The sequence below is a fragment of the Microtus oregoni genome, unplaced genomic scaffold, assembly GCF_018167655.1.
Source record: "Microtus oregoni isolate MIOR12 unplaced genomic scaffold, Mior012 000001F_ref0000356, whole genome shotgun sequence".
Lineage (NCBI taxonomy): Eukaryota > Metazoa > Chordata > Mammalia > Rodentia > Cricetidae > Microtus > Microtus oregoni.
In genome coordinates this window covers 3,563,891-3,673,450 of record NW_024543060.1, presented here as the reverse complement: position 1 = coordinate 3,673,450, position 109,560 = coordinate 3,563,891, and the positions used below count along the sequence as shown (strand labels likewise).

The following is a 109,560-nucleotide window of genomic DNA, read 5'->3' as shown; positions in this document are numbered from 1 at the left end:
GGTGACACTGTGCCAGACAATGGTAGTGGTCACTTTCTTTCCACCTGTATTAATTGACTAGTTATTAGTTTCAGACACTTAGGCATTGGGGACTCAACAGTAAACAAACAGAATGTAACTCACTTTTGAGAGGCTTGAATTTTTTTATTTGTTTGGTTTTTGGTTTATGGTTTTTAGGTTTTGTTTAGTTTGGGTTTTTTGTTTGTTTGTTTGTTTTTTGAGGCAGGGTTTCTCTGTGTAACAGTTCTAGCTGTCCTGGAGCTTGCTTTGTAGGCCAAGCTGGCCTTGAACTCACAGAGATCTGTCCTCCTCTGCTTCCTGAGTGCTGGGATTAGAGGTATGTGCCACCACCGCCCAGCGAGGGCCTTGAATTTTAAACCAGAAAATAACCAATTATTAAATAAGATGCCTGCAGGTGCCTGAGGGTCGTCAGACTGTAGCAGATCAGGAAAGAGAAGAGGCAGCACCAGGGCTAGACCCAGGGAACAGATATTAATTTCTAAGTCCAGCCACTAACAACCAACTCCACCTAGCCAGATCCTGCCTCCCAGAGGCCATAAACAGATACACGCATCAATGTAATCTTGGGTGTCAGTGTGTTCACTGCCAAGGCTGTTCAATGCTTACTCTATTCCAGTCACCGGAGTGGGTCTTACACACAGACAGAAAAAAAGACAAGTGCCCTAGAGGGCATACTCACTGTAGCGCTCAACCGGGACATCCCACCAAGGTTCCCCCTCCTTCATGGTAAGAGCCATCCCCAAGTGGACTGGTCAAAATAGTCCATTATCATGGACCACAATGATTGGACCAGGCAGGGGAACGTGACCCAAACTGGGCCAATTAGCATACCTTATCCTTACCCATCTACCACACCCCTAGTCCTAATGTTGACACGGAGATTTTGTCACTTAAAATTGACAGGGTTCATTTCCTCTTATGGGAGAATTCTAGGGGGCTGAGGCAGGTTGTGACTGAGACCCAAGCTGGAATGGGGGAAGATGAGAGGCCACGATGAGCAAGAGAGAGGAGAGCTCTGGCTGAGAGATTACATCTTTAATCCCCCACGCTGGGGGAAGCTCCACCCTGTCGTTCAGTAGTTTGGTTGTGTGAGCCAAGGCACACACACACACACCCATTATCCGGCTGAGGTCAGTGGGAAGGGCAGGGAAAGATGCCACCCTGACAGATAAGGAAACTGAGGCTCGCAGGTGGAATGATTACTCAAAGCCCATTGGCTAATCGAGGGTGAAGCTCTGGAAGGAGCAGCCAGAACTCCCACTTGCCTAGATGACAGCTCTGGGGCCCCTGACAGCCTTTCTGGATGAGTCATGTAAGCAGGACCACCACCCTCTTCATCTGAGCCATGGGCCCCGTGGCAGAGACCATACACATCCTCCATGGAAGCAGAAAACTACTCAGGCTCAGAGGCAGCTCCTCCCCTCTGGACCTTGTGCACATGTGGCAGAGACCATACACAACCTCCATGGAAGCAGAAAACTACTCAGGCTCAGAGGCAGCTCCTCCCCTCTGGACCTTGTGCACACGAAGCCTCCCAGAAAGGGAAGGTCAGAACAAATGGAACAGAGCCTGTCTGCCTTAGGGCCGTCTACCTCAACAGTAGAGCCCATTCACTATCAAGTGTACGTGCACAACTGATGTTCTGCCCAAAGGTTCATCACAGGACCCCTGTGAAATGGCTAAGAGGTCCCTGACCCTGTCTGAAAGTTGTTTTTTATGTCGTGCAGAGGTGCAGCCTCTACAGACAGTGCCCAGTCTTGAACCAAGGAGTTGGAGGAACCCATGTGTCTCCTGAGACACCTTCTGCTCTGACATTTTAAGAGCATGGTTCCCAGCCATGTCTCCATGAGATCCAGGACACAGGCATTGGATATGATGAGACTAAGATATCCAGACCCCACCCTCTCAGAGGGAGCTCCTGGGGTGTTGTCCTTCCTGTGGGTTTCAGATTTCAAGCAGAACCTGGAAATACTGTTTCCGCTGGCCCTCAAAGAACAGGAAGTGGCACAGCTGAGATTGCCCACAGTCTCTTGCGTGTGTGTGTGTGTGTGTGTGTGTGTGTGTGTGTGTGTGTGTTCATGTGCGCTTTGGAGCTTTTCTAGCAAAAGCTTGGGACTGTGGGTAAAAATGGGGCAACATCACCTGAGACTCTATGAGAATCTTACAGGCCAGCAGCCACAGTCTTGTGACAGTCCCCAAGGACAGTCCTAGCTGATATCATAGGTATGTGTGGAGAGCTTGCTGAGAGTGGAGACTCGTAGCCCATTAGAGTTGGGTGGTTCTGTGGAAGAGGCGCCATGAAGGGACAGACTGTGTTTGTTTCACACAGATCCACCACGCATGCTTACATGCTCTTCTCTGACTCCAGACAAGGCCACAGAAAGCTGCTCTGTGAGCGTCCAACCCATTCAGCATTGGTGGTCAACGCACCAACTCAGGCTCTACCAGGTATCTGCTGCTTCCTGTCCTGGACCTTCTCTGATGTCATGGTATGGTTAACGTAGGGAGCCAGCATGGCATTGATGTGTAGGGCTTTGAGTTGCAGCACTCAGCATCTCATGGGACATCTCAGCTCTGATCAACCGCTTCTCCCTGTGTCCCTAAGGTGGAAAATCTAAGACAAACCTCATGAATCCTCAGAAGTCCCCAGAGAATCAAGCACCAGTCACCCACAATAGTGGCCAGTTGTCCTAGTGTTTCTGTTACTGACCCTGATGAAAAAAAAAACATATACACACAAATAAATAAATAAAAATAAAAAACTACTTGGGAGAGAAATGGTGCATTTGTCTTGTAATTCTAGCTACCATCCATCATTGTGGGGAAATCAAGGCAAGAACTCAAGGCAGCTAGTCGCCTCACATCCAAGAGCAGAAAGAAAATAAACACAGGCTACTCTGGCCACTTCCTCTACTCTTACACAGTTCAGAATACCTGGCACAGGGAGCGGTGCTGCTCCCAGTGAACTGGGTCTTCTCACCTCAGCTAACTAGTCAAGACAACCCCTCACAGACGTGTCCACTGTCTAACCTGATCTAGACAACCTCATGTGGAGAGTCTCTTCCCAGTTGATTTTAAGCTGTATCAGGATATAATGAAAACTAATTATCATAAGGACGAATTTTATCTTGACTTGTCTTTCTGTCTCTGGGCCTCACCTCTGCTCTCTGAGATTGCTCTCCAGGGAAATGTTATACTGCCTTTGCATGGTTTCTACTTTCACAAGGGAATCTGGCCTCAATCACACGGTTCTCTCTTTGTGTTCCCATAAGTCAATGCAGCCCTGTCACTGCTGCCTGACATACCATCCCAGATCTCAGCGGTTTCCCTAAGTGTCACAGCTACACGATGTAGTGGGAGCTAATGTGCATAGCTTCTCTGTCCCCACAGCTGGGTCAGGCCAATGGGGGCCAAGGCACTCACTTCTGTGTGGCTAGTCTCAATAGCTGGCAAGGTGGGGTCTTGCTAGGTGAGACTGTTGGCTGGCAATTTGTATGCTCACCCCAGGGCTTCCTCACAACATGCAGATGGGCTCCAGTGGGAGGAAGAAGTCAGTAGACTCTTCTGCTAACTACTATTTCCATTGCTGTAAAAAAAACATGCTGACGAAGGCGACTTAAGGAAGGGTCTATTTTGGCACACAGTTTGAGGGCACAGCTCATCACGGCACAGAAGCCACAGCAGCGAGGGCGTTGGCAACTGGTCACAACACATCCACACTTAGGAAGCTGAGAGTGGTGGATGCTGGTACTCAGCTTGCTTCATCTTTTTTTTATCCACTCTGGGGTCCCAGCCCATGGAATGGTACCATCCGCAGTTAGGGTGGATCTTCCCATCTCAATTACTACCATCAAGAAACTCCTTCCCAGACATGCCCAGAGGTTCGTTTCCACAGTGAGTCTAAGTCGCCAAGTTGACAATCCAGATTAACTGTCACCATTCCTGAAGTAGTTCAGCCCAGCCGAGACTCGAAGGGACAGGCAGATAGGCAAAGCCATCAGTGCAGGGTGTGGCACTCGTCTCGAGCCATCTGTAATCTGCCAAGCTGGCACAGACACTGGATAAGCGAGGAAGCAAATTAGCAATCAATTGAGCAAGCAAATCTGTGAATGGGAGCCACCAGCGGACTCCACGCATGACCTCCTTGCTTGGCTCCAGCACTCAGCTTGGACTCTTAGAATAAGATAGTGATACTAATTTGTTTAAGACTAGGTGGTTTCCTTTTTTAACCTCAGAGTTATGAAATAGCAAAGCTGAAGGGATCCTTGGGGTGCAGAAATTTACTTCAGGCATCTCAGACTTGAGTGAAAGGAAGAGAACAAAGAAAGGGCTTGCCTATTGCATTCATGGTGGCCATTGGCCTGTGGCTAGGATGCTACAAAGGCTTCTCCACCAGGGCTGTGCTATCTATAGGAGCATAGGAGTCTGCTTTACCAGTCCCTTGTGAAGCTTCAGCTCCAGAAATCCCCCTCAGTGCCCTATTGGGAGCAGTTATTGAAACATCATTAGAACCCAGACACAGGAGGAGCCAAGGATGTCAAGGTGGGAAGGATCTCAGACCAGGAACTCACAGAACCCCTCTGTTTGCAATGCTCCACATTTGTTCCAATGGTGGCCCACTCAGCTGCCAATCATGTAGCTACACGCCCTAGACAGTGACTCCTATGTAAGGACCCAGGCACCGTGTTGTTCTACATTCCATAGTACAGGGAAGCCTGCACGTTTGTGGCCCATGAACATCATGGGAAAATCATATAATAAAAATAAGCTCTGGTTTACGTTGAGTGCCTACTGAGCAAGGCTCTGATTTCAGACTCCTCAATTTATAGATGAGAAAACCAGGTTTGGAAATATTGGGTAATCCGGCTCTCTCTCTCCTTGGTTAATTCTTCACCTGCTAGGACCAAACCAAGCCACCTACTTCTTTCCCTCAGTCAGCCAACATAGATATCACAGCCCAGTCTACCGGGAGACCTCAGACAGCTCTGATGCCTTTCATGCAATCCAAAAAGAAGCAGAGCTGAGAGAACGCTGGTCACAGAAGCAGGACTCAGTACAAGAGAGACTCAGTGGGTGGGGAGGAGATGTCTGGGAGCTGAGAGGCCTGGGGAAAGGCCAGTAGGGCAAGGTGCCTGGGGTATAGGCAGTCTCATGCTGAGCAAGCCCCATGCTGGTGCATAGATTTCTGAGGAGACTTTCTAGCCAATCCAGATAGAGCAGCAGTGAATGAGCAAACAGAGGATTCTCTCCAGGTTAGGTGAAGCAGTGAGCTTCCTGGCGTTCTCCGAGTTATTTGCAGGCTTGTGGGCGGAGCGTTGCTTACAGGAGCAGGGGTGACTCAAAGGGAGCTTTCACCACTGGAAAGCCCACCCTTGCGCCAGTGACAACTCTAGAATGCTGTGCCGCTGGGGCCTCATGCATAGCTTGTGGGCAGCTTCACTCTTAAAGAGTCTCCCATGCCTCAACACTGTGTGCTATAAGCTACTGGGGACATTCTAACCCTTCGATATTTCTTGTGAGTTTTTTGAAGCCTTTTGGGCCTTTTGTCCTCCAAGAGGGAATGGTTCTCAACCTGTGGGTTGTGACCCCGCTGGGGTCACAGATATTTACATTATGATGCATAGCAGTAGCAAAGTTACAGGTATGAAGTAGCAATGAAATCATTTCATGGTTGGGGACCACCACACCGTGAGGAACTGTACTGAAGAGTCACAGCATTTGGAAAGGGTAGATGGCGTTTCTCTTGAGCCACCAGTTCACAAAAAGCAACACAGAGACTTACTATTAATTATGAAAACTCAGTTGATAGCTTATTCCTAACTAGCTTTTATAACTTAACCTATGTTCTTTTACATGTCTTGGTTACCTTTACTTTGTAGTGCCCATGCTACTAGCTCTGTGTCTCCTGGTATCTCTTGGCATCTCTGCCTTTCTTCTTCCCAGCATTCTCTCTGACTCAAAATATCCTGCCTAGCTATTGGACATTTAGCTTTTTTATTAAACCAATCACAGTGACATGGATTCACACAGTGCAAAGGAAGATTTCACAGCGGGAAGACTGAGAGCCAGCAGGGCAGCAGCTACAACACAGGTTCGCTGCTGTGTTGGATGGATCATAAATGGTACCGTGGTCCATTAAAGCTGCTGGTGGATTCTAGTGGGGGCAGGATTTGCAGCTGGGGAACTCTAGACTCCAAGTTCAAAAAGGTGGCCCAGGGAACCTGTCTGGAAGACCTGCTGTTTTCTAATTCACACATTTCCTGAGGTGCCCAGTCTCCTCCACCAAGATCACCTTGGTTGCCTAGAAGACGGGAAAATCACATCCCACAAAGTCATAGCTCAGCTGGCAGAGAGACACACATAGGTCAAGTACCCACGTGGTTTACAGAAAACAGAGGCACCTCCAGGCTCAGAAACCCCAGGGCCTTTGCCCTTCCTCCCAGGAAGAGAGGTTTCCATGTTGAGCAAGACAGTACAAGTCAGAGGCTGAGCCTGACCCTCCTGGCCCAGGCTGATTCCCAGCACTGTGGGTCATTAGGGCCAAGTTACTGACTCAGCCTGCAACCTTCCACACAGTCACTTCCCTTCAGAGCAGTGGTCCAGGCTTGAAAGTGGGTATCCTTGTACCCCTGGCTACTAGGGCCTGGGCCTGGATCCCAGACAGGCCTTTCTAGTATCTCTGAGCAAGGTTGACTTGCTCCTGGCAATTGTGTTGTGTCCTGGCAGGAAAACTCCAGAACATCTTGGTGGTGGAAACCATTCAGGAAGTATCCTTGAGGTGTCTGTGCCGGTGTGAAGACTCAGCTAGAGGCAGGGAATGGTGGTTAGGGCCCAGTAGAGGAAGCAAGGCCTCTTTCCAGTTCCTCAGCAAACCAGGACATGCACTGGATGCAGTGACATGGGAATGGAGAAGAGCCTTATAGAAGGGCCATCACGTGGTGTCCAGCCAACACAGAAGGACAGGGAGCAGTGAGGAAGACACTGAGACTCACATTTATTCATCTAAAAAGCAAGTTTCCAGCCTGCTCTGGAGACACTGGAAAATCAATGAACTGAAGAGGGTGAGGCAGGAAGATCACAAATTCTAGGCCAGCCTGTACTACACTTTCAAAAACGCCAGTTACCAATAAGCTGGGGATGTAGCTTAGTGGTTAAGGACCCCCTCCCCAACCTGCACAAGACTCAAAGTTCAATCCCCAGAACCATATGGAAATAAAATATCATGTTTCCAAACCAATATAATAATCCAACATTCTAAAAAGACTTTTAAAGCCTTTGGGTGAGCATGTCCACGCATTGGTAAAAACTTCAGAACACAATGAAATGTTAACAGATTGTATCACTACATATGGAGCTTACAGGGATCTCCCATATCCCAGATGGATAATGGAGCTTACAGGGATCTCCCATATCCCAGATGGATTAATGGGAGAACAAGATTTGGTGACCTGAGCATGTGTGTATGAGTGTATGCATGTGTTTATACACGCAATTATGTGTACATGTGTACGTATATATGCATGTATGTATGCATGTATGTTTAAATGTGTTTGTGTATCTGTATCCATGTGTATATATAGGTATGTATATAGGTGTGTATCTATATATGTGTTTATGTATGTGTTTGTATGTATATGTATGTTGATATACACACATGTGTAATGTATACATGTGTGTATGCGTGTATCTATCTATATGTATATTCCTATGTACCTAAGTGCATATGCATGTGTGTATTAAAATACATGCACATGTATATGTGTGTATGTATACATGTGTGTTTGTATGCATGTGTATGCATGTGTATATGTGTGTGTGTCCCATGTAGCACAGATTTCCTGCCTGACCATACCCTGGTGAGAAAAGCATTCCAAAGCATTTTTACTCATGACTGATGCCAGGGTAGGGTGTGGCTACAGTCTAGGAAGAGGAAGGATTCAGAACAGAGATTATTACAGGATCGTCAGGTGACACTACTGGGAAGTTATTTCCCACCATGGACCGTGTCTAGCTGTTCCAACTGATCCTGTAGAACCTCTGATCTCCACACGTACCACCTTACAGACAGAAATACAGATGCACAGAAGCAAAGCCTTCTGACTAGGGTGGAGCCCCGGACTGGGGTGGAGTCCTGGGCTGGGGTGGATCCTTGGACTGGGGTGGAGTCCTGGGCTGGAGTGGACACCTGGGCTGGGGTGGACACCTGTGCTGGTGTGGAGCCTTGGGCTGGGGTGGAGTCATTGGATTGGGGTGGAGTCCTGGATTGGGGTGGAGCCTTGGACTGGGGTGGAATCCTGGGCTGGGGTGGGGCCCTGAGCCAAGGCAGAGCAGTGTGATTCTCAGGCCTGAACATCCATTCTGCAACCACCACAGGACACTCTCTTTGTACTTGCCACAAAGATCAGCGCGATGCCCTTCCCAGATCAACACTTTCCCAGACTGATAGGAGGAGACACAAGGAGCTCGCATCAACTCAGTGCACTGCCTTGTGCAAAAACGTACAGAAATGGGGCCAGTCGGCTCTGGTGGGGAGGGGAGGCCCTGGGCAGGAGTTGAGGAGTGTTGACGAGGCTTTCAGAGCTGGAGACATGTAAGGCAGTGACCTGACACATACTGGCAATCTACAATGTGACCATGCAGAGGAGAGCATCTCAGCAGGAGGGAATCGTATACACCAGAGTCCGGGGATGTGAAGTAACAGATATCCAATTTGGAAATTTGCTGGACACCAGCTCAGACTAAGGAAATAAGTGGGCCTGCATGGAAACAAGGCCTGGGGGTCCCTCTGAGATGATCATGTTCACTTTGTTAGCAGTACTGAGCTAGCAGATTGCCTCCCGAGGTTGTCTGGAACCATCTTTCTAGCTAAGTGAGAGTGGGAACAGCACAGGGCAATAGAAATAAGCAGGACAGAGTTCAGAGGGCAGGGGCTCAGAGACCCCATTCCCAACAGCAGAAACCCAGACTACTGAGGGCAGGACTCAGCGAATAGAGGACTCTTGTCCTATCCTATCCAGCTGAGCCAACCTGGGAAGAGAGATAGAGAATCAGCTGTGGGCAAAGTGGGGGCCACATGGGAATAGGGCCAGGCCAGGTGTCTAGGGGCCTTATGCCATTGCCTGGTGACAGAAGGCTGGGTGGCAGCCAGGGCAGTGGAGGAAGTCAAGATGTTGAATGTGCTGCTCTCAGGACCTGGATTCAGCAGCTAAGGTTCCAGTCCAGCGGTGTACAGCTCTTAAGCCTCACCCGGCCCGACTCTTACCTAAAGACCCCACCACTACTCTAGAGACTACCCCAGTACAGAACCAAGGGCAGAGGAGGGAACGAGAATTTCCTTGTTACCTTTCTGTGGCTCAGAAAACTCAGGTATTTTAGCCCAATGAGACTGTGAGTTCTGCCTCCTAATTTAGGGAGGCACAGAGAGGGTATGTAACTGGCCCAAACGAATGGCTGAGCTGGACTGGCAGAGCAGAAAAAGACCCTGACCCTGATCTGCCTCCCACGCTAGAGAACTTGGCCTGTGTCTTGGCCCTGGGCCATCAGCTCAGGCCTTGCTTCCCAGGGAATTTCCCTCCTTCCTCCTGTAGTCCACCAGCTGCTTGGGGACATGAGGCTCTGTGTGCTTGGAAGAAGGTTCACTCTGTGACCAGAGTAGACCCAGAACCAATGGAACCGAGACTCAGGAATGGGGGTGGGGCTGGGAGTGAGGGTCTGGCCTCCACTACCAGAGACCAGTCTGTGGCCAGTTATGTGGATGTGGTCCCCTGCTATCCAGCCAGGTGGCTTTCACAAACCTCAATGTCAGCTTCCCCATCTGGGCAGGGTACACTTATGCCTGGGTCAGGGTGACTGGGTTGATTAAGAGAACCAGCAAGTGTGACAAGGTCCAGTACTTAGAATAGGCAGCGTCAGCTCATGCTCAACCCCTCACATGGGCCTAAGACCATCTGCCCAGTGGATGTAAATGCGTCCCCAGCAAGCCTGAGTACACCTGATCAGGGCAATAAGAAAGCCTTGTGAATGGTGTGTGTGTGTGTGTGTGCACGCACACACTCACGCATGTGTGTTCATATGTGGAGTGCACATGTGTGTACTAGCCTGAGCACACCTGTTCAGGGTGGTAAGAAAGCCTTACGAATGGTGTGCATGCATGCATGCACACTTGCATTTGTGTTCATATGTGGAGGTGTACATGTGTGTACAAGCCTGAGCACACCTGTAGTGGCATTGCAATGGTATTTTAATAAATAAAGCCTGCCTGAAGATCTGAGAGTAAACCAGCCCCACTGGCTAGTCTTACAGACCAGGTAATGGTAACACACACCTTTAATCCCGATAGCCACACTAGTTGCCATAGAAACCAGGCAGTACATGCCTTTAATCACAGTGAAGCATGCTTTTAAATCCCAGCCCTAAAGAGGAGTATAAGATGGAAGGAAACAGTTCTCAACGCACAGTCTCATTCTGAGATTCCTGGAGGCAGATTGCCATTTCGGACTGAGGTCGAGGTGCAAACCAGTGGCTGGCTGTTTTGTTTCTCGTATCTTCAGGTTGAACCCCAATTTCCCTCTCTCTGAGTTTTTATTAATCATGCATCATACACCTGCTCAGGGCAGTAAGAAAGTCTTGTGTGTGGTGTGTGCATGTGCATGCGTGCACACACACTTGTGCGTTCATATGTGGAGGTGTACATGTGTGGAGGAAAGCCTGCAAAAGGAGGACAGAGGACGACCTCAGGCGTCATTCTTCAGGTATCATCCCCTTTTTTCCTGGTTTTGTTTTCATTTTTTTAGACAGGATCTCCCTTTGTAGACCAGGCCTGGAACTCACAGAGATCTGTCTGTCTCTGCCTCCAGAGTTCTGGGACTAAGGGTGTGTGTGTCGTGACATCCAGCCACTGTTTGGTTTTAGATCGGATCATTTACCATCCCAGAACTCAATGAGTAGGTTAGGGTGGCGACTTAGTGAGTCCCAGAAATCCTCCTACCTCTGCTGCCCAAGAACTAAGATTCCAAGGCTGTACCATCACCCGCAGCTTGGCACATGGGTTCCGGTACACGAACGCTGGTCTTCATGTTTTTCCCACTCAGCCATCTCCCCAATTCTTTTGCAAACCTTTGTTAGGAGGAGTCAACTCTGAGCCAGAAGAAGACTGGCCAGAATATAAGGGGTTGGGGAGAACCACCCACTTTAAGGGGGAGATGCCCTAGCCAGGGATGGGGCTGAGGAAGGGAGGTGTGACAGGAAGATCCATCTGGGAGCTGGGGTCTGTCAGCATGAGGACCACAGCCCTCACTGGACCAGGTCATCCCTCGTTCACTCTCAGCAGAGTTCTGAGCAGCGAGCCCTTTCTTTACAGCCTTTGCCCAGCCACTGTACCTCCACATGGCAGAATCTGGCACCAGGGCAGGTTAGCAGGAGGAGGAACCAGAGATAGTTTTCCTATAGGAAGAGGAGCTGGGGTCAGTCAGAGAGGGCTCCTCCTCCAGCCACTCACCTGCCAGCTCTTCCCCAGGGTATGCTGGACACTGAACGAGCATGATTGCTGCTCCTGAAGGTGCCCAGTTCCCAAGCCTAGAGAGGGATTAGCCCCTAGATCCCAGTGGCTTTGCTTTCCAAGAATAAAAGGCAGCTTAAGGGAAGACAAGACTAGCCCCATGGAGCTGTCAGTGAGAGTTGGGGTATAAACCTACATCCAGAGCCCATAGCCCCTTCTCCTGGAGTGTTCCTTGGAGATGACCAACTAGGAAGTTGGGAGGAGGCAGGTTCCTGGATAACTGAGTAATCTGAGGAGTTTCCAAAGACCAAATTCCAGAAGTGGGTCTGATCAGCTTCTGCTAATGGAAGCTCTGCCATCCTGAAAACAGTTGGCTCAGGGCAAACTTTCTGCTCTCTGGGTGGGGCCCTGAGACAGGCGGAGCCCCTAGGCGGGACCCCTGGGTGTATAGAGCCCTGCATTTCCTGTGACTGCTGGGGACACTCAGGCGGACAGGGAGGAAGGCATAGACCTCTGCTAATCTGGAGAAGAGATTTTCCTCCTCAGAGGCCCTTCCTTGGGCAGGGCTCTCTTGGTGGCAGCCGTGGCGGCTGGCCTGAAGGTGGTGGCCAGGCTCTACAGGGAGAGACTGCCTTATCAGACAGGAAACACTGGGCTCTGGTCACTTCCTCCCACCCCTGGTCACAGCAGCTCTCAGGGCAGGAAAAGCTCAGCAGCCACTGTTCATTGGCTTCTCCTGCCGGCGTAACCCTTCAAGCTGCTCTCCAGCATAGCAGAGGCTTGCCTAAGTGCTGTGTGTGTGTGTTCTCTCTGTGTGTGCATGTGTGCACGTGCATGCATGCTATGTGCATGTACATATGCATAGGCTTTGTGTGCATGCTGCATGCTGTCTGTGCACTGTGTATGTTTGCTATGTGCACAGACTATGCACTTCTTTCTATGTGTTGTGTGTGTGTATGTTTTGCAGGCTGTGTGTGTACACACATACATTTGCTATGTGGTACTGTATGCTGTGTGTGTGCTGCATGCAATGTGTGTGTGCATGCTGTGCTGGTGCTGTGTGTGTTCTGTGTGCTGCCTGTTGTCTGTGTGCTCAGATTTCTTTGAGTGCTGAGTGTCCTGTGTAGCTCCTCTGAGCTTCATCCCAGTCCCAAGCAGGGTTCGAGTGGCACAGGAAGAAACCTTACCAGAATCTCCTGAAGACATACGAGCCACAGCCCCACCTCCTCTCACCTGCCTTGGGCCCCTTCTTGCCAGTAGTCCACCTGAGATACTGCCACTGCTACCTGCTGAGGCAGGGATTCTTGCAAAGATGGTGTCCTAGAGCCCTGTGCTGGAGACACTGGGTTGAGGGAACCTAGAGATCTTTCCCCACCCCCTTGCCCTCTTCTCCACATCTACCCCTCAGCTGCCTACCCTCAGCTGAATCTTTATCTCACTGGACCCCGTCATCAAGCCTGGGCATGAAAGATAACAATGATGCCTCCTGTTCAACCAGGGGCTGTCTCCCCACCAAGAGTTCAGCGCTGGGATGAGAGTTTCCTAGTTGCAAGCCCTGTATTCCTTCCTTTAAAAGTGCAATCAGTCAGGCTTTGGTAATCAAGTGGGCCATATTGCTGACTCAGTTGCTTGCACTGAAAGAACTCCCAGAAGCAATGCTGGTATGGAGCGTGCAGCTCTCCCCAGGACAGCCTGTCCGCACTGAGCCCGGGGAAGGCTTTGTTCCCCGTCATTATTCATTCTTCTCCAAAGACTGAAATAGAGAGAGGTTGCACAGTAGAGCTTTTTGTCAGGTGTCATAAGTCATCTGATGTAAAGTCTGCTGGCGGGTGTACTCAAGCTAACTGCCTACCATTTTATGTATGGGGCCTGAATACAGGGGACTTAAGAAGCCACAGGAGTCCCCCATACATACCAAGGGACATCTGTGCTCTGAGTTAGAATGACTGAAGAGGTGACAGTAGGGATGGGTCACCTCTGCTCTGTTCTCTCCAGCACAATTCAGGATATTACATATCTTCTCTGGCCTTGCCAGCACCCAGAGAGAGTGGGGTGATGGGGGTGGTATCCCTGTCTTTCCAAGAAATGAATAAACAGAGAGAAAGTCCTTTGGCTTTCTGAGTTCTGATGGAGGAACTGCAGGAGTCTCCCAGTTTCTGTGATAAGAGCCAACAGGTGAAGAGACAATGGAAAGTGGACTTCATTGGACTCCTGCCCTTTAGATGACCTTGTGACGTAGAAGTCACAGTCTTACCATGCAGATCTCATCACCTCTAAAATACAATAGCCAGCCTTCTTGGGGACTCTGAAGGCTGCAAAGATCTTGCACATATTGGAAGCCAGAACTTTCTGGGACGCATGTGTGCTATGCTTTTAGGTTGTCCATTTCTCTACCTCTTGGACGGATAGGGGACACTGTTTCGATGAAAGGACAGTGAGTAGGGATGAGGGACCCACCATTTGATCCAATAGCATGAACCTCTGAGGAATGATTACACCAACACCCTTCTGGCACATTCCAGAAACATTCACAGGGTTGAGTCTCTCGACCACTAGGGAGAGCCTACTTTCCTTTTTTTCCTTTCCTTTCCTTTCCTTTCCTTTCTTTTTCTTTTCTTTTCTTTCTCGTATAAGGTTGTTTCTTCCCTTCCACCCCCAGATCCATAGAATATCCATGGTCTAAAGGAATGCCACAGTTCCCTATCCCAGTTTCAGAATGTGATTCCCAAAAAGATGGCTTTCGGAGGAGATTGCCTGGCCTAGACGGGGATACATAAATGTCCTTCAGGGATGCTGGGCAAACACAGAGTCAGGCTGAGTCAGGAGAGGTTTAGGGAAGCAGACAGGACTTCCTTACTGTGGAATTGCTCAACTAGTTTACAGAGGGAAATAAAGTCCCCTTTCTGACGGATTCTGAAATGGAATAAAAAAAACCCAGCTGCCAAGAAAGGCAAAGAGGTCGCCCTCCATGAAGAAGGAGAATGGGCTAAGAAAGGACTCACTGGACCAAACAGGGAGCCTAGTAGAGAACCCCTAGGAGTCCCTTGATTATACTATAGGAATACTTTTTCCTCCAACAAGTCCCATATTGACAGTCACCAAACACATGACCCGAAGTTCTCAAGCTCGTACAGTGTCCGTGCCTGGAAAGATATAGCAATCTCTGACTAATCTCCAAAGTTCCAATCACACTGGCTTGCTGAAGCCTTCCAGTCTCTGAATTCATACCCCCAGCTGTGAGCAGGGGCAGGCATTTCTAGAGGGCTCAGCCCTACCCTTGTCTCCACCTCCTTCCTCCAGACAGACTCTCCTGGGAGAGCAGGTGGTACAGACGCAGCCATGCAGCCTTGGGTCTCCAGTGCCATCTGTACCTGCCAGTGGCAAGCTGACACTAAGGGTCAAGCTCAAAGCTGTTTGCCCTCATCTCAGACTGCCGGCTGCACCATGCGTCAGGACAGAGTGTGTCCTCCATGTTGCTGCCAACAAATGTGTCTCGTGGGTGTTGAAGCCAACACCCAAGGAGGGTGGTGAGCCCCACGCCATCTCCCACCCTGGACCTTAGTGTTCCTGACTGTGTAATGGGGATGGGAATGACGAGCCACACCTGAAACTGTGGATGAGAAACAGCTCCGAAACCTCCTGCAGTGCTCTCTACATCTATGAAGTGCTATTAAAATAACGACTGTAGGTTATAATCAACACGGAAGAATGGGGAGAGGCCCAAGTGGGACCTCCCAAGGCCCAATCCTTGGCCCCTGCAGGCATGGGAAGGTGCATGGCTACCTTTGACTTGAACAAATCACTTCTCTCCACAGAGAGAGGTCAGTAGGAGACCCTACATGGGGACTGAGCAGTGCTATTTTTTGACTGGGGTGTACCCTGGAGTGCCCCGATTCCCAGACTGTTCATCTGCCTCCCCCACAGCCTGCTGTCCAGTCCAGAGGACCACTGCCTACCACTATACACTCAGGTGGGGGGCGGGTAAGGTGGAAACCTGCCTGTGCTTGGGCAGCCTGTTGTTTCTCCTAGTCCTCTGCACAGGCATGGGAAACTGTTCACGTGTGCTGCGGTGTCTTTCCTTTTCCACTGCCAACGAGAACGGCATCGTCATTCCCAATGTGTGGAACTGGAGTTTATCTTTTTGGTATGATCCATAAAAATTAAAAAACCCTATACACAAAAACTCCCTAAACTAAAAAACTTGATACAGACAACAACTTGAACAATATTGCAGGTAGCACTGGACGCAATATCTATACTTAACATAAAAACTTTTTTTTTCAAAACTATTTCAAGGGATTGAATAGTCAAGGTACAAAAACATTTATTTAAATTAAACATTTTTGACAAATCAATATTCATAACTGTTCCATGCATATGTAGTTTTCTTGAAAAATAGAACAGAGTAGCTTAATGTCTGTGATACTGCTTTACAAGATTATTAATACACACTGAGACTGGGCACCAGTCGATCATATCATCAGCCATTCACTATGTATCACCACATGGTATATACAGTAATAACATAAAGATTAAGTATATCTTATAAGCGATTTTATAATAAGACTTCTGGGAGGGGGGAATCCGTCAACAATACAAAGTATAAGACGGAGATAAACAGCAGAATATAAAACACATTCCATAAAGGTAATAATACACACGTGTTCAAGGACAGACCAGAGTCCATTAGCTCAGTGTTAGGTGTGTTCCTTCAAAGGAGGCTTAGGGGATGGAAATGTCCGGGGTGGGATCAAAGCTGAGGAACATCTTTGGATGTCACAGTGTGTTTGTTTGGGACTGCCAAAGGATGGTGGGGCAAGGGAACTGTTCAGATACATCCACTTGAAGAGCAAGAACTGAGTTTCCCTCATGGCCAGGGGAATCATGCCTGGGATTTCAAGTCAGGGGGCCTTCGAATTGGAGGCCAGTTTGGAGTAGAGGGGGAGTAAGAGAGGAAAAGAAAAACCTCCAGGAAAGTGTGAGGAGCAGCAGACAGGCGGAAGGGAGTCTCCTTTGCATCTATAGATAGGGCCGTGCAGCAGGTTTGCTAGAGAAATCAGCACAGCCCGCTGCTGCTGCTTTGTGAACAGTGTTTTTAGTTTCCTGGCTCTTTGGGCCATTCAGCAGGGAGGTGGTGAGACACTGCTACAGTTGAGAAGTCTCTAAATCAGGCTACACACCCGGGGGTGGAGGGACGTGCCTGCATAAGGGCATCTCTCTCACACTGTAGTCTCCCAGAGTGTGTGTAACAAAAATAAAAAAATGCATCTAAAGTATATATTAAAAACGAAACAAAAAAAAGCAAGCAAACAAACAACAATAACAAAACAAAACTTCAAGTCTGGGTGTGGTGACACTCGCCTTTAATCCCAGCACTCAGGAGGCAGAGGCAGGCTTTGAGTTTGAGGCCAGCCTGGCCTACAAAGTGAATTCCAAGACAGCCAAGGCTACACAGAGAAACCCTGTCTCAGGAGAAAAACAAAACAAAACAACCACTTTGAGTCTGATTTTGCTTTTAGTGATACAGCTGAGAATATTCATTAATTTCCTGAACCGGGGTGTATGTTTTCTTTTTTAAAAAAAATTATGTTTAGTATTTGTGAGAATGTATGTGAGCATGCTCAAGAACACATATGTTGAGGCATGCACACAGAGGTCCGAGTACAACTTTAGGAGTCGGTTCTCCCCTTCCACCATGTATGTTCTGGGAACAGACTGTTGATCATCACGTTGGCAGCCAGCACTTTCACCCACCGAGCCATCCCGAGCCATCTTGTCCACCCAAGGGTAAGTGTTTTTCTCAACTGGAGGAGTTCCTTTGGAATTCTAGGATGACTGGGGACCAGGGAACAGGAAAGCAGAAAACCTGGACCCTTGGGCAGTACACATGAAGTCCCCATGAGTCTGCCCATTCCTGGGCTCACACTCTCCTTGTCCTTGAGAGGACCATAACTCAGGAATCCATAGAGAAGAGGCCAACCCTCCTCACTTTACAGGAGAGAACACAGTTAAGGCTAGTCAAGCCAGAATGGGGTTTTGCCAGTTAGAGCCTGAACTGAGATAGACCCCAGACCCAGAGTCCTTCTCACTGGGAGCACCACAGATTAGAGGCAGGAACTCCAATGCACTGGACTTCCCACCGTCAGCTACACTGATGGCAGCAGATAGAAGAGTGGCCAGGAAGTCCCACTGCGTTAGCTCCTCGAGGCTGTGCTTCCGGGGTGAAGCCAACAAAACACATTTGAAGGGACAGATGGGGCGCTGGATCCTGGCTTTCTGACCTCCTGCCACCATGGGATGGTGACATTACAGTTTCTGCTCTGTTCAGTGCTTCAGACCGAGGAGAGGACGGCAGGGCTGGGCCAGGCTCCATGCCGCTGGCTCTATGACACGCTGTAGCTGTTGTAGTATGTGGCTGTGGCATCAGCCAGGACGGATATGAGACTGGTCTCTGTGGAGCCTGTTGTGGTCCCCTGGGAGAGTGGGCCATGCCCAGTCAGGGTCCCAGCCCCTGCAGCAGAATCGGGGTGGCCAGGAGTGTTCAAATACTGATCAAACTCATTGCGATCCATGTCCCCCAGAAGTTCCACCTGGCTTAGTTGATCCAGGGTGTCGAAGCCAGGGTGCTCAGGAGGTGGGGAGAGCTGGCCCAGGTGGGCCTGGAGGTTGGGATGAAGAGGGTGGTAGGTGGCAGGGGAGTAGTAGGCTGGAGATGGGGGGCAGCCAGGAACAGAGGACATCATAGAAACCCCTGGGGACTGGCCAAGAGCCAAAGAACCTAGTGGGTGGCTGCAGTGGAGGGGATTAGGAGTGAACTCTGGCGAGTAAGGGGGCCCTGGTAGGTGGGGGAGGCGATGGGGGTGGCCATGTTCCTCCTGACATGAGGATGAGAAGAAGGTCTGCTCAGGCTCCAGCGCGTCCAGGGGCGACATCTCTGGGGGTGTGGGTAGCCCATAAGGATATGTGTCCACACTGCCAGGGGCACCAGCTGCACCTTCGTGGTAACAGCTGTGTAGTCCGGGCAAGGCAGTGCCTGGGGAGTACTCACCCCTGTCCTCCTTCTCCCCCAGTGTACTCCTGCCAACGCCGTTTTTCTCAGGCAGTGTGTTCTGGTCACGAGAGAGGGAGCTCAGGAGGAAGCCAGGGTCCACACGCTTGCAGAGGCGCTTGCCTTGTTTCTTTCTGCGGGGTCGGTACTTGTAGTTGGGATAATCCTGCATGTGCTGTAGGCGCAAACGCTCTGCCTCATCCACGTAAGGCCTCTTTTGCGACAGCGTCAGGGCCTTCCACGACTTTCCTGATCACACAAACCAGAGAAGGGCATACTCAGACTCCAAACGGCTGGCTCAGCTTTTACACCCGCATCAGCCTCGTGCCTCTTAGCGTCCCATGTGCCAACACCTCTGTCCCCCTACTCTACCCGAAGGAACCTTCTCACAGCCTCCAGGGACACCGTCTGCTTCTAGATCCCACACAGAGAGAAGGGGCTGAACCACCCCGGCCTGTTTGCATTGCACAACGTTAGCTTTTCTCACAGAGAAAGTGCTTAAAAACCACCAGCTTGCCTGAAACTGCCAGATGGCCCAGCCATTCCAAACTCACCTGACCCAATCATTAGTAACAGAAAAAAAAAAAATCTAAGGGTCCTAATACTGGCTGGGGTTCTTCCTTTCCTTTAAGGGTCAGATCCATTCATTTGTGCATTTTAATGGAAGTTCCCTGCTGCTAAGGAAGTGACTCCGTGCTATTTACTTATGACTCTCAGAACCTTTACTGGAGTAGCCCAGCCTTGGCAACTATATCATCAAGTTGATTTAAGAATCTCAGTAAGGCTCACAAATAACTGTTCCTCACCTCTGAGGGTCAAATAGACTCTACTATGTAAAGATATAGGTATGGCTTGAAAGCTAACATTTACACACACAGAGAGAGAGACACACACAGAGGCACACTCACACACACACACACACATGACACCACTTTCTCTCATGGAATTAGGACCTTTTGGACATAGCAGAGCACTGGCTTAGCCACAGCTCCTCACAGAAGCAAACTCCTTAACTTCCCTGGGTCCCCATCCTCCTTACTATAGGGTCCCCATCTTCCTTACTATCGGGTCCCCATCTTCCTTACTATCGGGTCCCCATCTTCCTTACTATAGGGTCCCCATCTTCCTTACTATAGGGTCCCCATCTTCCTTACTATAAGGTCCCCATCTTCCTTACTATAGGGTCCCCATCTTCCTTACTATCGGGTCCCCATCTTCCTTACTATAGGGTCCCCATCCTCCTTACTATAGGGTCCCCATCTTCCTTACTATAGGGTCTCCATCTTCCTTACTATAGGGTCCCCATCTTCCTTACTACAGCACATTCTGCTTCCAATTCAAGACTTTCTCTTTTAAGAGCATCCTCTCCGTGTAACCCCGTTGGTGCTAAAATGCTGCTTGTGCTTGGTTTTCTATTCATCATTCCCTACCTATCTGCTGCCTTGCAAGCCACATTGGCATCCCTCTTCCGCCTTTCAGTGGGCATTGTGCAGCCCTGCTCCAGGGATTTGCAAGAATCACATCTAGACTGTTTAAACTGCTCCTTCCCATGGTGGGCATCTACAAATTTCACATGCTTCCCCTTGACTCTAAAGCACCCCGAAGTTCAGATCCTCCAGTCAAGATGACAAGGCATCAGGCCGTGGAAGTCCTGTAAAGAAAGAGCCCATATCTTGCCACCGGTCACAGTCCAGATGTGGCTAAGCACAGGGTCATGCATGCCCTGCCCTTGTCCCCAACAGTCCTGTTGCTGCCCTCGTTCCCCACTGGCTGGCTTCACGGATCAGGATGTCATAGGGCACTGAGTGCTCAAAGGCAGGAATTATTACTATTTGCCAGTTGTTGTAATTAGCTGTCACTTAGAGTACGGCTTGAAGAGTGTTCCCAGCACCAGATGTGGAGATGACGCTGGGTGTCAGCCCGTGGCTGAGGCCACAAAGCTCTTACAAGAAGTCCAGGATGAAGACACACCCCACACTCTATCCATGGTCTGGATATAAAATATGTCTCTCGTTTCCAAATGCACCCAGATGCGATATAGTATTAATAAAATACAATTTCCATTATTAAATCCTAACAGATGTCTAATTTGTGATACAGCTTCTCATTCATAATACTTCACTTAATGTATTTATGATATACCCAAATATTTCCCTTTCACCTGTTAAATATCCTCTACCTAGGTGGGTCCTAAGGTTAAAGTTGGGAGAGTTTATAGTAGCAAAAGTTGGGAGTCTCTTATCCAGTCCAGGCCTTCCTCCCCTCTCATAGGCCAGAGAGGGGAGAAATCATTTAGGAAGAAAGACCATAGGGGATGGCTGCTGCTACCAATGTTAGCAGGCACTGTGTCTCTATTTCACCAGCAGTGGATGCCTGCTGTTTTCCCCTCCCCTTAGTCAGGCTGAGCTGCTAAGAGGGGGAAGAGTCTCCTCTGCAAGATGAACTGTACCCTCCTGCAGCCTAGTGCCCTATTCCAGAGAGAATTAGCCCACATCTGTACCTGCCCTTGCCCCCCAAAACAGGCATTTTAAATTCTTCTGCAGGCACCCCACCCTTCTTCTCTCCTCCCACCAGGGCCTGCCACAGAAACCTGGTCAAAAATGGAACCATTCCTTCCTTGGTTAGGATTGATCAACAGGGTGATGGGGGGGGGGGGGGGAATTAGGAATTCATAAGAAAAGCGCTGGCATTTCTTTTTTTTTTTTAAAAAAAAAAATCTCTTAGGGTCTCAAGAAAACAACATAAGCTTTCAGGACAAAGAAAAATAGTGTTTCAGATATTAGTCTATTTCTTGTTACACCAATAAAAAGGCGCCTCCAAGGCAATGTTCACCAATACACACTAGGCACAGCTGGCCACAAGTGGTGCTTAGAACCTCAAAATTCTCACCAACTGCTTTCAGGGGCTCCAGACAGCCAGCAGGCTGGGCCCTCTTTCTAGACCCAGGCCTTTTGCCAGCAGAAAGTCAGCCGTCTCTGTGTGACTCTGAGAGAGGAAAGAGCCCAGGCTCCTACGGAAAAGGGAAGGGCTTCAACCCAGCAGTGGGTGGGGTCCAGGGGCCTGCATGTCTCTCCTGGCCAGCCTGGTGCCCTCTGTAAACACAAAATGTTTTGAAGGGATTTCATTGGTTAAAATAAATAAAAACCACGTTGAAGGGTAAAGAGGTTTGAAGTAAGGTGAAGCTGAAAAGAGGTTGACTTCAAGATCCATGAGGCGGCCCAGTAGGTAAAAGGGCATTTCTTTGCCATCACGCCTGAAGATTTGAATGTTTGATTCCTAAAACCCACATGGTGGAAAGAAGGCACCTACTCCTTACCTGAAAGTGTCTTCTGACACCACCCCCCACTCACTGTGGCATGCTCACGTGCATATATACACATGAACACAAACACGTATATAACATGCGTGTGACACATACAGACACACACACACACACACACCGCTCCAGGTACTAGAGAGAAAAGAAACTCCTACAGAAACTCGGATTTCTAAGAACCATTTTAGCATTTCACCCCTGGCCTGTCTGGTCCCAGTCGGGATTATCTGCGGACAGTGCCATACCTGCAAACATGAAGCAGGCATGACAGACCCTCCCTCCCTAGCTGCTCCAAGGATCTTCTCAAGTTATCTACACTGCTACGATAGATAAGTGAATCGAGTCTATTCTGGTGGACGTCTTTTGTTGCTACCTCCCCCCGCCCCGTTAAATAATTAAAAATAGGGATTCTTCCCGGTAAGGCCTCGATTGACGTATATTCGTTATCATCTTATTCATGCCACACTGTCTCTGTTTGTCCCAGTCATACAACGTGGGGGAAATGATGGAGTCTCCAGCTTCAGTCTCCCAGCAAATGCCAGTTCCACCTAGGCTAAGCTGAGTCCCTGAACCCGAGTTCCCGTCCTCTATACCCGATGCCTGGTCGCGCCCGCCGCTGGGGCCCGGGTTTCTGCTCCAAGTCCCGGAAAAATAGCCAGTCCAGAAACCCGCCCTGGTCCTAGTGAGCAACTCGATGGTGTCCTTGCTCCGACGCCCCCCTCCCCCGCCATCTGAGAACGGCGCTGTCATCCGCGCAGTCCCCAAACCACTTTCGCGTCCCGCGCACTTACCCAGCATCTTGCTGAGCTCCGCGTTGTGCAGGTCTGGGTTCTGCACCGCCAGGCGTTTCCTCTCGTCCTTGGCCCACACCATGAAGGCATTCATGGGCCGCCGGATCCGGCTCTCCGAACCCTTTTCCCCTGGAGGTCGGGGGACGGCGGGCGGCGACAGTCCATCCGACAGCTCGGTTTCCAGGGCGGGACACTCCAGTCCTTCGGTCCACGGATAGGTTCCCAGTAGCGAGGCCATGGCCGAACGCGGGACACTTGGCTTCGCCTCGTGGGGCCGGCGATGACCTGGCCCTCACTCAGGTCGCGACGTCCAACTTGGCCCGAAGCCTCAGGCCGGGCCCTTATTTATCAGCTTCGGGCCACCGGGTCCTCCAATGACTCTCAGGGGCGGCGCGGCCCCTCCCGGCTGCCCCGCCGCGGCGTCCCCTCTGCGACCTGCCGGCGGGGAGTGGGAGGGGCCGGGCCTGTCCCGGTGCCCGCCCCTGTCCTCCTCTCCGCCTCCCGAGCCCGTCCCGGATCAGCGGATCAGCGCTCGGGTGCAGGTGCTGCAGAGCCACGGGGGAGCGTGCGCATGGCCCTCAGTCTCCCCCACGTGGCGCGGGAGTCAAGTCCAGCCCCCTGTTCCGCTGGTCTGGCTGCCCTCCGCCCAGGGACCAGACTCTATCAAACTCCCACAAGGGAAAACTGAACTCTAACAGCTTTCGCAGGGATACACGGACCATCAATGTCCCTAGATCGGCCAATAAGCTATTGTGGACGGGACATACCTATGACTTTGGTCATCTCGTCCCAGCCAACGTGGGCGGCTACCAGAGATGGTCTTAGGCCGATGTGGGATCTACCCGGACGTCGGGTTCTGCTCAGTGCCCTTTCCAAACTGACACTCTGGGTCTCTGGAGGAGGTCAGTCTTGGTTTCTACCATCCGATTTTCCTCTTCCTTTCTTTGCCTCATCCCACTCTGCCTGGCCACCGCTTCCCTGCAGTCCCAGTCTGCAGCTCCCTTGTTAGTAACTCTTTTCGCAGAAATCTTTTCTGGAGTTTTCCTCTACTCAAGAGAGAAGTCGCTTTTACGATCCTAGGTCCCCCAACGACTTCCTTGCAATCCACGGGCCTCCTTCGTTTCCCGCATCCTGATACTTCAGGCTAAAAGGGCTGTGGCCTGGGAACTAGAGACCGTCTCCCCCTGATGCTACGGCAAGTGCTTCTGCTGTTACACCAGCGACCGCACACAGTAGGCACTCAAGAACTGCCGAATAAATGAATGAATGAGCCAATATGGTTTAGACACACCCCACTGTAGAAACCACAGCAGGCGGGACTAGATCCCGGAGTTAGACCCACAAATATTTCTGGTATACCACCCCATATGGAGGCTCCGCAGAGGCGACCTTCGAAAGAGGGAAGATCCCAACGGAAGACCGGAAGACCATGGGGTTGGGTGCTAGAGCCTGCCTTGAATTTCTGAAGGCGCGACAGCAAGTTCGATATCTCCCAAGACCTTTTCTAATCCTAAAACCAGCCGATAAGGCTGACCTCACAGGCGGTGATGAGGTAAATGCAGTGAGCTCCGGCTGTGCAATCTTTGATGGAGATACCGCTCTAGACCTAAATTCCAGCGCGCGGTGACTGAATTCACCGATGGCCTCGCTTGCAACGTGCAAGCCGGCCAGGGCTGAGACTCTCCAAGTGTCCAGAGAACTGCAACTTCTCCGAGTTTAGGACCCAATTTTACCTTCCAGGGCCCCAGATAAAATTCATCAGAGCATGTGCTTTCGGCATAAAACAGACCGGCATTTCCCATCTCCCCCGCGCCAGGGCCAGGATTCCGCAGCAGTACTCTAAGGCTGGTGTCCCTTAAAACCGGGGATCGCCTTCGCACTTCCCCAACCCCCCCTACTGTGCAAAGCCAGGACTGCCAGCCAAGGGTGGTTCAGAGGGGCGCTGGCCTGGAAGTGGACGTCCTAAGGTGCAGGCAGTTCGGCCACCAGGCACCTGCACCAAACTTGAAGGAGGTTTACCGAGAGTATATCCGCCATGGAGGCGGAAGTTCCTATTGGGGGGGGGGGAGTGGACGCTAGGCCATTTGCAGTGTTGGGCTTCACTACCAGGAATGCTTCCAGAAGAACCTTTATGTCAAAGTGATTCTCCTTGAGAGGGAGGGTTCTTCCTCCTCTGGGAAAGGGGACCGAGCCTGCTGTTTCTGACCATATCTCAGCTCTAGGGCCGGAGTGTTCTTTTGCAGCTCCAGAGAGGCCAGTGCCGTGTACTCTTCATCGCGTTGGGAACCCTTGTGTGAGCGCACCCAGGAGCCGCACGAGGTGCCAGGTTGTGAAGATGCTGGGCTCGCAAGAGTGCAGAATCGCTAGGGAGGGTTACAAACCTGGGGCCAAAAGTGGGTCTGGGCTCAGAGAACACAGGTAGGGAACGTTGCTTCCAAGAGTTGGGTTTCATACATTTCATCTGGTGGTAGTTGTGACTCTGGAACCGAGGGATGGCGCTCCCTCCGTTGCTAGCCTGTACCGGACCGGCAGCTTGGGAGCCATCTGCAGGCTGGAACCCGGACTGATTCGCTCACTACCGTTACTTCATCCTTGCAATGGAGATTTTTCTTCGCCCGGAGCACGCTCTATGTATTTTGGTCCGGGGGCGGGGTGGGGCAGGGGAAACGCCAAAGGAGTGACCCTCTAGCCTTGCAGTTTGGCTCAGGCCCTCTGAGCTACAGCAGCTACAACGACCGACCCACAGGAGCCCGCCCAGGCATCCTGATGCCTGCTGTCGCCAGTGCTGACCCAGGACTGTGTCCATGTGTTAGTTCCGGGACTGGTCACTCCAGACCCCTGCAAGACCTCCCTGGCTCCACCGATTCAGGATAGCAGAGTCGCATATGCGGGTACCTGAGAGGCGACCAGGACACTGGAACCACGTGTGGACCATGCAGCAAATTTATCTCCACAAAATCAGGGCCAATTCACACAGGCTACCCGGGATGACCCCTTCCTCTGCTCATCTCTTGAGTAACTTACAGTTTCCAGTTTCCCCCTTCTTCCTTCTGTCTCTCCCTTCTTCTCCCCTTCCCCCCTCTTCCTTTTTCCTCCATCCCTCTTCCTTTTCCGTCCTGTAGTTCTCTAACCCCTGTTTTGCAGGAAGACATAACCTGAAACAGAAACCCTCAAATACATTAACGAACTGTGAAACAATAGAAAAATAACAATTAGGTGAAAATCTAAAAGTTTTAAAGGGCCAGGCCTTCAAAATTCTCTCTTCAAGGAGATTTACCCATAGCCTCTTTATGGGCCTGGGGAGAGGGACGGGGGCAAGGGGAAGGATTGGAGCCGCTTGCAGGTTCCCACTTCACCAAGGCAGTGGCAGCAGCAGGAGCAGCAGCTATGAACTGCAGATCCTGAGGGCCACCAAGCATAGCAGCCTTCTCAGCGAATGTTTCTTGCTGTTTGCCCCTTGACCTAAGCTGGAAATGGAACTTGTTCCTCACCATCTTTGCTTACCCAGATCCTTTCTGGATCTAGTCGACAATCTGCAAGCTGCCTGCTATTGGCTTGCTCCATTCAGCTTCCATACCACCTCTGTGAAGTCCACTGTGAGCTTAGCACAGGGCCACTTCCCAGGTGAGGGCGGTCAGTAATAAAGTAGAACCCCTCCCCCCAGCCCAGTACCTTCTCCCCGGGTGTCACTTGTTCCCTGGTTCAGGGGAACCAGCCTCTGTGACTCACCCTTCTTACCCCTTCCCCTAAGCTTTCTAACTTCAGGAAGTTCCCAGAGAACTTTTCTCAACTGTCACACCTAGAGATCAAGACTTGTCCTGGACACTGAAATCAAATGGGCTAGCCCAACCCTACCTACTCACTGGGCTTGCAGATCATCTCAGGTGACTTCTACTTGTTCTTTTCCCTCCATTTTCCTGTCTTCCATCTTCCTTTCCCCGTTCCCTCCTTCCTCCCCCCCCCCTCTCACTTTTCCCCATTCCCCTCAATGGACTCCTCACCTGTAACTGGTTCAGTTAGCAGCCCCCATCTCCCTGTGTTTGCCCACGAGTTACTCTATTGTTTCAAAGCTACTGAATATAAAGCCATTGAGGTTCCTAATTTAGAATAATTTTTGAGATGACACTAACAGCTAGAACCTGAGTTGTCCCTGTGGGCTTAACTGAGCTGACTGGAGCAGGCAGAACACAAGGACACCTTTACAGAGTCTCACAAGTCACAGCATCAAAGGTCCTCTACATGGAAGGAATTGTTCTCCACCTATATCATTCCTGGGTGTGAATTAAGTGGACCCTTGATAAATGCAGACTCTTCTGTAATAGTGGATTAAATCACAGTACAAGAATATCAAAGCCATGCTTTCTTAGTTCTCAAGATCACATACCCCTGGTTTCTATGGCACTCCCCCCCCCCCTCCAAAGAAACCTCCTGTTACTTATCTGACTAGTCTTGCCTCCCAGTAGATTCTAGGAGATGGCCCAGCAGGAGGAGTACTGCCTGGGCTTTAGAAGTTACATCCAACTGGCCACTGCTGGAGATGGAAATCTTAATAAGCTTGTCAACCTATTGGTTGCAGCCAGGTCCTGAGGCCTCGTCTGTAAGAGGAAGGATCGATCTCCAGGACCCCTGAAATGAAGACCCTTATTCTGCGCACTCCGCAGGCAGCGCTAAGAGCATCAGCAAAGGGCCCCGACAGGCAACATGTTTTCAATCTTAACTTGCTTCCTTCCACTCTGAACGGTTAGTTCTCCCTGAAGGCAGCATGCTGCCACACTGCTGCTCAGACACGCCGGCCTTACTTGGTTACAACTACACTGTTGGGTTCTGATAAATGAATTGGCAAATAAGCCGGGTGTGGTGGCTCAGGCCTTTAATTCTAGAATTCTGAAGGCAGAGGCAGAAGGATGAAGAATTCAAGGTCAGCTTCAGTGAGTTCAAGATTAGCCTGGATTGAAACTCTGCAGAGAGAGAGAGAGAGAGAGAGAGAGAGAGAGAGAGAGATCAACATACTGTAAGAAAAGCTTAAAAGCTAAAGGACTGTAAGAAAAACTAAAGGCTAAAGTTGGGTCAAGGACATCCATTCTTCATCCTGTCTTTTTCAAAATGCCAAGAGAGAGTGAAAGTGAGCAAAAGCCGTGCAGTGATAACACAGCATGGGAGATCAGTGTTTGCTTAGGTACACATCCGAGTCCTTTGTGGGGAGTGTCAGGATGATGATGACAGTGGTGGCGAGACAGCCTGATAGAGATCTCATCTCAGAGCTCTGTCAGCCGCCAGCAACTCCGATGTGCGAGAGCTGAGGCTGCCTCTTGTTTGTTTAGCTGACACGGTTGCCTTAATGGGTGGACTCAAAATTGCTACTACTTTGTGCTCTGTTTTTTTTTTTGAGGTACACCATATCTGCAGAAAAGGGGGGGCATCCTGGCTGTTTCCCACCGTGACCACACCTTGGTGTTCAGAGTAGGAAGTGTAACGTTCCCGATCCTGCTGCTTTTAGTTGCCTGCCCCAGCCACATCATGAAATGGCACATTCTCATAAAATAAGGTCTCTTATTCCGTGGCTACCAAGCCTGATAACCCGAGTTTGATTCCTGGAGCCCATAAGGTGGAAGAAGAGAACTGACTGTGGTGGTTTGCGTGTACACACACACACACACACACACACACACACACACACAAATAAAACAGTTACTAAGACATTCAAGCTGTAGAAAAGGCAACAGATCTGGAGCTCACTGCAGTGGAGAACACAGCTTTCCATCCTTAGTTGTCAGGGTGAGGGGGACATTTTATCAGAAGGAGCCCAGGGGAGGCTAAAGGGAGAATGGGCGAGCTGTGGGCAAGAGACTTCACCACCAGCAGAACAGGTAGGGGAAGTGCAGGCTCTAGGGTTGTCTAGGAGGAATGGGGCCAGCAGGCTCTGGGCATGTGGAACTGTCCCTAGCTGTGTGGCACCTGGTCCTGAGGTAATAAGGACTGGTGGAGAGTGACCTGGAGTGTGGAAGCTCACAAAGGAGGTGACTAAGGTGGGCATGGTTTGCATAGGGAAGGGATGTCACAGGGCAGCTGCGCTAGGAATTTGCTAACTGTGGAGGGTCAGCGCTCCAGGGTTGGCAAAGCTCTAGGACTCAAAGCATCTGTCTGGAGCAAGCGGAAAGCAGAATTAATATGTATCCATCATTGAAGTTCTAGGACCTAAAAGAATAATTTGTAGATAGTGCGCACTGGACCAGCAGAAGAGGAAGGTGGGAGGAAACAGCGAACAATGGATGGGTCATGTGGATAATAAGAGGATTCCCCCAGTGGTCTTGCCTCCCATTGCTGTATTTACTCAGAGCAAACTAAGGAGCTGCCTGAACCCTATTTATACCATATTTGCTGTGTGCAGGGTTATTCTGCAGCTTCCGGGACCATATTCAGAAAGCTGGCTTCGTGGCAGTCTTAGAGGGACCTTTTACAGATAGACTCCATAGGAAATGTGTCCCTCATTCAACATGTCTGCTTAGATCACTTGTCTAAATTGGCCCTGGAACCATTTGCTCCACAATTCTGCTGGGGCCAGCAGGGCCTCTGGAAGGCGCATGCTCCCGCTGTCTGCCTCTGAACACAGCGCAGTGAAAAGTCATGGCACCCATGGCAGCGTCTTTGCTAACATGTTTAGCACTAGAGCTTGTTTCTGAGCAAGCTAGGCTTGAACTGCTGACCACAGTGTCTGTGTGTAGATTCTCCTCACGGCGTTGCTCTCCTTCCAGCATGGCTTCAGAGCAGATGGGACTGCTTGCATACCAGCTCAGGATCCAGGAATGAGCGTACCCCCCACACAACGCACAAGCTTCACGGCCTTTGCTGACAGGCTCAGAAGGCACCTGACATCACCTTCCTGGCCAACCCTCTATCAGCTGAAGCTGTTATAAGTCTGGCCAGATTTAGGGAAGGGAACATGGACTGTAAGTCTCCAAAGGGCATATGGAAGAATTACAGATGGACGCTATGACTCTTTGATGTCATATGAGGACAGAAGTAAGAACTCCAAAGACTGACAGCCCCAAGAGTAGTACTGTGACACCCAAGCTGCTTCCCAATCCCAAGGGCAACATGGAGGCAAAGGAGTGTCCCTTCCTCCTCTTCGCATCCACCTTCCACACATTTAACAGCAATGCTACCCAGGGCTGTGCCTTTAAAGGGGGTTCCAAAGAGAACAGCAATTCCATTTTAATGTAAATGATATGAGGTGTAATTTGTGTTTGGAGCCAGAGAGCAATCAGAAGGGGCCTGGCTGGTCATTAAAGTTGGGTTTGGAAAGAGCTGAGGGAGGCACAGGCCTATATTTGGAACTGAAATTTACAACGTTTCTTTTTGAGGGGGCTTTTGAGGGCATTTTGAGAATAAACTTAAAGGCAGGAGTTAAACATGGCCCCTTGGCCCTGCTTTGGTTGCCTTTAGACTGGAGTCACCCTGCTCACCTGACCTGGGTCCACTAAGTATAATGTTTAAGAGGCCCAGGCCACGGTCTTATTTCTGCATGTGAATACACGTTTAAGGCACAGCCATCCCATCCCACCTGCAAACACCGTTGGCTGTCAGCTGGGGAGGTCCGCTATGACTGCAGATTCTGTGGCTGACCACGAGGCTGCTGGAGAGAAGTGACAGCCAATGGCTGATTGGGGAAAGAGGTTCAGTCTAAGGTCCTCTTCCAGATGCCTGGCCACTGTCAGGTTCTCCACAGGATGCAGGGCTGAATGCAACGAGGCTGGATCCAATCAAACATCATCCTCTGTAGGAATAGAAACCCCCTTCTGCCCATGATGGAGATTTGAGGATCAGAGCTATATACCCCTGCCTCACATGCCTACAAAGCTGGAGAAGAAACAGCAGGGCACAGGATGCTGGAAGGAACACTCCTGGGGGGCAGGGGGAGAGCAACCGTGTGTGCTACCAAGGTTTCTAGCTGCAGTCAGAGAGACCTGGAAACCCACAGAGATCAGGGGACTCAGTGAGCTGAAGAGACAGTTCCCAGCTCAGGAAGGACAAAGCCAAGGAAGGAGGCTGACCAAGGCTGGGGGTAGGGGTGGGGGGTGAGGGGGACCTGAAGTTCTTCGGGAGTGCCCACAGAGAACTGCTGCATGTATGTGCATGCGTGTGTGTGTGTGTGTGTGTGTGTGTGTGTGTGTGTGTAAGTAAATGCTGAGTCTGTGGGGAGAGCACTGGCGAAGGACAGATGTTGGTCTTCTGAACTCTCACAGGGACAGAAAGATTTTGTTCTCACCAGCCAGACTAGAAAGGCCTCCTGAGACATCCAAGTAGCCTGAGGGGTGAAAACAAGGACACACAACCTATAGTCAGGAAAAGCATCAATCAATAGAAACAACCAGAAATGACAGGCCCGATTAGACAGATAACAGTAGAAGAGCTTTTAAAAACACACTCCAGGAGGAAAGCGAGACTGTGAAGAGGGAAGAGACCGTCTAAAACAGACCCAAATCAAAGCCAGAAAGCGGCCAAAGACAAGGTGTGAAACACAAACTGCGTGGTACAGGAACAGCAGTCGGTTGGATGCGACAGGAAGGGATGATAGCAAACTTGGGGTGTGTCAACGCGGACTCTCCTAAGGGAAAAGCAGGGAAAAAACTGGTTGCAAACAAGAGCAGCAAGCAGTGAGGCAACACCCAGTGTGGAACATAAACAAGGCCCCATCTCAGGAAGGGGAGGGGCTAGAAAACAGGTCTAGGGGAATAAGGGCCGGAGAGTTTCCAAATTTAACAGAAGCCATAAACACACAATTCCAAATGGCCCAAGATCCCAAACCAGAGGAGATGCAAAGATACAGCGCTGGGCACACCTAACCAGGTCTCCGGTACTGATCGTTTTAGATAATAATTAATTTGTTTTCTGTGCGAATGTGTGTGGGGTGGGCGGTGCTCATTGCCTGTGCCTGTGTGGAGGTTGAGGAGGACGATGGGTGCCCTGCGCTCTTGCTCTCCACTGTATTCCCTTGAGACAGGGCCTCTCACTGAGTGTGGAGTGAGGCTGGTGGTCAGTAGGCTTCAGCTATCCTCCTGACTCCCAGCTCCATGGTGCTGTAACCCGGTGCCAGGGTTACAGGCTAAGATGTGTGGTTATTCACCACCTTTTCAGTGGGCGCTGAGAATTTGAACTTGGGTCCTCATGCTTGTACAGCAAGCAGAGGCTCTTTCTTACCCACTGAGCCATCTCCTTGGGCTGCTAGTATCTGAAAAATCTTAAAAAGCACCGAGAAGAAAAGGGAAACCATGTGTACAAAGTAAAGCCTGTGATAGAATGATGTAATTCAGAATGCAAAGGAGTAAGAGTTTTTACAAAAACCTAAACCAAGACTTCTCAAATTATATACCAACTATTTGCTGTGGGACAATGGTTTGTACCCTGTCAATTGTATTTTAATAAAACACTGATTGGCCAGTAGCCAGGCAAGAAGTATAGGTGGTACAACCAGGCAGGAAGTAGAGGCGGGGCTAAAAGAACACGAGAATTCTGGGAAGAGGAAAGCTTGGTCTGCAGGCACTACCCAGCCACAGAAGAAGCAAGATGTGACTGCCTTGCCAAAAATAAAGGTACCAAGCCACGTGGTTAACTCAAACAAGAATTATGGGCTAATATAAGTTGTAAGAATTAGTTAATAAGAAGTCTGACCTGTCAGGCTAATCAGTTTATAACCTCTGTGTGATTCTTTGGGACTTAACAGCTGCAGGACTGGGCAGAACAGAAAACCTCAGTCAACAACTATTGGGTACTTTATGAAGGAATTTGTTTTGACTTAAGGTTTTGAAAGTAGAAGAATCTAAGCTTGGACAGCCACCTCTGACAGGAGCCCAAGTCCATGCTATTCCATGGCAGAGGACATCCAATGGCAGATGATATCCCATGGCAGAGAACATCTTATGACAGAGGATGTACCATCAAAGAGGATGTTCCATGGCAGAGGACATCCCAAGGCACATGATACCCTGTGGCAGAGGACATTCGATGGCACATGATATCCCGTGGCAGAGGGCATTCATTTCATGGCAACAGTACATTTACAGTGGTGAGTGGCCGATTCAGAAGAGACAAACCAAAGCAGGTTAGATATGTCAAAACAGTAAGATGTTAGACTAAAATACAGCCAGTCACACTCATGATGATGCAAAATATTTATGGGGGGAAAAAAAACCCAAGCCAGGCGGTGGTGGTGCATGCCTTTAATCCCAGCACTTTGGAGGCAGAGACAGATGGATCTCTGAGTTCAAAGTTAGCCTGGTCCACAGAGCAAGTTACAGGACAGCCAGGGCTACACAGAGAAACTCTGTCTCAAAGAAAAAGAAAGCAGCAAAATCCAACTAAACAGTACATAGAAAATGCCTTAAAAATAAAGCCTTAGATTAAATAGAGAGAATGGAAATTTTGACTCATGCTGCCCTGCAATATGATAAAGAAACACTTAAAGTAGTAGAGCAGGCAAGAGAGTCAAACTCAGGTAGGGCAAAGGTACTGGAATTATAAGAGCAGGGAAGTAAAATGTCTGTCATTATAATGCTAAGAAAACATAGACAGTATTCAATATTAGATAGCAACATTAGCAGAAAAATAGTATTTCTAATAACAAGTTAGAAAGGAAAAACATAGATGAGCGTGTCAGCAGTTGGCAGGCTAGACAGACACAGTCAGGCTGAGAATCAGTGGTCTTGAAAGTGTGTCATAGAAGCTTCTAAGCTGTAGGAAAAGGGGAAACGGGTGAGGATGTCCAGGACTGGGGGACAACAACACTGAGACACACACAATGGGGACAGCAGAGAGAAACGGGAGGCGGGGAGACTGGAGGCAATGACGTGTGATAACTTCCCAAGTCAAATATCCAGGAACCCAGAAAAGATCAGATAAACAGAGGGAAAGGGCAATAAACTGCAGAAAACCAAACACGGGTTTAAAATCATGAAAGCAGCTGAGGAACGATCATCTCATCACAGGAGGAGGGCAGGTCTCCTGGGTCTCTCTAGATTCTACATGAGCAAGGAGACAACAGAAGGAAATATTTCAGTGTTGAAATTAAAAAACACAAAACCAAAACCAAATACCCACCTGCCCCGTCCAAAATCCAACCAAACAACAACAAAACTCACCAACTCACAATTCTGTTTTAAGCACAAAAGAAGGAAAGGAAGGGAGGGTAGGGGGAAGGAGAGAAGGAGGGAGGAGGGTAGGGAAGAAGGAAAAGAGAGAGAGAGAAAGAGAGAGAGAGAGAGAGAGAGAGAGAGAAGAAAAACTTTTTTGGATAAGCAAAAATTGGTTGTGGCCTAATCTAAAAGAAATATTTTGTTTTGTTTTTCAAGTTCTTCAGGGCCTGGAGATGCCCAGGCTCAGTGTCAAGCGTGATTGCTGCCCTTGAAGATTTCCCAGGTCCACACCCTGTGGCTCACAACCACTTACTGTGCCTCCAGCTCCAGGGACTCCTAGGCCTTCTTCTGGCCTCCTGGGGCACCATCACATGCATGTGTTCTTGTGCATGAGCACGCGCACACACACACACACACACACATACACACACACACACACACTGACATCTTTATTAAAAGATGTTCTTCAGAGAAGTAAAATTCCATAGGTCAGCAATTTGAATCTATATTAAAAAAAGGTCTTCAAAGGGGGAAAAAAGACAAAATAATTTTTGTGTATAGCCTGGAGAGACTGAACCCAGGGACTTATGTGCGTTAGGCAAATGTTTGAAGTATTGTGCCACTGAATTACAGCTCTAGCAAAAAAAAAAAAAAAGAAAGAAAAAGAAAGAAAGAAAAAAAAAACAACAAAACCAAACACCCTGATTGATTGTTTTTATGATTCTTTAATACAAACAGCAATGTATTCAGTCATTATAAAGAATAGGTAAGCAACATAAATAGAAGAGAGGTAAGAGACATGAGCGAGACAATGTGGCCCTCTGTTACCACACACTTGTGCCATCTACGATGCTGGGCAGTGCCATTTGAAAGCAGACTTGAATTAGTTGTCAAATGTATATTGTCAACCCTAGGGCAACTGCTAATCAAGTAAAGGATTAATATCCTAATAATACGCAAGGAAAGGAGGAAATGGACTTAAAAAGAATGTTGGAGGAAACTATACGGTGGGAAAGAGAGGAAATGAAGAAGAAAGGAAAATGACAGCAGACACAGTGCGCATAATTAGCTCTATGATGACCATGTCCAAGGTCAGTGATTTAAGTGCACACTCAACTAGAGGCCGTCAACATTGGCTAAAAAGCTAAAAGGCACAGCAGACACTTTCAATACATAGAAAACTTCACAAATCCAGGGAGAAGTGGCCCACTTGTGTACAAGAGGCACACAGGACACCAAGTAAGGAAAGAAACATCCCATTGCGCATCATTGCTAAAACACCGAACACACAGAACAAAGAAGGTGTGTTGAGAAACAGAAACTGCGAGAGAGAAATGCCAAGTCATGTGGAAAGGTGCTCCCTGCACCCACCCCAGCAACAGCTGATTTTTCAACAGAAACTTTAAGAGCCGGCCCTTGACTGGAAGGAAGGCCAGCAGGGACCAGGAGGGCCTGTGCCCTAAGTTCTGCTTGACTTTTCCACAGAAGCATATAGTTTCAGTGTTTTGTTCCCTCACTCCGTCCTTCACAACAATTAAAATATGACAGAAGCATTCATAAAAAAGAAAAAAAAGACATAAGAAAAAGCAAAGGGATAGAGAAAAGGATAGCATGCTGGTATTATTCAAAAGAAATCTAGGCCAAGCCTGGTGATACATACCTATAATCCCGGCTGTGCCATTTAGTGAGACCCTGACTCACATTAATGTGTGGAAGAGAGTCGAGGACACAGCTCGGTGGCCTTCGTGACTCTGTATAGGGGGCCTGTGCTGACCTCCTTCTCATTTCTCTCTATGGATTTTCTGCTTTCCTTTTGATTATGTGGGGATTAAATATATCACTGTAAAGTTAAGGTAACCTACCATAGACTGTTCTGACATCAACCACACACACAAGACTCTACTCCTTTACGGCCTCCATCCATGTGTGCCATAACTCATATCTCTATATATTTTATATTCATTAATGGAGACATAGCTGTTTTAATTATCATACATCTGTATACATTGTACATTCATCAATGCTTGCATTTATTATATTTGCATATATTGCCTACTCATTAAAGTAGATGCATCTATTTGAATTAATGTACATCTGTATATATTCTTATTCATTTATGTAGATGTATATTTACCTTAATGAAGTTCTCTCAAGTCCCATATAAAATTAAGAAGTGGGGCTGCGAAGAAAGTTATAGTAATGCTTTCAAAAAACTTAAATAATGTGTACGAGTGCTCGCTTGCATGTATGCAGGTGCACCACACGTGTGCAGTGCCCATAGAGGGGAGAAGAGAGCACTGGACCCCCTAGAACTGGAGTTACAATTGGTTGTAAGCTATCATGTGGGTGCTGGGGTGCAGAAAGAACCTGTGTCCTCTGCAAGAGAAGCAAATTCTCTTCTCTCCTGACCTTTCTCTCCAGCCCCCTTTGCCGACATTGCATGATCCAGCGAAGAGCTGGGAGGCTCTAGAACACAGACCACATGACGACAACTTCGGATCTGTGTACATGCGGGCTCCTGGCCTCCCCTAAGTATTTGCAAGCTGAATGATTTTGAGGAACTGTCAATCAAGCAGTGTCCTGCCTTCCACATCCAGAATCAGAGTGGCGCAACTATCTCTGGGTGCCATGAAGACACATTGGAAAATACTTACAAAGCATCAAGTCAATAAGGGTGGGGCTGAGACATGTCGGCTGTCCTTCCTGGCTACCATGACCTGGGCAAACACTGGGGTGCAGAAGGCAGGAACTGAAGTCATTGAGAAACTTAAGGCCCCCTTCAGAGTATTGTGACCAACACGGGTGATACAGAGGAGCTGGGTAGCCGACTTAGTGGATATAATAGAGCAAGTGTGAGACTCTGGGTTCGAATCTCTTGCACTGACTAAAAATCTGAACATGGTGGCACATGCTTGTAACCACGGTACTGGGAGGATGGGGTGGAGACAGGTGGATTCTGGGAGTTCTCTGGTCAGCAGCCTAGAAGAAATGAAAAGTTCTGTTCAGCAAAAGATTCTGTCTCAAGGGAATAAATCAGAAAGCAATAGTGGTACACAAATGTGCTTCAGTGTGCACAACATACAGAGAGAGAGAGAGAGAGAGAGAGAGAGAGAGAGAGACAGAGACAGAGACAGAGAGACAGACGGAGGGAGGGAGGGAGGGAGGGAGGGAGGGAGGGAAGGAGGGAGGGAGAGGAGCCAGCTAGAAGGGTACAGAGAAGTCACAGGAAGCCACTCAGGTAGCCATTTGGTCCCTTTCCTGTCTTCAGTGGTCTTACAATAAATAGCTGGCCCAACTTGCACTACTCTGGTGAATTTCCAAGGTTTCCTGCAGTTCTGAAATCCAGGACCCATGAGGGAAGTTCACACCAAAGCGTGGCCCGGTTGGAGGAGTGCAAGCCCTCCATTTCTGACCTTCTCTCGGAGGAACATAAGGCCGGTTGGCACCAAGGATGACTCCTACCTATGCACCCACACAGGTTTTGCTGCCCTGCACACGAACACTCCCCGACTTGCAAAATCTTTGAAGGTTGACAGCTTCCTCTTGAATTTGGATGCATGAAATGAAGAACTCTCAACTTGTGTGACCCAGTTAACTGAACCGTGAGCATCTGAGGGTTGGGGCCAGGTCTGTCAGCTGTGTGCACAGTCCCTACCAATGTCATAGCCTGGAGCCTAGTGGAATGGTTAAGTGAGCACCTATGCTGGCATCTTCCCACAGAGTTCTGTGCCTCGCCCCTTCCTTGTGAACTGAGCTGTGTTGGTATGACAACACTTTACCATCCCCAAAGGAACTCAACTGTGTCGATACAGGACTGGATTCAGGGATGGAAGACAAAAGCGAGGGACTGGGGGGTGTGGGGGGGTGGGCAGTGGTTCAGTCACGATCAAGAGGCCCTGAGTTTGGATTCCCATCACTCACATAACAAATGGCAGCATATCTGTAACCCCAGTGCACGGGAGGCCACGGGCCAGCCAGGCCAGCTGAACTGAGGGGTTCGGGTTCAGTAAGAGACCCTGTCTCCAACTATCAGACGTAGAGCTGGAGAGATGGCTCAGCAGTTAAGAGCTCTAACTCTGAAAACACAGAGACCAGAGGTTGGAGCCCTGAAAACACTGGTAACCTGGGCCTCTAGGAGGAGTGGAGACAAGAGGCTCACTGACGCTTGTGGCTTTCAGCCTTGCTAAGAAGCTAGGAGAGACCCTGCCTCAAAGGAAGGGGCAGAGAGTGGTAAAGGATATCTGACGCTCTATTTTGGCCTCTGAACATGAAGTGTGTGCATGCACACACAGGTATACACGCACACACGTGCACACAGACACACAAATAAATGAGTCTTAAAAAATAAGCTGGACAGTGATTGGAAAGAATCACATACACACGCACAACCACGTGACCACACATAAAAATAAAACATAAACACGAAGCATCGTATCCTAAGCTTTCTCATGATCAGAATGGGGTGAGCACCTGGGGAAACACCGGGGTGGTAGGCTCTCCCCTGCCACCTCAGATACTGGCGGCCCCTGCACTCATGGGTTAGGTGTGAGGCGGAAGCTCTGGAAGCTCTAGAGTCAGGGATGGAACTGTGGATGGATCCTGTTTGGAAGCTCCCCAGCTGTGTCTCTCCCTCTTCTAGCTCACTTAGCACCATCCTGTTCCCCTCAGATGGGCAGTGCCTTGCCTCAGCAGGGCAGGGTTTTGCAATCGCTCCCAGGTAAATTGCAACAACTTGCTTGACTTGGGGCTGCCTTCGAGTCGAGTCGGAGTCCCTGGCAAGGGAAGGATCTCGAAGCCTGTCACCTGAGAAGTCTGAGTCAATGTAAGCCCTTCCCAGCCCTGCCCCAGGGCCTGCTCACAGGTTACCACCTCCAGTGGCCAGCCCTAAGCCTTCATGGGACTCAGCTGGCTTCAGGATGACCCGACCGCGCCTTGCAGTGTCTCATCCTAAGCTTGTCAGGCCTGCATGATCAACGTCAGAGTCTGAGAGCTCCAGAGCCCTGCTAATGACCCCTAGCACAGAACTCCCATTCCAGGCCTTGGCCACCCATGCGTGCCAAGAAGAGGGCCGCTGCCCTACTCGTGATGGGGCTCCCATCTTCATAAAAGGAGCTTCTACTTTTGAAGATGGCTTTCTTAGAGTAGGCTTAAGTTCACAGAACATTTAAGAGTGAGGTAAAGATTTCCCATGCGCCCCTGCCCTCCCACTCACTCTGCTGCCCCAGTACCCACTTCCCACACTAGGGTGGGGTGTTGGTTACAGTAAGCAAACCTATATTGATATCTCCCGGAGTCCAGAGTGGATGTGGGATTCACGCAGGAAATTACTCACTCTTGCTTTGGACAGTGTCCTGTGTCCTTGACACAGTAAATGCTTGCTTATTTTCCATTTTCTCCTTTGGCCTCCTTTGGAGGTGGAGAGAATGCTTCAGGTACCAGCTGTTAGGGATTTTGCTAGGTCCCGCTTTCATTTAATCCCTCCGCCAGCCCCTGAAGAAAAGAGACTTGGTGGAAAAGAGGCTTGCAGGGAGTCATATGAGGTTCTAGAGGTCAGGTGAGTCACAAGGCCAGCCTTATTGGAAAAGTGGGTCTTGCATATACTGGGTGTACATCAGTTACTTTTCTATTGCTGTAAAAAATAACATGACAAAAAGCAACTTATATATGAAAGCGTTTATTTTGACTTATGGTTCTAAGACAATAAAAGTTTCATCCTGGAAGCCGAGCGGTGGTGGCACATGCCTTTAACCCCAGCACTCGGGAGGCAGAGGTGGGCCGATCTTTGAGTTCAAGGTGAGCCTGGTCTACAGCGTGAGTTCCAGGACAGCCTGGACTACACAGAGAAACCCTGTCTCAGAAAAACAGAACAAAAAAAACAACAGCAACAAAAAGTCTCATCGTGGTGGGGAAGACATGGCAGCAGGAACAGGAAGCTGAGAGATCACATCTGAACTGCCAACAGGAAGCAGAGGGAGCAAACTGGAGGTGGGGTAAGCTATAGACTCTCAGTGTCCACCCCCAGTAACACACCTCCTCCAGCAAGGCTCTGGGTACTAAAGGATCCATCACCCCCCCCCCCCCCAAGCAGTACCACCAACTCTGTTCAAAAACGTGAATCTAAGGGGAACGTTTCCTCTTCAAACCACCACCGCCAACTCCCTGGCCCCCGTAGGTTCATGACCTCATTGTAATCCAAAATGTATTTAGTCCAACTTCAAAACATAGTCTTTCACAGCCTCAACAGCGTTTAAAAGTCCAGAGTCTCAAGTCAGGAGGTGGTGGTGCATGCCTTTAATCCCAGCACTGGGGAGGCAGAGGCAGGCAGATCTTTGTGAGTTTGAGGCCAGCCTGGTCTTCAAGAGCTAGTTCCAAGACAGACTCCAAAGCTACAGAGAAACCTTGTTTCAAAAAAAAAAAAAAAATCCAGAGTCTCTTTTGAGACTCAATGCAACTCTCTCTCTCTCTCTCTCTCTCTCTCTCTCTCTCTCTCTCTGTGTGTGTGTGTGTGTGTGTGTGTGTGTGTGTGTGTGAGTGTGTGAGCATGTGCACACGCATAACAGCTCTAGCTGTCCTGGAACTAGCTCTGTAGACCAGGCTGGCCTCAAACTCATAGATATCCACCTTTCCAGGCAATATCTTAACTGTGAGCTATATAAAATAAAAACAAATTACATAGTTCCAACATACATTCCCTTCCCAAAGGGGAGGAAGGAGAGCATAGGGAGGAAGCACTGGACCAAAGCAAGCCAGGAATCCATCAGGGCAGACACCAAATACTGGAGCTCCATGCTCACTGGGTGGGACTTCAGTTTCAAAGGGCTTAAATGGCGTTGCCCCCCAGCTTTGCTGTATGCAGCTTACGTCTCCTTGGGGCTGGTTCCACTTCCTGTACACATCGCTCTTCGGCAGATGTCTTCCAGCTCACTCATAGCTCTCCAGCATCTTGGGGTCTCCTCAGAGACTCAGACTTCACTCTCACATTCACACAGTGGTCCCTCAGGGCCTCCGTGCAGTGACTCCCGCAGAGGTAGGGAGCCCTGGGGCAGGGGAGAATGGCCCAGAGATTTGAGAGTGGAAAGACAGGCTAGATGGCGGCAAGCAGTGCCCATACACTGAGGGGTCCAGCTGGAGTGCCAAGCTGTGCGCTCCAGGAGGACAGGCCCGCAGCCAGTGGTCACATGTCATTCCTCTGGGGGACATTTGCCATGCTGGGAATGTGCCGCATTCAAGGACCCTGGAGGAGGGTGTAGCTATGGCTGGCACTTTGCTCCTGTGGTAGACCTCTGGTCTTCAGCACCTAGTTCTTGTTCTGTTGTGACCTGCTCGCTTTCTATGCAGAATCCTGGCCTAGAGAGAGATTTCAGCGGTGAAGTCCTCACCCAGCATGCATGAAGCCTTGGGTTTAATCCCAAACATTGCAAAAGACAAGTTAAAATATTATAACAGTTGGGCTGTTGGGATGTCTTAGCAGGTAAGGGTGCTTCCATCAAGTCTGATGACCTGAGTCTCATCTTCGGGATCCTTATGGTAGAGGGAGAGAAACGAGGCTCTAAAATTGTCTTGCGACCTTTACACATGCAGACACAAAAATGAATGTTTAAAAAACGTGTAAATCTTAAAGAGTCCTATACTTACTCTGTGCAAAGCATCACCCTGGGTGTCACAGGGACACAGATGATCACCTTCAGAACACAACGGGGAAAGCAACCACAAACTTTAATACAAGTGGATTTTTATGGGGGTGGAAGTCTAACACTGGGGCTAAGGAGACTGTGAAGCGTGACCCTAATCAGTCTTAATAATAAAAACCCCAAGTTAGATACTGGGGCAAAGGACCAGTCCCAGTCACCTCTTACCTCTCTGACTCCTCAGACTGAAAAGGGTCGAGCTCCGGTCCCTGCCCACCTTAGGACTTCCTGTCTTCTGTAGAGACCTCCACACCTCTGTGGTTAACTAGTGGCTAGCTCCACCCTCTGATCTCCAGGCAAGCTTTATTTGTCCGAACACAAACAAAGTATCACAAGACCTCCTGTGGAGTCTGGGGCAGGAATGGCTGCAGAAGCGGTGGAGGCTTGTAGGTAGAGAAATGAAGTCCTATGGGGCTGGAGGGACAGACAGAACAAGGCAGGGAGCCAGAGCTAGGTAACCCAGCATAGGGGGAAACGTCCCAGAGATTTGAGAGTGGAAAGGCAGGCCAGATGCACACCGGGCCCATAGGAGAGGGGTTCAGTGGGAGTGCTAAGCTATGAGTTTCAAGACAACCTGCTTCAGGCACATTGGTGGAGGACGGGGGAGAGCAGCTGAAAACTCTCAATACTGGAGTTGACATCTGTGAGTGCAGGTGGTTCCTATGCCAACGGCAGGTCCAGAGGGCAGCCATAAAAGATGAGCAGGAGCTCCTGGATGATCCCTAGGATTTGAAGGTGCTGGAAAAGGCCATCTGGAGAGGTAGGTTAAAGGCTTGACATCACTGAGGTGCCGACAGAGCTAGGAATTAATTGTCCAGGATGCAGAAGAAACGAAGGCCAGAAGCATCTCCACAGAGTGAAAGGGAAGAATGACACAGAACCGCTACAACACTCAGGGTGTGTGGAGTTCTCCTCCTCCAAGTGGAGGGCAGGAAGAGTCAAGGAGTGGAGGAGTCTGGGGTGGACATTACAGAATGGCCGAAGGAGGGGAGGTGAAGGAAACCGGACACATTTGCCATTCTTGGGCCATGATCTCCCAGGTTACCCATTCCCTAAATATTTCACATTGTGAAGTTGAGTAGGACATTTTAACGGGCACCTCAGTGATTGGCTTGGTCCCTTTGGGCTGAAGGGGTATCTCCGGCAGTGAGTAGAGTAGGCTGTCTCCTTTGCTCCTTCCTTCCTTGTCCCCTCAGCAGAGTTGCTATGGCATGGCCACTGGAGGGTATCTGGCTGGGGTCTGGCATTCACATGAACACCAGAGGGCGGGTGGCAAAAGAATCCATGCCTGTTGCCATGTAGGAAGGGACACACGGAGAATGACCGTCATTTAATCGGCTAGAAATGCTGTTGACACGGAGATTTCAGAACACATTGGTTCAGGTGAAATAATGGGCTGGCAAAGACTTTCTTGAAGCTTCTGGCCCAACTGGAGCACTGACATGGATGTTCTCAGGATGATACACTGCTTGGCTAGAGGAGAGGAGGCTAGAGCCTGGGCGTGTGCAGTGGGATTAGCTCAGGATCTACTGGTCTACTTTCAAGGACAAGCCGGGCAGACAGGGATGTGGGTAGATTTTTGTGGGTCAGCTCTTCCACCGTGAGCAGCCTGGAGCCTGAAGGTGGTGACCAAGAAATATTTTTTACAATAGCTGCCTTTTGGTGTCTGTGTTCACTTTCCCAAGGAAATCCAGGGTGGAAAGTTCCAGATGTAATTAGTTACAAAGGTCTTCCCTCAGAAGAATTTATTGTAGGCTTCTTTACATGGTGACTTAGCCTTAGCTGGTCCCTACCTGCAACCATCGCCACTTTGGGACCTCTGATTCGGCCGGCTTTCTCCGTTCCCCTTCTATACACAAAGTCTCTGCCTGCCTTTTTCTCCTCCTGCCGGATCCAGCAGGGCTTGTGAGTGTCATGCTAATATATTCAGTATTTCCTAAACAGACTGTGCTTGGATGCAAGGTTAGTCACCTCCTCTATTAGGACATGGTACTAATTTGCTCATGAATAATGGTACACCATAAAAGCACACACCACACCGGGCACCCGATCTGACCTCTCCTGCTCCATGCCAGCATAACAGGCTCTAAACTGCAACGGCTGCAGAAGCTGAGAGAGATAAACAGGGTGGCGGGTGGGGAGGAAGTTCTTACTCAAATCTAAATACAGCCGCTGCTGGCTGATCCAAGAGCTGAGATCACTGGGAGAGATTGCAGGCAAACTCTTCTGGTGCCGAGTCTTTCGAGCAAACAGGTCTCGGCCTGCTCCTGCCACTCAGGGGACAGGTGAGGAGAGAAACAGAGGCATGGCCTGTGCAGGAAAACAAAAGCCAGTTTGGGTTTTATCTTCCGAAAGCATCACTATTTCCTATGAAGCAGAAGATCCTTTTAACCACAGTCTTCAACACAGGTTGTAAAGAAGTTCACATCGTCAGGTTCCCAACAAATTCAGGGCCAAGGTGGAAGGAAAGGAGGCCCCTCTGGGGGTTTCAAATGCACCCAAGAGCATATTCTCGCGAATAGCTAATGTGGGTTAGCTGTGGAAATCTCTGGTGTCTGCCAGCTGCTTCCCACACGCCAGTAAATAACCAAATTATGGGAACGATACAGCACAAGGGCCTACAAGGCAGGTGAAGCTAGGATTGAGAGCCAAGGGCCCCCATGGTGGTGTGGCGAGGGCGCTGGGGCATCATGGGGCTTCAGGGCAGCATAAATCTCCAGCCATCACAAAAGACTCTTCTGTAGAGGGGACAGGAATGAGGTTACCTCACAAGGCTAAATGACAATTTAACAAGTTGATTTATTTAAAGTGCTTGGAATAGGGCCCAGCACATAAGACTCCGCTTAACAATAATCGTCTAGGAAGATCCATAGCAAAGGTTCCTGCAAGACAACATGGGAGAAGCTCTTCAGAGGGCTGCTCTTCTTCTGGGAACTCGGGTTTCCTCTAATGACTCGAGGCTGTTGAGGAAAGCAACGAAGGATGTAGAATTAACGTATTTTTACCTAGTGTAGTAACTCCGGGGGAAGGCGGGTGCTCGTGATTTTTCCAAGTATCCAGGCTATCAAACGCAGTTCCCTGTGGACTTGTTATTCTGATTTCCTCTCCGACCTGAGAAACAGTCTGAGGGACTGGGGGAAAACACGAAAGGTGAGGCTTCTGGAGAAAGCCTTGTGTCTCCTTCAAAGCCAATGGTCACACAGAACTCATAGGTTAGCACATTCTTTTTTTCTACTTAAGATAGTTGATTGGCAGTTACGAAACATAGACCCATGCTTGATTCCCACCACCACAAACTACATAAGAGGCACCCAGGAGCCCATTAAAACTACAGTCACTTTCTATAGTCCTCTATAAAAGGTGACATGCGGCTGCTGGGGACTCATCTCTCCAGGTAGCTAAAATGGACCTCGCACATACCCAGTCCTGCAAACAACTCCGCTCTCTTCTCTCCCACCTCCCTCCCCACTCCTCTTTCTTCTCTTCCATGGATGGAGCCAGGCAAGCTCCCTATCACGGAGCTCCAGCCCTTGAATCTCACTTTTCTACTAATCTAGGAAATTAAATCCAACATAACACTATAACTGCGGCTGGAGAGATGGCTCAGCGGTTAAGAGCACTTACTGCTCTCGCAAAGAACCCCTTTGGGTCCCCAGCATCTGCATGGCAGCTCACAACCATCCGGAACTCCAGTTCTAGAGGATATGATACCCTCTTTCTATTTCCTAGGGCACCAGGCGTGCACACAGTGTACGTACACACGGCAGGCAAACCACTTATACTCATAGAAGTAAATTAGTAAACGAATCTTTAAATTCAATACAACACAAGGCAAAAGAAGTCCGTAGACATGCATTGGTAAACCTTCAGCTTTCATGCAGCTGCGCTCCCTCCTGGGTCTCCAGTTTCACAAACAAGATGGGGCAGGCAAAGAAGTTGTGAGGAAAAGTGACTTTAAAAACCTTTGGGGCTTTATTGGCTCGGGATTCTAAACACCAGGAGACCTGATGAAACTGGAGATTACTTCAGGCTCCAAGTCCACCTGGATCCTCTTTAGGGTGGTAGGCTGGCTGTCTTTTGAAGCCATTGACTATTCAATGTTCTTAGACAGTAGATCGACTCCATGGATTTTTCTAATTCAAGACTCTCTGGGGTCAAGTTCTCCACATATAACCCCAGAAATTAAAATCAAGGGCAAAACCACCACAGTGTGGGCACTGCCTACCAGGCTGGTCCTGATCACTAACGACCCCCATAGTTCTAAAGGAACTAGGGCCAGTGGCACAAGACTGCCCCAGAAGGACAGGAGGCAGGGTCTGAGAAGCAAGCAGGAAAACCGAGAACTGGAAATACAAGGAGAGGTAGAAAGAAGACAGAGGAGAAAGAAGGCAAGTGGTAGAGAGGACGCAGGCTGAGGGCTCTCCCACCATATTTAGCAGTTGGCTGGCTCGCAGAGGCACTTAGAAGGCATGTGGATGTGTGGCAAGGGGAGGGATTGTGGGTACCTGGTTTGAGCATGCCTAGAAGGCTGGAGAGATGGCTCAGCGGTTAAGAGCACTGACTGCTCTTCCAAAGGTCCTGAGTTCAATTCCCAGCAACCACATGGTGGTTCAAAGCCATCTGTAATGAGATCTGGTGCCCTCTTGAGGAAGAGGTCAGTCGTCCTCATCAACTTAAACCATGAAACCCAATATATTGACAAGGTCAAGAGAACCGCCATATATGGGCTCTCTATATACGGGCTGCCCATGCATGCCTCAGCATTGTCAGGGTATAAATTCCATTTTCAATTTCAGATTCCACAAGCAGCTCTAATGCGGAGCCTGCCCTCAAGAGGAGAATCACTTTAATGCCTTATTCTCTATTCTTTGAACTTCCTGGGGACCTCTTGGTCATTATACACAAACAAGCCCACCACACGGGACTCATTCAAGGAACACGAGACAGAAATAAGTCTGACTCTACACCCAGGGCAGGAACCCCTGGTGACCTATGAAAGCTAGAACTCACTGTTTCCAGTTGGTGCTGTCACTGAGAGGGGCCTGGGATCCCTGGTGGCTGGCACTCAGCAGAAGAAAGAACCACCCACCCACCAACACTGAAGCACAGCACAGCAAACCCTCAGTGGGGAATGCAGTCATGTAATTCCCACTTGGCAGAAATGTATGGCTGGCTGCAGAACAAAAGGAGCCATCTGCATCCAAGTCGCTGCCTCTTAATCCCTTAATTAGACTAAGTCCTTCAGAAGGAAGCACCAGTGAGTGACTAAAGGAAACCAGAGCGAATGCGAACACACACACACACACACACACACACACACACACACACACACAAACCTACCTGTATTTGTACGGATGTGAATTAACACTCATGTGAAAGGTTCAGTGTATAAGAAAGAATCTATTTGTTTATTGAAATTTATTTTATTTATTGAAAAGTCATGATCTAGAACGTTCAAGTCAGTTCTCTCAGGAAGGTGGCTTGGGGGAAGCATGGTGAGAGGGTGAGAGCTGGCAACCCGTGGGCATGTTAAAAGATGCTGAGCGCCTGGGGTTCCCTGTGCTCTGACGTCAGGCTAGAGCGTTTGCCCTGAAGGGAGCTGACAGTCAAGTGGTCAGAGGCTCTGGCTAGCGAGAGGTCATCTGGAAGACTTCTTCTTCTTCTTCTTTTTTTTCAGGAGTGCTTTGTCTAGTGTGGTGTCTATTTCTACCCCTTCTAGCTTTTGCAGCTTTTTCTTTGCTTTCCTCTTCTTGGACTTTGGGGCATCACCCTGGCTGTCGGGGGGTTGCAGACAATCTTCTGCAGTTTCGACAGAGGCATCGGAACACTCGTCCCCACTGGGGCATCCAGGCTGCAGCTCAGCTCGGTCTCTCTTCTTGGCCACAGGCGACATCTCTGCTTCCACACGCTTTTTCTTTTTATGTTGCTTCGTTTTGTGTTGGGGAGAGTTCTCCACATCTGTGCCTGCTGCCTCTTTGGTTTTTTTCTTCCCCTTTTTCCATTCAACAGAAGTCTCTGAAATGTCAGGCTCTGGAGTCAAGGTCTGTGGCTTGTTCTTTAACTGCTCCATCCTCTTGGCAAAATATTCCTGGATGGTGAAGGCACTGGTTGTGGTAGTAGTCATGCAGGTGTCCACCTCGTCTGCAGTGGAGGTGCTGCAGCCATCCTGGGAGAGAAGAGTGAAAAGGGATTAGCATGGCTCATTTATCCCAGGCAGCAGCCAGAGAGAGCCACGTGGAGCCGCTCATGCTGGCCCTGTGTTGTTGAGCCCAGAAAAGGGGGTGATACTGATTGAGAACCATGTGGGGAGAAGGCCAGACAGACCTCATCTGGCAAGTGGCCTGACTTTTGAGGAAACACCACTGTAAATGAAGATTAAGCTCACAGTCTCCTTGCAGACACCAGGGACATGCATGTTCCAGTGCTTCGTGATTCTGCAGGTTCTTCTGTGCTGATCTAGAAACTGACATTGTGTGCACAGGGTAAACGTGGCTGGTCAGCGCCGCTAGTGAGCTCTCTTGATTCCTAGTAGCACATAGTGATCTCTGAATTTCCTTGACTCAGTAGCCCTCAAAGGACATCAACTCCTTTATCAAATCAGTACTTATCAAATCAACACCGGCTGCATGTTCTCTGGCCCTTGGATCAAAAACAAAATCATGCAGTCAATCTTGAAATATAAACAATAAAATGTACCACGAATGAGATAAGTGGGGAAGTTTGAATACTCTCAAGGTGGCTGGGAAAACAACTCAGTTGCTAAGTGCTTGCTGCACAAGCATGAGAACCTTAGTTCAGACCCTAGAGCCAGTTTAAAGATCCAGGCACAACCGAATGCACCCGTATTCCAAATCGGGCAGCCGAGACAGGCAGATCATGGAGTCAGTGAGCCCTGCATTCAAATGAGAGATCCTGCTTCAAAAAACTATTGTGGAGAGTTATTGAGGAAGATAAACACACAAAAGAACTGACCTTCTGTTCTCTTAGACAGCGGTTCTCAACTTTCCTAATGCTGTGACCCTTTAATACAGTTCCTCATGATGTAGTGATAAAACCATAAAATTATTTTTGTTGCTACCTCATAACTGTAATTATCTACTGTTGTGAGTGGTAATGTAAATATCTGTGTTTTCTGAGGGTCTTAGCCAACCCACAAACGGGTTGCTTGACTCTAAAAGGGTCGTGACCCACAGGTTGAGAACCACTGTCACAGACTCTTATTGAAGGAAACCAGAGCAAACACATCTGTGATTGCACATGCGTACATGCACACAGACACACACACACCTGCCAGTCAGCAAATTTTGTTGGAATCTTAACAGCTCATATTGAAAGAAATAAAAATTGGCTGTCTTAGGACTCCAAAAACCAGGCCACTTAAGTCTTTTTGTTCCTCAAATGCTGAGTGAGGACTGGAATTCTGCATGACAGAATGAAACACCTTCTTAAGGCTCTTGGTATTTGCCAGTGCCAGGCTGATGGACAAGAAAGATCTTGCCTCCCATGTAAGTGCACACACCCATAGCCATGCATAGACATGGGCACTGGGAAGGTGGCCCACTAATGTAACAGAGGTCTCATTGATGGCTGCCTGCCGGGCGTGAGCTGCTCTCCTTTGCGCCTGTGTGGGTCTGGGACTAATGTTCAGGCCCTGTCGCCAGCCTATGGCTCCTCACTCCTTTACTTACTACTTTAGAATCTCGGTACTTTAACAGCAGGAGGGGGCTGCCGGCATCAATCATCCTTAGTTACTAGGAAACACAGACCATTTCTGAGTCACGTACTCAATCTCCTGGGTCTCTAATCCCCAGGAAGCATGGTCCTAAGCAATTCCTATAGTGGGGAGGCTGAGAAGCCAGGCACACCACTCAGCCAGCAGGGCAGAAGGAAGTGCTGAGTGACAAAGTCCTTGTGAAGAGAGCTGTGGGGAGAGCCACCCTCACTACGGGAGACTTATCTTTTAATTTAATAGGCTGGAGGACTCCCATTCTACACTGGCAACTAGAAACCAGTTTCACTACCGACTATAACCTTGGTTCTATCAAACACACACACATATATATACGTATGTATGTATGTATGTATGTATGTATGTATGTATGTATGTATATACCTTTATAAGAAAATAAACATTTTCAAATCTGGTCTAATTTCAAGGCAAACAGTTACCTTTTCAAAAAGGCATTAAGAAACAATTTGTAACTTCTTACATTTCCATTAAATACATGATACCACCTCAGAGAAAATCTACCATACTCAAATGTGACTTTCATTACATTGTAAACTTTGAGAATGTCTTAGTTTTATAGTGGTGTTTTAAAACTAAGTGGTGTTTTATAAATCGACAATTTCGGGTTCTGTATAAGATACTACAGTCAGAGGAATGACTAACAAATAATTTTGTCAAACATTTGATTTAAGCTCAAGAGTTCAGGAAATCTTTCTTAAGAAGATCTCATCCACTTTAATGCAGTGGGGAGGTGAAGAAGGTGAGTGCTAGGGTCCCTCTGAGCTGGCAGCTGCTCTGTGCAGAGCAGCTGGGGTCTGGTGACGGCCTTCCCAGAACCAGGGAGTTCAGAACCAGCAAACTCCGGTCAAGGCAGAGGAAACGGCAGCTTAGTGCACCTCAGAGCCACTCTCCTCCTGAGGGGGCCCTCGGAGGGCTGAAGAGCCAGACCTATCTACTACTGCGAAGGTAAGAATGCCTGGAAGACACGGCACTATGTAGACACTTACAAATCTATTTTAAATTTGGTGGAAAATAATCCCCAAGCTTTGCCTTCTATGAAGAGGCAAGAAGCTGGGGGGCCTAGATTCCCATGGTTACTTCTGAGGTTCCTTTTGAGGACCCACAGCTTGGAAAATTATACTAATTCTTTGTATCCCTGAAGGTTTGTTCTCGAAGGGCAGGCTGTGGTGGGAAAGTGGGTTTTCTGGAACTAGTGATTGGCACTTGAGTTGCAATGTGGATTTCTAAGGTCCCACTCCAACACCCTGAGCTTCACCAGCAGTAAAGATAAATGCAGGGAGATATATAGACTTTCTCCTGGACCCAGGGAGGAAAAAAGTGTGTGTGTCTGTGTCTATCTGCACGGCCATGCCAGCTACAGCTCCTATAACATGAGGACTTTGTGAAGGAAGTCCTCAGGGGAGAGGGGAGGGGATGACAACAGAATTAGCACTCTCCCCACACTGTCCCACCTTCCACTCCATTTGCTATTAAGAAGAAACATTTGCACAGAGGCCACTGCAAAAGCCTGATACTTTCTCTGTATTTTTGAAGTTTTGGGGATATTACATGAAGCAGGTTTCTTGTTAGAAAGCCTCTGGTTTTCTCACTTTGTTTAGAGGTGCTGAGTACACAGTATGTGTTTAAAAAACCCTAATGACTGGCTTTCCCCAAGGCCAACAAGGGTCTCATTTCCACCCAATCTATAATGTGCTGTGGATCAGTCGACAACTCATGCGGACAGGCTCCCCACTTTACTGTGTTGAGAATTAAAGGGCAGAAGAGCTCTGTGGGATTCTTATACTGAGCCACATGAGAAAACTGTAGCCAAAGGGCCCATACTCAGCTGTACTGAAGAGGGCAGCCACCATCAGTGTGGCTCCACGGCACAACGAGGACAGAAACTCTCCATCACAGGGGCCCAAGGCGAGACTACAGGTATGCTGGGGGTGGGATCTGATGCCACGCTGTGGGTACAGAGCACCCAGACTTCTAACCAGCATTATAGACTCCCTTGCTGTGTCACCTTTTCTCCCCAGAGGACCCCAACACTAAAGCAGGTCTGCTGCTGAAGGGTCTACAACAAAGGTCAAGTTCAGTTCTGAGGGCAGAAGTTAGTCAAAGTGGCAGCTTAATGTAGAAAAACAAACACAAAAGAACCCACTCAATTTTAAAGAAAACAGGAAAACCTGTATTATCTAGTTTATAGTTGACATAAATTATATAAATATATATATTTTAATGCCCTGAAGTGGGGCTTAAGAGTTTTTGTCAAATTAGCATGTGGATTTCCTTTACAAAAGCTGTTTTTATTTTTCCCCTTTAGACTGGATCTTGCTCAGGCTGGCCTCAACCTTGCTTCATAGCCCAGGCTGGCCTTCAACTCACAATCCTCCTGCCTCAGCTTCTTGAGTGCTGAAGTTACAGGTCTGCAATACCATGTTGGGTGGAAGTCTGACACCTTAGCCTCTGCAGTGTTGCCCCCTCCATGTTAGCAGGCTTCAGCTCTCTGACTTGGTTTCCTCATCAGCGACCAGTAAATTCAAGTGCTCGGAGAGTGTGACAAATGCAGCGGGAAGACCCCATTTACAACCATCAAAGAAAGGACAGTGATGACTCTGACATCATCCCCTACGGCGGGAAGTGCATGCCACCATCGTCTGCAGCCTGGACTGAAAAGTATGCGCACCAGTCTGCTGTCATTGCTAGAACAGGTACCCTGTCTAGAGCCTCGGTGGCTCAGGAGCCTCTGTAAAATCTCTACTGGGCTATAGAGAGCTCTGCTCTTATACCACTCAATCATGCGCACGGAGATGGAGTGCCAGGAAAATGCCCCAGAGAGGTTTCTCCTTCACATCCTCAGAAGAATCATCAGCTACTTTGCGGGCAGGGAAAGCAAGCAGATTGAGAGAGGACTTAGGGAGGTGTTTAGAGGTGATGTAAGAGAGAAACATCGCCTGAGTACTCCAGTCACGGCTGTGCAGGGACGGGTGGGTGTCAGAGGAAAAACTTTTGACTCACCAACCCTTTCACACATCACTGCTCATCTTAGCAACAGGAGGATGGAAGCTTTCTGACTTGCACGTTAAGACACAGAAGTTATGTACAATAGTAATCCTCCAATGAGATTTCTCACTATAAGAAAATGGAGACACCCAGAGCTCAAGGGTAACAGACTTAGCAAGCAGGCTATCAGCTTCATTGCTACTGTCCACAACAGCCTGTCTGTCACCAGCGTTGCTAGATTAGTCTGTGGAAAGCTAAAGAAGCTCAGCAAGAGAGCAGTCTGGAGACTCAGAACACTTTGTATGTTTTCCAGACAAGCCAGCACAATAGTTCTGACAAACCCAAATGAGATTGTAGTGGAGCACCGGGAGGCAGAAACTGCACCTGTTCCTTACAGACAGATAAACCAGGTCTGACATGACTGTGACGTGGCAGCATAAAGGCAATGCTGAGACCTGGTGCATGGCATATAGACTTCACACCTTCCATCAGAGGGCTAGAACGAACTCATTCAATTACACACTCAAGGCCCGAGAAATGATCTCAGCCCTCAAGGAACTTAGGGCCTCCTTCTAGAAATCACAGCCACAGGTATCACCTCAGTGAGAGAACCCAGAATCACCACAGAAACAAATGTCCACAGGATATCTGAAGGGTCGACTAGAGTAGGGATGACAGAGATGGGAAGAGCCACTTTATAAGTGGGTGGTGCTAATCTTCGGATGGGGGTTCCAGATTTAATAAAAAGGAGAAAATGGCCAAGCACATTTATCACTCTGCTTCCTGACCCTGGAGGCAGTATGACCAGCCACTTTCTGTTCTACCATGCATCTTCCCTGCTAAATGGATTGTATCCCTTGTAAATCAAACCTTCCCTTAAGCTGCCCCCCTCTTCTGCAATTTTGTTCAAGCAATGAGACAAAAGTAACGACGACTTCTCTGAAAATCCTGCCCAAGCCTGAACCTGCAGAACTATCCCCTTGTTTACTACCCACATTAGCAACTAGTTGCTTGTATTTTTTGTTTGCTTTGCAAGCATCATCTTAAGGAAATTCTAAGCTTCCTGAGGGCAGGGATCATTTTTATTCTACTTGTATTCTGCACTTTCTAATGAGAAAGACACAGAGAATGTTAAACAAAGCATCAGGTAAACTGAATGCGGAGGTGGGGAAGAGCTTCTGCCACCACCCACAAGCCTGTTGGACAGGTTGGTGTTAGCAAGGGGCGTAGGAGTGCAGGAAGCAAAAGGGACTAGCATTTGCAGCACAGAGCCATGTCTTCCCGACCAGACATAGTCGTTCTTTCAATCAAAACCCAGCCTTCTGATACGCACTGCTTGCAAGGAACAAAAATTCTGTCTGATGCAGTCTACCCACTAGTATGACCCTTAGCAATATACAGACCTAAGATAAGGAACCTGAGTTTCTCCAGTGGTCCATTATCCCACATTACCACTGTCACTTTCTAAGGGGAAATGTCAACTGGGAAAAAGCAAAGTGGTATGGGAACTGTCACACTTTCTACAGGATTAGCTAGCTGGACACTACAATGGCCTATCTGGACTTAACTGTTCTTGATGGAGTGGACAGCAAGAGCTTCTAGAGTCCAGGAAATCCACAAGGAGGACAGCTCTTTAGAGGTTGGTTGGACAGTAAATGAAGTTTCTTCACAGCCCCTGGCCTGCGATCAAAGGGTCAGAAAGGCAGCAGTTTGAAGCCTCAGCTAGAAGAAGGCACCAAGTTTCTGGGGCACCTCGGTGGTTTCCCCATTCCCTTTGTGGCTTCCATGTAATGGAAAATGTACGTGCAATGACTCACAAGCAAAGAGTTACTTTTGTTCTCACAGAGCTTGTTCAAGCATAAAATCCTATACTTTTGGGGTGACATCTAGCACTTACATTTGGGATTAGACTAAACACGTGAAGTCTCAGTTGTGACTAGCTTTAGGAATTGGTCTAGGACACACAGTCACTTTCAACATTAGTGAGTACACAAGGAAATCACAACAACTGAAAGCCTCACTGGTGGAGGACAAGTGTTGATGTGAAGCAGTGAGAACTCAGGTTGCAACTCAACAGGAATGATGTGTGTGCATGTGTGCAAAAATATACAGAACCCAGCCACCTGTAAGATGCCTGCTGTGCAGAGATTCCAAGAAGGGGCCCCCTAAAACAGGACTGAGGAATCATTACTGTGGGCCTACATGTTCACCTCCTGAGTAGGTTTATTTTCATATTTCTTAGAAGTAGGATGAGAGAATCAAATAAAAAATATTTCATAGCATGTGAAATTACATGAATTTCAAGTGTCCATAGAGCTTGTATTTCCTCAGTAAAATGTCTGTGGAAATGTGTTTTCTTTAGTTCCATAAGTACTTGTCAGAGGTACTAAGTAAATACCTGCCTAATAGATATATTTTAAAGTGCTGTTTTTGTGGCCATAGTGCCAACAGCTTTTGAGAATACTAGATGCTTTTCAATAACACAGACATACACGCACGTGCACGCATACACGTACGCACATGTGCACAAACACAACCCTTTATCCTTGGGTTCTCCTTGGTGTTGAGGTTTGAATGTATTCTCCAAAAGTTCACATGTTGGAAGCTAAACCCTGAAACTCATAGGTTAAGAATATTTGCAGGCAGAGTCTTCAGGAGGTAGTTGCAGGAGAATAAATCTTTGTTTTTAATATAATGCCTAATCTAGGCATTCTGCTAAAATGGCAGAATATAAACTAAGTGGGAAATTCTAGTAAATTGCTTGCCATTCTGAGTCAGTGCAATGAAATGCTGTCCATGTGACTAACACACGAATCATCCTTTGTCCAGTGAATCTACACTGTATATGCTACCTGCACTTCAGACATTTTAATAGTGGCCTATGGGATCAGACTTTGTGATACTGCAGTACTATGTTCAAGCATCCCTGTTTCCCTTCCCTCCTTTACTTGCTTCTTTTTGGATAAGATCTCATGTAGTCTAGGTTGGCCTCACTCCCTGTGCAATAGAGGATAACTGTGAGTTTCTGACACTCGCGTTTCCTCATTCTGAGTGCTGGGATCACAAGTGTGCACCACAATGTCTGGCTTATGTGGTGGTGGGGATGGAACCCAGGGCACTGCATGCTAGAGAAGCGCTCTAGCAACTGAGCTGAGCTACATCCCCAGCCTCCTTGTTTCTCTAATAATTTTTTGAACTTTAAACTCTAAAGCATAAGAGTAGCAATGCTGGCAACTTGAATAGGCCCAAATTGTGAAGGACACCCTTTAGGTGAAAGGCAGAAGTTCTCAGGGGAAAAAGGTGAATCATGCTAAGGTCTTTAGTCAAAACAGATCTTCTACCAAAATTGTGATTATTAAGAAAAAATTCTGGGTAGTTTTCTGCTGCACTTCAGGCAATAGGAATGACTCCTTCCACCCAAGGATGCAGGGACATCCAAGGTCTCAGCACACATCCACCTTGAGCAACAGGGGACTGCGGTATACCTAGGGCTTTAGCTTAGGCTCAGTCTTTTGCTAAGGACAAAGGCCAACCTTGTAAAACTGGGCCTGAAAATGAGAGAGAAGTCACTGTTGGCTTTCAAAGAGCAGACAATAGTATTTCAGGAAAATGACATGATCCTCCATGGAAGAGAATGCTAGATGATCCTGGAACACACAGAGGTTTCTTCTGATTAGGCACTGGGTTTTTGCTTGGACTTCATACGCAGACAAACGACCTTCCGTGAGGTAGCAGGACTGGAAGCACACAGCAACTCACTTTCTGCAGGTCAAGTCCTCACATGGATGCCAATGTTAACAAAGCTGTGCATTCCTTTCTTTCCTTCTTTTTCCATTTGCCTGGCAGCTGCTTCAGCTGCCTCTCATCAGGAAAAGCCAACATAAACATGTTTTAGAAGGACCCCTATCCATGGCAACAACTTTTCAAGTGATGACATCAGTCAGACACTAACAAGTCATGCCACCTCTGGGGAAAAGAGAGGAAGGAACAGAGCAGCTTCCGGCTTCCCTGGAAGGTCCTCAGGCTTGGAAGCTGCAGTGGCTCACATGGCATCATCCCACTGCATACTGGCCACCATAAGATAAACGAGGCTCCTAGATCAGAAATGATCAATGCGACATAGGCACCAATTCTTTGAATGAAATCTAAAAATAATCCAAATTGACTGTCTTTTTAAATTCTGGGTCAACTGGTTCTCCCCCTGCTCTCCAGAAGCAGGACACACAGCTTCCCCTAACAGCCGTGTAGCAGCTAAGGCTTTCCAGCTTCCTGATTTCTCCTCTACAGGAGATTCGGGGCAGGGAATCATTCAGGAATTTTGACAACTCCAATTTGGGTACTTTTTTCTGAAAAGCAAAGCAGTTTAAAAAGACGTTAGGTTGTTTTTAAAATATTTTAAAATTAGGACATGCAGTATTAGCACTCACTAAGATGTCAGAGTCTTTAGAGGGCAGGATCTTGAAAGGGAAGATCTTTGTAGAGTGTAACATTTTTATTTATTAGAACAATTAGGGTTATATTCAGGAGAAGGAAGTTAATTTAAGATAATAAAATTGAAAAGACATAAGCTTGTTCTCACTTCTTGTATATTATTTAAGGTTATAACTTTCATAGACTCTTTTAAACTCTATAGAAGCCAGTCTAGAGAATCATTTAAAGATATATTCTTAGGAGTAAATGTGTCAGAAAAAAAATCATTTAGAAGTTTCTGAAAATGAATTGAAATTCTGACTGCTGTGTCTCAGAGTTGGTCTCTTAGGTAGGTTCACACCAAACCAAGACTAGCTCCCTTCCCTTCCTGCAATCCCCTGGGGAACACAACTGGAAAAGAACAGCTAAGCTTGACAGTCTAGACTATTATACAGTCTTCAACAACAAGTATCTAACAGGCATTCAAGAATAAATCTGGATCTTTAATATGAAATAATGTATACAACTTTGAGGCGTATACAGTCTGAACTTTTTAACTTTATGCAGTTGTCCATCAACACTGTGCAAACAATTACTTCTTCCAAAGGTAGTTGGCACATATCAATCCTTAACCCCTCAACACCCAAGTCTCAAGTTGCAAATCCATCCTTTAAGACACCCTCTGAGACTGGTAAGGGAGGAGAAACTCAAGGGTAGCCTGCAGGGAGGACAGTGATGGCCGAGTCCCCCCTGCTCCCATCAGGTGGCCATGCAAGGAGCATGTCCTCTCTGCTAGCCTTTCCTACACTCTAAGTCAAAGGAAGGTTCCTTGTTACCCTATTTTTATGATGCCATGGGCTGAAACCTAGGAGAGACTGTCACCGTCACTTCCCAGCAGGAGGTGAACAGAAGGCACACAAGCTGGTCTATCACTCTTCTGTTCCCCCAAGCAGGCCATCTGGGTGTCAATTTCTTATTATCACGAAAGCTCTTAAAAACAGCTGCTTGGCTTGTCAACAAACCCGAACTCAATCTAATCCTTTCAGGCCCAACCTATGTCCTGGCAAAGCTCTAACCAAACAAAGCAGCCCTTGACCTACAGCCCAGGGGGCCTGGCAGGCCCTCCTCACTCTCCCTGGTTCTGCTTGCCTCTTTAGAGGGTGAGTCTTGTGAAAAAGCTGCCTGTGCCCCCCAGGAAGGCAGCTCACTCTTCAGTGGTGCTCAACAACTCTGCAGACAGTTGCAGCCCACTTTCTCCTCCTTGGCTCCTCTAGAGTGAGGCCAGCCCAATCCTGTTTGAAGTCCTGGCTGCCAGGAGATGGCCGTTTATGTCCCGTCTGAGGACAGGAAAAGGACTGAGCCGTGTGCGAGGGAGAGATAAGAGCTGAGATTTCTGTCCTCAGCTCCTTATCAGCCCTTCCTGCGACTTTCCAGAGCAGACAGCAACATGACAGGCACCGAGCAGAGTTAGCGGGGAGGCCTGGGCTCCCAGTGCTTGTGATGAGGATCAAGGTAGGGAGTGGTGTGCAATGAGCTAAGAGAAAGTTTTTCCTTTATCTTAAAATAGTTTGGCTCAAACAAAATTGCCCTTTTCTCTGTTTAGACACACAGATATTGCATCTGCTTGTTAAAGTACAGCAACAGACATGGGTTTTCATAACTTCCTTTCCGGGTGGAATGAAGTACTGCTTTCCCTGCTGACAGCCCTGCCACGGCCCTGTGCTACCAGCTCCTGGGCACGTAGCACAGCGCCAAGTCCACTGGGGTCCTCTGTAAAGTGCTGGCTGTGGAGCCAATGCCCTCCACATGCATCTCAGTCTCCCCACCCCCAGCCTTGCTTTCTTAGGCCAGCACATACTTACACAGGACTGACACTTCCAGCTCCATGTTGAAAAGGAACAAGTGAGGTCATGGGACACCGAACACAGAGGCTGTTGCGGTTGATGTATAACATGCCATGCCCGTGACAACAAGGATTACACTTTTGGGATCTAGGCCTGTCTGACCTTGATGAGACCAAGGGGCAACCATAGGTGACGGAGAAGAATCTGGACTGAGCAGGAAATAAGCATAAACTGAATGGTTCTCCTGACCGTGAATTGTTGCTAAATCTTAAATTTTCCTGTTCTGTTCACGGGGGCAGGTTCTTACTCAAGAATAATACACAGCTAGCTGCTGGAAAGCTGTGGGGAAGGTGAATGCCTTTCCCAGTCACCCCAGCACTAAGATGGGAAGATCTGTCCCCTGGCCTAGCTGGAACAGCACTCTTCCTGGAATGGAATGCAGCAGGAGACAGCATGTCAAGCAGGCTGCCGAGAGTCCAACCACGGGCAGGCAGCAGGTGCTGTCCATGCCACCAGACAAACAGCTACGGCAAAGACGAGAGGTCTAGGGCACCTCCAAACTACAGAACATCAGGGAAGAGGCTGAACAACCAAGTAGTAGGGCATAGAAACAGGAATCAACAGATATACAACAAATCTGACTAAATAATTCTTAAAAATAAAATGAAGCAACCTTGTTTCTGCAATCAGCTGACTGAGTGCTACACAGAAAGATTCTAAATGACTTTAAAACATAGTGGTTTGTACACACTTAACACGGTATTCTCTAAGATCAAGGATTGTCCCTCTAACCCTGCACCCATCACCTGCCTTTTCACTTCTGTGCTATTCTCTGACACTGTGCATGGGATTGGGACAGCATTCCTTATATGGCGCTGCAGTGTGTGAGTAAAGAGAAAAGATGACTAAGCACAAGTCCTTGATGCTAAATCTGAAAGGCAGTCTGATGATAAACTCTTATTTCATTATAAAACAAAGTTGTAATCATATCACAAGAAGTAGAGACAATGATCTAGGAACAAATGAACAACTCTGATCCCTAAACTGTGGTCTCCAAACATCATTTAAGGAAGCTGGGAGAAATAGATGGCTCAGTCTGGGATGGCATATGCATAAGACCAACCTGTAAAGTCTTAGGTCAGAGTGGAAGGAAGTTACCAAATACCACTTACTAACTATCAAAAGTATCAAGCTGCTCGTTTCATATGGAAACACCATAGATTTCCATATTGATTTTGCAACTTCATTAAGTCTTTTATTTTAGCATTTTTTTGTGTGTGAAATAATTTGTGTTTTCTATATATAGGACTACGTTATCTACAAAGAATTCATTTTAAGTCTCTTTCAGCCTGGAGATTTCATTTCAATTTCATTTTCTTCTTGTCTGATTACACTTGACAGTATTTCCAGTACTATACTGAACAGGTATGGAGAGGGAGAATGGGCACCAGTGCCTGTACCAGGTCTCAGAGCAGTGCCTCTCAGACTGTGGCTTGCGACCCCTTTGGGAGTCAAACGACCCTTTCATAGGGGTTGACTAAGGCCATCAGAAAACAGATGTTTACATTACAATTCATAGAAATAGAGTAAAATTACAATTATGAAGTAGCAGTGAAATAATGGTATGGTTGGGGTCACGACAACATGAGGAGTTGTATTAAAGGGTCACAGATTAGGAAGGCAGAGAGCCACTGTTTAGGGACAAGGCTTCCTGTGCCTCCTATTGACTGTCCTGTTAGCCATAGGTTTTTTTGTTTTGTGTTTTTTTTTGTTTTTGTTTTGTTTTGTTTTGTTTTTTTGTAAGTGGTCCTTTGTTTTGAGACAGGGTTTCTCTACGTAACAGCTTTGGCTGGAACTTGCTCTGTAGACCAGGCTGGCCTAGAACTCACAGAGATCCATCTGCCTTTCCCTCTTGAGTGCTTGGATTAAAGGTTTGGCCACCATCGCCTGGGCTCCTAAATGGTCTTTCATAATAATCAAGGAATTTTTCTCCTATTCCTAAACGATTGAAACTTTCCATCAAGAAAGTTTGTGAGACTTTCTCAAATGCTTTTTTGTTTGCATCAACCAAGATGATCATGCAATTTCTGCCTTCTCATCTGTTAATGGGATATATCATACTGATTACTTAGTCTATATTTAATAGTGGATCCAGAAAGCTAGATTTCTCTATGCAAATAAATGAAACAAGACCCTTATCTTCTACAATGCATAAGCACCAATTCAAAATGAACAAAATATCTCAGTGGCATACTAGAAACCATTAAATATAGGAAAAAGCACATAAGAAAAGTACCTTGACTTTGGCTTTGACAATGATTTATTGGACACTGTATTCCAAACTCAAGTTATAAAAGCATAAGTAGCAAATGGGACTATAACAAACTACAAGGCTCTTTAACAGAAAAAGGCAACTTCCAAAGAGGGAAAAACACTGCCAACAATGCAGTAGTAATGTAAAGTTCATATGATTCGATGGAAAGAAAATACCACCTGACTGAAATGGGCAAATAGAAACAGTTGCTTCTCTGAAGACCAACGAGCAACACTCATACAAAAGGTATTTAGCATCACTCATCAGCAGGGAAATGTAAACCCAAATCTGCTACAAAACCATGTATCTATCAGGACAGCGATTATTTAAAATGTAGGCAATAACATCAGAGAGGAGATAAGAAATAGTAAAAAATCACAACCACGTGACCCAGCAATCTACCCATGAAGGAAATGAAGTCCTCTTCTCAGGACACCTGCATGCCAATGCTCACTGCGACATTATTCACAGGGCCTGGGACACAAAAACAGCCCACAGCTTCATGCACAGTGGAGAAAGATGGATACATGCACATGGCACAAACACAGTACTTAGTCTTTCACAGAACATGACACAAAGGACATTATACTGTAAGAGAGACATGTCCTCACTTATTTTGTAGACTAAAAAAAAAGTTAATACAGAGCTGAAAAGATAGCTCAGTAGCTAAAAGCACTGCTGTTCTTGCAGGGGACCCAAGTTCAGTTCCCAGACCCACAGGGCAGCTCACACCATCTGTAACCTCAGTTCTGGGAGATCTAATGCCATTTTCTGGCCTCTATGGGCATCAGACATGCATCTGGTGCACAAACATATATGCAAGCAAACATTTATACATATAAATAAAAACATCTTAAAATAACAAATACACAGAAACAGAGAATAAAATTATGGGTTTGGGATATAGTGGAGGAAATGAAGGTCCAAAGATACAAAGCATAGACTGTGAGATGTTAAAGATAACTGTGAGGACCAGGAGGTTAAGAATTATGCAGTTAGGATTTCTGCTAAATGACTCATAGCTGCTCTTGCCATGAAGGAGGTACATAACTATGGGCAATGATGATACGGTCATTTCTTCACCATTACAATCAATTTGTTCCATATATGTATTATATAACATCACAGCTGGACTCTTCAATACCTCTAATAAAACCTTGTTTATAATACAAGGAAGCACTTGGGAACCAGCCTGGAAGGCTCCCATTAGGTGAAGACAGAAAGTTTGCTCATCAGCAAAGACAATGATTAAGATGTTCTGCTATAGATCAAATGTATTCCAATGTGCGAGTGATCCAGAAATGGAAAATCTGCGGATCTGTTCTGTGAGGAACACAGAAGAACCTCCTCACCATTCTGAAAGTCGCTAGATCAGAAGGCTGAACAAAAGATTTCCCCTATTTTCCTACAGAAACCAGGCCTCAGGCACTCTAGCAGGAGAAATATGAGAAGTGTCGATTATAAGCCCGGAGGAGCCACAGAAAGAGATGGCATCAGATTGGAGACTGATGTCCGTATACAACTACTATCAACTCTGTCCAGTGTAATAATGCTAAGGAACTTACAGATTTAAGTTCCTTAATCTTTTCATGTGTCTGTGAGCATGCGTATAGGCCAGAGGAAAACAGTCCATCTTTCTTTTTGTTGAGACAGGGTCTCTCACTGGCCTTGGAACTTGCCAAGAAAGCCAGGCTAGCTGGCCAGTAAACCCAAGGAGCCTCCTGCCTCTGTCCACTGCCCATGGCACTGAGATTATAGTTATGTACTATGCATTCATCTAGTTTTTACATGGTTTCGGGTCCTCATACTTATGAAACAAGTATTTTATCAACGGAGCCACCACTCCAGTGAGTTGCTATCTCTTAAGATAGTTTAGTACAACAGGGTTTATGGGTAAAATGCTGGCATCTGGGATGACTACTTCAAAGCACCACTTGTGAGAAGTGTCACAGTACTTGCCCCTCTCTGCCCTTGTTTTCTCAGGTTCTATGTCAGAGCTGGTATGGTATTCTTTTCCTCTACAGGGTTCTCCAGCTGGCCAGTACCATGAAGACCCCATACTGCTGCTGCCTTCCTTGGCTTTTGTGAGCCAAGTCCATCACTGTGACAAACCTCCCAAAGCCCTCCAACATCACACTCCAGGCTTTTGTTCCAGCTGACAGTGTGTGCCTTGGACTTCCTGTTCAGCTTGAGAGTGGAGACTGTGTCTCACTCATTTAACAATCCATCATCAACAGCGCTACTGTGAGACAAGGAAAACACTGAAGTCAGGTCAAAGAAAGAACTAGATGGAGAGAGAAAACTAAGCTCAGAACAAAACAATTAAGGCAATAGTAGGAGAATGAAGAAATAATAAGAGATAATGCTAAGACCACAAAAACTGTGGTTTGAAATGTAAAAGACTAGGCAGTAAGCCCAGTTTGAGCTCTCTTGTAACGTCAACTCATAAAGCTGATTTTATTCATTAATTTAAAGAAAGTACCCTAAATATCACCCTAGTAGTTCTAAACCCATATAAGGACTGCTAAAATGAAGTCTGAAATAATTGGTGACTGATGATGCTAAGGTGTCCTGCACCATGATTAATCCTATTCCAAGTAAGTGAAGTCTACACAGAACCAAACGGTCAGGAGGCTGTGCTTCTGTCCCATGCTGACATCTGGGAGTGACGGCGCTCATGTAACGTACAGCGCTGGTGTAACTCAATGACTATTACCTCTTGAACTGTAGAAAGATCACAAGGAAGTATCCTAAGACAATCAGGCATAGTTTTTATCCTAAAACATTTTAACAATTTAACAAAATTAATGTACACAGGTCTAAAGTGTATATACTCAGTTTATAAGTTTCAGCAATCCTTGGACATGAGAGAAAACTAACCCACTACTTCCCAGCGTCACTCAGTTACTTCCTGTCAAGCCTTCCTGTGGAAAGCTTGCTGACATTAGTACCCAGGCTCATGTTAGTGGGAGTTCAGCTTTTCTGCTGTGGACAAGAATCCCACAGCATCTAATGCAGTGAACTTGGTGTGAGCTAAGCTTGTGCACTTGTTAGAAAGCTACCGGGGGAAGGAGACAGAGCTCAAGTCCATAATCCTAGCACTGAAACTTGGAGGGCTGAGGCAGGAGTAATTCCAGGCTACACAATAAGATCCTGTCATCAAACACCAGAAAGTGATTTGGAGTTCAGGTTCACATACTACTTCAAAGCCAGGCATGAGAAACCCAGGCTCAACCTCATGATGCTGTCAGGACCAGAATCACAACAGAAGGCCTGGACAAATCAGGACAGATAACCACAGCTGGACGCCACTGCTGCTAATTTGTACAGAAAAATGTTCTGATGCAGTGAAGAAAAACTGCCAAAGAGCAGCAGGTGACAGCTCAAAGCAGCCCACACCACTTTAGCCCTGTACTCTTTGGCAGGGGTGGGTGGCTGTTGCTCCAGGAGACCCTGACTCGGAGTGAACTCCCCAGATGCCCAGTCTGTCAAGACAGGAAAGAGCAGAAGGGCCAAACAGAAAACCCACCAGCCCTTTGGCTCCTAATAAAACAGGACTTAAATCTTTCTGAGGAAGCAAGTTATGAGCTTCCTCCAACCTAAAACTTAACAACAAGATGTTTTAGGTTAAAGACCAAGTGTAAACAAAGTTTTTCATTGTCATAAATTGTGTAAGATTACAATGTAAAGATTGATATGAACCAAGAAGCACAAAGCCACACTCAGGGAGTTTGTACTAATGTAAACGGCTCATAAAATACTCTATAGTAGGACATTAACAAGCAAGTCTCTTTTATTGAAATTCCTTACTTTAGACCCCAAACATAAAGACGACACTTAGACGCCACCTAACAGTGTCCAGGTGATAAATCAGCTAAATGACTTAGAGTTTGAATCACACAGAATTCCTAAGACAGAGGGAAATGTTTATTTAAATCACTTAAAAGAAAGCCTTCCAGGTAGCTGTGAGCAAATTACTGATGCCTGCTTGTGTACAAACATTTGCTGTACTAATTACAATCTGGTCTTAGAATAGCAATCCCATTGGGACAGTTTAAACAATACGCTGGGGTTGAAGCTGTTTTTTCCTCTAGAGCAAAGGTTTTTTAACCCCAAACTCAGGTTAAAAGAAAAGCTTGAATACAAAAGCTTTCCACAACAGTGTTGAAAGACCATCTGGAGTACCTGGTGTGAGCATGTGCTGTCCACTGTGGGCGGTATGCCTGTGCAGTGTGTACGCATGCGTATAACACGTACTCTCCCGGTAAGGAAGGAGTCATTTAGTATGAGCTAGGGAGAGAAAACCTTAAACCTTAGGAGGGCTTGCCTGCAGCATGGGCAGGCCTCGCCAGCCTGTTTTGGTGGTAGTTTACTCATCAGGGCTCACACTGCTCAGCTGGTAGATCTTCCTGGGAATAGACCCCCGGCACAGGCCGCTTCTATTCCTGGGGACAGATGAAGTGGCTAACCACTGCAGGGACACAAAGGTCAGCCTCATCTAGGTATCTGACAAGTTCTAAGAGCTTCCTATGGAGCCACCTCCCCTCCCTGCCCAATTATGCCTCTGCCCTCCATCCCATTACACTTTGAACTGTACCACCTATGAGCAAGAGCCAGCTGTAACAACCTGTTCACAAGGCTTGAAGCTAGACATGGAACCTTCATCCCAATTCCCTAATAATGCCGGCCTCTCTGGTTCAGTGTCCCAATTCTACCTCCAGGAATTTGGCACCCAGGAGCCAGTAAGTCCTTTCTGCTGTCTGATCATTTTTAAGACTTTGGCGGGAGTGAGTTATCTCTCAAGGCAACAATTATTTTGCATGTATTTGTGGAGATCAAGGAAGCAACACACATGCATATTGGTGACAAAAGTGTACAGATTTCAACTCAATACTTAACTAATCATTCCCTAAGTACTGTTTTTTAAAAAAAGAATCTAAAAACATTATTGTGTGTGCGTGTGTGCATGTAGAGGTCAAAAGAAGGGAACTGGTTTTCTCCTCCCGCCACATGGATTCTAGAAACCAAACTCAGGTTATCAGGCTTAGCAACAAGTGCCTTTTACCCTTTGAACGTATTTACACTTTCTACCTGGCATTATCACCCAGGGATAAATCATACCAGTTATTAACTATTACCATCTCTGATTACTTTTTTAGTTAAAAATTACAAAGAGCCACATGAAATAAATGAACAGGATACAGGAGGGATGCTAACTTATGCTACAGGGCTTTTTCAAAAAGTGATGATATTGCCGGGCGGTGGTGGCGCACACCTTTAATCCCAGCACTTGGGAGGCAGAGGCAGGCAGATCTCTGTGAGTTCGAGACCAGCCTGGTCTACAAGAGCTAGTTCCAGGACAGGCTCCAAAACCACAGAGAAACCCTGTCTCGAAAAATCTAAAAAAAAAAAAAAAAAAAAAAAAAAAAGTGATGATATTAAAGGACATTACGAAGATAAACTCAACAAAATCCAGAATGTGGGGAATTCTTGAAGACAAAGAACCTACTCTGGGGTCCCCTTCTGAAGCTGTAATTACAGGCAGACCATGCCCATCTGTATTACACAGATTCTGGAAATTCAAAGTCCAGTCTTCGTGCTTGCCTGTGCAGCGCCTTAACCACTGAGCAATCTCCCCTCCCAAGAGTCTGTATCTTAACAGACATCAACAAGGTGCTATAGTGTGCAGCAGGAGCGTCACATAATGAGATGAGTACAAGACTAGCTGGAAGGAGCCTGGTTAAGTTGGGGGATGTGTGCATGGAGACTCACTCTCCCCTCTGTAGCAGTGACCAGAGTCTGGTGGGATGTGACGGGGGAGAGAGATCCATAAAGCCCAAGTGAAAGTCATCCCTGGCTGTTGGTCCTGTCACAGCGTGGTGGGCCCACAACTCCCTGAGGGGCACAGACCAGTAGACTCAGAAGAAAGAAGGTCTGGGAGCCACCACACACAAAGGTAGCTCCATCTGCGCGCTGACTCAGACAGGAACAGCGAGGCCGGTGGAGGGATGCATTTCCCTTATGAGATCATGCGCTGGCCACAGCAGCCTCTACTGAAGCCAGCCTTGGGGTTTTCCCTGAAAGAGTCACAATTCCTCTCCCCAGCAAAACAGGAACTGATCCTAACAGGAATATTATGTAATTCCAGGGAACCAGGAGATTGGGAAAAGCAGGGTTGGGGGAGAAGTATCACAGGATGAAGGTGGAGGTGGGGTGGAAAAGCAGAGCCACTCAGAGCAGCCTTAGGAGTGGGGGCAGGCCCAGTACCCCCCCAGCCCTGTCCAGCTCACTGGAGATTCTTTCCAAGGGTGACCAGGTGCCCTCCGGCAGTCAGCATGAGGGGAAGAAAGGGGCATCATCTCCACAGCTCAGAGAGGGACTGCAAGGACCAGACACAGAGAAGAAAGGACTGACACTAGGGTAGGTGTGCTCTTCCCTCCAGATCTGTCAAGTTGTGGTTGTCAAAGCTACACATTTTAGGTGAATGGGGCATTCTGCACTACGTTTATGCTGAAATGACACCATTACTCAGTTGGTGAGCACAGCTATTGCCTCACACAGCAGTGTATGTGGCGAGGGCATGGGAGATCTACTCAACAAATTACCATTGCAACACTCTATAGTGAAGACAGGCACTGGATGAACAGAGGCTTCTAGAACCTATTCATCTCATAACTCTGCCCATGCTGCATGGGGTGCAGTGGGCAAGCAAGGAGCATGCTAGGGATGGAGTCAAAGAACATGAACCATAAGGAACGTGTCTCAGCTGTGTGACAGACAAACACTTCAAGTGCCTGGAGACAGAAGTTGAACAGCTTGTCAGTGCTGACTCTAGATAGACAGGTGCTACTACACACGCCTGGCTAGATACCAGGCTTCTTAGCATTGTCTCTGGCCATCTGCATCATGGGATTTTTCTTCTTCTTCTTCCTCACAAATTGGTACAGCTTACAATCTTCCTAGAGAGGACATTTACTGCTTTAGTGATACCAGAGTACTGAATATTAAGGCACAGAGAAGGCTCAGCAAGTATTTAGGAACCTGACACCAACTCTGACAACCTAGCTCAACTGCTGGACCCACACAGTAGGAAAGAATTAACTCCTCCATGTTGTCCTCTGACTTCCATGCTGTGTATGGTGTCAAGCACCCCCATACATATGCTCACACCCCTATGCAAAATAAACAAAAATAATGCTAAGTAGGGTTGGAGAGTTGGCTTAGCAGTTAAGAGTACTTGTTACTTTTTCAGAGCACCTGAAGTTCCTAGCAATCAGTTGGGTGGCTTTTAACTGCCAGTAATTAACTCCAGCTCCAGGGGATCTGACGCCCCCTTCTGGACTCTGTGGATACCTGCATGCATATGACATTCATGCACACAGACACACATACATAAAATAAAAATAATTAACACACATACATGTGCATACACACAGACAGACAGACAAACAGAGAGAGAGGTAGAACATAAACCTTAAAAGTCTAGTACAGAACACTCTCCACTGGACAACCGCCTTTAGGCATGGGCAATGGCAGGGGCAGGCCCTTGAGTCTGGGTTAAAGACAGCCACTCCCTTTGCACCCCACACCAATACTGCTGGTATTGCACTTTCAAGTTTCAATACTGATGCCTCTCTCAGGGTTCTTCCTCCATTCAGCCCAAGCCTGTTTCTACAGGGACCAAGACAGGGTAGAGTGAACTCTAGCTCAGGACAGAAAAAGTCCTCAAGTGAGACAGAGGTAGCTTACGGAAGACACAACATCACAGGAAAGAGCTCTGGAAGACATGGCCTTGTACATGGAAAACATTAAGAAAGGCCTCTTGGTCAAGTTAAATATAAAAACTCAAAGTCAACAGCAAATGCAATAAAATGACAGATGAGCCAAGGTATCGCAAGTGCCTGGCAGCATGTTAGCTAGCTGAAGTTTGGGTCCTGGCTGGAAGTCACCTCTGAGAGAAACCCCTACCTGTATACAGCCAAAGTACCAGCCTGCTATCACTCACATCTCCCCAGGGTTCCCTAGTTTGTTCTTTCTCTAACTCAGTGCTACAACCTGACTCAAGCTTCCAATACCTCTCCGGAATCTCCTGCCTCTACAGTAGACTGACTTCCTTTAGCATTTTCTCTTCCCATTCCTGTAGATAAAAACTCTTCTTAGATGCAAAGTCAATCATGCCATTCTGATGCTTGAACCCCTTTGGTAACGTGACTAGGAATAGCGCCCCCCCCCACCCCCCCGCGCCACACACTCATGTGTTTGAATGTTTGGCCAATAGGGAGTGTCTGAAATGCAGCCTTGTTGGAGAAGTGTCACTGTGGGGGCAAGCTTTGAGGTCTCATATACTCATATACTCAAGCTACACCCAGTGTGAACACAGTCTCCTTCCTGAGGATCAAGATGTAGAACTCTCAGTTATCTCCCCAGTATCATCTCTGTTTGCACATCACCATGCTTCTTGCCATGATGATAATGGACTAAACTTCTGAAACTAAGCCAGCCTCTATTAAATGTTTTCTTTTATAAGAGTGTTGTGGTCATGGTGACTTTTCACAGCAATACAAACCCTAAGATACCACTCCACTAACTTGGAAATCTAGAAAATCAGATTTGGTAGAGGCGTACCAGCCCTCCATGCCCTTTCCTAGTGCTCTGCACCTCAGTGGGTAGACCTGGCCAATGTAGCCTCCACAAGGACCTCCCAACTTCCTGATGCACACAGTCTGCTTCTGCTAGAAAGCCCTCCCTGGTCCCTGTGAGGAAGGTGCCCACTCACTGTCTATGCACACACTCGAGCACTGTGGTATGGCAACATGAGAATGGGGTACCATCTCCCTCATCTGGAAACACCATCATGTCCAGCTTTCCCTGCTAGGCATCTCACATTACTGCAGAAAGCTGACAATCCATGGCACATTCCAGCTTGGACCATCCACGCAGTTTCATCCCCATACATTTTCCACATGTGCTCCACCCTCATCCGCATCGGCTGAGTGCCCACTGCATGCTGCCATTATGCTAGGGTTAAGATAAAACTGAGAATAATGAATGCCAGGCGGTGGTGGCACACTCCTTTAAACCCAGCAGATTAAATCAGGAGGCAGAGGGAGGTGGATTTCTTGTGTGTTCGAGGCCAGCCTGATCTATAAGAGAGTTTCAGGACAGGCTCCAAAGCTACAGAGAAACTCTGTCTCAAAAAACCATAAATAAATAAATAAACAACCTGAGAATAATGAAACAAGGTCTTTGCCCTTCAGGAGCCTCTTAGAGGTACAAGCTTTAGCAGTTTCTAGCCTCAAATCTGTATGTCAGAGCATCTGCCTGCACCATTTTAACAAGCACATTATCTACACGATCCTCTGTCAGCTGGTCTACAAGAGATTTTCAGATGAATTATTATTGTTCAAGAGGCAAAAGCTGGGGCTCTAAGCTCAGTCTGCTCAAAAGTTTTGTCCACATCATTACTGTTTCCTACCCCAAAATTTCAAACGAGCTGATGCAAGAGAAAGAACACATATGTCCTTCGGAATAAAGGTGTTTATCTTCATTTGAATTATAAAAGACCATTAGCTTAGCAGATATACCAGAAGAGCTGACTTTTAAAGGGGAAAGGAAGAGTATGACAAGTTACTTAGCCTAGGGCATCACCCTCAAAGCAGTGCCATGGGCACAGTTAACGCTGCTACAAATCATGATGACATGAGTCACATATGGGCACTTTCCCTATATTCCTTATTACTTGGACAGATTTAGTTTCAGATAATCTTTAAACAAACACTATTGCAGTAAGTACCTGTAACAGATTCAAACAAGAGGCAAATAATTCACCTGGGGTGTGTAAAGTCTGACGTGAGATGATAACTATAGTCAAAGATTAAGGAATGAATTTAAATTTGAGCAAATAGATATAAGCAAAAATTGACTTGATAGTTGCTTAGCAATTACTTTTATTAGCGAAATAGTTCTTCATTGGTTTTTCTCTTTGAAAATGAGAAAGCTGGGCTGGGGAGATCAGTGAAATGCCTGCCTGTCACATAAGCAGGAAGACCTGAGTTTGGAACTCCAATGGTGCAAAGTCACCAAGGAAGACTTTCTAGTGTCAGCCTCTGGCCTCTCTACACACAGGCACAAACATGCACAAACACACAAAATCCAATTCTCACACACACACACACACACACACACACACACACACACACGAGTGGCAAATGGAGGACTATTCTTAGCAGTGGGCTCCTAAGAACTGCTAATGTTCAATTCTTGAGAACGTATAACAACTCGTTGATTGTTAGTTCCTTTTCTAATAATTTGAATTTTAATTGCAAATATATCAAAATACATAGATTCTGGGCTGGCAAGATGTTGTGTGGATAAAGGAACTGTTGCACCCGAGGACCTGAGTATAATCCTTAGGACCCACAGACTGGAAGAAGAGAACCAACTCCTACAGTTATCCCTGAGCTCCACATTACACCATGGCCTCCCCACAAATAAATAAATAAATAAATAAATAAATACAGATAAATGAAATAAAATACAGCTCCTATAAATATCCATACAAACAGCTCCTTTAGCCTACAAAGAAAAGCTAAGCTATTCATAAAATTAGCATGATTCTGTGTGGACTTAAGGCTAAAGCAGAATCAGAACATACAAAGAACTCAGGTTCGTATGACTTTAATTAGTGGCACAGTTCCTTTAAATATAAGCTCCAATCTCAGTGCATAAGCTTTTGTAAAGATTAGGTTTTTAATAACACCACATGAAAGGTGCTCCGAATTCTTCCCAGCAACAGGGAGACTGTTGTCTGATGTATTTACTGAGAAGCTTCCTGTCCAAGTCAGACTTCGACACCACTGAAGAGAGACAGTAACAAAGGAGGGAAATAAACATGTACATATGTCCAGATAACTCACTGAGAAAACTGATGCCCACTGAATCAGCAAAATAAAATTCAAGGGCTTCTTGACTTTCTAAATGTAAAATTCTAAGATTAATTTGCTACAAGAAGTCACTTGGGCTGGGTGAAATGCCCATATCAAAATGAAAGTCTGTTGGATCTACAGGTTTAAAACAAAACAAAAAACCCTGTAGCCAAGCATGGTTGCACTCAGGCATCAGAGGCAGGTAGCTCCCTGGAGTTCCAGGACAGCCAGGGCTGCGCAGAGATACTTGGTTGTTGTTTTAAATCTTGAGGGCTAAAGGTTACTGAACCTCCATCTCAGCCAAGTAAGTGCACAGAAATTTCTCTAGCTTAGCTACAAAGGCTTGGCTCGGCTCCCATCCCAACACTACTATACTCAAAGGAGCAAAAGGTGCCTTTCAGAAGATATTGGCCAAAACCTCCAGCAATTAATGTCATTTTATGGAAAAACTATGCTTTTACCTTGGAATTTCACGAGTTACTTTATACTCACTGCTTATGGGAAAACACGGCGAATCCCTGAGACTTTCAAAGCACACTGACACTGAAGTTGGTCAACGTTAAAATCAAAGTGACTTCATTTTTAACACAAAAGTCTATGCTACAGAGTGCCAAATATGACAGTTACTATGAACCAACAACCACACAACGGCTCTTACTTATGAGCATCATGTGCCCCTCGTGGAATCCAAACTTCCACCCCATTCATCAGAGAATTTATACAGTAAAGTAAAAGCAGAACAACTGCTCTAAGTGCTTAAAGGAGGCTTAAGACAAACACTTACAGCCACAGAAGAGTCACTGCTGTTTTATAAAGGGAAGTAGCTGGGGATGCTGGGAGCCCTGAGGTGGCAAAGGCGGAGTGTGGAATACCAGCAGGTTCACACAGGCATGCACTGGGAGATGGGATGGAACAGAAGCACACAGTGATGCAGGGAGATGACTCATCGCTGGGGCGAGAGGCTTCTGAGCACTCCTGGGGAAGCCTGAATAGTGGGCAGCTTGGGGAGAAGAGCTTCACCACAAAGTCAAAGAGCCAAGGACCGCAGACACAGGGCCCCCAGACTGTGTAGAACACAGAGAAATTTTAACCAGGGAGGAGATTCATGTGTGAAACTCTGACAGGGCACTGCACCGACCGCTAACCTTGTATCTCAGCCTTTATCTAATGTTCACTTGGCATCAGTCTGTCTTCTGGAGGACAGACTCACAGAAACGATTTTACGGACACCCCAGCTAACTAGGCATGCTTTCCAGTTTGCTGTTCTATGTGTTTAGTTCTAAATTTTCCCAAACCACCTACAATAACCCCTTTGCCTAAATATTAAATGAGAAATTGCAGAAAGCTCTAGTTTAAGTTTCATAGTTCTAATAAATGTGATAACATCTCATAAAATCTTGTCTGGGACATGAATTGTCTTTTTGTGCAGTGTGTTCGTGGTATATATGCTGCTCACCTGTTAGTCAGAGGTAATAGTTTCTGTTATCAGATCAACTCCTAGTTTAACAGCTCTTGTGTTTAAAGAACTCTTATTTTACTTAATAATAGCTTCTAAGTACATGCAGGGTGTTGCAAGTTACTCCAGGGCATGGAACCTGCGACAGACAGGCTAGCTCCAGAACCATGTGGCAATGCTACATATAGGAAGGACATAGTACACATTTCACAGAACTCAGTGCTATTTATGGTTTTCCATGTCCACGGGTGTCTCAGAATATATATGGAGAACTGCTGGACCATGCAAGGACATGGGAAGTGCAACAAAACAAACCAGCTTACTCCAGACAGTCACTAACCATCTGTTGCTCTGCCTACATTCCTTATTCTTGATCAGTGGTGATGCGGGAAGTCCTTCTGTATATGTGTTGCTTTTATTGGTTAATGAATTGGCCTATGGCAGGACAAAATATAGCCAGGCTGGAAAGGATAGAGAGAAAGAATAGGCAGAGTCAGGGGACATACTGGAACCTTGCCAGTAGGCCACAACCACATGGCGATACACAGATTGATGGAAATGGGTTAATTTAAGATGTAAGAACTAGCTAGAAATATGCCTAAACTACTGGCAAAACAGTGTTGTAATTAATATAATTTCTGTGTGACTATTCGGGTCTGGACAGATAGGACAAGCAAGCGGTCTCTGCTTACACAGTGGTTTCTTCCTTTTGTCACCCAGAACATCCTTCCACAATTCCATCCTAAAGGGAGCACCCCCCTACCCAAAAAAGGAAAGAAAACAGAAAAAAAAAAAGAAAGAAAACAAAAAAGAGGTTCTACAGTTAGATAACTAAATGAAGAAATAAAGTTGTGGCGAAGGGCTGTACTCATTAACAGATAAAAAGCACTAAGAAGGCTGCAATAGAGTTCTGTTAATTGACTGCATGCTTACTATCATCTATCACTCATGGGACACATGGGGTGGGGTGGGATGAGACCTTGTTCTATAGCAATGCTGACAGGAAGAAGTAACAACTGAAGCTGATCTAGTCCCAGTCTTCCTGTACCCCCAAAGACAGGCTCATCTACAGTGGGGTTCTCTTGCCTCTACCCCTTGAGTGGTGGGGATTACATCCAAGGGGTCATGCACGCTAGGCAAGTACTCTAATAACTGAGCTACATCTCTAGCTCTGCAATGGAAATTATTAATGAAGGGAAAAAAATACCTAAGTTCTTTTAGCTAGTAGCCAGGAGTCCTGGGTGCAAACAGTAAGGCAGGCACCGAGAAGCTGCGTCACGATGGATGTGCGGAACAGCATGCTGGTGAGAAACGGGACAAAGCTGCTATCCTTTCAACTCATCTGTTGCTTCTGCAACTCTCGAAAGGCAAAAACATCTTTTATTTTTAAACAGAGGAAAAGGAATTATTTTGAATTTGTGTTTCTACAATCACATAGTAATTTCCTAGAAGTCGATTAAAAATGCCAACCTGTTCACTTAAGGCAGAGACTGAATATTTAAGTGGCTATCAGCCCACCAGACAATTCTTCACCATGAACTATCAGCACTGGATGTCAACTACTCAGTAACTCCATCTGGTGCTGGCTTTCCAGAAGACACCCTCAGTTTCTAAATTTGTGCACAAGGCAGACTGCTCTGTAAGAAACACAGCCATCTCTCTTCCTAGCAGGACCTCCAGGAGAAGAGTGTTTTACTCCCACCTAGTAATTATTATCAGTGATGCTCAGACACGTGTTCCGTTCACATACCATGTTCTGCTATTTGTAAGAAATGGCCCTTCCATCACACGAATTTTTTAAAATTTGAGTTTTTACCTAAATATACTTTTATAGAAAGGAATAAGAAATGATGACCTTTCTACTTTATGAAAACTTATAAGCTGCAGCATTTTTAACCATTTCAATAAACACAGTAGTTGGAGAAATGTTTCCTAGTGTCATTAAAAAATACTATTCTATTATATTTAGACAGAAGAAATAGTCACAAAAATGGCAGGGTGACCCATGAAGTTAAATGCTTTATTACACGCCTACACTTTTATGCTAGTAACTTGAAATCCTTTTGACTGATACACTAAAGTTTGAGAGAGATTGATAGGATGGCAGAGCTGCAAAACTGTCTCTAGTAATGATGACTAGTAAAACTGACAAGACCAAAGGGTGTGTGCGCACGAGTGCATCAGTGCAGTGGAAGTGTGCACAGGTGTGTCAGTGCAGTGGAAGTGTGCACGAGTGTGTCAGTGCAGTGGAAGTGTGCACAGGTGTGTCAGTGCAGTGGAAGTGTGCACAGGTGCGTCAGTGCAGTGGAAGTGTGCACAGGTGCGTCAGTGCTGTGGAAGTGTGCGCACGAGTGTGTCAGTGCTGTGGAAGGGTGCGCACAAGTGCGTCAGTGCTGTGGAAGTGTGCACAGGTGTGTCAGTGCTGTGGAAGTGTGCACAGGTGTGTCAGTGCTGTGGAAGGGTGCGCACGAGTGCGTCAGTGCTGTGGAAGGGTGCGCACGAGTGCGTCAGTGCTGTGGAAGCGTGCGCACGAGTGCGTCAGTGCTGTGGAAGGGTGCGCACGAGTGTGTCAGTGCTGTGGAAGTGTGCACGAGTGTGTCAGTGCTGTGGAAGGGTGTGTGCACGAGTGTGTCAGTGGTGTGGAAGGGTGTGTTCACGAGTGTGACAGTGCTGTGGAAGTGTGCACAGGTGTGTCAGTGCTGTGGAAGGGTGCGCACGAGTGCGTCAGTGCTGTGGAAGTGTGCGCACGAGTGCGCCAGTGCTGTGGAAGTGTGCACGAGTGTGTCAGTGCTGTGGAAGTGTGCGCACGAGTGCGTCAGTGCTGTGGAAGTGTGCGCACGAGTGCGTCAGTGCTGTGGAAGTGTGCACGAGTGTGTCAGTGCTGTGGAAGTGTGCACGAGTGTGTCAGTGGTGTGGAGGGTGTGTGCACGAGTGTGACAGTGCTGTGGAAGTGTGCACAGGTGTGTCAGTGCTGTGGAAGGGTGTGTGCGCACGAGTGCATCAGTGCAGTGGAAGTGTGCACAGGTGTGTCAGTGCTGTGGAAGGGTGTGTGCACAGGTGTGTCAGTGCTGTGGAAGTGTGCACAGGTGTGTCAGTGCTGTGGAAGTGTGCACAGGTGTGTCAGTGCTGTGGAAGTGTGCACGAGTGTGTCAGTGCCGTGGAAGTGTGCACAGGTGTGTCAGTGCCGTGGAAGTGTGCACAGGTGTGTCAGTGCTGTGGAAGGGTGTGTGCACACGAGTGTGTCAGTGCCGTGGAAGTGTGCACAGGTGTGTCAGTGCTGTGGAAGGATGTGTGCACAGGTGTGTCAGCACTGTTGAAGGTTGTGTGCACAGGTGTGTCAGTCCTGTGGAAGGGTGTGTGTGCACATGTGTGTCAGCGCTATGGCTTTCAGGTTCAAGCAAAGGGTTTCCCAGAGGCATAAGAGCTGTCAGCTAAGTGAAGAGAGTCACTCCATTTCTTCCTTCCCCAGCCTGGCTCTACAATGCAGATTATTCTGCCTTCAATGTGTACCACAAGAGATACCCTGCACCCACTTGGCTTTGACAGGGACTAGGTCAGGAGAAAGCCTACAGAGAAGGCAGAGTCAGGGAGGCTAAATCCAAGGTAGACAGCTTTGCAGCTCTGCCATCCTATCAGTCTCTCTCAACTGTGGTGTACCAGTCAAAAGTGTGACCCTGAATGTGACCACACACAGAGGCCTGGCATTGACAGGCACAGCACAGAGCCAAGAGTCACTCTTAGCAGGAGATCAAGGGAAGACATTATTTTCAAAGACTATGGATGGGAACATGGGCCACAGAAACATTATTGGCCAAAGGGGCTTTTCTGGTTAGGGTAACTTCTAATGATACTCGAATGAAGACCCTGGTAGCCAGTGCTAGGCTAGTGATTCCAGCTGACCAATGAAGTCTAGAAGGGTTGAGTTCCTGCTGAAGATCATATGACTAGAAGGGCAGAGGGCCTCAGTGCAGGTCTGTGAAATGACAACACCCTGTTCTTGCTATGTGATCTCATTTGTTGGTTATTTCTGGCCTGTAAGACTCATCTACCCCCACCCCACCCCCAGCTAGCTTTGATTTGATTTACTTTCTTCTACCTCTGCTGTCACTTCCACAAAGTGAGATCTCAAGCAGGATTGTAACCTAACAGCCTGAAAGACAGGATTTGGTGCTATTCTTACGGTCTGGTGACTGTAGACTGCATAACACAGAAACGAACCTGTGCAGTTGAAGACTCCAGTGTGACTAGAAGTCACCACAGGGCACCACCCAATCCCAGGGAGCACTACTTCGTGGCTCTCTTACTGAGTGTAGTTTAGTAAGTTGGGCTTTTTCGAACATAGCTAACTGAAACAGAATGGAGTTAGCCTACATGATGTGGCCAGGAACAAGTAGGAATTCTCAATGCTATGCTAGCCTCAAAAGCAAAGGGCACCACTCTCCTCCCAGCCTTTCCACAGTCAAGGAAATGGATCCAGGTGCTTGGTTTAGTAGGAACTGTACCATTCAGTACAGGGACCAGAAACCTGGCCAACCCTAAGTTTAATAAGGCATTTGTGCCTTAGAGAATCCCTGGACAGGTTTCTTCTCTCTAGATTTATTGTCTATGCTTGGCAGGACTGAGATAAGATATTGATGAAAACACTGCTCCTGAAAAACAAAATCCTAGGATTTAAAAACCTTAGCATGGATAGGCAGAGGTACACACTTATAATCTAGCACTCAGGAGGCAGGAACAAGGAGAGTTCAAATTTGAAGCAAGTCTAGGCTACACAGTGAGTTCAAAGCCATCATGAGCTACACAGGGAGACTCAGTCTCAAAACTGAACAAATAAAGCTACTATGCTGGGATGTAGTTCCCATGGGCAGGGAAAAGAAAACAAAAACGGAACAACACTAAAAACCAAATAACTAAAGAAACAACAACAACAACAACAACAACAAAACGACCAAAGCAGCAACAACCAAAAGTCAGTGACTTCTTCCTAGCATCCTGGAGCAGTCACGGCTTACCCTGCAGAGGAAGAGGGGAGAGAGGAAGCAAAGAAACCAGATGATTCACCAAGGGCTTGCTAATCCCAAACAGCAACACACCTAGGTCTACTAGAGGAGACTGGTCATGACCCAGGCAGCAGATGACTAGCTAAAAGCTATGACAACTCTTCACATCTGCTCTAGGTCCTAGACTCCCCAAGTAAGACACAGAGCTCAGAGCAGGTGAGCGGTGTGGTCTTCATTCAGAAGCACAGCCTGGAATCCTCAGTCCTGCTTTAGGGTGGCTAAACAAGCTTAGTCTCTCTGGACTTCCGCTTCCTTTTCTGAATGACATGATCAGTTATAAAACTGCCAGTCACTCTGAGTGCTAAGTGGTATAGGAGACTGCGCCTGAGTTCCTGACTTTATACACTCTTTACTCAAAGGATGCTGCCAAAGGTCAGCTGGACAGCTCTGCCTCTGAGAGGCCCTATGGTGAGAAAGAGATCCTGATACCTTAATTCTACCTGCTGGGAACTGTACCTTTGAAGGGTAGCAAGAGGAACACATCTGCCAGAAGACATGGTACCTCAGCATTAGCCATTACTCTGCTGGCCAAAGAGCAACAAAGAAAAGGCTACATACATTAGAACCAGTGTGACAAACAGGCAGTATTCCTCTAACATGAGAGGTAAGGGAAGACATACCTAGTACTACTGCACCCTACTGCTAAACGAGTGCTCATGGGAGAGGATCCATAATTCCAAAGAAAGGAGCAAATAAAAAGGCGAGAGGCAGGCAAAAGAAGGCGCTGAATCCATAACTTCTGGGACAAGTCACAAGCTGGTTGCACATCTCAAGGAATGCTCTCTTGGGGCACATAAGGATGAGTCAAGGTGAAGCTTCCCAGGCTAAATACAATGGTTCCCTGGTAGAGGAGACGCCCTCTGTCACACACACACAGCACAGAGTGTGCTATGCAGACACCAAAGATACTCAGTGTGTCACCCCAGGCAACTGAAATTTTGTATACCAACCCTTCACAACATAAGGAAAGTACTCCTAGCTCCAATTTTGGAACTTTTGCCCCTGCCAGACCCCATATGACAGCAAAACCCTCTCAGTTACCCTATAGTCTTAAGTCTGTCTGCTCTTCTTAGCCTTGTCCTCCCAGCAATAACAGGCCCCAGAGGAACCAGAAACCCCACTTCCACACCTCACTTCTGTCCTGTGTGGTCACATGATGACTAAAGGAGGGATTCTTAGATCTCTAGAGACTCAAGAGGACTAGGCATTTATTACAGGTGAGATCCAAACGTTTACCTTCTGATTACTTCCCGGCTTCTATTATAATTAATAAATATAAGAGAAAGGCCAAAATTGTCTTAAGGATGATCACAACATTTTAAATTTGTCACACAAAACAATTAAGCTGCCTTTGGTAGAGTGAAAAAAATGTTAAAGAACACATCATTAAAATATGTAAAAAAAAAAAAAGGCCAGGTGTTGTGACCAACCTGATCTACAGAGTTAGTTATTAAAAGAAAGACAGCTAGAGAAACCTTGTTTGAAAACAACAAAAACAAACAAAAAACTGCAAAAAAAAATCTGCAAAATGTTAAAATACGCAAAAAAAAAATGAACAAGCAACCTGTGATGGCTTAAATGAAAATGGCCCCATAGACTCATAGGGAGTGGCATTACTAGAAGGTATGGCTGTGCTGGAGGAAGTATATCACTGGGGGGAGGCTTTGAGGTTTGAAATGCTCAAGCTAGTCCCAGTGTCTCTCTCTCTTCCTACTGCCTGCCAATTGGGGTGTAGAACTCTCAGCTATCTCTCCAGCACCATGTCTGCCTATACACCTCCATGCTTCCTGTCATGGCAATAATGGACTAAACCTTTGAACTATAAATCAGTCTCAGTTAAATGTTTGCCTTTGTAAGAGTTGCCGTTGTCATGGTGTCTCTTCACAGCTATAGAACCCTAAGACATTCCCATACTCTTTCCAGTAATTCTCAAAGTTTTAAAACAATGTTCCTTCAGCATTCTGGGTGGAATATATAGCTCAGGGGTAGATCACTTCATTAGTATGCATGAGGCTCCAGGTTTGATGCCCAGCACCACAAAAGTAAGCAAATAAACATCAGTAAGAAGCAGAGAAACCTCCTCACACAGTTACATCACCATCAGCATATAAAAAAACAAAAACCAAATATTAATACTTAAGACACATCAAGAAGTGGACTTCGCCGGGCGGTGGTGGCGCACGCCTTTAATCCCAGCACTTGGGAGGCAGAGGCAGGCGGATCCCTGTGAGTTCGAGGCCAGCCTGGTCTACAAGAGCTAGTTCCAGGACAGGAACCAAAAGCTACAGAGAAACCCTGTCTTGAAAATCCAAAAAAAAAAAAAAAAAAAAAAGAAGTGGACTTCAGCCATCTCATGTGAGTCCAGATGACATTTGGAACAAGACTCCCACAGACATCTGGCTAGTATGTTGTGTAGGGTCTCTCTGTACATAGCACCCTGTCTTCTCTACTACCTCATTCCCCCCGGCAACACAGGCTTATTGTAGAAACTGTGCCAGTTGTCTTGAGCTATGCCCCACATTTTGGACTTTTCTTTTTTTCTTTATGGGGGTATTGAGCCTGTAACTCCTCTATACTCCATATTTTCTAGGAATATATACTGCTTCCAGACTGGATTGGCTTTAGGTTCAGTTTTCTAGTGAGGATACTGCAGGGACTGGGGCTGTGTCACTCCAGGAACACACCAACAAACACTGACCTGTGAGATAGAAGGCTCTTGGTTAGCATCTGAACGGACCTTTCTTTCTGTTGGAACCAGATCTACTATCTTAAGCTAACTTTGAGTAGCTCTGAGTATAATGCATAACTATGATGTTAATCTTCATTGTCAACTTGGCTGGATTAGAATCACCATGGAGACATATTTCTCTATCTCTCTGTAGGTGCCTCCAGAAAGCTTTAACTGAGGAGGGAAGACTTGAATGTGGATAGCACCATCCAATGGGCAATAGCTCAAATTGAATAAAAGAGGGAAAGGAGGACCAGCGTGATGGCCTGAAGACTGGGGTTCAATCCCCAAGACGCACAAGCCATTTTCTTATCCTCATCTCTTGCTGACTATGGATACAATGTGATTAGCTACCCCACACTCTTGCTGCTGTGAAGCCTGGAACTACAAGCCAAAGTAAACCTTTCTTTCCTTCCTTAAGTTACTTTTGCCAGCAATGGGAAAAGAAACCCATATAAAAAGCTTAGCATTAAAGTTCAATCTTTCGATCTATTTTATTATTCAACTAGTTAAAAGTTACCTAGCTACTCAATGAGCAACTACTACAGACACTGAGCCAGGACCTCCAATGACCTCCACCAAATTGGAAGAACAGTAAGGCTACTGAACAGATGACAACAGAGGCAACGCCATGATCAATAAATTAGACAGATGCCCAAGTGACTGAAAAGAAGGGTCAGGATGAAGGATGTTATAGTATAAGTTCCCAAGGGGTAGAGATTCTGATCTATTCTTTCCCTGCCATTATCTTTCTCTGAAGACCAAAACTGAGCCAAGCCCAAAAGCAGTTAACTAGTATCTGCCTAACACATGGGCGAGTCAGGACTTTGTGACCAACGTCTGTGTGTCTGGAGAAACACACACTCCTTTCTCAGAGGCTGTGGAAGCAGGGCTTGACCTGTAGAGTGAGGGCTCACTTGCTGAGACAGACTGTACAAGGCCCCAAAGTGAAGCAAAAGCTTGGGAAACATGGAGGTGGGTGAGGCCCAGTGTTTTGGGCTGGTTTCACACAGGGACTACCGATACTGGACAGCATGTGGACAAGAAGCACTGAGGAAACATGTGATGGCAGATGCTTTTAAAACAAGTAAGACTTTAGAAAACCCACTAGGGACCATAGTTCAGGAGCTACAAGGAAGAAGAATGGCTCTATCAGTAGGAATAAAAAAGCTGACTGCCTGGGGCATTAAAATCTAAAAACCAGCAGGCTGGAAACCATCAAGAGGACAGAGTCAGAAGGGAAAGCTGAAGACCACACTTGCATTCACTACACGTCAGTGCTTTCATCCCTCCCTGAACTCTAAGGGCTTAGTCCTCCACTCCCATCTTTATGTGCAGGGACCACTTCAGACCTCTAGTGTAAGACTGTACCAGAGAAGTTAAGATGCACCTTGGGGTCATGGAGGAAGTCACCACTGGATCTGAGATTGAACTGGAGATTTTGCTGGAGCTTCCACGCAAAATCTTCCTCCCACTTCACATGGTACCTACCCAAAGAGGGCAAGCGTGCAGCACAGGGACCTGCCTCTCTGGTGGATGAGGAAGACCAAGGAGAGCATACCTGACCTGTGAACTGCCCCAGTGTGGACTTAGAGGAAACACACAAGCGGGGCAGTATGCTGGTGACAGGAGCCATACAAAACAAGCTCAGAGCATGTTCTTCAGTGTATCCATACTTCTGTGAAGTAAGCTAGGAAATATATGTTTCTATTTAAATTTATTTTATGTGTATTGATGTATAAGTGTCAGATTTCCTGCAACTAAAGTTACAGACAGTTGTGAGCTGCCATGTAGGTGATGGGAATTAAACCCAGGTCCTCTGGAAGAGCAGCCAGTGCTCTTAACCACTAAGCCATCTCTCCGGCCCTGAAATTATATTTTTACACTCACAAAGGTGTTCAGGCAATTATGTCTGTCCAAATGGGTCTCTTAGGAAGAAGCAAAATTAGCCTAATGGAGTGAGGCACAGCAGAACAATTTTGTACATTTGGACTTGAAACTCTAGCTCCCTATGGTGGTTTGAATAAGAACAGTTCCCATAAGCTCTTATATTTGAATGCTTAGTCACTAGAGAGTGGCACTATTTGAAGGAACTAGGAGGTGTGGCCTTTTTGGAGAATGTGTGCCACTGAGGTGGGCTTTGAGTTTTCAAAAGCCCACATCAAGCCCAAGGTCCCTCTGCTTGAAGCTCAGGATGTAGCTCTCAACTACTTCTCTCGTACTATACCTGCCTTACCACGCTTCTTGCCATAATGTACCAAACCTGGAACTAAGCAAGCCCTCAATGAAATGTTTTCTTTTATAAGAGTTAACAGGGTGTCTCTTCACGGAAACCAAACAGTGACAAGACACTTGCCTAAATATTATGATAAAACAGTTCTACATTTTGGAAATGATGAAAAAGAAAAAGCAACAGATCTTTTAAAAATTACTTCTTTTGATTTGAAGAGGCTTTCTCAGAGTGCATCTGACTTTTTTTCCTGAAGTAACTTTGTTCAGTGTCTTTCCCTAGAATTAGACCCTATTTAATTTACTGAATGGAGACCACCAGTCATCCATTTTTCTCTTTAAATAAAAACAGAGGTGACAGAAGGCATACTCTCTGGGGACAAGGAACCTGGACCATACTGCTAACAGGAACTGAGCTGTGGCTGGAGGGCCAGGACCTTCCTAACTTTGGATCCCAGAACTGTGCATTGTTAAGAGTGTTGTTCTAGAGAAATGGGGCCCTGCCACCTAAGGGTTCCCTAGAGAACAGGCCAGTTACCCAGGGTCCCTGAGCAGCCAGGCAAGAACTGCCCGACCCTGCAAAGGGGCTCCTAAGGGAATTTATTAACTGATTTAGATAAAAGCAGATGGAAAAGGATGTCTGGGCTATGTGGGAATCCTCCAATGTGAAAAAACAACGAAGCCCAAAGAACAGAGGCATTCAGAGGAAAGACAGAGACTCTGAATCTCAGCACCTGACGCCTTTGGTGACAAGGCAATGTACTGAATCCGTGAAACAAAAACAAAATGGTATTTGAAAATAAGGAAGAAGAATAAAAATTTAAGACCTAAATTGAAGATTTTTAACAGAAAAGGTAGATCATAGATCCAAGGTCCTCTCCAAAGTGCAGTAAGGACACAGGAAAATCAGAGACAAAAGAATAATCTAAAGCCTAACCAATGATGCCATGACCTAGGGAAGGGGGAGGAGTATCCATGTACCTAGAGAAGGGGGAGGAGTGTCCATGACCTAGAGAAGGGGGAGGAGTGTCCATGACCTAGAGAAGGGGAGGAGTGTCCATGACCTAGGGAAGGGGAGGAGTGTCCATGACCTAGAGAAGGGGAGGAGTGTCCTAGAGAAGGGGGAGGAGTGTCCATGACCTAGAGAAGGGGGAGGAGTGTCCATGAAACTATGAAGAAGTAGGGGAGAGATGCTTATGTAACTACAGAGAAGAGGGGAAGACACCCATGGAACTACGGTGGGGGGGGGGGAGGCGGGAATTCCTGTGTAACTACAAAGAAGAGGGTGCGGGAGCTGGTCATGTAACTACAGAGAAAAAGGATGGGTGAAGGTGAATTCCAGAATAGCCAGGAGGCCATGAAATGTCTAAGGAATATAAACACTGAAGATTACAAGGTTAAGAAACATCTAAAGCTTCCTGCATGGGAGACAAAGACAATAGGTCCTTGTAAAGGACAGAAGTGAGCGCCAATCGGAACCACAGCACAAGAGTCAAACCTTCAAACCTCAGAGACAGAATTTCCATCCCAACTCTAATCCTCACCTGTGCTAAGTTACTTTCAGCCCTCAGGAAGCTGCTGGACAAAAGGTTTAGGGTGGGCAGGCTAAGAGGACAGCTGGTTAGTTTTGCCAGCTTGACAATCTAGAGTCACCTGGGAAGAGTGTTGGTGTCAGGCTGGCCTGAGTCTGTATACACTAACTGAGGTGCCCAGACTCAACCTTGGGGAATGGGTCCTGCACTATAACAAGTACATTTCCTCTCTGTTCTTTCTTTCTTTTTTTTTTTTTTTTGGATTTTTCGAGACAGGGTTTCTCCGTAGCTTTTTGGTTCCTGTCCTGGAACTAGCTCTTGTAGACCAGGCTGGCCTCGAACTCACAGAGATCCGCCTGCCTCTGCCTCCCGAGTGCTGGGATTAAAGGCGTGTGCCACCACCGCCCAGCTTCCTCTCTGTTCTTGACTGTGGGTGTTACTAATGTCTTCAAGTTCTGCCTTAACTTACACTGACTCCAGGCTTGTAACTTTGGAACTGAAACTGAATAAGCCCTTTCTCCCCCAAGTTGCTGTCTGTCAGGATATTGTATCATAGCAACAAAAAATGAACCTATGACAAGGAGCAAGGTACAGGTAACCTGGGTGTGAGTAGCCAGCAGGGAGTCCCAGTGGGGAGCAGTGGGGAGACCCTCTGAGCAATCACATCTAGCAGACAGATGTTCTGACAGAGTAATCCACACAGAATAACAAGGGGCTACAACACCTACAGAAGCCTCGTTTCCACCAGAAAACAACAAAAATTGCAGAATTATTCTAGAATGATATTTCACTTAGCAGGGGGCACAGTGTACATAGCTGTAAAAATGTAAGCATCAAATAACAACAACAGTAACTAGAGATATAAAAAGGCCGAACTCCTAATCTACAGAGAGAAATCCAGATGTCAAAACATGGAGATATGTCAAAGGGTAGATTTGCACTCAGGTTTTTGTGAAGACTCCTTCCCAAAACACCCAACCTTTCCCTCCCCACCCAGTGCCACACTAGGCACCTCTACCTCTTTTTCCTTGTGGGCAATAATATGGGTGTAGAACCCAGAAAGACCCCAGCATCCATCTTGTGGATCAGTATGGTCCTGAGAAACATATTGTCAGTGAAGAGGCACTGTGCTCAAGGCTCGGTGATCAGCTTTGCGTAGGCACCAGCAGATGGAGGAGATACTCAAGGGCCGTAGGGTACCGCAAGGAAGAAGTCCCTGAGGACGCAGTGATGGCTCCTGCTCCCTTACCTCCCTTTTCTACCGTGGCCAGAATCTCATATCCTGGCTATTTTGGTTTTCTAAATAGGAATATATATATAAAATCATAGAACTGAGTGGGTGAGAGGAGTAACAGCAAGGAGCAGCAATGCTCTTGTTGAAAGGCAAGAACAGGAAGGCTGGGAATGCAGGCCACCAGTCTCCAGCATATCCTCTCACCCTCACTCCCTGGAGGTTCTGGGAATTTCCTGTCACTTTCCAGGGTACCAAGAGATGCACTTCAGCAATGGAAGAAATTATTCCACATCAAGAATAAGATTTATAAGATAATTTGAAAATGGGGGAAGAAATGTCAATATAAGATTTTATATTAAAATACAAAGGTCAAAGAACTGAAGATGCTGTAGGAGCAGCCAGAAAGGTGGGGCAGCACAGGGCATGAGAGGGATGCTGGTCTGCACTGTGAGCTAATCCATGCAGCCTACCGTTTCCACACCTATGGATAACACTAATTGATTTAAAAAAAATAGCAGCAGACATTGAGAGTCCACCTCATGGGCTGGTCACTGCTGCAGATATTCTACAGGTGACCTTCACCTTCATATCCAAGCAGGGAGCCCCTTACTGGCCCATATTTCAAGATGAGGGGAGGAGAAGTGACTGCCAACACCACTTGGGCAGGACTTAGCCTCAGGCAGTATGAAGCACACAGTCTAGAGTTTACCTTTGAAAGAAGCCAGGAAAGAATAATCTCATAAATTATTATGTGGAAAGTTGTGGGAATTCATCTATGAATAAACCCAGATAGTCAAAACCAATCAGTCTAACAGACATGAGTAAAGAGTGAGCATTTATTTTCTCATCTCTAAAACCCTATACTTTTCTATCAACAACACAAAAACGCTACCTAAACAGCAAGAGCAGCAGAAAAGAAAAAGTTGAGAAAAAAAATTGCAGCCACACAAACTGTAGTTAAAAAATGACTAAGTTTCCTTGATATATGAATTTGTTGGAAAACCATTTATCAACAGCCTGTTTCTCTCTAGCAGAGTCCCTCAAGCCGAGAGCCATGTCATTCCCCTTTGACTGATTAATTAGCCAATCAGGGGACATTTTTCATTGTGAGGCATGATGGTTTATTGCAGCTAATGTTTGGTCTCTAATGGCGACATATTAAAGCCAACTCGGCTATTTTAGCCCCGTGGAGTGACCAAAAGGAAAGGATAGGAGATAAATCAAAAGAGTGCCCTTCAGTTTCCCTTCAGTCCTTAACAAAACCCCCAAGGAGCAAATGGCTAGAAGTGAGCCTTTACCAATAAAGGGGAAAATAAGAGAAAGGCACAACTGCCTTCAAGCCAAGGTAGACCTTCCTGTTTCTGAGGAGCGGTAATTTATCCTCTGTGATTAACAGATAGAACGGACACCTAAGTCAATAGCTTACTCTTCTTCCTTTAACCAAAGTCTGGGCTCGATAGGAAAAAGCGGCTCTGCAATGTTTCTTGCTCACTGCAATGATTTCTACTGCGCTCTGAATCCAGAGCTAGCAAGACCCCCTTGGCCATTCCCCCACCCCCATCCTACTCCTGCCATACCACCCCGAGCCACACCACAGGATCTAAGGGGCTTCTCCATCCTGAGGCTTCTGACAGGCACTAACGCACAAGGAAGCAGAAGTTCAAATGCAAAGGAGAGGGGACTTAGCTGTTCACAGCCAGAAGAAGACATGCTTAGCACACTGAGAGATGGAGGAAGCAGCAGGCTATGTGAGTCCACACACAAACTGGAAAAACACTACCAGCCAAAGGCCCAACTAGCTGTCTATCAGAGTAGACACAAAAGTGCTCTGCCTGTACAGAGAATATTACTGCTGTCATCTCAGCATGGGAGATGCAGTTTGATGAATCTTCACCGTTTCCTTCATTCCCTTGATTCAAAGATTACTCAGTCACACTGGCAAGCAAGGACCCCTCTGGCACTGGAGTTAGAGGTCTTTTCTATGCCAGAAGCACCGAAGCCCTCAAAACCTGCCTAGTTCTTTGTAGCCTTTCCTGCCATTAGTGAGATCAGGGTCTCCATGTGGGTGTTAGGTTTCTCGGTGCAGCAGTTCACGGGGGATGACTACTGACCTCACGGCTCCAGGCAAGCTCACACAGCCTCCAAAGCCTCATCCCATCCACACAGTCACTCTTGGCAGCAAGCACTCTTAGTTCAGAGGTAAGAAAACTGAGCTTATAGATAAAATAGGAATATCCGAGATAACTACCTTATCCTCGACCTCACTGTCTTGAACATTCATTTCAAGATCTTTAACATCCACCCTTTAGAGAAAGAAGTGGACAAAGCCCAGCTGTCCACTATAAGAAACAAGAAAAATCAAGCAATGGTTGCTGGCAGCTCAGGAATACACAAAACACCTTGGATATCAGCACTAAGTCACACAGGTGATTCCACGTGCTTGTCCTTCAAAATCAAAGCTTAGGGGCTGAGGGCTCACAGGCCTTTTGGTCACTCTCACCTGTACAATATTCCTGCTGGAAACAGACCACGCTATATTCTTAGCTGCTAGCCAGTGGTCACTCTGGGTTGCTTCAATCCCTGAGCAACTGTCCCCACAGATTCCCCATCATCTCCAGACTCCTAATCACCCGCACAAACTCGCTTCTGTGCTCACTTGTGAACCACAACCACTTCTGCTACTTGTTCCAGTGCACAACACACATCCCAGAAACCTTTTTCACGACTATGTCTCTGACCACTCCTCTAAATCATGGCACCCAGGCCTGAAGGTAACAAACCAGTCTGTAGGCAACAAACAAGCAGAAGGCACAACCCTCCCACAGAAGCACCTGGCCACATTCGGCAGATGCCACGCTACACGTCTCAGCTGCGGCTAATGTGGGGTCAGGTTGTATGGCCTACCCTCTAATGAGACTTAGATTATCTGAATCTGGATACTGTTATCAGAGGCCAAATGGTTACAAACATTATGGAAATCATTACTGAGGAGATGAGTCAATTGTAGAACTCGTGTATTATATTGCATGTTTATGACTTAGGCCAGATTTGTTCTAACTGAAAGGTTCTTAGCAGATCAGGAGTATCTACCTCTCTGGTACCCATCTCTGCAGTGAGGACATGGTGGGCATGACCAAAGTGGGCACAGGATGCTACAGAAAGGGACAGTCACATCCTTTAAATTACTTACCAAAATCAACTTAGCTCACTACTACAGATTATTAGCATGCAATCCAGAACGAATAGACAAACAAGCCTCCAATCCAAAGACATTTCAAGTAAGAACTATTTTAACATTCTGAAGAATTTTTATTTTTGTAATCATTTTTCACATAAGAGATTTAAGGTACTGCATCCAACCCAAAAAGAAAAAGAATGGTCTAAAATGCCTCATGAATCCAATCAAACAACAGAACAGGGGTCTGCTTGGAAGCAGTTTTCAGATCTAATGATCAGCAAGACTCAGCAAAGTGCATGTGCAACATGAAATAAGTGAACAGACCTGATAGAAGTTGTGCAAAGAAAGTCATCATTAACTAGGTATTGTGAGTGTTGTACACAAGAAAGGTGGGGTTCTAATTCAGTCAGGTCATATGGTGAAGACATGGATAATTACTTGCCAAGAACCCATGCCAGAGGCCTGTTGTTTAAAGAAACAAAGTGAGACTGTTAGCAACACATTTCCAACCCTTGATATGGGTTCGGAGTATTTTCTCTAGTGATAAGGCTGAATCAGGAAGTAAGCTGGATGGAGGAAGGAAACTGGGAAGGTGGGGGAGGGAAAAAAATGAGAGGGGGAACAAACTAGGGAGTATCAGGAAGTTCAACCAGATAGGAACTAATGGAATTTGTTTTTTAGTGTCTCCACTTCAATCTGCAAACTGTGGGATGGACACACACACACACACACACACACACACACACACACACGTGGAGAAAAATACCCTCCAACACCCCCTACCCATATTGAGAATATACACATAATTCCTATTGGTAACAAGCTTCTCCTAAAGCCCAAGTAATTTCAATTCAGTATATCGGGCCATTTCTTTGTTTCCATGGAGGAAGCAGGTAGATCCAATTTAGGGAGCACTCTGTTTCACCTTCACTGTTTTCCAACTAATACAGCACTAAGCTGAGGAAAGGAAGAACTTGAAAACCAGACCGGTGTAGCCATGCATCCAGTGCATCCCAGCATAATGTATTTTACTACCATTTCTCTTGAGTAACTGGCAGTGTGTGATGTTCCTTCACTCACTAAGCAAGTTCCTCTGAATAGCCAGACACAGCCAGGAACTGTGCTCCTCCCAACAGCCTCTGCAGCTGGAAGAAATGCTGAGCAACGGCAGAGCCAGCAGAAAAGTTAGAAGAGAGGCCTGATAGTAACAGATGCTTTAACTTCCAAGGCAACGAGAAACAGGGACAGCCTGGACACAATTGCCTTAAAGCTGATCTTTGACAAATTGTACTGATCTTTTAAAACATAAAGTAGCACAAGCAAATGTTCATTCACTAATCCCCTTTCAGGAATCTGCTTTGGACATGAGTAGATGGTATAAGGCAGGCTGATGAATACCTCCTAAAGGAAAATATATTTCTAATACCAGCCCCAAATTTATGCAAGGCATCATTTAAAATTGATTTAACAACTAAAGCCCGATTTTTAAGAGGAAGTACAATAAAATTTCTATCCCCTACCATATGCCATACTGATTGGAGCACCTGCTGGGAACCCAGAACTGGATACAAAACAAGTCTTTTGTTTTTTAAGTTGTTCACTGTCCTGCCTACAAGTATCTGACAGATGAAAAAGTCCACATGTACAATACAGTAGATAGATTTCTTCATTAGATACAATGAAATCATTAGGTACAATGTTTGGCAAAACATAAATTCAAGCCAGTGTTGCTATGAGGGTCAAGGGAGGAAAACACAATAATCCAAGTGAGAAGAGGAGCCAAAAGAAGTATTTTCAAACCAATCTGATCAAAGGCCTTTTGCCCTTGGCTGTGTAGACTGTTGTAAGTAACATGGTAAGGTTTCTTAGCAACACTTTTTGAGGACGGTGCAGCTGTACCACCCAGAACTCAAAGGCAAACCCAACAATATCCAAGACAAAAGGACTCTGCATAGGGAAACTTTGGCTTGCTGTCCTAAGCACAGTTAGATAGACTGTTTTCTGCACGCATGCGGCTGCACACATGGGTCTATCTCCTTGGCGTGGACATGGACGAGACGGCAGATTTCAGAATCTACAGACCAGTAAGCTCCACTAGTGGCTGTGTGGCACCTGGAGGTCTGTGACGCCCAGCCACATGGTGACAGTGAGCTGCTCTCTTGGTGCAGCTGTGTTTTCAGGGCTGCCCTGGTGTTCTTAAGCCACATTCCTTATCACACTGCAGTCCTCACCTGGGTCAGGTAGAGACTAAAAGAAATTCTTTCTCATATGAACAGTGTGTGTGTGGTGTGCGTATGCATGTCTGCCTGTCTGTTTGTCTGTGCACCCATATGTATATAGAGGGATGGAAATCTAAGGCTGACTTTGGGTGTCTTCCTCTATTGCTCTCCACCTTATATTCTGAGGCAGAGTCTCTCATTCAGTTTGCTATCTCAGGCAGCCTGACCATCCAGCACAGCCCAGAGATTCCCTGTGGCATGTTCACCTTCCCCACCCCGATGTTTCCCACTAGCTGTAATTACAGGTGGGTTACCATACCCACCTGGCTTTTTATGTGGGCTCTGGGGATCCTGATGCTACTTCATCTATTGTGTCATTTCCTCTGATCTAAAAAAAATTAACTTTTTTCTTCCACTGTCAGAACACATCACTACCAAGGACAGCCACCTTCCACATAACTCAGCAGCCACGGGGAGTCCTAGAAAACAGCTTCCTCCATGCTCACCCTGCTCTAAGAGCTAGGCAGAGAGGGACTGGGAAACCTAGGAATTGCCTAACAAAGTCTCTCTCATCATAGGTAATTCTCAAGTTTCTAAACATAATACCGAGTAACAAATAACTGCTACCCAGGGAAAAAAGACACCCGCCGGTCTGGAAAAATGCTAGAGATAAATAAAGGCTGTCTTTCTGTTCTAGGGTCACCACAGACCTTGCCCAGGAACCAATAAAGGAACATAAGCATGGCGCGCCAGACTCACTGAGTTAACTATATAGCCCAGATTTTGCTAGATAAAACAAATTTTCATTATCTCCAGAAATTCAGCTAAAATTTCTAGTGTTTACACATCAGAATGGCATACAGGGCTGTCACTTACATTTGGAAATAGTGCAAATGTTTTGTGCAATACATAGGTCAATGGAATGATTAGGGTTATGAATTATAGGTTCATTTGTACTCCCCAGGTTTGAAACAAGCCATAATGTACAAAGGAAGGTGTACCCACTGCTCATCCCACCCCAGGATCTGGGGCTAAGGGTGGGAGTGGGGGCATGTAATTGTCTATGACACTGGGGAGAGACAGACTGAGAACATGCAAACAGCACTACAACCCATGGCTGGGTACCTGAGCAGTTTTCTTGTTCTTCCTTTTCCCAAAAATGCAGTCCAGGTCTGTTTCGCTCCGAGAGGACAGATCCTTCCCTAGAAACAACAGAGCTTTCTTGTAAGACCATTCATTTCGAAATGAGAAGCACAAGTAGAAATATGTCACTCCTGGAAGAAAGCAGCTGGTAGCAGAGGGTCAGCTGCCAACTCTGGCCCCCTCACATTCCAATGCTGAGCACAACACAGACTACGATCAAAACTTCAGTAACCGTCGTAAGACCACAACTGCCCAGTCCCCTCCTGACTGCAAACAACCTGGCACATGGACAGCACAGAAAGCTCCACTCAGAAGTGACCCTCCTGCTTGCTGTGCCATTAAGTTGGGCCTTATGGGTGCTGGGTTCGTTCTATGCAAAACAATCCCATTTCCTTCAAAGAGAAACGGCAATTTACTGATGGTTACAAAACACGGAACTGAACATTCTGACAGGCTCATACCTCAAACCCTTTAAACACTCACATTTACTGCTTTTTGTCACAGGAGCTCAATAATAACTAAGAAAAATTTAAAAGAATAAAGCAAATCAAAGCTCAATTTTTCTTTTAAAATGTTCTTACTTGTAATAGCTCTACCAGTTAAACAGAAAGCTACACGATGACAACAGGAAATAAATGGCTCTGGTAAGAGCAGGATCCAAAGAATCTATGATTCCTGTTTTAAAAACGAAACTAGCTCAACTCCAAACCCACAAACCACTAATTTAAAATTCCCTTTGGAATTTTAAACAGGAGCCTATGAACAGTCAGCCAAATCCATTCCCATCCATCAACTTCAAGGAAAGTGCATCTGAAAACTCAACCCTCCGTGTGAAGCCTGCTAAGCTTGGAAAGAGAGGTCAGGTCACATACAGGAATCTGGGTTTCTAGCTGGAAGCCAAGTTCCAGTCACCAGTTCCTTGCTCTTGGTTTTTTTGCAGCAAACTGACTTGACAAAGTAATGTCATGACCTAGAAGGTTCTGGTTCACCGATTAGCACTGGGGCATTCAAATACAACACTGCTCAGTGACTCCATGAAATTGAAAAAACAAAACACCCTTCAATTTGATGCAAAACCAGGTGCCAGAACCAGTTTCAGAGGCAGTGGTACCAGAATAGATGGTGCAGTTGGCACGACCTGTTCCTGAGGCATGGGAAGGTTCCCAATGTTGCTCTCCTCCCATCAGAACCCCATTCAAAAAGGCCAAGGAGAAGCCACCTAAGAACAGAGTGATGCTTATCACAAACTGTGGCACAGGCAATAAACCAGAGAGGGAGCACAGCCAACTTGCAGCTGCAGCAGTGAGAAGTGGGCGGCTTCTTGGGAGGCAGACACCTATCCTCAGCTGTCACCAGCGCAATCCATTTTGTACTTGCAAAGCACATTTACGGTGAAAGTGTAGCCCAGAAAAGTGAGTCAATTTAACTTGATTTAGAAACCAAGAAACCAAGCATGATGGTGGTGCACATTGTCATCCAAGGACGCAGGAAGCAGAGGCAAGAGGGTCAAACATTCTAAGTCAGTGTGCCATACAATGAAAGAAACCCCAATTCCAAAGCAAGCAAGAACCTCCAAACCACTGACCGATTCCCCTCAACCCAGCCCCTAAAAAGAGGTGGCATCCTAAAAGCAACATAAATTCATGCCTCCTTTTTATAACAATTTCATTAAATGTAAAAGGTCAAAGGAGAGAACACAGGGCCACAGTTCACAACTAGTATGTGAAAAAACAAACACACCGAGATTCAAATCAAATCTCAGATTCAAAGGGAAGCTGCCAAGCCAGTAGAAGTGTTCAATGGAGGTGCTAGGGTTTCTAGAGTTCTGGGTGGGCTCTTGGACCAGAAATCTCTATCCTCTAACAAAGTTCACTGAAGTAAACTTAGAAACCAGGGCTGTGCAGGACTTGCTCTGGATTTAATCTGGAAAACAGAGGAGAAATGAGAGTCAGAGTCCATTAAAGAAGAAACCTGTAACTGGGCTAAATGGGAAGACAGTGGGATCCTGAAATTAAGAGTCAACAATGGTCCTGGTTGAATCACTTACATACATTATGAAATTATGAATAAAATAAACATAGTAAAAATTAACTTTAAAAGGATAGTAACTTCAGAACTATGGTAAAATCAGAACGAAAACTGTGGACAAATAGATCTTTGACAAGATGACAAGCAGAAAAATTGAACAAGGCAGAAAACATGTTATCTGTCTAGCTGTGACTGTTTTAGCTCAGCCATAACTGCATCTCGAGAACCAGGAAAAAAGGTTTCCAGGAGTCAAACAGACATAAGGAAATCCATGCAGGGCAGGGTATAGGGTTTCACAGAGGAGTCATAGGTTTCCCATCAGGTTTTCCAGAAGAAGTGTAACTCCCAGAGTTGACAAAGGCCAACTCCATTCTCCAGTCTGGCATCTGGGAAGCAAATAGACTATAACACACAGATATAAAATTAATGAACTATAGCTGCGGCCCAAGCCCAAAGAAATGCTGTCTTTGTAAATATATTTGCAAATTTAAAAAAATGAGATCTCCTGGGTAAACTGGGGGTGAAGGGAGGTAGCAGAGGGGAGGGGATGGGGGATGAGAACATGAGGGAACAGGATGGTCGAGTTGGAGGAGGGACAGAGTGGGAGAGCAATGAAAGAGATATCTTGATAGAGGGAGTCATATGGGGTTAGGGAGAAACCTGGTGCTGGGAAAATTACCAGCACTCCCAAGGATGACCCCAGCTAAGACCCCTAGCAATAGTGGAGAAGGTGCTTGAATGGCCTTCCCCTGTAATCAGATAGGTGATCACCCTAACTGCCATCATAGAGCCTTCATCTAGAAACTGATGGAACCAGATTCAGAGATCCACAGCCAAGCCCCAGGCCAAGCTCTGGGAATCCGAGCCTGCATGGGACCAAACTAGGCCCTCTGCATGTGGGAAACAGTTGTGTAGCTTAGTCTATTTGAGGTGCCCCTGGCAGTGGGAACAAGATCTATCCCTGGTGCACAAGCTAGCTCTTTGGAGCCCATTCCCTATGGTGGGATGCCTCCCTTAGTCTTAATGCTGGAAGGGCTTGGTCCTGCCTCAACCTACTGTTACAGGTTTTGTTGACTCCTCATGGGAGGCCTTACCCTTTGGGAGGGGTGGATGGGGAGTGGGCTAAGGATGAGGCGGGGGGGGGGCAGGAAGAGGGGTGGCAGGGGAACTGTGGTAGGAATGTAAAATAAATAAAAACAAAACAGATTTATCTGGGTAGCTTCAATTATTTCAAATTTTATTTACATAACTCAGTCAGTAAGACTAAATTAAATAAAAAAGCAATGCCCCTTACAACCATAGTCTTACTGTGGGAGGAGCTAGATTTTAAACAAATCTGGTTGATAGTAACTTAAAATTACATAATTAATTATTTCAAACAAAAGCCATCAAGTAGAAGCTATACAAAGAAGTAACTATGCATCAGGACTAAAATGATATAGGCAGAATTTAGGCAGTAGCAGATACTATAGTACCATTTGCTCTGGCCAGGTATTTTGCAGTTTCTTTGAGACAGGGTCTCACTATGTTGCCCTGGCTATCCTGAAACTCGCTGTATAGACCACTAGGCTGGCCTTGGATGCCTCTGCCTCCCCAGTGCTGGGACTAAGGGCATACACCACAATGGCCAGCCCTTGCTCTATGAAGGTCATGTGCAGGCTATACAGAGTGCCACCTTGCTACATTTTAGTTTTCTGGAACACACAGGGGCTTACCACGTGACTCACTCTTACTAACAAAGGGAACTAGAAACTTTCATTGTTAACATTAAGGTCCTCTTTCCACAAGGTTGGAAAAGCGTGAGTTCCATATGGAAGGTCATGTCTCACAAACCACAGACCAGAGTCTAGCTGGATTTCATGGCAGCTTGCAAATATCTCCTCATGTTACAGAAAAGGAAACAGAATTTGAAGGAAGGGAAATAGTTGGGGATGTGTCTGGGAGAGCAGCAGCCAGAAGCCAGCTTCCTCTGACCCAGACAGGCTCCTTTAAGACAGTTCATGGTTATCATTCACACCCAGAGACAAGACCAAGTGAAAAGAAACAGCTTTTAAGAAATGAAAGAACACCACCTTCCACTGGACAGTGCAGATGGTGGGATCTGCTATTTCCTGTCCTGCCTGGATTTTCACTCCTTTTCCTCTTTCTTTCTTATTCCCAGTCTTTGGGTCCTCTGTTTCCTGACACCTCCTCTCCTTCTAGCACAATACACCTCCAGCTGTCTTCTCTGCACACCAAGGCCTCCTTTCTTCACGAGCAAGGCTGTTAAATGTACAAACCTTCCTGTGAGAGAGAAATGAAGGCATAATGCATCAAGAGGTGACAGGGTCACCAGCAAGGGAGTGGCTGAACTAGAAATAGAAAACAAGTAGACACAGCCAGAGTAGAGCACCTTAGAGAGGTTTCTCCTAACTCCAGCAAATGCTTCGGATGAAGGCAGGCATGCAGTCAGGGACTAAAGGACAATCAGAAGACTACATTAATTTGGAGGGAAAAGAAAAGGCTGTATGCCGTCCAAATCTGCAACAGCCTTCTGCAATGTCTCTAGTCTTCCTGTAGCATCTAACGAAAAAAGAAAAGCTGTTTAAGGGGCTACCATTCCTCACCTCCAAAGGACTACGGGGAGAGTAAAGCAGTTTTCTGTCCTACAGCAGGTTATGGTATGGTAGAGATAAGCCCTGGTTAGATGCCTCAGAGGCTTCCAACAAGAGCATTTGCCTGTCAAAAAGAAAGGGATAGCACAAAGGAGTTTAATTAAAACCACAAGTGGAGAAGAAAGGAGACTCCAGTTCTCCCACAGAGCTTAGCACTCTGCTCCTGAACCCCAGGCTCTGCCGTACCTTTCACGTCTTCCAAGCACAGTTCTACTTGTTGGGGTCCTGGCCCTAAAGGACAGCTACTGTCAACAATGTCCAGTCAGACTCTCTCCCACTGCTACTCAGGCAGGTTATGGGAGTTAAGCAATCCCCCAAATGCCAAGACCAAGATGAAGAGATATGCCTTTCCTGGCACAGAGGCAGAAAGAGACATCCAATATGCCAAAGAACAATCAAATAGTGACGGGATGTCACAGAACAGTAACCATCACACCTAACATCCATAACGTACTACATATAATAGATAGCTTGTGACCATATGCAGAAAATCTGGGATTTGTTTATAGTAAGGTAAAGGCTTAGTGGTACACGACTGCCACCTAATGGCTACAGAGAATAGTTGTACTCACAATGAGCTCCATGGGGAAGGTGTGATGAGCAAGGCAGGGCTTACTGCCCAACTTCCAACTGCCCCATTCCTCAACACCACTCTGGCCACAGCCATGGGATGCCTATAGAGATACTCCATGAGATGGAGAACTTGCGTAGATGATTCCAAGGATCACCTTAGGACTATGAGTCACTACAGTGAAGATTTTGATATAATTAATGAGCCAAACTGTCAAAACAGGGACTATCCACCACAACCACTAAGAACTGAAAGAAAGTATACAAGCTGTAAAATTAAAGAACAGAAAATTTAAATTATCTTTGATTTAGCTACACAGAATTCCCATTTTCTCTAAACAGACAGACTTTCATCACAGCCCACACAGGACCTGCCCAGTCTGAAGCCTCCCCTGGGCTCCTCTTGGTACCACCGCACCCCAATTTGCACTTTAGTAAGATGTCTAACAAGTCAGCATGGGCACTGAGCCTCTGCCACCCAGGGCTGCCGCAGATCAACCCACCAGGCAGACCAGACTGCCCCATTCAGGACTTCAAACAAGCAGCCCGTGCTGCAGCACTGGGCAGGAGTCACAATGCCCCAGGAAACCCAGTGCCAACACACACACTTCACCAGGTGAATGCCTGCTCTTACCTTTCGTGAATTTCATATAATGAACCCGGTTTTTGGAGGTTTTAGATTTTTCTTCAAGGCTAAAAGATTTCTTTTCCTTATTGTCTGAGGAATCTGTAAAAAGAAGAAAAACATTAACCACCATGTAACTCGCTCTCTGCATGAAAGGCTGACGAGTTCTTACATACAATTTTATGGGCGTGCCATCATTTATTACCAAACCGTTATCAAAGGATTGGGATTGATTTTTAAAGTATAGATCAGGCAAGGCTCTCTGTAGTCTATAAAACCCTTAAAGAAGAGAAATGAAAATATGTCTTCATACCAAAATTAACATATGACTATTCACAGCACTTATCCATAGCAGTACACCACCAAGGTCACCCCAAAGCCTTTCAATATGGCTGAGCTCACACTGACACAGTCTGATACTGGAATATCTGCAGTAAAGAGTGGTGGGTTAATCCCAACATGACCACTGAACCACATAACAGGTAGCCATGCTCTCCCCCAGGAGCTCCTAGGAATTTCAACAGAATGTGAAGCAGAGCCGGCTGTGAACTGTGAAGACAGGTGCTTCAGCTTTCACAGTGTTCAGCATGGGTTACTGGGAATGCACACCCTACACCACTGTGCTCAGCATGCCAGTTTCTCTCCCAAAATATTTAAAATAATGAGTGGCAAAATATCAGAAGGGCAATATGCAGTTTCTATGAGAAAGTGCCATCACAATGCTAATGTAGACCTGTCAGGACATGCCTTAGTGTACACAGTTTCCCGTGTGTACATGCACCGTGTGTGTATATGGGTACTTATTCACGTGAATGTCTGCATGTGCAACTGTGCACACACATGTGGAGGCCAGAGGACAATGCTAGGTGTCTTTCTGCATCTTGATATACTTCATTTTTTGAGACAGGGTCTATCACTGAATCTAGAACTCAGTGACTGGCAAGGGTGGCTGGCCAACGAGCACCAGAGGTTCTCTAGTCTCCGTTCTCCCAGTACTGGGGATACAGTTACACACTGGTCTTTTTGGCGAGGTTGCTGGGGATCTGAACTCAGGACTCCACTCTTGTGCAACAGGTGCTTTATGGACAGCAATCTTCCCAGCGCCTGCTCTCTTTTCTGTTGGTGTGATGTGGGCTGGCAACTTACACGAGGTTAACACTGAACTTCTGATCCTTCTACTCCTCCTCCCAAGCGCTGGGATTATAACACTGAACTTTCGATCCTTCTACTCCTCCTCCCAAGTGCTGGGATTATAAACACCTACTACACCCGTATGTGTAAAACAAGGTAACTTTTACAAATGAAATTTAAAAGAACATATTGATTTTTATGTTCTACAACAGGACAACACAGTCTGCTTAGCTCGAAGACAAACAGTTTGAAGTTACCAAGGAATCTTAACAACAGAAAAGAATACTAGGTTTTTATGCCATCTACCACTGGATGCAAGCAATGTGTGGCTGTAGTGAAAATTCATGTGGATGAAGACATCACATTCAAAAAAGATGGCACAGTAGGAAAATAACCTGCTAGCTCTCCAGGTCTGTCCTGGGAAGAGGCCTTCCCCAAAAGGAATCTTCTGAAAGCGCCTTTCAGTTCTGGATGGCAGTGGAGCCACAGACAAGAAGCTACTGGCCCCCTCTAGTGGTCTGGACTGGAGTTATCTACAGGTGAGCAGCTGCACTTTTGACATCACTTAAAATACTCCCAGCTGTGGGCACCAAGGAAAAGGAAGCCCAGGGAGATAAATCCTGGAGGAGGATGAAGAAGGCAAGTGTCATTTGTGAAGTCAGTCACAGCCTTCCTGAAAAAAACTCTCAGTCCTCTGGGACCTTCGGAAAGCCCACTGCCTTAAACACTTAAATGGTCCAGGGGATGGGGGTGTTGTTGCAGTGACGCTGCTCAGCTTTGGCCATCAGTGAGGGACAAAGGAGGCCTGTCCTGAGTGAGACAGGGTCCCGGTACTACTAAAACAGTACCTCTCACATAGGAAATGATGATCATGATACCATCAGACTGCAGGAGACAGAACCTCTATCCATGCAGCCCATCCAAGATCTCTGTGAGGTCTTGGAGCAGATCAATTCTGGAATTCTATGGCCTGAAAATCACAAGCACTCTCTGAGGCACCAAGCACTAAGAGTAACAACGCCAAACCTAATGCAAAATAGTTTTCTCTGGTTAAGAACAAGGGTGTGGGCATCGCTGAGAAAAGGATCCCAGGTTCAAAGGTCCATGCAGGCACTGGTGGTAAAGGCACCTCACACTTGAGTGATGCCATAGTCATGACCCTTAGATCACCAGATACTCACTAAGGTGAACTCTCTGGTGACCAATCTGCCACTTTATAGCTAACTTTCATTTTAGTCTTTATGTAGCACTAATTATATATGCTGTATTTTAAGTCTGCCAGAAAGACAAGTAATGTTCACAATTCTTTTATCATAATATGTGCATGGCATACAGATATAATTAAAAACCTATACAGTTAGCCAGGGTGGTGGTGCACATTTAATCCCAGCATTCAGGAGGCAGAAGCAGGCTGATCTCTATGAGTTCATAGCCAGCCTGGTCTACAAGAGCTAGTTCAAGGACAGCTAGGGCTGTTGTATAGAGAAATCCTGTCTCAAAAAAACAAAAACAAAACAAAAAAAAAAACCCTATACAGTTGAAGAATTATAAAGTGAACCCCTTCATCACTACTCCCAGGGTTAGACTACCAGCACTACCAGTATCTGGAAGCATTCATGTGCCCTTCCTTGGCTGTTCGGACCCTGCTGTTTCCTCCCAGAAAACTAGGCATTCTTTGCTGTGGGGCACAGATGTCCATGCTGCAGGACGTGCAGTCACAGTTCTGCATCACCACATGCCAGTAACATGCCCATAGCTGGGATGAGGACAGCTCATTCAGTGACAGTACCGTTAGGATATAAACAGAACTGAGTCCTGGTAACGCTTCCATCACCCAGCTCTCGGATCAGAAAGGTCTACAGCGAAAGTGATTCTGATGGGGGGAGCAGCAGCGCTAGTGTCCTTACCTGCTGTTTCCTGACTGTGGCAAGTGTTGAGTGCTGCCAAAAGCTGGTTGAAGTCATCCTGGTGAGCAATCCAGTTGTCCTGGAAGCACCAAAAAGTATGAGCAGCAAGCCTAAAGCTTACTATGCTGCTGACACAGAGATATAACAGAAATCTGGCCATTAATATGAAATTGTATTATTTTGCAGCGAAATCTATAGTAAAGCCTTTGTGTCTGGCTTTTTCAGCAAAGTTGTTGCTATGTTTGGGTTAGTCAGCAGAGGCTGAGAAATTGTTTTGAGACTGTTGAAACCTTGAAGAATTGTTGTCTCTCTGGAGAACTGACCCTTGGTGCTACACACACCTGCATCAACCTTGGTCCGAAGACACTCCTGGCAAATGTGGAGTTCTTACTTTGTGTGGATCATCTGCCCTCATGAGCAGCAAGAGCAAGATAACTTTGGTAGTTAGAACCTTTCCCAGCTCCAATTAACCTGTATATCTATGTTTGAATAAAGTAAGTGGAGTGAGCTAGTTGGGTATCAATTTTTTCCAAGAAGGCTGTAACTCTCTGCTCTTTTGGAAAATTAAAGCTTAGCATCTTGGTGAGCTTCTCTCTCTACTGTGGCACCTACAACCAACATCAAGCAATATTATTTAATAAATTTAACTGGATTCAAGATATAGTATAAACTTGAAATAAGATTTAAGCAGATCAATATAAAAGCTATAAACTTGGAATAAGGTGTAAGCAGAGCCAAATAAAAGCTGGAGAATCTAGGTCAAAGCTCAGTAGTGGAGTCCTTGCCTAGCGTGTATAAAAGTTCCAGGTTTGGTCTCCAGCAACACAAAGTCGACAATATATATTTAGAGGAACCTGCTTGGAAGCTCAAACCTGTATTCCAAAGGTATATGGCTCATCCACAGTTAAGTTGGAGCAAAACAAATCAACAGGCAGTTTGTTTGCTAAAAATTACACTTAAGTAATATAAAATTAGTATTTTCTCACACAGAGAGACTATTGGGGACTGGAGATATGACCCGGCAGTTAAGAGCGCTGACTGCTCTTGCAGAGGACACAGATTCAATTTCTAGCACCCACATGGTGGCTCATGTCTGTCTTTAACTCCAGTTCCAGATGAACCCACGCCTTCTTCTGACATCCATGGGTACTGCAAGCATGTGGTACAAACACATATGCACAGAAAAAAATACCCATATGCATAAAAGAAAATAAATAAATTCAGGGTGGGGGCGTGACACACACCATGGACATGATAAAGACAAGGGCAGCGAGAGCATGGCGTCCTCTATGTGCAACACAACTTGGACTATTCTGCTGAATTCTGACTACTTACATCAGCAGCAACTTGGCAGAATTCTGTGGAAGGACGCCCTAAGTCTCTGAATCAACAAGTTCCCACTTGTAAAGGGTTCACTAATAATGATCTCTAAACAATATGAACCAGTGGGCAACAGGGTTTTTGAGCAGAATTTGCCCATATAACTTTACATAAGCATTTCTTATTAAGAAAGCTTAAAAGTTAAGGTGTACAAATAGGTTTATAGAACACAATGCTTCTCCTAAGAACATAAGTATAGCATGTTTTGTATTTCTCAAATCAGCACTTACACCTTATAGAAACCCTTTCTTTAGTGGCTAAAATTTTAGCTGTTATTTCAGAAAAATCTTAGCTGTTCTAGTCAGAAATACTAAACTAGTCTAAGCAATTCAGTTTACATAAAGTCATTCTCTCAGTTTCTTTTCTTTTCTTTTTTTTTTTCCCCACTGGATTCTGTTAGCTACAGGAGTTTAGGACAAAGCTCCCAGCCTGACTCTGAATGCAAAGGAGCCGTCGGTACTAAACATGATGAGTCTGTCAGCCTCTGACTTTCAAGCACAGAGTCTGTGTTCAAGAGGCTATGAGACTAAGGGGAACACAAACAGAGACAAGACAGCTTTCCTACATCACTTCCCACTCTCAAAGCCACCTGCATTAAGAAAACAATATTAGGGTTGTATTACACTAATATTAGGGTAGAAGTAAAGATAAAATTTGGTTCTGTTCTAAAATGAGTATTTTTTTGAAAAGACTTTTTACAAAATTCAGCCATAAAACAGGAGAGCCTTTCTAGGCCATTAAGTAAAGGCTTCAGGAGGACAGGCAAGGCGGTGGATGCATGCCACAGGATGAGGACAAGCTAAGTCAAGTGCTCTTACATCTTTCTTCACCCAAAGCATGTACCATACTCTTGATAAAAGCTATTCCATCTACTTGCACGAATTTCAATGTTTATGTTGACACAAGTCAACTCTGCAAAGAAAACACACAGAAGCTGCTCACTTCATTGTTGTTTGTAGCTCCGAGTCCCAGGTTATTGTTCTTAACTTTAACTTTAATATGTTCTGTGGCTCCTTGCTCCTGAGCCCCCAAACCCTGTGGAGATTAAAAAGAAAGAAATCAAATATAACCCTATCAGCTACAAAGAGAAATTGCCTCTTTCTTTCTTTACTATCTATTCAAGAGACAACCCAGAACGATGGTTCTCAACCTATGGGTCAAACGGCCCTTCACAGGGGTCAGCTATTTATAACAGTAGCAAAATTACAATTATGAAGTAGCAATGAAAGAATCTTATGATTAGGGTCATCACAACAGGAAGAACTGTATAAAACAGTCATAGCGTTAGGAATCACATGGAGCACATGACATTCTGTGACTTAACGCTACAACACAACATCAATTAAGAAGGTGGAGGAGCATTCCAGGTTCCTGGTCTCACTTAGCTCTCACTCCGAAGGTTGTATGCCAAGTGCAGGGACTGTAGATGAGAAAGTCCTCCACGGAGGCTTCAGCTAGGTGAATGGGAAAGGAATAGAAAACAGAGACTGAACATCACAGGACCTTGAAAGTTGGAGCGGAGATGCAGATTTTAATCCTTGGAAACATCTTCAGCAAGGGAGCAACATGATCTAAAGTTCAGTTTCAAGACCCTTCTGGTTGTTATATGGAGAAATGGAGAGAGGAGGAAAGAAGGGAAATGGGAGGTGGGATTGTTTGGATGCTTGGGTAGTTAGCACCATTTTTAAAAATCAGGAAAACCTGGGAAGGACAAGACTTGAGGGGACAAGAGGTTTATAATAAAAAATAATCTTGAGATGGTCCCTCAAGCATCACAGCCAGGAGGCATAATCCAATACACGGTAATTACTGAGATTGCCTGCGTGGAGTATGCAAAGTGGCTCCTCAGCTCAGAAGACTAGAGGAAGAAGTTGGCCATGATGCAGATGTTGCTGAGGTGATGCATGAGGTGATAGAAAGGGAAGTGATGCTACCACGGCAAAGTTCAACAAAGCAGCCAACATGCGGAGCACTGCTAAGGGTGAGGCAGTTTAAGGATACTGCACGCCCACTGGATCTGCCAACTCTGACAGAAGCAGAATGCGCAGTTTCACATTCAAAGCTCCATTGCAGTCAGGAGTAAGTGGGATATTTAAGAAAGCAAGTATCCACTATGAAGGAAAATTAAGTACCATTCCTGGAAACACAAAATTGAAACCTAAGCATGATTCCATGTGTAATGAATTAAAAGACATCTAAGAAGGCTACTAATACAGCAGTAACCAGAAGACCTGGCATTCAGTTCCAGTCTAATTTTACCACCTGGTCACAATTTAGTTCCCCAAAATCAATTACTGGTCTAAAGCACAAAGTTCTCCCAGACTCTAAGAAGGCTGTCTTCTGATTCGCTGCCTTTTGGCATGGCATGGATACTTTAGACTTCCGATGCAATACCTTTCCTTTAGACCACCCCATCTTCTCAAGCATCCTCTGGCCAAACTTGGAATCATCGTTACTCCACGCAGTGTTTCTGGGATCCACAGCCCATTTCTGCTTCCGCCGACCTGCAATTGAAAAGGCATTTCATCAGCACTCCATCTTTACCTGGAAGAGCACACGCAAATCAGCACATGCTTGCGTGCTAACAGGATATGTTCAGGGTCCAAGGGGCTAAGAGAATCTTCCCCCTGGCTTTCCCTGTAACTATACATTCCTGGCATATAAACTGACCTTATAAAATTCAAAGTAAAACATTCCCTCCAAGAGAATGCAAACTAAATACCCGACAGACTACTATTTTAGCCTTCCACTTCCAGTCACTGGCAGCAACCAAAGGCCCTCCTGTCACCGCCTTCATACTCACTGGCAGCTGCAGCGGCCACAGCAGCAGGTGCAGTCACCCCGACGCTCACAGCTTCAGGTTATAGGCTAAATGCCACACATACAGCAGACACTCTTTCCACATTACCTCAATGAAGGGAGATCTTCTTACCTTTCTACCTTTCAGATGAGAAAGCCCGAGTCTAGGAGAACAATATCTGCCTAATGTCCCCAAGTAAAACCCAAACCTTTTATACAAACCAAGGTCCTATAGATTTCAAAATTTATTTGGGGCTGGAGTGAAATGGAGATTCATGTAGTGCCCAGGCTAACCTTAAATTTGCTATGTAACTAAGGATGACTTTGAACTCCTGACCCACCTGCCTCTACCTCCCATGCCCAGATCAATTTATATTCTTAATACACAATACAGAAGTCATTATGACCTTAGGGAGAGTTAATAGTGTATCATGATTAACAGATAATATGATACCTCCCTTCTTATTAAATACCACTGAGCCTCCAGACTAATAATCCAACAATAATCTGTTGCACTGTGGTATTTATTTCCATCTTTCATGTGTCCTTTTACTCTCTATCCCTTCCATGTCATATTCAGTTATTCATTCTTATGCTTCACTGCAGAGGAAAATAAAGCACTTTGCCTATAGCTGATTAGAAATGTGTGAATATACAAATGAATGAGAAAGAAGGAGAAAAAGTAAAAGAAGAAAAAGGGAAAAAAACAAGAAAGGAAAGAAAGAACAGCTGAAATAAGGGAACTGCTTTGGGTGACATGGAAACTTTTCTCTGAAATGAATATAAATCAATAACTGACCATTAAGAACTCAAGTTCAGGCTGGAGAGATGGCTCAGAGGTTAAGAGCCCTGGCTGCACTTCCAGGGTCCCAAGTTAAATTCCTAGGCACCACATGGTGGCTCACAACAGTCTACAATGAGATCTGGTGCCCTCTTCTGGCCTGCTGGCATACATGCAGGCAGAACACGGTATACATAATAAATAAATCTTAAAAAAATCTTAATAAATCTTTTTAAAAAAAAGAACTCAAGTTGTATTGTTTGTTTGTCTGAGACAGCCTAGCTCTGGCGGCAATCCTCTAGTCTTAGCTCCACAAATGCTGGGGAATCACAAGCAGGAGCCACGTTTGGCTTCACTGTGACAATTTTGAGGAAAAACTACAACAGAAAAAGAACCCACCAGGCAAACAGAACAAGAATCTGAACCCCCAAAGTCACCTGTGGCCAGGTAAGGAATCTGGAGGTTGAATGTCATTCCTGCTTGCCCACTGCATGCATGCAAGCATATCATCATCAACGGCCTCATAACCCAACTGAAAATGACATGACCTCTAGTCAAAGGGCTCACCGTGTTGCAGGTAAAACCAATAGGGATCCTTACCTATACATCACCCAGCAAACAAGAAACCATTCCCAAGCATGCAGGCAGGAAAACAAACAAACAAACACCACAAGCCAATGCGCAGAGTTATGCCTTGGGGAAAAAGGGTGATCCAAAAACTTGTTCCACTTAGTTAAAAAAAAAAAAAAACTAGTATATACTCAGCACAACACTATCTCATGAATGAACACAGTAAGCTGGTGTTCTGCATGTCTGTGCCCGATCCATGTCTGGAGAATGCCTGCCAGGGGTCACTGACCAAGGCTTGTAAGGTTCCTTCCCTTCCCATCAGAAATACATCCCTGCTACATACTTACACAAGATGCATTGCCATGCTACCTAAGGAACTGGCTGCCAGGTCAGTTGTCCTTCCCTGTGTCCCACTGCCGACACTCCAAACTATTGATGTAGTCACCACGCTTAAGATTTGTAAGCCTTGGCTGAGGCAGAAACTAGCCCAATTTCGTGGAAGTAGAGACCAGATGAACTGCCTGGAAGAGGGTGGCATCGATTGACCTACCTAGAAAGGACACTCTCCAGTCCAACTACTGGGCTGCCTGCAGGAAGTGCAGTATGCTACATGAAAAGAGAGTGGGGCCAGGAGTGGCAGTAGGGGATCAGAGGCGGCAGTAGGGTAGTGAGAGATGGGGAAGAAGATTCACTAAAACACGCTTTGTTCTAAAGTGCCATAATGACATTTTTTTTTAAAAAAAGAAAGTATCTGTTTACATTCCTTGATAGCTACACAACTTCCAGGAAAAGTCAAAAGCCAGTTCTTAGCGACCATCACTCGACTGCCTTCTGGTGGCAAGAATCTGTAGCTACACGTATCATTTCAAAGTGAAAGTCGCCTCTGAGGAGAATTAGTGGACTTCAGAGTGATGCTAAGTGTCAAAGACAAAGAGGCCAAGTCGCCTCTAACCGCGGAAACCCTCTCGGTCTCGCTCAGAAACGTTCACCAGCCTGCACTCCCGCCAAGGGCTAAACAGTGCCTGACACTTGTAATCCTACTTTTCTTCTCTGGGACCAACACATCTTGGACAGTTTAATTTCAGAGCCTAAAGCGATGCTACGGGACCCGTCTTTTAGGAACCCCAGGTCACTTGAGCCCAGAGAAATGAAAGAATCCTCCCAGGTGACCACGAGGGCTAGCGCACGAGACAGTCCGAAACTTAGTGTCCTGAGTCTCCGAACGCACACGTGAACGTGCGACCCGAGCCTTTAGTACCAGGAACAGAGTCTCGGGGACATCTGTCCCGCGCGGGCCCGGCAGTCACTGCGGTCCCCACCCGGAACTTAGACACCCCGGGGCCCCGGTCACCCTGGTAGCCCGTGCCCGTCAACCCATCACTCGGTTGCCCAGCTCGGCCGACACTCACGCTCCGCCAGCATCGACATTGTCGCAAGTTGGCCGAGCGCTGCCTCTGGTCGGAAGCCCAGAGGTTATGAGGAGTCTGAAGAGAGGATGAGATAGAAGCCTCCTGGGCGCGCACGCCGGGTAGAAGGCTGCACTGGGGCGCGTACTACTGACGTCAGCTGTGCGCGACTCGCTACCAACCACGTGAAACTGAGGGGCGGGGCCGCCTTGCAGGATTGAAAGACGCGGATTCGTTCCAGCGCTTGGCCAGACCTCGTGGGACCCAGGCACGTCACAGTTTAACTCTGAAAGTGGGTGTGCAAGCAGCCTTAGAGCTGTTCGCAGGTTCTACCATGGGGACCTTTAAAGAGCTGGAGAAGCGGCTGAAGAGGAAGGTATTGGCACTGTGGAGGGTGGCCTATGTTCCTCACACTCTACCCCTGCCCATTGGGAATTCCAAGAGAGGAGGGAGGGAGCGAAGGCAGAAACAGACATCTAGCTGGCAAAGGCAAATGAAACACCATGTTTTTTTGTGCTCAACGATGGAGTAATAATGGTAACCCTTCCATGGTCTTCGCTGTGACAGACTTAAATCCCAAAGGCTTTTCCCAGCTCCGTTGCTCAATCGGCCACACCTGGCATTTGCTGAATGCATCCTGTCATATTCTGTACCCGTCCCCTTGCGTTCCTTTCACCTCCAAACGTGTGACCTCAGCTACCCCTCCATGCTGTTTATCTGTTTTTCCCCTATAGGGAGAGACCTTCAGAGCCCCTTTCTTTGTCAAGACTTCAGCTTCCAATCTAGACCTTAGTTTTTCTCACATACTTGTTGTAGCCATGCCTTCAGCACTGGCCAGGGCCCTGTCCCTCCCAGGGGCCCTTTTTCTCATTTCCTCCTCTTGGGAAGGTCACGTCCACTTTTCATCAGACCCAACAAGGCCCCATGTAGACCCCACCGCAGTGAGTGCAGCCCTTCTAGGACGCAGTGGGCTGGGGAAATGAAGTGGTGTTGTTTAGTAGCTGCGGTGGGGCAAGAGCTCAGAACTGGGAGTCGAAGGACCTGAGAACTGGGCATGGCTTTGCCCACTTCTGCTTACCTGTGAGATGAGGAGGTTGATGACACTCAGTCAAGAAGGACCATATGCTTGACCGTGGGTTATAAACAAGAAAGAAAAGGCAGTCAATGTGGCGTGTGACTGTGAGGCTGGGTCTGACCAAGCCACCTCTTTAG

General features: G+C 46.6%; 2 protein-coding genes across 2 annotated transcripts; both read right to left on the bottom strand.

The window, feature by feature from the left end:
- Positions 1–16,893: 16,893 nt before the first annotated feature.
- On the bottom strand, positions 16,894–22,952 carry Sox7 (SRY-box transcription factor 7). Its single transcript, XM_041672468.1, has 2 exons — positions 22,674–22,952; positions 16,894–18,815 (listed from the first exon to the last, which is right to left on the bottom strand). Exons 1-2 carry the CDS (start codon positions 22,909–22,911, stop codon positions 17,902–17,904), a joined length of 1,152 nt encoding a protein of 383 aa, XP_041528402.1. The 5' UTR covers positions 22,912–22,952; the 3' UTR covers positions 16,894–17,901.
- A 23,946-nt stretch (positions 22,953–46,898) lies between these two features.
- Positions 46,899–108,486, bottom strand: Pinx1 (PIN2 (TERF1) interacting telomerase inhibitor 1). The gene is made up of 7 exons (XM_041672303.1): positions 108,352–108,486; positions 105,187–105,296; positions 103,735–103,827; positions 101,413–101,491; positions 98,384–98,476; positions 92,480–92,556; positions 46,899–47,656 (listed from the first exon to the last, which is right to left on the bottom strand). The coding sequence occupies exons 1-7, from the start codon at positions 108,368–108,370 to the stop codon at positions 47,129–47,131; spliced, it is 999 nt and encodes a 332-aa protein (XP_041528237.1). The 5' UTR covers positions 108,371–108,486; the 3' UTR covers positions 46,899–47,128.
- Positions 108,487–109,560: the final 1,074 nt, after the last annotated feature.

Excerpts from the sequence above, each read along its gene's own strand:
- Pinx1 (XM_041672303.1), bottom strand. Across the intron at positions 92,557-98,383 it reads TTATATGAAATTCACGAAAG|GGAAGGATCTGTCCTCTCGG; the intron begins GTAAGAGCAGGC and ends TGTTGTTTCTAG. Across the intron at positions 47,657-92,479 it reads AGAACAAGAAAACTGCTCAG|GATGGCTGCAGCACCTCCAC; the intron begins GTACCCAGCCAT and ends CTTCTCTCCCAG.
- Sox7 (XM_041672468.1), bottom strand. The coding sequence starts at position 22,911 with ATGGCCTCGCTACTGGGAACCTATCCGTGGACCGAAGGACTGGAGTGT. Across the intron at positions 18,816-22,673 it reads GGAGCTCAGCAAGATGCTGG|GAAAGTCGTGGAAGGCCCTG; the intron begins GTAAGTGCGCGG and ends TTGTGTGATCAG.